The 144,179-nt window shown below is 39.4% G+C and overlaps 1 protein-coding gene across 2 annotated transcripts; it reads left to right on the forward strand.

The window, feature by feature from the left end:
* Positions 1 to 18,654: 18,654 nt before the first annotated feature.
* Positions 18,655 to 94,698, forward strand: Rasef (RAS and EF-hand domain containing). 2 transcript variants are annotated; one of them, XM_090329573.1, is made up of 17 exons: positions 18,655 to 19,398; positions 49,979 to 50,125; positions 55,032 to 55,122; positions 61,598 to 61,693; positions 64,904 to 64,981; positions 66,263 to 66,378; positions 68,535 to 68,603; positions 72,337 to 72,421; positions 73,705 to 73,793; positions 75,118 to 75,352; positions 75,608 to 75,745; positions 75,842 to 75,989; positions 77,893 to 77,974; positions 79,257 to 79,371; positions 81,501 to 81,620; positions 86,839 to 86,915; positions 93,588 to 94,698. In XM_090329573.1, the coding sequence occupies exons 1-17, from the start codon at positions 18,935 to 18,937 to the stop codon at positions 93,691 to 93,693; spliced, it is 2,256 nt and encodes a 751-aa protein (XP_090185699.1). In that variant the 5' UTR covers positions 18,655 to 18,934; the 3' UTR covers positions 93,694 to 94,698. The 2 variants fall into 2 exon arrangements, with proteins under 2 accessions (XP_090185699.1, XP_090185700.1); XM_090329574.1 differs by lacking the exons at positions 18,655 to 19,398; positions 49,979 to 50,125 and adding an exon at positions 51,169 to 51,249.
* Positions 94,699 to 144,179: the final 49,481 nt, after the last annotated feature.

A 144,179-nucleotide genomic window follows, 5' to 3' on the forward strand; every position in this document is an offset into this window, starting at 1 on the left:
TCTTATGCATGTTCCTTCAATTTGCAGCAATTTAAGATCCGAGCATTAATCAGTTTCTGTAGAAAGCCACACACTGTTAAGACCTCAGTATGAAAAATTGGAGAGTGAGTCTTAGGCCAGTCATCATGTTGACTGGTGCATCTTTATTCTGTGTGAAGTTGTTTGTTTGTTTGTTTGTTTTGTTTTGTTTTTTTTTTGCCAGTTGTGGAACTTGAACTCTGGGCCTGGGCCCTGTCCCCCAAACTCTTCAGCTCAAGGCTAGCACTCTACTACTTGAGCCACAGCACCACTTCCGGTTTTCTGGTGCTTAGTTAAGAGTCTCACGGACGTTAGTACCCTGGCTGGCTTGAGCCACATGCCCCAGATCTCAACCTCTTGAGTAGCTAGGATTATAGGTAAGAGCCATTGGTGCCTGCTCAAGTTTTTTTTTTTTAATGAATGAATTGGCCAAAACTCATCACGTCCTTACCAAATAACTTCTGCAGATTTTTTTTCCAATAAAGTGGTGCTTCTCATTTGACATCTACCCTCCCCATACCAAGTAGACCCTTGATATGTATTATCATTAAAATAAAATCAGTTAGCATACAAAAGGAGTATTTGTTATATACAATTGTATTTTTCTGTAGAAGAACATAAAATATCATATTCCTTCCTGGAAGCCTATTTTGTCTAACTTTTATAAAATAATGACTTGTTTAATAAAAGTGCTTAATTCGTACATTTCTTTATTGCTCACTGGTTTCATACAATGTGCAGGACATTACAGGAGCTACACTGGGACATAGCAACAAGACTGCTTATATAACTGAGCCCACAGTGTCCTATACACATTCCCTGTTATTTCCTCTGGATTCTTGGCTGTGGAATCCAATAGATATGTGAATAATTTTCAGAAATGTTCACTCCTTTAAAGCTATTATCTTATGCTTTTTCACATAATAATGCTAGGGACTGATGGCTCATCATTTCTGAAATTCTGGGTCTATACTGGTGCCAAAATATATTCTCTATTTTGACTGCATGCACTGATAACCTCTCTGGACTTACGTGAATATTTTTGTTGTTGTTGTTCAAGAAGCTGCAGCTTTATAGCCAATTGACTTTGAGTGATTTGCTTCCACATTACAATATAGCAGCTATATGTAATGGACAGATATTGTTATTGTACGGTATAATAAAAATCTCTGGCTATAATTATTTGCAGGGATATGTTGGTCAGGATCTATCACAACAAAATTACACTTTTTCATAGTGTTTATAGGCTTACAGATGGTTCACACAATATTTTGAATAACAGGATCACTATTACATTATGCCTTTTTAAGAATAATTATAAAAAGTTTTCTCTCAGGATTTATTTGCAATTGTGTAAACATGCAGACTGAGAAGAGAATTTTATTTGTGATTATTTCTGTTAGATTAATTGGCCTGTCAGATGGATACAATGAAGAGCATATTGATAAGGAAATTAGATTTCAGCCATAAACTTGGGGAGTGAAAAGTCAGGTATAACAATTCCCAGTGTTCTAGTATAGCTGTTATAGTTTCAAATAATAGTCCCCCTGGAAAGTGGGACTCCATGATTCTTTTTAGCCTTCGTAATGATTTCCCTCCATTCCTTATTTGATAACTTTTAATGAAGTGGAAAAGATTTTAAAAGAGGGTTATTTTATATTATTAAAATAGAGTCAAACATCTCTTTGACCTTAAACTCTATCCAAGGTGAAAGAGTGGCAGATATTAAAACCATGTGCCTGGGTCATATAAAGTTGGGTTTGGCCTCAGAGCAGTAAGAGGAAGAGGAAAGAGTGGAATTTACAGGGAGGGTAGGGGGGGAGAGTAATGGGTACCAAGACATGTGAAAGGGTATCAATGTATGTGAATTAATGCACCTTCTATCTGGCAAATATCATGTAACCCTTTTATTAATTACAATAAAAAATAAATTTAAAAAAAGAGTGTAATGTACAATTGGCCTCTTACTGATACTTGAGTTTGAGTGAACTGCAGAGCACCTGCTGAACCCCACTGTCCTTTGTATTGACAATGTGGAAATTTAATAAGTTTAAGGTTTTTTCTTCCTCTAAGCTGAACTATTTGTATACTTACACATACACACCCACACCCATTATACATATTCATGTATAAAGGCAGTAGTAGTGTGTAAAGAGGTCTTTTTTGTAAAGCAAGCTGGTCTTGATGATTGGAAAGTTTTAAATGATATTACTTGTATTATTTTACCGGAGTATCCTATTAGCAGTTTGAGAAGGTAAATTTTTTAACTTTTAATAAACTTATAAAATAGTCAATATGTTTGTAGGCTTGCTGAACTTAGTAAAGTTAGTTAAGCTGTCCTACAGTTGTGGTGTACCAAAAATTTAATCAGGGTTGCTTGGTTACAAGTAGCAATAACATTCTATGATGTGTCAGTCAGATTTTCTTCTTTCTTAAAAATGTGCCAGTCCAAGGGCTTGAACTCAGGACTTGGGCACTGTCCCTAAGCTTTTGTAGCACTCCAGCACAGAAGCCATAGTTCTCTAATGGCTTTTTGGTGGTTAATTGGTGATAAGAGACACAGACTTTGCTGCCTGGGCTGAGTACTCAGAACCATGAACCTCATCCAGCCTCTTGAGTAGCTATGATTACACATGTGAGTGAGCGATGCCTAGCTCGTTTGTGATTTATTGTTTTCCTTTTCTTTAATAGACACACTGAGAACCAATTGTTTTGTAGTTATAGTATTTTGATTAAAGACTCTTAAGTTGTTTTTCTCTTTCTCATACAGACAAATTCAATGTTTCTTGAAGTTTCCTTCACTAGCTTTGTAGCACCATGAGGACGTGACTCTCACAGAATGGTTTCTTTTACTAATTTCTTTTATTGCTTGATACATATAGACAAAGAAATAATTTGGTGATTTTTAAAAATAGATTCTTACTTCTTTAAGCAGGAATAAATTTCTTAAATTAAAAAATAGTGGTTATTTTTATAGAAAATCTAAAGTATTTAAAATTTGCTCAAATCAAGAGAAGTAGACTCCCTTTCCCTTTACTTTCCTGCTTCTTTCCTTGCTCTTGCCCTTCCTTCTGATTATTTTGACTAGAAAGTTCCCATCACGTTTTCTAGTACTATATTGGAGGATTTTTTCCTTGACACAGAAATGTCATGGTGACCTTGTTTCTGAAGGGTGTTTTAACCTCATTAATTAAGCCAACTCCAGTCTTATTCAATAAAGCTCTCTTGAGAATAAAGGGTTTTTAATTAGTGCAATTCCCTAATTGGATGGGATCTCTCATCAGAAAGCATCACAACATGATTGCCTCTCCATCAGGGATTCCATTGCTTAGCACAAAACTCCTTCAACAAGAATTTGATTAACTAAGTCACAATATTAACCTGGAGGTATTTGGAACTAGAGAAAATATCAAGTCAACTCAACAATCCTAGAATCTAAGGAAAAAGAATGGAGTTTTGATTCAGAATGTTATAAATAAGTAACATATGAATTTCATTTTCTGTATAACTACTGTCCTACACTAATTGCCAATTTTAATACTTCTTTTTCCTGTGCCTTTCACCTTGCTTTCAAAAGATTTATTAAGGGGCTGGGAGCATAGTGGTAGAGTGCTTGCCTTGCATGTATGAATGAAGCCTGGGTTCTATTCCTCATTACCACATACACAGAAAAAGTCAGAAGTGATGTTGTGACTCAAGTGGTAGCCTTGAGGAAAAGACCAAAGACAGTGACCAGGCCCCTAATTCAAGCCCCAGGACTGGCAATTCAAAAAAAAAAAGGTTTATTGTGTGAATGCTGTATTAATGGATAAGACAAAAAACATTTTAAAGTAATTCTTCCCCCTAGTCCTGGGGCTTGAACTTTGGGCCTGTGTGCTGTCCCTGAGTGCTGCTGTTTGCTCAAGGCAAGCCCTCTACCACTTGAGCCGTAGCACCAGTTCTGACCTTTTTTTTTTTGAGCAGTTTATTGGAGTCTCATGGAGTTTCCTGCCCAGGCTGGCTTCAAACCACAATTTTCAGATCTCAACCTCCTGAGTAACTAGGATTATGGACTTGAGACAGAGGCATCTGGCTGCAAAGTAATTTTTATGGATTCATCACCCAGCCTCCATTATTACCAATATTTTATCTGTGACATCAATGCATTTAGCTTTTTTTTGTTTTCTAGGAGTTTTTGAAGCAAACCTCACATATGTTACTTTTCCCATGAACACTTCAGTCAATCCTTATGCTATGAAAAGAACTAGGAAGTACTAATACTTTGAAGTACTAAAGTACCGTATTTTATTAGGACATCATAAAAGTTTGATAATTATCACAACTGAGCAGATTTTTAAAAACGAAAACATTTTTGTCTGGTTAAATGACATTTTCAGTGACTACTTATTAGGAACAACAGATTTCAAAGCTGGGTTTTCTATAGATATCTAGTGTAACTTTATATTATGTTAGGAGTATGTAGGAAAAGCTCTTTTCTTTAGTTTTTGTCCTCTATATGAACCAATTAAAAGGAAGGGAAGTGATCACAATACATGCATATGAAAGATGACACTTTATTCTGATCTTTTTTTTTTTTGCTAGTCCTGGGGCTTGAACTCAGGGCCTGAGCACTGCCTTTGGGCTTTCTCAAGGCTAGAGATCTACCACTTGAGCCACAGTACCACTTCCAGCTTTTTCTATGTGTGATACCAAGGAATCCAACCTGGGTCTTCGTGCATGCTAGACAATAACTCTACCACTAGGCCAAACTCCTGGTCCCTATTCTGATCTTTTGGCACTTGAGCACCTGGTTGATGTGGAGAGAATGTCCTTCCCAGGAATTAGCAGACTTTAAGCCACTATCCATCTGTTTGGGAAGTGGCCTGAAATGTGAGGACCAGATAAAAAACTTACCACAGGCCCTATGAGTGCCCTATGTCGTAGAGGCTGTTGGAATTACTCAAATTAGCCAATTCTAATTTGATTTTTTTGCCTTGATGGTTCCTTCCCTTAAATTTACTCTCTAGGCTTTTGCCCATGTTTTCCCTTTGCTCGTATTGCCTCCTGATCACACTTGGTGCTCCCTGTATGTGCTCCCAATGTGGTAAACACACGTTTGCTTTTGGTTAAATAGCCCTTCAACTACTACATAAACAAAATGGAGTATATCCATACAATATTAGTTAGCCATAGAAAGGAATGAAGTACTGATCTATGCTACATGGTGAATGAACCTTGAAAACATTATGCTAAGTTAAAGAAAGATCACACTTGTTCATAGGACATGCACAGAATAACAAAGACAGAGAAAGAAAGCAATTCATTTTATTCGGGAGCTGAGGAGGAGCACAGAATGGAGCGTGATAGTGTGTACAGGGCAGAGTTTAAAAATATCCTGAAATTAGTGATGATGGTTGCACAACTTTGTGACTATAGATTTCTTGTATATTTTATTTTTAGCTCTTGGTGTTTTTTTTCATCTTAGCATATACTAATGTACACAGTGAGTTACTTAATGACATTTCATGCATGTATATAATGTACTTTGACCAGATTCACCCTCATCATCCCTTCTTGGTCTCCCCCCACTGCTCCCCTTTTTCTAATACCCTTTTTACTTCCATGCTTTTATCTTAAAATCTATTTTTTTCTTTTTCATTTTTGCCAGTCCTGGGCTGAGCACTGACCCTGGAATTTCTCAAAGCTAGAGCTCTACCACTTGAGCCTCGGTACCATTTCTGGCTTTTTTCTTATTTATGTGGTACCGAGGAATTGAACCCGGGTCTTCGTGCAGGCGAGGCAAGCACTCTACCACTAGGTCAAACTCCCGGCCCCTAGTTTTTTCCTATGAGAGTAAAAACATACTTTTTCCCCGTTTCATTTATTTTTCTCACCATTAATTATCTTCCGTTCCACCCATTTTCCTGTGGATAACATTCTTTTGTTCTTTATCATTGTGATTGTCTTTGTGTTTAACACACACACACACACACACACACACACACACACACACACACTTCTTTTATATCCCCACCAACAGTGTATAAGAGTTTCTTTTTCTTTGCATCTAGAATCTGCCACTATCCGTGGCTTTTTTTTCTTCTGATAATAGTTATTCTGACTATGATGAGATGGAATCATAAAGTGAATTACATGGCTAAAGATGCTGGACCTTTAAAATGTATTTGTTGCCCATTTGTACTTTTGAGAATGGTCTGTTTCATTCATTTGAGCATTTATTGATGGGACTTTTTTGCTGTTTAATTTTATGAGCTTGATTTATATTATGGATATGAATCCCCTACCAGATCAATAGCGAGAGAATATTTTTCTCTTATTCTGTGGCTTAGTTCTTTACTGCTATAGTCATTTCTTTTGCTATGGAGAAGTTTGTTAATTTCATGATATCTCATTTGTCAATTATTGTTATTATTTCCTGAGCTATTTGAGTTCTATTCAGGGATTCATTGCCTATGCCAATATTTTGCTGTATTACAAAGTCTCAGGTCTTATTTTAAGGTTGTTGATCCATTTTGAGCTGACATTTGTACACTATCATAGGTGGATATCCATTTCTCTAGCATCATTTTTGTTGTTGATGATGTTGTTATCTGTCTTCCATGGGACTTGAACTTAGGGACCGGGCTCTGTCTCTGAGCGTTTGTACTCAAGGCTAGTACTCTAGCACTTTGAGCCACAGCTCTCGCAGTTTTCTGGTAGTTACTTGGAGGTAAAACTCTCACAGCTTTTCCTACCTGGGCTACTTTTGAACCTGATCCTCAGATCGAGCCTCCTGAGTAGCTAGGATTAGAGACATGAACCACCAGCTTGGACACCAGCATCATTTTTAAAGATGCTGCCCTTGCCCGATGGCTTTGGGGAAATCAGATGGTAGTAACTGAACATTTGTTTCTGGATACTCTATTCTATCTCATTCATCTACATGTCTGTTCTCATGCCAATGCCATGATAGTGTTGTGTTATATGGCTCTAAAGTATTGTATCTTCATATGAATTCTTGTGTTTTTTTCTGCTTCAGTGAAGAATGTCACTGGAATTTTGATGAAAAATTTTGAATCTATAGAAAGCATTTTTCAGAATATTAATTCTGCTGAATCATATACATAGGAGTTTTTTTTTCCATTTTCCAGTGTCCTCCATTTCTTCAGTGCTTTGTAGTACTTATTAGAGAGATTTTTTGCCTTCTTATCTTATTTAGGTTTATTCTTAGTTAATTTTACTTATTTCTGAGGCTTTTGTGAATGGGATTGTTTCCCCAATTTCTTTCTTAGCATGGTATATAGAAGAGGTACTCAGTTTTGCATGTTTATTTTGTAGCCTGCAACTCTGCTGAATTCTCTGGCCAATAACCAGTGAGAGACTGAGACCAAAAACCATGAAAGTGAGTTTGGAAACAATGGGCTTCTCAGTCTCAGGGCAATTACTGGTATGCTGACACTTACTGACCGGACATTGATGGCTTTCTGCAGTTACTCTTCCAGCCTATCCATGAAATTTGATCCCTTTTATAAAAAATGTACATTTTAAATAAATATGATCTTTTCATTCCTTATTGTAGTTGTTACTTCCTTTTTATGTGAGTACTTGGGCTTGAACTCAGGGCCTGAGTACTGTCCTTGTTTTTATGTTGTTGTTTTTGGTTTGTCTGTTTTATTTTTCTACTCAAGGCTTGAGCCATACTTTCATTTCTGGCTTTTTTGGTGATTAAGAGTCTCACAGACTTTCCTATTCAGGCTGCCTTCAAGCCATGATCCTCAGATTTCAGCCTGCTTGGTAACTAGAATTGAGAGCATGAGTCACTGGTGCCCAAGTTACAATTTAGTATTTTTGTTCTTCCTCTTTTTGACTTTCTCCAAATAGCTGAAATTGAGCTATCATTTCTGCTTATAAGAGGTTAACTCTCCTGGGTGCTGTAAAAATTCATGCCTATAATCCTAGCTAGACAAGGAAGGTTAAGATGTAAGTTTCAAGGGTTCAAGTCAGCCCAGGCAAAAAGGCCTGCAAGACACTTAACTCCAAATTAAGACACAAAAAAGCTGGATGGGGGATGTGGCTTAAATAGTAAAGCAATAGCTATGCAGAAGTGCAAGATCTAGCTGGAGTTCATTAGATCATTAATAGGTAAGAACTAAATAATTGGTTACTTAAAACATCTTCTTTCCCACAGCTACATGTTAGTTTCTTTAAAAATAAAAATAATGGACCAGGAGTTTAGCTTAGTGGTAGAGTGCTTGCCTAGCATGCACAAAGACCCAGGTTCAATTCCGCAGTACCACATACATAGAAAAAAGCTGGAAGTAGTGCTGTGGCACAAGTGCTAGAGCTCTAGCCTTGAGGAAAGTCCAACGACAGTGGTCAGGCCCTGAGTTCAAGCCCCAGGACTGGCAAAAAGTAAAAATAAAAATAACGAGAAAATGAACTTAGAGACATATGCATCACTAGATACTTCATCTGTCTATATCTATATCTCCTCCTGGGTCCTGGGCTTGACCTCAGGCCTGGGCATTGTCTCTGAGATTCTTTTCCTCAAGTCTAGCACTCTATCACTTAGCCATAACACCACTTATGGCTTTTTCTAAGTAGTGAGTTAAACTACCTGAACATTTTTCACTCATTTACTATAGTTACATTTAGTACAGAAAAAAAATGCCTTGATCACCTGTAGATCACTGGTCCTCAAATTTTGACTTTCTTCCATCTTCATTTTCTATACTACAATGGTGTCCTTCCTTTTTTCTTTTTTTCAAGTATCAGGATTTGAACTCAGAGCATAGCACTCAGATATGCTTTCCTACTTGGCTTGGCTTCAAACTATGATGTTCTGAATCTCAGCCTTCTAAATAGCGAGGATTATAGGAATAAGCCACCCAGTCCTCCCTCATCCTTCTTTCTAATTATGCTGCTATTTATTACTCCCTTTATAATTTATGCAGCAATTGATAGAGGACAAGTTTGCAGCTGATAGAAGGTAAATTTGTCAGAATCCAGCAGATTTTTTTTTAAAATTTTTGTCGGTCGTGGGACTTGAACTCTGGGCCTGGGCGATGTTCCTGAGCTCTTCAGCTCAAAGCTACCGCCCTACTCTTTGAGCAACTTGTACTTTTTGGTGGTTAATTGGAGATAAGAGCCGCACGGACTTTAGTGCTGGGCTGGCTTTGAACTGAGATCCTCAGATCTTAGCCTCCCGAGTAGCTTGGATTATAGGTGTGAGCCACAGTGCCTGGCCAAAGTCCAATAGATTTTTAACCAATATTTTATTGTTGTTATTAAGGTACTGTACAGAGAGAGCCTACTATTTCATAAGTCAAATAATGAGTACATTTCCTGCTTTTGGAGAATGTCATCCTTCCCTTCACTTTCCCTCATATAGGCCCTTTTGTGCCCGGGCTGGCTTTGAACCTTGATCCTCAGATTTCAACCTCCTGAGTAGCTAGGATTACAGGCGTGAGCCACTGAGCCTGGCTCCAGTGGATTTTTATATTAGAAAGATAGTCAAAACAAAGAGCAAGGAAGACAGAGTAAGTTTACTTCATTGCTATCTTGGAGTTCAAGTTTATTTTGGATCTACTTTGTGTCTAAATCCTATTATAGATGGCACTCGACTTCCTGGTTTTGTCTTAGTTATTGATTGCCTTTTTGCTTGTTGCTAATGGTTTGGTTGTTTCCTTTTTAAGGAAAAATTTAGACGCGGTCTATCTTTGTAGTGCAGCTTGACCTCAAACTTGAGAGCATCTTGTCTCTGACTCCTGAAGGCTAGAGTTGCGGGGGTGCACCACTGACGTTCATTTGTAAACATCTGTATCAAGATTAGCTTTATAATCCTTTGATCTACTTCCTATATATATTTGAACTTCTCTTTGAAGCCTCACTGAACTGTAATAAAGAATGAATACAGACTGTGCTGTGACAGTTGATAAGCCGTTGTTAGACAGGAACTTGAATCTGTGTCCGTTGAGACAAGAGCAGCTCCCTATCCTGATATGGAATGACAGAAACTTATTATTCATTTGGAACCAAAATTTTCTCTCTGGGTAGCAATGGCAGTGGGCTTCCATGAATGGATAAATTTATTCCATTTTCCAATTAGGAAATTACCTTCATTTTCAAAATTGGCTGTGCCATTTAACTGGCAAAGCTTCCTAAGAATAGAATACTGCCAATTGGCAGAATGAAGTTAACTTTTCTTCATTCAGGATTCCTTCCTAAAGCCAAGATCACACTAATTAAAGTACAGAGGATAGAATGCCTCCAGTCTTATGAGTTCATTGGGCCACATTTTCAATATCTTCCTGACAATGAGAGTCCCAGCTGTTTCCTGGTAACCATGGCAACATCCCTATTTCATGGGTCCTCCTGGAACTCTCCCATAGGATTATCTAGTTCATGCTTTCTTAGAGTCATCCATTTATATTTTAGTTTACTGTCTTGAATAAAACACTTAGGTGACTCAAATGTAAATTAATTCAGTTACACTGCAGTTTTTAAAGCACCCAAGCCAGTACTTCAGTAGTTTAATTTATGGAGAGGTGATTTAGTAGGTAAATACATGTTAGGCACCCTTGTGTCTCATTGTTCTACTACAAATCTTGGAATCACAACTGCCTCCTGAGTAGAGTTGGCCTAGTTTAGGGAGACTTACTCTGTTATGAGAAGAAAGAAGGTATTATTCCAACAGCTATGGTTAAGTTTCTGGTGGTTAACTTAATCTGAGAGAAATCTATATTACATAAACATGAAACCTGCCCTTATGTGGTCTTCCTCACATGAATGGATTTGTTTCCTTAGCATAATCCTTGTACTCCTGAAACCACCCAATAGAAATGAGTGTCTGCATTTTGTGGTGCAACCACAAGCATTTTTGTGTGATTTGGAGTGAGACAGAATCGAAGTCCTATTTACTCAGTTGCTAACGGACGAGTAGCACATGACTCGTAAACTGGGAAAATCACATTTTAAGTTTACATATGTAATGGGAATCACTGTTTCACCTGATTTGAGAGGCAAAACTGATCTGAACTTTGGAGTATAATTCTTGAGTCCAAACCACAACTCTTTTATTACCGATGTGACCTTGGGTAAGTAATCTAAACCTCTCTGTGTCTCCCGTTACCTCATCAATAACATGAGGATGACACTAATACCTTTGCCACAGGGGATGTACTAGGTTACTGTAGGGAGAGATTTAGGAGCTAATCAGATAGAAATACACTGCTCAGGCTTATTAATTGCTTATATTTCTATTGAATTTTTCTTTATTCCAAAGAGTATGGGTTAGTCAATATAAACAAACTTTTGTGCCTGATTTAAAGAAATTGCTTCTCCAAACTTTAATAATACTTTGAAAGCAGAAATATCAGGATTACTGAATTTAAATCTATTTTGGAGATTTCAAAAATCTTCATAATTATGAAATGGATAGGAAAGAAGACATTTCCAAAATTGATTCAGTGGAATAATGACTGCAACCCAGTGTTATACTACGCCAAGCACCAGTGGCTCATGCCTACAATTCTAGTTACTCAGGAGGCTGAGACGTGAGGTACCAGTTTGAAATTAGTCCTGTGACCAGAATTTCAGTATTTATAGAGCATTTGGAGATTACTGTGAAATGTATAGCACCTCTAGGATGCCATATTATTAATATGAAATTAGAGGAAAGGACACAAATGAGTGTTAGGTATATAGAAGGTTTCCGGACACGGAGAGGCTTAGTACTCTAGGTCTCTGTGCCTTCAGCAGAGATCTAGAGATCCTAAGATAAAGCGAGACCAGACATACACATTTAAGAGACTCTTATCTCAAACTAACCTGCAAAAGAAGTGTAGCTGTGGCTTAAGTGATAGGGTGCCAGTTTTGAGTGAAAAAGCAAAGAGTATGTTCAAGCTCTAGTACTTCACTATTTTACAGAAGTTTTCTAACTTTCTGACTGTAGATTAATTTTTCTTTTTTGGAATAAGACTAGTAATTGAACTTGATACAGGACATTTTCACTTATTGGCTAGTGGTCTACCAACTGAGCACTGCCTCCAACCACCGAAGGGCTGGGCCTTTCTGTTTATTTTGTCCAGTATAGATTAGATTCATAACTATTCGTGTAATCTTTAAAAATCTTAGTGTGTCTGCCATCAGGTTTCTTTTCTTCTTTTTTATACTGATACTAGGGCTTGAACTTAGGGCCTGGGCACTATCCCTTAGCTTCTTCACTGTCATTTAAGCCATGGCTCTATTTTAGCTTTTTGATTGAAGACTGAAGATAAAGGAGTCTTACAGATTTTCAGGCTCAGACCACCTTTGAACCACAATCTTCATATCTCAGCTTCAGGCCAGAGTAGCTAGAATAACAAGCCTAACCTAGGATTATTGACTTTGCAGTAGATTTTAAAATCATTCTGTCACAGATGAATTTAGGATGTGACTAAGGTTGTGTTACAATATATACTGGAGCCCAAATAGTCAAGAAATAGTTTGAACAGCCATTTATAAATCAAGAAAAATCAAAGCTAATGTAGTCCAAAGGAGCCATGGAGGAAATAGAAGGAAAGACTTCTCGCAGTCCCTTTTAATCGGAAGACATGGTGAAATATAAACACATACAGATTCTGCCATTGTAAATTTATATTATCAGTTCAAACAAAGTGGATTTGTAACAGGACTTTGTCTTTTACAGGATGTAAATAATTACAGGACTTGTCTCGGCTGTTATAAAAAATCCCAGGTTATCCCCGTAGATCGTCACTCATCCTCCATTCACCTGTACACTGAGAGATCCAGAATGAAATAATTGCAACTCTCTTGGTTATGACCTACATTTTGTTTGCCACCCATAACCATAAAGGACTAATAAAGATGTTAAGACAGTGAGCCTAATGTGCTCTGCCAGACCCTGTGAATCGTCTTTATTTATTTATTTTGTCGGTAGTGGGGCTTGAACTCTGGGCTTGGGCACTGTCTCTGAGCTCTTCAGCTCAAGTCTAGTGTTCTACCACTTGAGCCACAGTGCCACTTTCAGTTTTCTGGTTAATTGGAGATAAGTCTCCAAGACTTTCATGCCTGGGCTGGCTTTGAACCCTGATCCTCAGATCTTAGTTCCTGAGAAGCTAGGATTACAGGCATGAGCCACTAACCACCCATCTTTCATTCTTTTGTAAAATCTTTATTTTTATTTTACTTTCTTTTGTCATATCATTCGTGCATATTAACTGTACAATAATTTTCTTCTTCCTTTTCTCTTTTTCTTTTTGTGATGCTGAGGGTTTAGCCCAGGGCCTCACTCATGCTAAGCAGGTACTCTACTGGGCCCTTCCTATACAGAAGGATTTGAGATGAATCTTCATTAAATATTCTCACCGTCTTATAACAATTTCCTTACTTTTCTGTTCTAATATTTGCTTTAAAGGTTTAATTTTTATCAGTTTTTGTATAATGTTAGCGGACAGTTGATTGTATCTGGGCAATGTGAAGTGGCTTCTGTTTGCAAGGCACCCAAATCCAAAAGTCTTCAAAGGCTACTTTAAACATTATATGACAAATTCTTTCCAGAGGTACTACATGTCATATTTTGCTAACAGCCTCTGTCAGCATTTTGAAACTTTATCCCTTGTCAACTTTCTCTTTCTTCTTATTCAATTACATTTGCACATCAGTTTAGTGATTCTGAAAACAGATCACCACAAGCATCATAAGTCCCATTTATTGTCTTGCAGCCTATTAAGTCAAGGACCAGTATAAGTGGAGTCCTTGGTTCAGGGTCTCAGAAGGCTGAAATCAAGGCCTTATGTCAAGCCTGGTCTGTGCGCTCACCTCTTACCCAGAGTCCTCTTCCAAGCTTATTCTGGTTGTTTGTCATATTCAATTATTTTCAGTTATAGGAGAAAGGCATCCTTCCTTGCTGACTTTCAGCCTGGTCATTCTCAGTTCTTAGAGGCCTTCCTTGGGTCTTTTGTAGACTTCTGGTGGCTCATGGCCTGGCTGTCCAGCCTTCTCATGTCATGGTAGCACCCCTCTTCACAGGCAGCAGAGGAGAGAGTTGTATACCATTGAATGTTATCACGGCCCCAATTTCTCATCATGTTCTTGCGTCCTCTTCACTGTAGATTTGAAGACAAAAAGGAGGGAATTTGGGAGTTCTTGTCAAATCATACTTAACTATAGTTTGCTTTGTTGAATAACCAAAATTAAACTGAGAACCATTTGTGTTTTTGCTACACATAATATAAATGATAAAGTTTTGTTTCAACTGAGAGGAGCAAGATGTACAAGACCCATATTGTGTCCCTGTGGGAAAATGCCTTGTTCTGTCACCACAGAACAGAATCAGAAGCTTTGAACTTAGTATTGTTTCCTCAGTTCCAGTGATGAATTCCAATGACAGTCTGGTTTGACTTGGAAAATAGTGTTTGATACACATTGGAGCACAATGACTATCTTCAAGGTTTTATAATAAAAGAAAGTCATGAATCTGCCAATACAACACATTCATTACGTTGTAGATGTGTTCCAGAAACATACAATGAAGTGAAAAGTCCAACTTAGTCTTCATTGCTTTATTTGAAAAATAAAACAAATCAGCAGCAAATTTGCTATTATTCCCATTGGATAATTCTCCATAGGAGTATATGAATATTACATTATTTTCTTTTTTGTGCATTATATAAAAGGGTAAGTAGATCCCTATAAATTTTCTGATTCATCTCTCTTAAGAAACTTGTGAACATTTTTCTTTTAGCTTCCTTTTGAATAGTAAGCCATGTGTACTGAGTTGCTCATAGAGAACAGAAGACTCTAGCATGCAAGCTCTTTCAGGGCTGTATAAGTTTCAGAGAATTCCTGAACCTACCCATTGCTTCCCTCAGTGGTATTCCACTACTTGGCTACCTAGGTCTATCTTCATTGGAACATCAGATCTTTCTGGGGCAAAGTAACTGTAGGGTTAAAACATTTTTTGAGGGAACATTCTGTGAAGGAAATTGTACATGGTAGATTACAATAGGCTTCTATTAAAAACTGCACCTAGTTAGCAGGTGAAAATCAGGTTGCAGAGCTGATGCTCACAACTGCTATGGGATGTTGGGTTGGTGTAAACAAAGGATCATTTGTTAGAACAACCCACCCTAGTCACTGCTTAACCCTGTTTCCCAAAGAATGTTCTCAACAGCAATTACTCTGGAAAGTTCACAGCAATTACAATCAAATCTCTAAACTAAAAGCTTTCATAGTAAAATACAACTAGGAAAGAAATATCTTTCTTTCACCCAAGAAGGAAAGTAATATGATTCTTTCACAAATGTATTTGTATACAAAAGTATTTGATCCCAAACCTTTCTTTCCAAGGATATCTTTTCACTACTTTGAAAAACATGCTCTAACAAGATTATTATCTGATTTTTAAACTCATTGAGCAGCCAGAGAACAAGGTGATCTTTCTAGAAGTCATGATGGAAACTGCACAAACTCACTATTCCTTCTCATTCTCTGGCTCTCAAAGGCTCCTCTGTTAGCCCTGATTCCTAGCTAGCTGTTTCTGGATGCCAGAACAGAAAAAAAAAGGCCTCCTGTTTCATCCTTTCCACTGTTACTTGAAAACAACATTAAGAGACATCATACGACCTTGGCTTTTCCCTAAAAGCACTCCTGAAGATCTTTAAAAACTTTATTGCAGCTGGTTACTTGAGCTGGCATAAGAACACATTAGGCTTTGCATTTGTTGTATCAGATCACAATGAAATTGTGGAACCATAGAAAAGCAGAATCGATCCTACTGAAGCCTAGAAATGGCTTAGATGGAAGAGAGAAAAATTCATTTTCAGGCTTTCTTAGCTTTAACACTACTCAGAAAATTTGTGGTAATGGGAGTGGAGTTTAATGGGATGGGAGTTTAATGGGATGGGGGAGGAATTGGCTCATACCTTGTAGAAACCAGTATTGCTGGCATCTAACTAATAAATACTGGAAGGAAACATCTTCTCAAATGAAGCAACCAAAAAACCTTATCTGATATATTTTATATGTGCTTAATTGGTTATTTAAAATTGGATAAGGAAGGGGGGAAATCAAGATAAGCGGGGGGAAGGAAATGGGGACTGTGTCATGAGAAAGGGTATCAATATATGTGAAGTTATGCACCTTCTATCTGGTGAATATAATGTAACCCTTCTATTAATCACAATAAAAATTATTTTAAAAAAACCTCTTCAAATGTTGCCAGGTGTGCTCTATGGCACAAAACTGTCATCTGACTGGGATTCATTCATTGAACTGGTAAATAATGGAATAATTGGTGTTCAAAAAGGACTGTCCTGCTAGGTGCCTGTGTCTCATGCCTCTAACCCTAACTGAGATCTGAGGATCATGAATTAAAACCGGTTTAGACAGATAAAACCTACAGACCCTTCCCTTAGATTAGCCAGAAAAAAATGTTGGAACTAGAGGTGTGGCTCAGGTGGAAGAGTGCCATTTGTAAGCAAAAGCTGAGTTTAAGGCATGGTGGTATGGGTAAATAGGAGAATGGCCAGTTAAGACCCCAAGAAGATATATTAGAGTGGTCTATTGCTATAGCAAGGACCTTCAATGAAGCATGTCTTTCTGTATGGCTTTGTGTAGTTCCCTCCTACCTATATTCAGCTTGCTCATGTGACTTGCTGTGGTCAATGAAGGATTAGCAAGAGCAGGCTGAGATTTGCAAAGCACTTATACGGACCTTCTAGGAATACTGTTACCATATGACCAAGTCACTGCTAGCCTCTGAGCTGTGGCCCAGCCAACATCCAACACCAACTTCCAGCCTCTCAGACAATCCAATCCTAATCAAGTCACCTGAGTAACTCCAGGAACCACAACACCAAAACCTCTTACTTGAGCCATGCCCAAATAACGGTGGGGGAATGACGAAGAAATCGTCACTTTTTAGTCACTGTATATTATACAGTGATGGATTGATCATGTAAATGAAATCAACTGATACGAGTGAAAAAAACATAAAGATGACATACAACATTTGCAAAATCAGTGTTTCTTGATGAGCAACCAATGAAGGGTTTGTAGGGAGAGGAAGTGCAAGTGAATGGATTTAAAAATTCAGAAGCGGGCACAAAGGTTAGAGTGGAAATTCAGACAGGAGGTTGTATGAGATGTCTTTCAGAAACCATGTCTGCCAAAGCAGTATAAAAATTCAAAATGGGTTTGAAAGACACCATCATTAATATCTAACAGTGTAACAGTAATTAAAAGAATAAAGTAATTTAAAATATCTCAGGTTAATAAGTATACTTGAAAATCCTTAGAGCTAGCTATAGTTTATACTATATGGAAAAATCAATATAATAAACAGGAAGACATATAAACAAAAAATCAATAACAGTTTACACTGCATTAGTGAATTAATGATAAAACTCATTTCAAGTACTAGCTGGGCCCTCTGTGTCAGTATATTCACTTAAGCAAGAGGAAACCAGCCCTTCTACTGGAATGTCTCTGGTAATGTATAAACTACTCAGCTAGAGAAATGCTGTACATACCATATTTACTGTACAGTTCAAGAAGAAACACTTCCTCAGATGTTTAGCACAAGACTTTATACTGAAAACCAAAATCCTGGAAGAATTTCCAGGTAAATCCCACCTTTAACTATCATGTTTAAAAAAATTCAAGTAGGGGCTGGGAGTTTGGCCTAGTGGTAGAGTGCTTGCCTAGCATGCAGGAAGACCCGGGTTCGATTCCTTGGTACCACATACATAGCAAAAAGCCAGAAGTGGTGCTGTTGCTCAAGTGGTAGAGCCCTAGTCTTGAGAAAAAAAATCCAGGGATAGTGCTCAGGCCCTGAGCCCAAGCCAAGGAGTGGCAAAAAAAAAAAAAAAAAAAAAAAAAAAGAAAAGAAAGAAAGAAAAAAATTCAAGTAATAAAGATAATCCAAAGTGAGATAAAAAGGGAAATACAGAATCACAACAGAAGGATAAATGGATACCTTGACTAAAATAAAAACAGCCCAGGTGTATTTCCTCCGAACAAGAGAATCACTTGTAGAAACATAAACTGGACATAAGATACCTCAAGGAGTTCCTGGGAATGCAAAGACAAGCTTTTTGCTTGTTGATTTTTTTTTCAAGGTTCAAAATGAATTATAAAGACCAGTTATTTTTTTTAAAAACCCTGTATTGTCAACATAAATGTTTAAAACTAAAGGAATGTGTTATGTCCATAATATTTATTTAAAGAAAAGAACAAAACAGAAGGCCTGAGATCAAGCCACAGTAGTAGCACCAAACAACATGTTGAATGAAATCTCCAGATTTTGTCTTTTTTTAATGATTTTTTCAGAAAACTGTATACCAAGTGTTTCTGGGACTACAATACTCATCACTTTTAACTGGTTTGGCGTTTTGCTCGCCCTTGTCCCTTCATGGGGTGAGTGAAACTTTCCAAGCTCGTCCCAGCTCTCCCGGGCAGGCGGGGGCTGCTCAATCAGTGTGTGCCTCTTCTAAGCAGCCCTAGTTGCAGCTCCTCCCTTCCAACTCCTTCAAGGAAAGCAGAAGCTGGCTCCTGGAAGCTGAGGCGTGGGAATGGCAGCTGACAGTCTCCCCACCTTGGGGACAGGGGTGGGGTGGGGGGCGGAGCCAAATCTCCCGGGGGGTTGGGGGGGGAGAAGCAGCCAGTACTGCGCGCGAGGCTGCGCACTCTCCTGGTCCAGGTCCGCGGGGCAGCACCCTCTCTCTGGGGTCTCTCGGGGTCCGGGGACCCAGGCGGAAGCTCTCCTTGCGCCAGGCCACCGGTGACGGCCCAGACGCCTCGCCCCTCCGGGACGTTCCCGCAAGTGGACAAACCAGCCGGGCGAGCCGCTCCCGCCCAGGCTCCCCGCCCGGAGCAGGTGGCTCTGGACTGGCCCGGGCGCCGAGCGCTCCTCCGCTGCCCGCGCGCAGGTGGCATGGAGGCGGACGGGGACGCGGAGGAGCTGGCCCGGCTGCGCTCCGTCTTCACTGCCTGCGATGTGAACCTCTCGGGCCGCCTGGAGCGGGATGAGTTCGGGGCTCTGTGCACCGAGCTGCGCGTGCGGCCCGCGGACGCCGAGGCCGTGTTCCAGCGCCTGGACGCCGACCGCGACGGCGCCATCACCTTCCAGGAGTTTGCGCGCGGCTTCCGTGGGGCGCTCCGTGGGGGGAGGCGCCGGGCCCGGGGGCCGCGGGCCTCGGCGCCCGCAGCGTCCGAAGAGCTGGGGCTCGAACCCGGGGACAGCGAGGAGGAGGAGGAGGAGGAGGAGAAGGAGGGAGCCGCGGGGGACCAGGGCTTGGTGGGTGATTCGGACGCCCCGTGGAGCCCGGCGAGACCCGGCGGCCGCGCTTGGCAGGACTTCCAGGGACGACTGGGAGACGAAGCCAAGTTAATTCCCAGGTGCGTGAGTGGGGGTGGGGGGGATGAGGAAGGCGGGCGATCACCACCGGTCACTTGAACTTTTCAGGGTGCCTAGTCGCCCTCCTTTTCCGGACTCCTTTGCGTCAAGTGGCTTTGACCTTTCCCAAGAGAGCAATAGCCTGGAGCTCAGCTGAGGAGCAGGCGCACAGCATCGGGGTCACTGGCTGGTTTCTGAGCCCCGAAGAGGGCGGGACGGTGGTGAGATCCGCAGCCTCAGGCGCCCACACCGGTTTTGTTCCCCAGGTCGCCAAGTCTCACCTCCAGCTGATTTCGTCATCTTTCCACCCAAGGCCTCCCCACTGCAGCCGGAGGCAGCCAGTGCCTGGGCAGTTCGCCCATTTGGCATCCTCTAGAATAGTTTTTCAGACTAGGTAGGAAAGGAAACTTTGTCATAGTTAAGCGCAGATATTCATGAATGCCTATTAAGTATACACAGAGCCCAGTGGTTTAATTTTAAGTAACTCTGCGTATCTCTGATTGAGGAAGAATTTAGTTCCCACCATGATACTTGGGTTTTCCCAATTAATTAAAAAGTAGAGACTAGCCTAGATCTTAGGAAAGAACTGGATTATTACACCAAAATCATATTTTCTCTCTCTATGTCTATGAGAGAAATAATTGAATCCCAAGTTTCTCACTTAGTTCCCAGGAGGAAAAGGATGCCCGCAGGCCAGTTAATAGAGCACCCATGGGAGGAAAGAGGAAGAAAAGTTTCCGTTTTCTCTCTAGCTTCATTTGCATCAACCCCCTTCTTGGAGATCTGGTTTCCAGCTGTTATTTCTACATCCCCCCACCCCCTACCATTCAGTTAGGGCTTTCTGCTTTCTGTTTGGATTTTTAGTTAAACTTGTCCAGAGCTCTTTTTGTTACTACTAAGATCTGAAAGATAGTACTTTAGCTGAGTTTCCCTGACTTTCAGAAAAGAACATCTTGTTCCTTGGATGTCACTACTGGCTTTGCCCTGACACACTTGTAAGGCTGGGAGTTCTCACTGTCTCATCCTTCTACTTCCCACCTCAAGTGTGGAAAGGGGCTGTGGAAGTGGGTCTAGAGAAGGAGCAAGTGACTCATGGTGCCATAAGAGGGATTGTGTAGAGAAAGTAGGTGTGGCAGTTGAACTTTTCTGTTTACAAGTGAGGTGAAACTAGTGTCTCCACCAGAGTGCTAGGAAAGGGTAAACATTGCTGTACATTCTGCTCTTTCTTTGAGTCATCTTTCATCTGTAACTTAGTTTGGGCTCAGCTAACTAAGAAAGAATACTAATACTTTTAGTTAAAAAAAAAAGCCATTCTTGTAAGCCCAACTACTCAGAAGCCTGAAATCTGAGGAACTTAGTTCAAGCTAGCGTTGGCAGGAAAGTCCATGAAATTCTCATCTCTAATTAAATCAGCCAAAACCTAGAAGTAGAGCTGTGGCCTTGAGCAAAATAAGCAAAAGGACAGGTCCTGAGTTCAAATCCCAGTTGTGGCACTCAAAAACCAAAAAAATAATAAAATAAAATAAAGCAATTTTAGGAAAGAGGCAGGATGAGTCCACTTTATATTCAATACTGTACATAATTGTGTACACAGGATCTTTTCATAGTTATCCAGTATAGTAGTAGATGGTTAACCTTTAAATGATTATTGACCATGTTTTAAAGATCAGTCTACCAATCAGGTCTTAATATCACTGGTGGAATTATTATTCTCACTATGCCTTTCCACACTTTCAGAGGTTATTACATTGAATGGGCACGGGTGTCACCTGGTAGACTTGTGTCCTAAGCCACACCTTTTGATATGAGATTAGCAAGTACAATATTTGCTTTCTTGAACGTGTCCAAGTAGAAAAGAACTCCACTCGAGTTGATTTTCATCTGATCTTACCATGGCAACCATTTGCTGTTTTGGTTTACCCTGTTTCCTGATGTAGCTGATGGCTAACCTTCAACCAAAAGTGATAAGAAGTGTTCTGTTACTGGTAATGTTGTCATTATTTCAGCTGCATTATAGTTTTGCAAACTTTACTGAGTGGCCCATCTATGACAGATACTGTCTTAGGTACTGCTGTAGGTTTACTGAGTGTCCCATCTATGACAGATACTGTCTTAGATACTGCTGTAGGTTTACTGAGTGTCCCATCTATGACAGATAGTGTCTTAGGTACTGCTGTAGGTTTACTGAGTGCCCCATCTATGACAGATACTGTCTTAGGTACTGCTGTAGGTTTACTGAGTGTCCCATCTATGACAGATACTGTCTTAGATACTGCTGTAGGTTGCGGGGGAGGGGGGGAGAAAGAGGAACATAGAGAGTATGGATGAGACATTTCTCAAAAGTTTCACTCTAGGCAAGAGGGTTATCTTTAGGAAGCTGTGCTATTGTGGACTGCTTTAAGTAGTTTTATCTGTATGCAATATTGGGGCTTGATTTTAGGATCTTGTGCTCACTTGGCAGGTGCTCTGCCATGCCTTGCCTTCTGCCCTGCTTCAGTGTTTGTTGCTGCTCCTCCTCCCCCCTCCCCTCCCCCTAACTCTCTACCCCCCCCTCCCTTCCCCTCCTCCTTCTCCTCCTCCTTCTTCTTCTTGTCTTGACATTTATATCCGGTGGGTATGGGCTATGACATTCTTTAAGCTATCCATTTATAGCTGGGGTGGTAGGCGCATGCCACTGAACCTGGCTTTTTATTGGTTGAGACAAAGTTTCAGGATTTTTGTTGTTGTTGTTAGGATGGGATCTTGGGAACTCTTTGACTGGATTGATCTGGAAATCTTGATTGTTTCCATCTTTACCTATGAGTAGCTGGGATTACAGGGCCACTTCTCTGGTCCTTGAGGTTTTATCTGTAACTACTTGGTCACTTTATCTTTGACTACTTGGTCATGGTAGTGATTTGCGTGTGTGCGTACCACTTGAGCCACAGCTCCACTTCTGGCTTGTTGCTCTTTAATTGGAGATAAAAGCCTATGGACTTTAGCCTGCCCTGGCTGGCTTCCAAATAAATCCTCTAGAACTCATCCTCCGGAGTACGTAGGATGATAACATAATCTTAATGACTGGCATGACTTTAATATAAAATATCAGGTCTTCTTCTGAGGGGAAAATTGTCTGCCAAGGAAAGTATGCTATTCTGTCTTGTGGCTTTGTTCCCCACCTGACACTGTCTTAGCAGCTAGCTCTCTGCCACACACATACACAAATTGAGAACAGGGGTTGGTATATTTAAGATTGTTTCTTTCTTGTAAGAGATGAAGCATGATCATTTTTTTTTGCCAGTCCTGGGCTTGAGCTCAGGGCCTGAGCACTGTCCTTGGACTTTCTCAAGGCTAGAGCTCTACCACTTGAGCCTCAGCACCACTTCCGGCTTTTTTTCTATATGTGGTACCAAGGAATCGAACCTGGGTCTTCATGCATGCTAGGCAAGCACTTTAACCACTAGGCCAAACTCCTGGCCCCATGATCATTTTTTTATAGGATTTTCATTTCAAAGATCATTAAAATATTAAATGCTTGTGGATTAACTTCTCCAATCCCCAATAACTGTGAGATTACAGAAGAAATAGAATCATGTGGTAAGAGGTTGAAAATGACATATTGAGGTGTCAATACATTCTTCATCTTGGATTTCTTAGAAAGTCAGGCATTGCATTCCTCAGGATGGTGAGAGAAATAGCTGCAGAAGGCCTGGGACTTGTCACCTTCAGCTTGGCTGGAGTTAAGGGTCTCCATGCTCAGTGTGAGCCTACCACTTCCTGTTGAGATAGAGGAACATTATCCTTAGTCTAGCTGCTAGGTGAGGCAGAGAATTCAGGATGGAAGGGGATACCAGGCCAAGAGTAGTTCTGGAAATAAGAGATTGTGTTCTGGAGAGTGATGTGTGTAGGGAGACAAGAGAGCAAACTGACAGTTCAGCCTAGCCCATGTCTGGTTCCTGGGTCTTTATGTGGTGAAATGGAGTTTTGTACATAGTAAGTACTCAACAGATGTTTGCTGAGTGAATCAAATAATCTACATTCAGTTCTGTTATCGGATAATGGATGAGGACTTTCTTTGGCTTCCCAGTTTAGATGACAATCCAAACTTCCTTGAGATTTATGCATCAAAAGCATTTTATGAAGTCTCACAAACAGAATAATTTCACAAAATAGAGAGTTTTATTAAGAATTTATTTTAATATGACAGAATAAAGTAAGGAGAAATAGACAAGGAGAGAATTTGAAGATAGTGACCATTTATTGTGATCTTTATACTTCGTGGGCTGGAGGAATACCTCTAGCAACTCCTAATCTTTAGAAAATGCTAGGTGAGCAAAATAAGTAAGGTCTACTCAGAATGCAGGTAATCTTCAGGACTTCTTTTTTCTAGACACGCTTTTTATTCTTTCTGTCTCTTTATCTATTATAAAACCTTCATAATCTTTTGATGATCTCAAAGAAGTCAGATCAATATAGACTCTTTATGTTTCCTACCTTGCCTAATATATACCAGCCCTGAATTATACTCTCAGCACTGCAGAAAATAAACCTAATCAACCAATCAGCCAGCCAGCCAGCCAAACAACAGGTCTACCAGCCAATCAGCCAACAAAACAAGCAATTTAATTGAGAAGAACCAATACTATGCATGTGCAAACTGTATGTATTAGCAATGGGTGTATCTCAGCCTGCCTCCGCCAATAGAATGGATGGCTAAACTCTAGGGGAATGGCTTTACAATTGTATATCAGTCCCACTCAATTGTGATACTTCGAAAAAACAAACAAAAAACCAAAGTGGCTGGAGCAAAGTTTCCTTAAGGGTAAGGGTTTCTTTTGTATTTCTTCTTGGCTTCCTTGTTAGTCCTTTTCCTACTGGAAAGGATTTTCCCAGTAGGAAAAGGGCTAGAGAGTTGCTTCCTTGGTAATCACTTTCTGTGTACTTACTTCTCTTCCCTTCTTTGGCTTCCTTAATGGCCTGACAAAATGGAAATGGAGAACAGAGATGGAAGCAAAAGAGGACACAAACCTAACAATGGGTGACAGAAGGGTGGTGAGAGGGAGGTGAGGTGGTGAGATGGAGTCAAAGGGTAATCAGCAGAGAGCAGGCTCATTGATTCGACCTTGTCTCAGTTTTCCCCATCTTCCACCTAGAGAGATTTTGGCTTTGATCCACCATGAGATGAGAGAAGCAAGTCTACTTTTCTAGTCTTTGGTCTCAGGTCTTGAGTGTCTTCCAGAGGTGAGTTATCTCAGTGCTTCAGAATGTGGTTGCACAGTTTAAAGAAATGTATGGACAGGTGCTGGTGGCTCACACCTGTAATCCTAGCTACTCAAGAGGCTGAGATCTGAGGATCACAGTTCAAAGCCAGCCTGAGAAGGAAAATCCATGAGACCCTTATCTTCAGTTAACCACCAGAAAATGGGAAATGGAGCTGTGGCTCAATTGGTAGAATCTTGAGTTGAAGAGCTCAGGGTTCAAGCCCCATAACTGACAAAAAAGATAAATGTATGTTTTTTATGCACATGTATTGTAATATCCAATTCTCTACCAAGGAGATATTTATTCTAGCCTGGAATCCTGAGAGTGTGCTGCACTCCAGTCTGGATGAGGTTTAAGAGTAGTTTTGATGATGGGTTTTTACCACCAGCTTTCTAGATTGTCTGTGTCTTTTCTGGATCTGAAACATGAACCCTCTCCTCTTACATTTATGTATATGTCTGTACTTATCTGTCTATATCTATCTATCTATCTATCTATCTATCTATCTATCTATCTATAGATATAAAAGGCTATCTGCAGACAAATAGATATAGATAGGTAGATATATAGACATTGACATGCAGAAACATGTATTTCTTTGATCTTTTAAATTGCTGCTGTTCTGTTTTTCTTACTCTGTTTAATCTATCTTCTACCACACTCATATATATCATTGCCCTGCTGAATGAGAGAGGCTGTCTGATACCAATCACAGCTCTACTTTTAGCCTTTTGACCTCTTGTGGCCTTGTATCACTGTGTGCATCACTTTGGTTTTATAGGCTTCACTTACTGGTAGCAGTCATTTTGGGGTTCTGATTTTGAATGTAGTCTGTTCTGTCTGTATGGGTGGTTGCCTAATGTGACCCTCAGATCTCATTTACTGTCAAGAGCTTTACTCTCAGAATTTGAAGAGAGATGATTTATTTTGTTACAGTTTAGCAAAAAAAAAAAAAAACCAACAGCTTTAAACTGTCTTTGAGACTTCTTTAGTCTATAAGAACCACGGACTCTTCTTTAGCTTTTATTTGAGCTTAAACCTTTCTCCCAAATTACACCTTAAATTCATGATTCTGGTTGTCTCATTTAAAAATATTTACTTTTGGGCTGGGAGTTTGGCCTAGTGGTAGAGTGCTTGCCTAGAATGCATGAAGACCCGGGTTCGATTCCTTGGTACCACATACATAGAAAAAAAAGCCGGAAATGGTGCCTTGAGAAAGTCCAAGGACAGTGCTCAGACCCTGAGGTCAAGCCCAGGACTGGCAAAAAAAAATAATAAAAAAATTTACTTTTATCTTCCTTTAAGCATGGGTTGCTTCATCTTTTTCATCAGCTACATTCTGCTGTTCTGCTCTGAATAGAAATTTGGAAGGTGGATTGATGGAAGATGCATGTTTTTCTGTTAGTCATGGGGCTTGAACTCAGGACTTGGGCACTGTCCCTGAGCTCTTTTTGCTTAAGACCATGTTGAGCCACAGCTCCATATCTGGTTTTCTGGTGGTTAACTGGAGATGAGTCTCATGGACCTTCCGTCTCAGGCTGGCGTTGAACTGTGATCTTCATATCTCAGCTTCCTGAATAGCTAGGATTACATGTGTGAGCCACCAGTTTCTGACTTGAACGTTTGGAGATGTGTTTCCATTTTGTAGCATTAGAGGATAGATACATCACTGAAATGTACATAATTGTGTGCAGTAAAGGTAGCACTTGAATACAGGTTGCAGTTGGGATGAAGAAATGGTATAAGATATCTTATCCCGGATTCAAACTACTCCTTCCACTAGCTTTGCATCAGGTTATACAATGGGAAGTAAACAGTAACTCCAGAGGGAAATAGTGATAGTGAAATCCCTCTATGATGTCTAGCATTTCCTTGGAATCATTTTCTTGAACACTTTCATTGCTTCATTTTGTAAGCTTTCAAGATCTTTAAAATGAGATTTTCTTATAATCTCTAGATTATAAAAGGAGAAAAGTGAATTTTAACCCTTTCTCTATTTTCTGTATAAAACAAGATAGCTGATTCAGTACTATCAACAAAGTTCCTCTAACTCTCTGATTTACCATTGACATAGTCTTTGACATAGAACTCTATGTAGACCTGACCTCAACCTTTTTAAATATACAAGAGTCCCTGGTACCTGAAAGACTTAGGATACAGAGTAACAAATAGAACAGTTATGCTCTCCTGGCATACCAGAACTTGGACACTCTTGGATACATCAATGTCTGTTCACAAATCAAGGGCCACAGACACCTCAGAGTGCTTACCTGAATATTGGAGAGTTTTTGTTTTGATAATAATCTAAGACGAATTAGTAGGAGCACATTCTCATTTCACTTTATGACTCTTGCATTTCAGGTTCGCCTACACAGTTTCCAGACTTGTTTTTGTGTTTGTGTGGCATTAATGTGCTGTTATAGGCTAAGAAAGATGACAGGAAGGAGAGCTTTTTGCAGGCATGATGTATTCTCATAAACTACGAAAAGCAAAAGGGGTTGGATTTTCTATGGTCTCAGTAGAAAAGTGATGGGAAGAATGGGTCTTCTCGATGGCAGTGTGCTTGAGAAAGCCTCTTGCAAGCTGCCTGTACCATTCTAACATTGCCATGGTAATTTCATTTCAGTAAACTTGCATCTTCTGTCAGATTAGCTGCACACTGCTAATTGTGATTGCACTGATTTTTATAAATGTATGTTGGCTGTACAGTGCAAAGAATTTGTATCTGTTTTGTAGTTGTTCGTTGAGATGAAATGTGATAGAAAAATAAGCCAACTCTGAAACTTTAGGTGATACTTCCTTTCATGTGGTCTACTTGTTAATCAGGCATAAGAGATAATCTTCTAAAGGGATTTGACATTAGTCTATTTTTTTGTCCATCTGAAACATCTCCATCAATTATATTGTGGAAGAAGTTTCACCAAATCATAAAGAAAGAAAGTATCTCTTCTCCCCCTCAAAAGAAACTGTTTTTTCATTTGCAGGTTGTTATTAATTAATCAATTCATTCATTTCCTCACATAACTTGTAGTGTGTGTTTGTATCTACAATGGACCTGATATTTTACCAGACAGAGTCCTGTGAAATGTCAAAATTTGAGCCTGGTGCTGGTGGCTCGTGCCTTTAATCCCACTTTAGTCAGGAGGCTGAGATTTGAGGATTGCAGTTGGTAGCCAGGCCAGGCAGGAAGGTCCATGAGACACGTATGTCCCGTTAATCTCAGATAAAGCCAGAGTGGTGCTGTAGCTCAACTGGTAGACTGCTAGCCTTGAGCAAAAGGGACTTCAAGACAGCTCCCAGGCCCAGAATTAAGGCCTAGGACTGGCAAAAATAAAATAAATGAAAAAAAGAAAAATAAATAAAAATTGCCTAGACATTTTTTCTCTACACAAAGGTCAGAAGGTGACGTTCCAGAGAGGATGTCAAGTGGGATGAATCACAGGCGCACGCGGCGGGGGTCTAGCACTTACTGGTGATGAGGAAGCAGGCAAGATCAGCTGCTTTTAGTGTTTTACTTCCTGTGTTAGAGAAGCAACACCTTCTCTTTTCTGACACAGTCACAATTCCCTATTTCTTGTGGACCCTAAAGAGCTCCCTTGAGAGAATTCCAAGTTCCTCTTCCACTGTCACCACCCATGGGCTACACTTGGTGAAATGCAGCTGGAAGGGGCTCAATTGCCCTGTACCTGACTCAACACACAGTTCTGCTACTTCTCAGTTCAGGACAGCTTGCTGCTGCGCAGGAGATAAAAACACTGTTGTCAATGCTGTCTGGTTTTAATGTTGTATTTCTAAGTTTACATATGCTGTGGTTGTCCAGTGAAGTAGCTAGGAAAGAGGGCATTTCCAGTTTGCCACCTGTGAGTGTAATATATGGCAGGGTTGGTCCCTTTCTGAAGACCCATACTGACCTGAGCTTCTAGTTCCAACCTGACTAAGAACTCGAGTGGAGCTGCTTTCCCCTTGCAGGTGTCTGTATCTTCACTGTTGGCTTTTTTTCTCTTGAATATTGGCTGCTTTTGCAGAATTACTTTGACCATGCTCAATAAGTGTTGTTGAATATTTTCTGCTCTGGGTTATGCTGCCTTACTTAAAAAGTTCATCTTTGTGAAACCAGCTTGAGGAAAAGTGCCAGACTTATCTGAAAACTAAACTAAAATAAAAAATAAAAGGATTATGGGTTAGCAGGTGATAGATTACTGGCCATGAAGCAGAGGACCTCAGGTTCCATTCTTATCACCACTGAATCAATCAACCAATCCACGAATCAGAAAAAAAAACACACACACACACCTTTGAGTTTTTGATGATAGTGTCCAATTTTGATAACCCTTTTTGATCATTTATAACTATAAAATCATGGGATACGCGCCAGTGGCTATTTGATTATAACAGAATCTTTGACGATAATGTATTTCAAATATTTGGATAGAAATCACAAAAAGCACAAAAGGGGTTCTCCATGCTGTAATCTGGAATGCAGTGGTGACAGTACAGGTGAGAAGTTGGTGGCCTGGAGCTCTGGTCCCAGGGCAGAAGACTCCTGGGAGGTTGGCACTATTTCATATATCATGACTCAGTTACATCATAACTCTTGCTTCTGTGGCTCTGGATTGAGGTGAAATAATTCTAGACCCACCAGCTCATATTTGTTTAGGAAAACCATATTTTAGGATCTTCCTGTATCATTCTCTGACAGAGACATCATTCACTAGTATGAGTGCTTGGGATGCAGAATATTTTTCTTATATTCCTCAGAAATCTATTGAGCTAGCATCTGCTTCCCACTGGCATCTTGGCTAGCTGGGGATTTGAACAAGTGAATGAATGAATGAATGAATTACAGTGCAGGAAGCTTTCTTCTAATATAGTAGATGCATTCTGAGGAAATCAGTATTCTTCAAACATGCAGAGTAGAGGAAAAAGCACAAAGAGATAGCACAGACCACTCTGTGTATATATAATTTTCTAACCATAAGGCTCAGATAAACAGAGCTAATCCAAATGAAATACCAGCACTATAAGGCAGTCATTAGATTCTTCACATAGAAAACAATCTGTATGGTATATCTGTAGATAATTGACTAAATGAAAATAAATAGGGATATTTATTTTCCTTAGGTAAATGGAGCTTGAGAGAAAATGGTGTGTGGGTTGTGGCTGCTTAGTTATGGTGACAAGGACACAGTATACAAAGATAAGAGAGAACACAGAGAAAACAAGTGGATAGTCTATGCCCACAGGGAAAGCGTGGGAAACTCTGCTTCTTACTGCCCACTGCAATCACTGTTTTCACGTCCCTGCATTGTGATGCTGTGACATGGAAATGCACAATGACATGCCTGGTAAAACATAGGAGTGGTCATTTCTACTTTAGTGTCTCTCACCTGCTGACATAAGACTGGACCTAACTGATGTCCTCAGAGCCTGCATTAGGGCAGAGAAATCCTGATATTGGAGGGAGGACATAGGAAGGCACAGACATACATCATTTGGTTTTATGTATAGAGATTCGTATATGAGGGGTGTGTGTGTGTGTGTGTGTATTAGTCAAACGGACAAAGTATTAGCTTCTCCCAAGAAAATAGAGTGAGTACAATCTCTTTTGAGTAATAAGAATCTGTGAATCCATGAAAGTTCACTGATCTGTTAGGCATGTTTCAGATGTATCTGGAAAAATTCCCATAAGTGCATACCCTAATAACTACCAGTAGTTGAACAAAGCTTTAGAAAGTGGTCTGGTCTACTGAATATTACTTTAATGTTTTGAACTCAACAACAACTAAAGTTCTCTTGTATCTTAGTCAGTGCTGGCAATACCATATTTACCATCAAGCTCTGGTATATTAGTTACATGCGATTAACAAGTGAAATGACTTAAGCCTCTTATATTAGAGTCTTTCAGAGAAATATGACCAATAATTGGTGTGTGTATACATCTATGTGTGTGTATATACATACTCGTGTCTAGACTGGGCTGTGGAAAAAGCAAAGATAGATGGATCTGTTTGTCTGTCTATCTATCTACATCTATCAGTCTATCTACCTACTTACCTATATTTTAAAAAGCCAAAAACTGGAGGCATGTCTCAAGTAGTAGTAGAATGTCTTCCTAGTAAGCACAAATCTCAGTACTGCTAAAAACAACAACAAAAATCCCAAACAACACCAAAAAGTCACCAAAACAGCCCATCTGCAGACTTTTGCAGGGAGGTCAGAGGCCAGTCTGTTCTGTTAGGTCCTTCACTGTTGGATGAAGCCATACACCTATATGGAGGGGGCAGACAGCTTTACTCAGTATCTGGATTTAAATGTGTTTCATTAACATCCATAGGAGTGGAAGCAAATAACTAAGTACCGTGGCTTAGCCCAATTGACCATATATAAAAGTAACAAGCTACTAAGAAACTTTATCAGATATCCTGGAGTTTGAGAACTCTATGGTGGGGATTAGTTTTTAAAAAATCAGAATGTGAAAAATTCATTGTACATACCACCCCCCCCCCGCCAGAAATGCCTATGTCTAAACACTCCAAAACACTGTAACTAATTTCTGTGGGTGCTTTAAAAGTTGGAACATTTTTCTCTCTGTCAAGAAAAGACCAGCTTACCTCTGTTTATGGCTCTGAGATGCCCTCCTAGGAGAAGAGAGGATTTATTCCTGCTTTCTACCCAGGCATTGTCATCCATCAAGCTCAATCTTCAAAATATCCATAACTCCAGACTGAGCATCCCTCAGAGAGGGTCTTTTGGCCTTGGCCGTGGGCAGCTCTGACTGTTTGGCAAGTCCTACCAGCCTTTCTTATGACTGTATGATCCCAAGCGAGCTAACTGCTTGCTGGTTTGCTTCCTTTCTTCCTGTCCTGCTTTTTCTTTCCTTCCTTTCCTCCTTCCTTATTTCTGTGAAACAAAGACCCTGTGCCAATAAACCAAAGGCTGTCATTTTAACAAGGAAACATAAGAAACTCTGTAGAACAAAAAATGAAATCCTTATTCTGCTATCCTGTCCCCACCTACTATTTTTTTCTCTTTTTCTTTGTTTTCCCTCTGGCTTGGTTATTGCTCTTAGGGATGTAATTTGAGAGGCATAGAGAGTCTCAAAAGCGTTCTCTCAGATATGGGTCCTAAACAGGGCCATAAGAGACCTGCCAGATTGCTTATTCAGTTCCCAGGAGCTCAGCAGGCACTCGTTTTAAGTCATGTCTTTTGTCAGACTTTGCTAATCAAGGACTTCAGACCTGAAGCCTTGGTTCCCCGAAAAGCTCCCCTGGAGATGCAAACCCCTGTCCCTCCGTGTACTTGCTGAAGAGTCAGCATCTGAATAAGACCTCTGCATGTCTCCTGTGTGCTAAACTCACCTAAGAAGAGTTTGAGATAGAGATATATCACCTGGAATTGCTGAGGAAGGTAGAGAAGACTCAGGAACAGAAGACAGGTGAATAGAAGGATAAAAGGTGAACTTCATGGAAGGAGAGCTGTGATTCAGGTGGTGGTACCAATCTTGAATGGAAAAACCTAGTCAGTATGCAAGACTCTGCATTCAAGCCCCAGGACAGACAGACAGACAGACAGACAGACACACACACACACACACACACACACACACACACACACACACGCACGCACACATTCACAATGAACTTCACTGACTTCCAACTTTGGGGTTGCCTCTGGTGTGTTGATATTTGGATTTTAAAATATCAGATAATATAGATGAGACTTGGTTAAAGCCATATTATGCTTTATTTGCCCATACTATTGCTTATAATGATTAGAGTAATGTCTTATGATTATTTAATTGGCTATTAAAAGCATTAGAAATGGATATTTCTGTGTAAATAATAATGATTTTAACAAAGAACAACACAGTGCTGAATGAGCATAAAACAATTCTGAAAAATGAGGGATACTCTCCATTCTTGTTTTTGATTTTACAGTGTGTAAGTGTTGGCATATATAATGTTTCTATTTGTTTGTTTTGTTTTGTTTGTATGTACCATTCCTAGGGCCTGAACTAAGAGCTTAGATGGTGTCCCTGAATTATTTTGTTCAAGGCCAGCATTTTACCACTTGGGCCACAGGCTTACTTCCAGCTTCTTTTTTTGTGATTAATTGTAGATAAGAATCTTGGGCTTTCTTTCCCAGGCTGGCTTTGAACCATGATACTCAGATCTCAGTCTCTTCAGTAGCTAGGATTATAGACATGAACCACTGGCACCTGGCTGATATTTTAACCCACAATGATACTGGTTCTGTGTTATTCTTTCAAAGTCATTTTCTTTGTCAAATACTTTGACACATTTCTCAATTTTATAGATGAGACTAGGCAAATAAAATGGATCTATGACAATTCTTAGGAATGTTCCCCACATTTAGATGTTTCAATATTATAGAACATTTCACTCCTTTATAAAGTACATATTCCATTAGCACAAGATAGGGCATTCATTAAGAAAGGCTGGTCTTGTTAATTAAGATGTTCTTGGTCATGATTTCAGAGTTTCATGGTTTATGTTGTACACTGAGTTCTCATCATTAGATCTTGCAGTTCCTCTGTATCTTTTTGTTTTTCAGTGTTATGTTTTGTTTTTCAGTGTTATTAATTCCAATCCACTTCAGCTTCAAAAGCTGAAGGTAGCATTTGTAACTCCCTTTGTTGAGTGATCTAAGCTTTTCCAAGTAACTCTGAACAAAATGTAATAAGAACTTAGAGGACTAGTTTACAAACAACACAAGACATTTTGGATCCTTTGCTGAATAGTTCTTTAAAGATGCAAACAAAAACTCCCAAAATCACAGTAAGGAAAGAACACGTTTAATTTACATACAGCTCCCATTTATGGAGCAGTATTTAACATGACAGTTACAGCTTTTGGTCAGCTGGCAGAATAACAGAAATGTTTGAATTAAATTTTATATATCATTAATTCCATGTGCATTTCTATGCTTCGAGTTGTACTATGTTTTAAATTGGACGAATTTATGGGACATGGAAGGACACTTCACTACATATACCTAGTGTGTAATGATCAAATCAAGATAGGTCACACTTCTTATAATTAATTTTTAAGTTTGATTAGCATGTATTGAACCTGTTTATGGCAGATAGTGTTATATTTCAATGCTTGTAGATGATATGTATTGATTATCTTATTGGTTTATATTGGGAATCTTCTAATTCCTCTTTTCTAGTTATTCATGAGATGTGTAACAGGTTATCATGAAGTCTCCCTGCTGTACTACAGAGCATGTGAACTAGTTACTAGTTGGCTGAGATATGGGGATCACAGTTTGAAAGACAGCCTCAGCAGGAACAGTTTGTGAAATTCTTGCCTCCAATAAACCCTTGCCTAGCATGCATGAAGATCTGGGTTTGATTCCCCGGTACCACGTACATAGAAAAAGCCAGAGATGGTGCTGTGGCTCAAGTGGTAGAGCTCTAGCCTTGATGAAAACCCAAGAACAGTGTTCTGGCCCTGAGTTCAACCTTTAGAACTGGCAAAAAAATACCAAAAACAAAAGCTGGAACTAGAGATGTGGTTCAAATTGTAGAGCACTGGCTTTGAGTGAAAAAGCTGGCGGACATTGCCCTGGCCCTGAGTTCAATCTCCAGTACCAGTGCACACGCGCGCACACACACACACACACACACACACACACACACACACACACACACCTAGATTAACTGACCTTTGTGGAGTTTCTTCTGTGAATAGCGACAACACTTGGAATAAAAATGTACCAAACTGATGTTCAGTGAGTCCTTGGTGTAGTGGGAAAGCCATGGCTCAAACGTGAGCCCACACTCAGGCTCTTGCAGCTCCTGAGTAGGTTGTACTCTGAACCAAGTTTAGATGCTGCTGCCCCTTTAAATTCTCACGTTTCTAGCTTATTACTATTATTTTTTTAAACTGTTTTCTTAAAGTAAATGTTTTAGATGAAAGTTGGAAAAATCACTCCAAGTTCCTATACACCCCATACCCATTTTCCTTTAGTGTTTTGCTTAGGTGCAGTTGATATCTTTGGTAGAAGTAATGATGTGATATTCACACGTCTGTATTTTTTTCTCAGAGCTCCTCAGTGTTTTTAAATGACCCAGCACCTAATCAGGACCCTGTACTGCGTTTGGCTCCATCAACCCCTATGCGCCTCTTGCTCATGATACTTATTGAGTATTTTGTATTTATTACCTTTTGCGAGGAAAGGAGATTTGGTGCTTTACTGGTCCTCTTTTGGTAACAAGTTAGTTTTTTTTTTTTTTTACAAATTATTTTCTATTTAGTTTGTGCATATTTGTGTGTGTGTGTGTGTGTGTGTGTGTGAGAGAGAGAGAGAGAGAGAGAGAGAGAGAGAGAGAGAGCTCACATTACTGCCCAAAAGGATTCAATGAAAGCATTAGAATCTGATAAAATAGTTATATACTTAAAGCATATGAAAATGGTAGCGTCACAGTTTCTCTTTTCAGTACCCACGGATGCACACAATGTTTGTGCTTCCCTAAGTTTGGTTTGTTGTGCAGGAAGCTGCACAGCTGGCCGCTGCTTCAGATGGCAGGCCCTCGCCACCGCCTTCAGCCTTTCTCCATCCCCTTCTGAGCCTTGAAGAAATTAGGTGTCTTCCGCTTCTCTCATTTGATCTTAGCTTATTTCATCACTGTGCGTTCTATTTTCTGCTCCTAAAAGGAAGTCTTAGTTATGTAGTTTCTTGACTCTGGAAAGGATCAAGAAAGGAACAGTGGGCTTATCACTGATTGTCTTCCAATCATGAGAGATCTTCCAGATGTGAGCCACTCTGCCAGGTGGAAGTGGAAGTCCTCATACTCATCTGCCTCATTTGGATGCACCTGTGATAACTTTAAGTGCAGTGAGTACATGGTGTAAAATCCCAATGTAATGCTTCAATGAAAAAATAGAAAAAATTCTTGATGAGTACCAAAGTTACCAGGATATACTAGAAACATAAACAGAAAACATACCACAGAAACCTAGAAAGGGGACAGATGTCAACTGAGAGTAAATTTTATACAGAAATGAACATTTTATTTATTTATTTTTTTGCCAGTCCTGGGCTTGGGCTCAGGGCCTCAGCACTGTCCCTGGATTTTCTCAAGGCTAGGGCTCTACCACTTGAGCCCCAGCACCACTTCTGGGTTTTTTCTATGTATGTGGTACCGAGGAATCGAACCGGGTCTTCGTGCATGCTAGGCAAGCACTCTACCACTAGGCCAAACTCCTGGCCCCCCAGAAATGAACATTTTAATTTCTGTTTTATCACAAGCTTCCATCTTCATCACCAAAATAGAAAATTTTTTATTAAAAATGATTCTGTAGATCTACTTATACTAACATAAGATTGATTATGCTTACCTTCAATTCGATTCAGTGTCAGTTGACAGAAAAAACTCTGGAGAAAAACAAATATATATTACAAATAAATAATTAAAAAGATCCTTATTCTTCCAAGCATATGTACTTATCAATGGGGTGCTACAGAATGGAGAAAGAATGTTCTGTCCCTAGAGGCAGATTGTGAACAAATCTCACCTTCTTGTCTGTAGATGAGTGAGTTTAGCAATGCCATCCCCAGTTATAAGCTGGAGAATTGTGTTAAAAGACTGGCACAGGAGTCAGCAAAGCAAGGCCCATTTGGCTCCCTGCCTGTTTCTATGAGTAAAGTTTCACAGGAGCACAGCCAAGCCCATTCGTTTATGTGTTTTCTAGGGTTACCTTCTCTCTCACGTGGGAAGGAGAAGCCGACAGTATTTTCTATTTAATGATTTACAGAAAAGACTTCCTTCTGGACTTGGAACATGACCCAGTTCTCATATTTTAGTACCCTGAAGACTAGTATCTAGAAGGCATTTTGGTTCCAGGAGTTTCCCTATTTCAGAAGATTTTTTTCCCCCAGACTCAACACAGAGACAAGAGACAACCATGTACTTCTTCCTAATTCATGGGAGCAGTGTGGAATCAAGAGCATAACAGTTCCCACAGTGGCTAGCTAGCGTTTACTGATTATCTTGAGCATACTATGTGCCTATCCAGTATGCAGTACTGTTTATCCTCTCAGCAACCTAAGTTCTAGAATACATTGTTAAACCCACTATATGTCTGAGAAATGGAAACATGCGAAATTAAATGTTCTGCCCTTGCACATGAAAGTAGCATGTGGTAGAAGTGTTGGAATCCGGCCAGGTGCCTATTCTGAGTATCATTCATTCTTTTTTTTTTTAAGTACCATTCATTCTTAACTTCAGAAGCACTCAACTCTCCAGAGACTGTGCCTTCTCTAAACCTGCAGTACAATGTCCCTTGTTCTCTTTGTTTCCTTATTCTATTGGCAAATTCCCTATAACTAAATGTCAGTGGTTTTGAATAGGCAGTGGTTGGCAATCTGAAACTTTCTTCGTCACTGAATGAATCTCTTTAACTCTCTCATCTTCCAGGAAGTTTGCAGGATAAAGCTGTGGAGGGAAGGTTATGTAGATAGAATATTTTCCAGGAAGACAGGAATCTGGAAGAGCTTTTCATATAGGAGATGTATGTGGACAGGGTGTCTGGGTAAACCTTGGTGGTTTAACACCTGGGCCGGATCGTCCTTTGACTGTTATAGTCTCAGAACAGCCAGTGAAGTAAAAACCATTGGAGTTGTCTTCCCAAGACAGCTGACTGTCAGAAGCAACTGGAGATCTTTGTGATTTCTGTGGAGTGGAGAGCCTGATAACTGTTCTGCAACTGGGTTAATAAAGGGCAAGACCTGCTGTGAAGACACAAATGGGGACCACTTCTAACCCAGGCAGCTGGCCCTGGAGGCCATTAGGGGGCAGAGGCACTTCCTCCTTTCTAGAAAGCTTGACTGGACCTTCAAAGAGAAAACTAAAACTGTACTGGTCTGACAATGGTCTGGATTTCACTGTTGACAATTCTTTGCTAGTTAATTAGGGTATATTTTTTATGTATGTATACTGTGGAATAAAAATGCATTTTACACCAGAGGAGTTTTTAAAGAATTAATTAATTAATTTTGTGAGTAATGGGGCTTGAACTCAGCCTGGACTCTGTCCCTGAGCTCTTCAGCTCAAGGCTACCACCTTACCCTAGATACAAGCCCCACTTCCCATTTTTTTAGAGTTTAATTGAAATAAGAGTCACAGGTCCTTTTGTGTTCTGGCTGGCTTTAAACCTTGATCCTCAGATTTTAGCCTCAGCTAGGATTACAGATATGAGCCACTGTGCTCGGCCAAAAAAATTTTATTTATTTATTTATATACATTTTTAATTATCGAGGTAATGTATAGAGGGGTTACAGTTACATTCGACAGATAGTAGGTGCACTACTTCTTATACATTGGTACCCCTTCTTATGTTTTTGTCCCCATTTCCGTCTCCCCACTCCCTCCCAATCATCTATATATTTTATTTTTTATTTGAACTTTCGTGATAGTTAAAGGATTAGCTTTTGCAGTTCCTGACAGAATGATGGTGTGATTTGTTCAGGGTATTTAAATAGATCATTATTCTTACTGGGGAAGGAAAGTAATTGTAAGATGAGATTCTAATTGTCTATAGTATTATCAATTTTATTATAAAGTAGAAGCTGGTAGCAAGCCCTGAAATTCCACATTTCTGGATCAAATGATAATGGACTTAGAGTTATCTTTGTCTTGGCATATTTGTTTCAGAGTCTTTTCCTTCATTCCCTGCTTCAGCCAAAACATGTGAAGATGGGAGTAGGGATTATTTATTTATTTATTTATTTTGTGTGCTAGTACTCAGTTTGTCACAACTTTTTCACTCAAGGTTAGTGCTCTACTACTTAAGCCATAGCTCCACTTCCAGAATGGGAGTAGTTAAGATATAGAATTGGTTATATCATCCCCTCAGAATATGCCCAACATACTCAGAAGCCATGAAGTTAAAATGTTTTTAAGACTTGTATACTCATGGGATTTCTGATCTCCTCCCAGCCCTACCTGATACAGAATTGCTGGCCCTTCCTCACCCCATCCTCCTTGCTAGGGTCTCATTGTCCTGCTTATCACTGCCATCTAGGCTTCACCCCTCCTGATGCCCCTTCTTGCTTTTCTTGCTTTCTACTTGGTTATTATCTGCTCATAGTCCAGGTATTCCCTAGGGCCTATTCTTACCTGCTCTGGGCTGTCAGAGAACTTTGTACTTCCTCTTCATAGAACTTTTCAATAATGTCCAAATAATGTCGGCTATGGTAATAGCATTTTAATATTAGGATCTCATAAATACCCTGTGAATGGTATGAATACTTTAATTTTCTGTGAATTTCTCTTAGAATTATAACAGCAACCGTGCCCTTTCTTAATGTCCCATGATAAAGACACACAAATTCCATACTGCTTGCTCTTGTTTCCCCAAACAAGTTTAAGATCTATATAATATGCAGATTGAATAGTATGGCTTTCTAACAATGCTTAAAGCATGAATTTGAGAGCCAATTTTTCCTAGCCTCCTTTTGGGTCACTGTACCTTAGGGCAGAGTGATGTTGTTTAGATGTGTTGCTCAGGGATGTCCTGAGACCCCACAGTAACAGGCTTTCTAAAGACAGTTCTACTAAAGGGCAGATACATAGATATAACTGTGTTGTAAGTGAAATATTTATCTTAGGCAAAATACAGTGACCATTGAAACTTTTCACGTGTCTTAAGTTTACCTCTTTTTTTCTTCACATAGTCTAATTTTCCTCTCAGCTTTAGTTTTGAATTTTTTTATTGTATTTTATTGTTGGGATAATGTTACAGTTTTACATTCATCAGGATATGGGTACATTACTTCTCATGATTTTGTCCTCCTTTCTCTCCCCCCACCCCTTCCAATCATCTTGTTTTCCCCCTCCCCTTCCCTATTTCAAATAAACATACATATAGTATACCAGGTAACAAAGTCAGATATAGTAACAACATGAGATTAACCATAAGGACAAAAAAAGAAGAGAAATAACTTCACAATGTACATTAAGAACAACAATCACAAAGATAAACCTCTTATTTCCATAACCTAGGATTCATTTCGTTTAGTCTCATCCTGTATGATCATATGTACATAGCTTTTGAATTTTTGCAGATCAAAATGTTTATTTCCCAGGGGTCATTTAAAATTTTTAACTGGTAAAGTTTTAATCAGTAGTATCCTTCATGTAGTTTATCCTGTATTATATTGACTAAGAAGACAGGTAAGTGTAGATTTTAAGCATGTCAACTGGTTAGGCAAGTCAGTGTTCATCTTCCTATGGTTCCACACTTTTAGGAATCCTTTAGATTGTTTTCTGTATTCGTGGCTCTCTCAGGATAGTAGAATCTGTTTTTGTCTTGACTGACAGGCATATGATTGACCTCCATTTTCGTCATTGTTTGTCAAGTTTATGTTAAAAACAGGTCTCTCTGGTTGTGATGCTCAGGGTCTCTGAAGTTCTCTGGGAACTTGGGAAGTTCTCTGATGGCTTGGCATCACTTTTCAGCACTATTTGACATCAGGAACAAGGATTCCAGGAGAGGCCAGTGATTACTGCATGGTCAGAACAAAAAATACCTTGATGTGAAGTAATGCCTGATTGTTGAAGAGCCCACAGATGCTCAGCCTGTGTGAGTCGCCACATGCTAGTCTTAGCTGGAAGGACCAGGTATTGTCTCTGGAAGTGATGAAGTGTTTGGGGTGAGAATCCCGATGTGTATATACTACCTCCTCTTAGCATCATCCAACTGGTCCTCTAGTTTCTCAAGAAAAGAACAAATAGAGCAGAAAGGAAGATGAGGCAAGGATGGGTGAGAAGGTGTAATGAGCCTCACTGAATGCCTTAGTGCTGTCTCTCAGCACCTTTAAAGTTAGATTGAATTTTGTATTATGTTATCTTAATCTTGTTTCATTTTTTCAGGAAATCCTTTTGTAACATGGACAGTCCTTACTGCAGTAATACCTATCCCTTTCAAATTGATTTAAAAATAACATAATAGATGAAATTTTCTTAAATAGAGGTATTTACCTGGGATCCTTGAAGAGGTAATTTCTTCCTAAAGAACCAGATGGATTAAGCTGGAATCCTCGGTCTGGTAGTTGAAATTCTAGATATTCTACCAAGATACCTTCTCTCTCTCCCCCTCCCCCCTCTCTCCTCTCTCTCTCTCTCTCTCTCTCTCTCTCTCTCTCTCTCTCTCTCTCTCTCTCTCTCTCTCTTTCTCTCTCTCTCTCTCTCTCCCCATCCCTCTCTCCATCCCTCCCCCCCAAGTAGGATTAGGATATAGTGATAAAGTCCCCAAGAGCTTGAAAAAAATAAAAAGAGTTTGTCATAAGAATTAAATGATTAATATATAATATGTGTTTGAAATATTGCCTCAACAGTAATATATAAGGTACTCTGTACATGTCTGTTGCAATGAAATATTTCAAAATAGATTTTTGTATGCTCTTAAACAGATCAGAAGCTTGTGGTGTAGACCTAGGTTTATAATAAAAGTTTTATGACTTAATATAAAGCTATCAAGTAAGGATATGAGGAAGTATGTCCACTTGCAAGTGGAAGATGGCATGATATTCAAATAGGAAACTAAGTTAAGCTGACTGTAACAAAGAACTTCCTTGTCTTGGCTTCACACAGCACAAACTTCTTCTCCATTATATGTCAGATAGATTGAAGTGGTCAAGCAGGACCTTATGGTTTCTGTCCAGGGAGTGATTCAGGAATCCAAGCTTATTCTACTAAATGGTTTTTCCATATACTGAGGATAAGGACAAGGAAGAGAAGAGGAAGAGGAAGAGAGAGGGAGGAGGGAGAGAAAATACCATTTCTTCTCCTAGGCTATTCCCCAGAACTTGTCACATGGCTGTAACCTGCTTATCTACCAGGTAGTTTGGGAAGTCAAATCTCCTTATATTCTTTTCAAATAGGAGACAGAAAAGATGACTATCCAGGCAATTTTGGTACAATAGTTAAACATTAAACTTATATTCTACTAGTAGTAGACATTTTCAGTAATAATTTATACACTTCACTGTGAACTATTCCTGAAATCTTATGTAATGCTAGAAGCAGCACATGACTCAAGAGAATTCATGTTATTGTGTTTTATTCTCATTTCAGAAATTGGTAGGAAGTCAGGATCTCCACTGAGACATTGACTTCTGAATATTTCATTGTTCTGGTTAGCTATTAAACCAGATCTCAAAGGGGCGTTTCTAAATGGCTCTCCCAGGCAGTTAAGTCTCTACTACAAAGCTGGCTTTTAGGCTTTACATCATGCTGGTCATCACTTAGTAAATAACAAAGGCAAAGAAGTTAATGATCCTGTTGTGCATTAAAATTACATAGGATAATTTTTGGGCAAAGAAATTTTTCTACTGCTCTCTAATTAATATGCAGCCAGTATTTATCTTTAACTCTGATATAAGGGATGATGGTATATTTTTTTTGCCAGTCTTGGGCTTGAGCTCAGGGCCTGAGCACTGTCCTTGGACTTTCTCAAGGCTAGAGCTCTACCACTTGAGCCTCAGCACCACTTCTGGCTTTTTCCTATGTATGTGGTACCAAGGAATCGAATCCGGCTCTTCGTGCATGCTAGGCAAAGCACTTTACCACTAGGCCAAACTCTAGGCCCCGATGATGGTATTTTTGTGTGTCTTAAATCACTAACATGAATTACCCTGTGGGTTTCTTATAATATTACCTTGGGCAATTCTTTTGAATCATACTTAGTCTCTGGACCAATTGAGAAGTTCTTTTAGAAGAGAAAACCCAGGAAGTTTATAAGCACATTTACATTTAATATGTACCTCAAGCTTGTTAGTGTTTTAGAGTTCTGTTGACCAAAAAACCAAAAAAAACCATTGTACTTGTACTGAAACTCAAATTCAGGGCCTCAAACTCTCATTTGGCTCTTTCAGTGCACTCTACCACTTTAGGTACACCTTAAGTTTTGGATTTTTACTGGTTAATTGGAGAGTTAATCTGGAGGTACTGGTTAACAAGAGAGGGTCTTGGATTTGTTTGCTTGGGCCAGGTTCAGAGTGAGGTTGTCACTTCTTAGTTTCCTGTGTAGCTCAGATTATAGGCATAACAATCAGCTACCAGCTCTGGTGGCTGATTTTTGCATTTTTTTGAAGTGGCAAAGTGCAGTTCTTAATAATCAGAGAGTATTGCAATGTGATGGTGGACTCTATTCTCTGGCATAGGCCTGAGTTTGAATGCCAGTTCTTTCGTAACCACTTTGTCACCTTGACATTTGTGGTAACCATCACGACAGACACATCAGAGAGGCATTTTCTCATAGTTGTAGAAGCTAATGTCTCAGAGTTGGAACCGGCTGGGTTGGTTTCTTCTGAGGCCTTATTCTTTGGCTTGTAGATGACCATTTTCTCCTGTGTCCTCACATGGTCTTTGTATGTATACATCTGTGTCCAGATATCTTTTTATAAGGTCACTAGTAAGATTGGATGAGAACTCAAAATAGTGGTCTCATTTTATTTTCATTCCTCCTTCGAACACCCTATCTTTAAATACAGTGAGATATTGGATACTATAACTTATTTATGTATTATATATTAAAAAATTTAATAAATAATTTATTAACATTGATTTTTATATGATATTTCAAATGATGTGTTTAACAAGCAAATATTCAAGAAGGGAATCTCTATACAATCACTGGCACTTAGATTTTAGAACATAATTAAACTTGGGCTGAGGGTTTGTATTTCATATACACATATTAATCTATGTAAAAAATTGTCTATAGAGTCATAAATTTTTATGTCTATGTAGTTGTGTTTATATTTTCAATACCATGTCCATAGCATTGGGAATGCAAATATTCAGTCATCATTCTTTTTTTTTTTTTTTTTTTTGCCAGTCCTGGGCTTGAGCTCAGGGCCTGAGCCCTGTCCTTGGACTTTCTCAAGGCTAGAGCTCTACCACTTGAGCCTCAGCACCACTTCCGGCTTTTTTCTATGTATGTGGTACCAAGGAATCGAATCCGGGTCTTCATGCATGCTAAGGCAAGCACTTTAACCACTAGGCCAAACTCCCGGCCCCTCAGTCATCATTCTTGTACTGTTTGGATCTAATATCCACATATAAAGGATACCATGCGCCTTTTGTTCCTTTGGTCTTGATTTGTCTCACTCAACATGATTCACTTTAGATTCATCCACTTCCCTGTAAATGCAATTATTTTATCTGTTGGCTATGTAGAATTCCATTGTATATATATATATATATATACCACATTTTTGTATTCATTCATCTGCATTAGGGCATCTGGATTGTTTCCATCACCTGGCTATTGTGAATAGTGCAGAGATGAACATAGCTGAGCAGATGTCCTTATCATATCCTGGGTCATGCTGTTCAGGATAGATGCCCAGAAGTGGTATGGTGGCATCATAGGGAAGGTCAATTTTCAGTTCTTTAAGAAACCTCCACACTGCTTTCCATAGTGGCTGAACTAGTATACAATCCTACCAGCAGTGTAGTAGGGTTCCTTTTTCTCCACAACCCCACCAGCATCTGTCTTTGACTGAGTTCAAAATCTTGGCCATTCTAATTGGGGTAAGGTGGTATCTTAGGGTTGTTTTTATTTGCATTTCCTTTATGACCATGGATGTTGAGCATTTTCTTATATGTTTTTCTGCCATTTTAACCTCCTCTTTTGATAAGTCTCTATTTAGTTCCCTTGCCCATTTAGTGATTGGTCTGTTGGGTTTGGCGGGGGTGGGAGGATTAGTTTCTTGAGTTCCCTGTAGATACTGAATATTAAGCATTTGTCTGATGTATTATTGGTAAATATCTTTTCCCAGTTGGTTGGCTGTCTCTCTACTTTAGTAGCTATCCTTTTGTCTGTGCAGAAACGTTTTATTTTTAGGTAGTCCCATTTATCGAGTCTCTCTCCAATCTGTTATGACTCTGGGATTCTGTTAAGGAAGTTTTTGCCTGTGCCTATGAGTTCCAGTGTCTCTCCAACTCTATCGTGTAGCATTTTCAAGGTTTCCAGTTTGATATTGAGGTCTTTGATCCATTTTGAGTTAATGCTTGTACATGGCAAAAGCTAGGGTCAATTTTTAGTTTTCTGCATGTGGCTGCCCAGTTTTTCCAGCACCAATAATTGAATAGGCTGTGTTTGTTCCACTGTGTGTCTTTAGCTCCTTTATCAAATACAAGTTGACTGTAGGTATGTGGTTTTATTTCTGGATCTTCTATTCTGTCCCATTGTTTTTCTGGTCTATTTTTGTGCCAATACCATGCTGTTTTTCTTGTTTGGCCCTATAGTAGAGTTTGAAGTCTGGTTTGTAGTACCACCTGCATTGCTCTTTTTGCCTAGAATTGTTTTGGCTATTCTAGGTCTTTTCTTGTTCCATATGAACCTTTTGATTGCATCTTCTATTTCCGTAAAGAATGTCTTTGGGATTTTGATGGGGATTGCATTGAATTTGTATATCAGTTTTGGCAGTATGGCCATTTTCACTATATTGATTCACCCTACCCATGAGCATGGGATGTCTTTCCATTTCCTGGTATCCTCTTTAATTTCTTTCTCTAGGCTTTTATAGTTTTTATTAAATGATTTTTTCACATCTTTAGCTTAAGTTAATTCCTAAGTATTTTATCCTTTTGGGGGCTATTGCAAATGAGATCATTTTCTTGATTTTGCCTTCTGTTTGCGTATTGTTGGCGTACAAGAAGGCTAATGACTTTTGCAGGTTAATTTCTTTTTGCCAGTCCTGGGGCTTGAAGTTAGGGCCTGGGCACTGTTTTTGAGCTTTCTTAAGGCTAGTATTCTACCATTTGAGCCACATGCACCACTTCTGGCTTTTTATGTGTATGCAGTACTGAGGAATTGAATCCAGGGCTTACTGCATGCTAGGCAAGCACTTTGCCACTAGGCCACACTCTGGCCCATGAAATAGCATCTTGCAAAATAGCTCTGGTTGGTTTTAATCTCCTGATCTTCCTGTCTGAGCTCTCCAAATGCAAGGATTACAAGCATGCTCCCCAAATAAAAATCAACACAAGTTAAGCATCCTCAAGTTCTTTTTGTTCATAGCTTGCAAGAGCTAAAGAGAAGCTTTTCTCTTTCATTTCTCAGATCAAAATTAATGTTTATATGCCTTTTCATATGAAGAACTGGAATTTTATTTTGGCAAACATTGAATTTCAAATTAATTTACATTCATAACCAGGTTCTTTCCTTGAGAAGAAACTTCAGTATAAAAGTCTCTGACTTTTATATTAATTCTAAACTGCTGTTGGGATTCAAAATTACAGATTTCCTGTAGAATAACCTGGTTATTCATGAATATGATTACTGATTGTGTGTATATCCCTTAAAAATCATCAGCAGACACAGTGGTTCTTTTTATTTATTTATTTTTGCTAGTCCTGAGGCTTGAGGTCAGGGTCTGGGCACTGTCCTTGAGCACTTTTGCTCAAGGTTAATACTCTGCCACTTGAGTCACAGCACCACTTCTATCTTTTTTTGTGTATGTGGTACCCAATAATCAAATTTCAGGAGTTTGTGAATGCTAGGCAAGCACTCTACCACTAAGCCACACTCTTGGCCCACACAACTGAGCATGTTTCCTATTATGGTTAGTTGATGTACTCAGATACAGTTACTTCCATTTCTAACTACTTCCCAGGTAGTGCTGCCATTGCCTATTGATGACAGTTTAAGAAAATGTGACACAGACTCTGTGTTTTCACTCTCCTTCAATGTGGTTGTTTATTAATTTTAATAAAGAATTTAATAAAAGTGCTTGAAGAATCTGATGTTTGAGAAGACAGTCCTGGATCCTATCATGTCTTCACTCATCTGCCCCTAGGTTATAGAGGATCCAGGCACAATGAGTTGCCTATTTTTATTGTAAAGATGACATACAGAGGGATTACATTTACATGTCAGGTAAATAGTATATTTCTTTTTAAACGGTGTCACCCCTCCTTCATTTTTTCCCCCAATTTCCCCTCCTCATTTTACTCCCCCCAAGTTGTGTACTTCATCTCTAACATAGAGTCTACTGAGTATCACTGATGAATTGTTTAATCCTTTGTCCTGCCCTTTTGTACTCCTTTTCCCTCCACAAATCACATAAACCTATATACAGGACAAAAGGTACAGAAATAAAATAAACAGGACAAAAGGGACTATACCAAAGGGGAAAATACAAAATAGTACAATACAATAAAAAATCTCATTTCCATTTCTTGGAGTTTATTTTGATGAGCATCATTTTATGTGATCATGTGCTCATAGCTATTGAGCCTTTGTGATCCTGTCCTAAGAGTCTCCTTCTTCATTCTCACTGTGTAACTGTTGTTTAATTAATCATGTCCAGGTGTGATTCTTTGTCTCTTACTATCTATTGGGCTTACTTGTGGATTTGTAAGCACATTCCAATTATTACAAATTAAGAAAACCTGGATGCTTAACTTAAACATATGAGTTTGTGGGAAGGATGAGATTAAAGACCTGATTCAGCTTATAAAATACCTTTAGCCCCGTATGATCTGAAAAATGAGTTAAGGAGTTATTTCTAGGGTTGTTGTGATTACCCAGAGAGATAATGCTCACAAATTGCTTAGCTCAGTATACATGGTGAACACTCTTTGAATAAAATCACAATTGTGTGAACACTCTTTGAATAGAATCACAATTGTGTGTCACAATACCTGACAAGCACAAATCGTACTATGTCATTTGTTTCAAGATGGCATCTATGTAGCCAGACTTTCAATTACCCAGGCTTGTATTATCATAATGTTCCTTATGCCTCCATAGTATCTTTGCCTTGAAAGAAATAAAAGGGCAAAAGCCTAGGCAGTGGGCATAGATTGACCTGGTATAAATTTTGTGCTTAGCAATTCTGAGTGTTCTTCAGTGGCTGTCATTTTGGAGACATTAGATGGCATAGATGGCTGTGGAAAACTCTCAGATGAGCCTTTTTTTTTTGATCGTGGCCTGCCCAACAGCTTTCAGAGCAAGAAATGCACATACCTGGAGAACAGAAACCTCTCCATGTCAGGGGCAGGGGACAGATGGCACTTTGCATCATCCTGGGCATAGCTATAAAATCATATTGTTGGATAATAGAACTTATGAATTATGCAAACATTAGAGATAAGTTTTAAGTAAAGCAGTGTGTGAAAGCATCTGACTTTTCTTTGATAGTTACCACTGACATTACTAGACCTGAAAATTGACCTAGCTCTTTCTTACTGATGTTATGGTTATCATTTCAAGCCTAAGGAATGGCCTTTTTTTCAATAACCTGGCATATCTTTTTTTCATCTGGAGTAAAGCTTCTTTGCTTTAACCAGGGGCCAGTGGCTCACACCTGGGATCCTAGCTACTCAGAAGGCAGAGAGATCTGAGGACCTCGATTCAAAGCCAGCCCAGGCATGACAGTCTGTGAGACTCATCTCCAATTAACTACCAGAAAATCAGAAGTGGCGCTTTGGCTCTGCTACACTTGAGCTGAAGACAGTGCCCAGGCCCAGAGTTCAAGCCCCATGACCGACTAACATTAAAAATAAAAAAGACTCTTTGCTTTAAGAAACAAAGTGCTGTTGCTGTCACAGCACAACTACTGTTTGGGTGAATAATAGCATGCTGGCTCTCTCCTAGGATCAGGAAAAGGAAAGTTGAAGGCACAGACTCAGATATATAATGCCAAAGAAAGCAAATTGGCATGTCATCAGTTGGAGAAGTTTTGGATATGGTGAGGAATAGTTAACTCTACAAAAAAGACATAACTCTCATGGAGGTTCATTCACTACACTGTAAGGGTTCCTTCCTCACAGCTTATGCTCCATTCCACATAGTACCCCAGATCCTATGCTGTGAGGTCAGAGTGCCTCCATCCTTTCTAGCTCCTTTATTTCATGCCTTAGGATCATTTCATAGTAATGGAATGACTCTAGGACTCTAGGGTCTCAGATAGCTTTCATATGTGGGCTCATAGCTAGAAAGATGCATGGTGTGATTGAAAGACTGGCATCTTCAGCACTCTGAGGACTGAGGGCCTGAAGATTGAGTTAATCTCTATTTGTCAGTAAGTTAGCCTATCATAATAATGTAGCACAACCTCCATTTGAACCTCTAAACAATGTGTTTGTAGAGCATCTGAGCTGGAGAATGCATGGCGATACTGGTAAGTGCTAAGGGGTATGGACACAGAGGGCATAGCCCTCTGAATGACCTTTCTCTAGGAACTTCTCTGTGCATTTATTCCATTTGGCTAAGCTATGTCCCTCATGGTAAGTCATTAAATGTAAGCCAAGTATTCTCCTGGGTTCTGTGATCCATTCTAATGAATCATCCAAGCTTAAGGAGAAGTTCATGGAACACCTGATTTATAGCTCATTGGTTTGAAATGCAATGACAACCTGGAACTCGTGACTAGCAGCTGAACTGTGGGCCATCTTGGGAGTCTGAGCCCTTAACCTGTGGAGGTCTGTACCAAATCTCAATGGTTAGTATCAGATTTGACTCAAATTGTTGGACACCTATTGGTGTCTGGAAATATCAGAGGATTGGTGTGAAGAAGGCCCACATAGTATTTCAGAAGCAATGTGAGTACATACAGTGCAGATATATACAAAATATGGATATACATGAAGTGATATTTAACTGACCGCAAAATAATGGATATATCCACTCTTAGAATTTCAAAGATTAATTGGGGAAGCCTGGAATTATGTGACTGCTTTAATGTTACCTAACTTTTCTTTAAATTTATTTAACTAAACACATTCAGAAGGCCAAAAGCCAAATCAAACCAAGGGCATGATCCTGATCCCTTAAAAACAAAAGTGTCCTTTGATATAAGTTCCTTCCTCAGCTAGACATTAGTGGCTCATGCTGGTAATCTTAGCTACTCAGAAGGCTGAGATCTGAGGATCTTGATTTAAAACCAGCCTAGGAAGAAAAGTCCTCTACACTCTTTTTTTCCAGGTAGCCACACAGAAGATCTGGCAGTAGAATTGTGGCTCAATGGTCAAGCACCAGCCTTGAACAACAAAGTTAAGGGACAGCACCCAGACCCTGAGTTCAAAGCCCAGTACTAGCACACACACATATACTATACACATACACATATCAAAAGTTCTTTCTTTTCCACTGCCCTTTCAGTTTTCTTATCTTCTAATGTGGCTAAAAAAAGCACAGGCTCCAGGCTCTTTATTTGTTATCTTCCTTTCTTCTCAGTCAACCTATCACTATGTTTATGCTTCCTGATTTTTCAGTTATGTATCTCTTCCTCAGAAGTGTTGTGCAAATTTACTATTGTATTATTTTCATTGATTATTTTTTATTTTTTTTCTTGTAGAAAAGAACAAGTTAGTACCCTGTATCTAAACATTAATCTTGTGGAGCCAAGACTACTTCAGTCCTATGAACATGTGATAAAGAACTTTATCCGTGAGATCAAGCTTCAAAGCACAGAGATGGAACACCTGGCAATTGCAGTGAAGAGGTACTGAGATCTTTTCTTTCTTTTTCAAAATTAATTTATTTTATTCTATTGTCATTATGATGTATAGAAGGGTTGCAGTTTGATTGTTAGGTGGTGAGTACATTACTTCTTGAATATTGTTACCTCTTCCCATGTTTTTTTTTTCTCTGCTTTCCCTTCCCCCACCCCCTCCATAGTTGTAAAATTCATTTCCAACATATTGTCTTGTGAATATCACTGTTACACGGGTTTATCTTTGGCCTTTGTTTCATCATCTTGTTTTTTTTCCTTCCCTTCCCTGATTCAAATAAACAAATAAATGTATATTCACCAGGTACCAAAGTTGGATAAAGAAATAGCAGGGGACAAACTATGAGAGAAAAAAGAAAATAAAAGTAAAGAATTAAGTTCATTAAGTACATTAAAAACAACAACCACAAGGATATATCTCCTGTTTCCCAATCCTGGAGTTGATTTTGCTAAGAATCATTCTACATGGTCATACCCATATAGCTTTTGAACTATTGTGCTCCTCTGCTAGGAAAATCCTAGAAGCATATTAATTATTACAAAGGAGGGAAACCATGGAGCCTGTATTCCTTTGGGTCTGGCTTACTTCATTTAATATGTTTTTTTCAAGTCTTTGCAGTTCCTTAGGAATGGGGCAATGTCATCTTTTCTGATAGCAGCATAGAATTCCGTTGTGTATATATACCATACCTTCTTGATCCATTCATCTACTGAGGGGCATCTGGGTTTGTTCCATACCTCAGTTATGGTAAATAATGCTGCAGTGAACATGGTTGTTCTGGTAGGTTTAGCATGGCCTTGTTTCTGGAAATTTGGGTAAATGTCCAGGAGTAGGATTGCTGAATCACAGGGGAGCAACTCAAAACTTTGAATCTCTGAAAAACCAATCTCTAAAGAAACAACCATCCTATTAAAAGGTAAGCTTATTAAAAGGTGGCATTATTCTCCTCTATCCCTCTCAACCCAGCCAGCATTCCTTTCTGAATGGTGCCTGGGGGCTTTTTCACTTACTCTGTGACCTGGGTGGCCAGTGGACTGAACTATATCCCATTATGCTCTAAGAGGACTTCCCCAGCCTCAGGGATCTAGAACTTTCCAAGCTGAGCCAGCAAAGGGTAAATTGCCTCAGGAAGTAATTTATAGGATTAACCAGTAATCTGTTATTGTGGCCTTATTAAATCAGCTCTTCTGGTCTAATAGTTTCATACAAAGCTATTTGGAGACTTATTTTATATCTAGCCAGTTAGTTAGTGCATGTAAGAACTATTTGAAGCCTAGCCTTATCGTGTATGGGCATGAGACCCTGCAGGCAGATTGCTTACTTTCTATGAGCCCATTTCTGCATCAGCAAAATGAGAATGAAGTATATAATGTTAAGTGGAAGTAAGTCAGACTCAGAGAAATAAAGGACGCTTTTTTGCTCATGTGGAAGTTAGATCCAAGTTATAAAAATATAGGTAAATAACAGGGACTTATGCATATATTCACAAACACGTGAAAGTGTTGTTTATGCAGGGGAAGATTCCAATGGTAAAACTCCCTTCAACAACTCCCCACAGTTTAACAAAATGAATGCCAGAAAGCTGGATTTGTGGGGTGTGTGTGTTGTGGGGCTGAGGTCAATAGGAAGCACGTAGACAAATGGAGAGAGGGAGTATGAGGGAATGCATCCATAATATACAAGGTATATATGTGAAAATGAAACCAGGTAATTTGAGGAGATGAGTAGGGTTTGGGGATATGGGAAAGAATAGAGGAAAGGGTGACATTGATCAGATCAGGATGCATAATAGTCACAAAGGGACATATTGAATTGAAATCTCTCTGCAACTACTTAAAGACAATAATAATAGTAACGCAAATAGCAATAGTAATAATAAAGAAAGCATGCTGTGGCTCCTGCCTGTACTCCTAGCTACTCAAGAGGCTGAGATCTGAGAACTGTGGTTCAAAGCTAGCCCAGGAAGGAAAGTCCTTAAGGCTTTTATTGCTAATGAACCACTGAAAAGCCAAAGGTGGAGTTGTGGTTCAAGTGTTAGAGTGCTTTCACTTAAGTAAAAGAGTTCAGGCCATGAGTTCAAGCCCCAGGATTAGCACCAAAGAGACAGAAGGAAGGAAGGAGAACAAAAAAAAGAACAAAGACTTTAACACATCTTTAGGATGTTGAGACTGAGACCCAGTGCCTAACATATACCAGCTACATGGTGGGTGCCCAGCAATTCTTCCTTTCCCCTCTGCATATCTTCTCACCTGGCCCTCACCCTAATCTGAAAGCCCAAATACTGCTTTAACTTACACTATAATACAGACAATTCATCTAGGCCATAAGTGGATAACTTAAGAGAGCATCTTGTTATTAGTAGCCTCCTAATGCAAAGACAGAATTTTTGTGTTACAGTCTAAATATCAGCATCTTTGTTCCATAGAAAGATTTCATTTCTTTTAGCATACATTGGGGAAATAGGTCATATGTAATTTACTACAGTTCTGGGATGCTTTGCCCCACAGGTACCTCTGGGCTGCCAGGTGATCTGCCAGCAGCCCCTGGTGTCTGCCTAGGACATGTAAACCCAGCCCCTTGGACAGGTTGCTGCCACCTTCATGTGGGCAGGTGATGGCTACAGCCTTGTTTAGCTTCAGCTTCTGTGTCATCTTATTGTTTTCCTCCACTTACTGCTGAAACTATCTGCTTGAGCTTCTGGAATAATAGCTGAAAGGAATTACAGTGCAAAAGAAAAAATATTTTAAAATTGTGATGCTAAATGAGGATGACTTTTCTTATAATAATAGAATCAAGTGTAGGTTGAACTAGACACAGGAAGTTTTTAAAGAACAGTTTTAGGGTTTCAGACTCTGTTCTTCTACCTCAAGGTTGCCTTCTAGTGGTTGTTGTCAAAACTCCAAATTCTGTAGGGCATTTTGGGATGTGGACCAGAGGCCCAAAGTTGGCCTCCTTTGAGATATGACAGGCACACACTCATACTGATTCTTCAGGATGTCTGCTGGGTGTCTGTTAAACAGAAAAACTCACAATCACATACACAGGCAGACCCATCCAGAGATGTGTGCCACTTGTCCCTTCTAGAGACGGAATAAATGAACGGCCTTGTTTATATTCTCATTGTTAGGTTGCTTTCTCACAGATCGTAAGCCTATCAGAAAGGGTTGAACATCATGAGTGATCTCTGTGCCTTGCTCTGTGCTATCATGTTGCGGAGGGATCCAGGTACAGATTTGATCTTCAGTTTGGAGTCTTCTAAAGGCACTTTTTTTTTCTGCCATCAGATTTCTCATGGAAGTGTTTAATGACTATTTGTAAACTGCCCCAGGCATTCTTTGTCTTTTTTTGCCAGTCCTGGGCTTGAGATCAGGGCCTGAGCACTGTCCTTGGACTTTCTCAAGGCCAGAGCTCTACCACTTGAGCCTCAGCTCCACTTCTGGCTTTTTTGTATGTATGTGGCACCAAGGAATCGAACCCTGGTCTTCGTGCATGCTAGGCAAGCACTCTACCACTAGGCCAAACTCCCAGTCCTTGCCCCATGCATTCTCAGCTAAGGGCCATCTATCCTCAGCTCTGTTATTGAGAGAGGCCTCAGTTTTTCTGTCATATAAGTACCCATTTAGAATGGTTCCCAGTAACCTGGGATGTAGATGGTACATGAGACATTCTCTAAGAGTTTGATATTATGGACAATGGGAGGGCATATACTAAGAGAAAAGGTATGTTGCTAGGCAAAAGCTGGATTATTATGGCTGCTATGATCACACACATACACACACACACACACGCACGCACACACTCACACACATTGCTTGGAAATGAGTAAGATAGAAAACTCAGGAGCCATCTCAGATGTTTGAGACTGGATATCTAGAGGGAATAGTTAGAAAAACAATCATCATGAAAGGAGGAAGGATGTGTGGATTTGCTGTTTACACTCTCAATTCTGACCAACAAGTTGTAATGTAGATTCTAGCTGTCAAGTACTGGTTGTTTCTAAGCACAAACCAACTTTCTGCACTTGTTTTGAATGGGTTAGGTGGAGAGGAAGAAGGAAATAGAAACAGAAAATGGTAATTTGACTCAAAAATGTACTTTAAGGTCTTGTTTACCTGATAGAATTTGTTCAGTGTTCCATATAGAAGTTAAATTAATACACAAACAATTTGTGTTGTGAAAGAGTAAACTAAAAAAAAGTCATATAGGAGCAAAAAAGTAATATAGCAGAAAACCATTCAACTGGACGAGAGCGTTCTCACCTTAAGATCTGTCCTTGATCTTCTATTATTGACAGCATGTTGTCATGGTTTAAGGGAATTGACTCTACTCCTTAGAATGTCTGCTTTCTAGTTGCTTGTAATGTAGTCAGTAGACAGGCATATACAAATGAAAAAAAGCTAGGTAATTGGACATGTATCTCAGAGAACAAAAAAGTATATATAAACCCTATACATATTTGTATAAATAAAATAAATATACCATATAATGTATTATATAGTATTAGTATTAAATAGCATACTATATAGTATTATATAGTATACAGATTTATATGCATATATACACATGGAATGCCATGGAATGCCTCGCCCCCTATTCCCAAATTTGTAACTCAGTCACGGCAGCTAAAGGACTTTAAGGATTAATTACTGAGAATCTACCAGAGACTTGGTATTTTTAGTTATTCTGGTTTAATATCATTTAATATTTTATTTCTTACTATCTAGTTCTATTATCATCTTACATTCACATGGTCAAATTTCCAGTCTTCGCTCTTTAGATGGAATAGGGTATATTATTCACAGTAGTGCACTGTTCCTCATCTTAACTAGATGGCCTTGAGTTTCTTTTCAAGTGTCCAAGTATCCAGTAACAAGGTGGTCTTTTTTTGAATTGCAGAGCCCAAGACAAGGCAGCCATGCAGCTGAGTGAGTTGGAAGAGGAAATGGATCAGAGAATTCAGGCAGCAGAACACAAGACCCGAAAAGATGTGAGTCTCTGGATTGGCCATTCACACAAGTCACTGTGAATCAACTTTTAAGATAGGACCCTGGGTATTCTTTTCAGTGCCAGGCTGGGGGGACACAGCAGTCAACAAAGGTGTTCTTAGCTGTGTTGTTTCTGGAGGGAAATGAGTGCCAGATGTTGTAATCAATGAGTAAAGTTGATAAGTTTTAGATAATGACACATGAAGTCAAGGAATATACATGTGATGAACAGTGACAGGGAAAAAAGCCACAGGCCTCAAAGAGAGGATGTGAGATGGGATGATCAGAGGAGAAAGGACAGCCAGCCTGACATAGAGAAGATGACTGGGGGTAAACTACAAGAATTCAAGAAGCCAGCTGGGGTGGTACATCCTTGTAATTCCAGTTCTCAGGAGGCTGAGGTATTGAGATCTCAAATTCAAGGCCAGCCTACTACAAACAAACAAACATATCCTCAAAAATAAAATAAAGAAAAGGAGAAAGTTATGCTTTTACATACTTGTACAGCCAGTTGCCACATGTATGAATTCCCTGGAAGGTCAAGGTCACCAGTCTGAGTCCTCACTGCCAGCTAACCAGCTTTGGCACTGGGAGGAAATATATTTGCCAACCATCTAGCACCTAGAACCCATCCCACCCCCTTCTAATCAGAGTGCTCTGGGATAACATGTCCCAGCCCACTGAAGGTTCTCTTTGACTTCTTGAATTCATGGCATCTCCCTTTCAAACTCCCCAGGGTATTTCCCCCACCTCCACCACTGGTCCAATGTCATCACTGCTCATTTCAGCAAGCACTTTACCACTAAACCATATTCCCAGCCCAGTTTTTTTTTTAAGTATCAGTTTTCTGGAGGTATAACTGGCATGCGATAGACTGCACAATATAGGATTTGGATACATGGATAGTGGTATTTGCCATAGATGTTTTCTCCTGTCTCATGTTGCTCCATCTTCTTCCCTTCTTTGTCCCTCTTTATCAGACCACTGCTGCACCATTGTTTTTTTTTTTGTCACTGTTGATTGGTTTGGGGTTTCTATAATTATATATTAATGGAATTTTGCAATATGTTTATTTTTGTCTGTTTTTTTACTCAGCATAACTATTTTGTGACTTACCTGTGCATTGATATTCATTCATGTTTTAGTGAATTAATATTTCTTTGGTGGACATAACACTGTGTGTACATTCATCTTTTGAAGGACAATTGAGTTCTATCCATTTTGTGGAGTTTTTGCAAATAATCCCAAAGGTGCTATGAATCTTCATGTAGTACTAGAATTTTTTTTTTGCCAGTCCTGGGCTTGAGCTCAGGGCCTGAGCACTGTCCTTGGACTTTCTCAAGGCTAGAGCTCTACCACTTGAGCCTCAGCACCACTTCTGGCTTTTTTCTATGTATGTGGTACCGAGGAATCGAACCCAGGTCTTCATGCATGCTAGGCAAGCACTTTAACCACTAGGCCAAACTCCCAGCCTCCTACAATTTTTTTTCTCCAGTCCTGGGGCTTGAACTCAGGGCCTTGGCACTGTCCTTGAGCTTTCTCAAGTATAGTGCTTTACCACATGAGACACAATACCACTTCTGGCCTTTTCTGTGTATGTGGTACCAAGGAATTAATCCCAAGGCTTTGTGTGTGTTAGGCAAACACTCTACCTCTAGGCCACACTCACAGCCCCCACGTACCAATAGGCATACATGCATTTTATTTCTCTTAATTGAAGTCCTAGCATGGAATGGCTCCATCATGTGTGTAAATATGTCATTGCATTTGAGAGATTTTGTGAATTTTATGTTGAGAGTCTTTGTGTGTCATGAGAGTGCTTGAGCTCATGAGTCAATGAGCGTGCTTTTATGTCATGTGTATATCTTCTTTTCTGAAATAAAATCCATATGCATTTTTTAGGACTCGCTATCTGTTTGGAATTTGTTTTTAAAATTGTCCTTAAGTATCTGGGCAAAGGGGTCTCAATTCAGCACGCCTGTGTGTGAGTACAGTACATCCTGATCAATGCCACCTCTTCCATCATTCTTCCCCATCTCTCCCACCCCCACCGGTCCCCTCAAGTTACTTGGTTTCATTTTCACATATGGCTATTGACTATTATAACTGCATTCACCCACCTTTCCCCCTCTCTGTTCACCAGTCCTTCTTCCCTTTGTCCTCACCCCGAGAATGCATAGTTCAGCTTCCTGGTATTCATTTTGTTACACTGTTAAGTTTAAAGAAGTCACACCTTTAAAATTCTCCCCTACATATACCATACATTAGTTAACATGTTGTGTATATGACCCTATGTATATTTTCATGCAATTTAAAATCTAACTCCCACATATGAAATAAAGCATGTATCCTTAGTCTCTTGGAGGCTGAATTACTTCACTAAACATATTTTTCCCCAGGTCCATCCATTTGCCTGCTAATGACATAATAATGACATAATCCATCTTCTTGATGGATGTATAAAATTACATTGTATATGTGTGCATATCTTCTTTGGTTGTATGTCTGCTGAAGGCATTTTGTTCATTAAAAGAAACATGAGATAGGGTATCAATGTACGTGAATTAATGTACCTTCTATCTGGCAAATATAATGTAACCCTTCTATTAATTACAATAAAAATATATGAAAAAAAAGAAATTAGGTGGTGCTGTGGCTCATGTGGCAGTGCGCGCTAGCCTTGAGCTGAAGAGCCCAGGGATAGTGCCCAGGCCCAGAGTTCAAGCCCCATGACCAAAAAAGAAAAAAAAATAGTTTGTTTTCTCATTACTGAGCTTTGAGGGATCCTCATATATTCCAAAAATAAATCTTTTTTAGTCACTTGATTTAAATATATTTAGCCCAAATAAATCTTTTTTTTTCTCCTAACAATCTTTTGAAGAGTAGCAAATTTTAACGTTGATAAAGTCTAAACGATATATCTTTCCCTTTATGGTTCACACTTATGGTATTTTTTTAAAAATCTTTCATTAAGACAAGGCCCCAGAAGTTTTCTCTAATTTTTTTCCTTCGATAAGCTTTACACTCAAGTTCCATTTTCTGTATGGTTCAAGGTATTTATTGTGTTCTTTTTTTAATCTTTTTTTTTCTCTTCTGTTTATGGTACGTTTTATTTTGTTTGGTTTTTTTTTTTTGCTGGGAAAATTATTCATTTTCCACTGAACTACCTTTATTTTTTGACCTAAATCAGTTGTATGGATTTTGGAAGGTTTTTATCTGTATTCTACATTCTGCTGTATATATTGCTTTGTCACTATTTCATTGTGTTTGCTCCTGTTGCTTTATAATAGCCTCTGAGACCATGTATTTATTTTCAATTTTGCTTTTTTTTTCAAAGTTGGTTTGAGTATTTTACTTTCTTTAACATCATACCATCAGCCTATAATTCAGAAAACAAATGCCTACTGAAGCATTTATACTTCTCATCTGAAGGTCAGTATGGGAGAATATTAAATATTCTGAAAACATGAGTCATCTCTCCATTCATGATGTATCTTTACTTTCTCCCATCAATGTTTTATAGTATTCAGTGCATAGATCTTTTATTTTTTTCCAGATTAGTCTCAAGTATGTCACATTTTTCTGCTACTGAAATGTTTTTTTTTTAAGTCTCTGATTGTTATTAGTGACTACATACATATTGGATGTATGTTGGTTAATCTTAAATTCTTTTTTTTTTTTTGGTTTGTTATGGGGCCTAGGTGATGTCTCTGAGCTCTTCAGCTCAAGGCTTGTGCTCTGCCACTTGAGCCATAGTGCCCCTTCCAGTTTTCTGGTGGTTAATTGGAGATAAGAGCCTCATGGTCTTTTGTGCCCTGGCTGGCTTTAAACTGAGATCCTCAGATCTTAGCCTCCTGAGTAGCGAGGATTACAGGTATGAGCCACTGGTGCTCAGCTTTAAATTCTTAATGTTGCCACTCAGGATCTAGGCACTGTCCTTGGAAACTTTCGTTCAAGGCTACTGCTCTGCAACTTGAGCTACAGTGCCACTTCTGGCTTTTTCTGTATGTGTGGTACAGAGGAAACAAACCCAGGGCTTCGTGCATGTTAGGCAAGCACTCTATCACTAGGCCACACTCCTAGCCTGGTGATATAATTTTTGAATGAAGACAGTTTTACTTTTCTTTCTAATCTAGATGGTAACTTGGTTTACTTTCCTTTTTGCACTGGCTAGAAGTGATACATACCCATCCTGTTTTCATTCAAGCTTTCAACCTTTAGTATTTGGTGGGTGTTTTCATCAGGAGTGAATGTTGGATTTTTGTCATGTATTTTTTTCTGTGTCTATTGAAGTGATCATACTTTTCTTTTTAGGAGACGAATGTGGAGAATTCCACTGATCAACTTGAATATTAAACAAATTCGAAGTTGTGAGATAAACCTCAATTGTTTTTGATACATTCCTATTATATTTTTTAATTCCCATTTGCTAATTGTTATTGATCATATTCTCTACCTTCATAGGAAATATTAGGCTGTAGTTTGTTTTTTTTTAATTTAAATTTTATTGTACAGCGGATGTACAGAGGGTTTATAGTTACATAAGTGAGGTAATAAAACATTTCTTCTCCAACTTTTCCACTCCTAGGTTGTAGTTTTCTTCTAATGTTTTTGTGTGATTTTGGTATCAGCTTATGTTGATTTCATAGGCTGAGCTGTGAAGTGTACCATCCATGTCAATTTGCTGCAAGTTTGTGAAGGGCAGTTCCTACTGCTGTCATTTCTCACCTGTATTCCTGTAATAATCTGTATGACCTGCCAGCATCTATCCATTGCAGATTATGAATGAAATAAACTTTCCTTAGTAAGCTCTGAGTAAAATGTTTTGAAACCCTATGTTTCTGTATTAGAGCTTGTGGCTGTGAACCCAGTGAAGAGACTTACAGTACATCTAAATTGATTTGAGCCAGGGATCTGCCTAGATTCACAACTAATTGGGAAGTCTCTGTATCTTTGTCCACCTGTGAAATATGCAAGATTACTGCCTCATTTAGAAAGCTGGAGGAATTTATGATCGCTGATTTTTAAAAAAGTTATCATTTGGAAAAAATATTGCTCTTCTGTGAAGCATGTCACATGGATTGTTTAATTTATATGGATCGTTTAATTTTTATGGAATATTTAGTTTCCCTGAATTACTTAATTTGTATGGGTTATTTAATTAGTATGGGTTATTTAATTTATATAGATTTGAGCTATTTAATTTACTTGGATCACTTAATTCTCACAATAATCCAATAAAATGGAGATATAAATTTAGTAAGCTGCCCTAATTTGACAGAAAATAAGTGGATAGTTAAGCCACTTGAATGCCTCTGGGTATTCAGATGTGGGATGGTGATCTCTGTAGGGCCCTTGCCTCTAACTCAAACTCATTTCCCCCCCTACTTCTTCATCATTTTCTAAAAATATCTATTTGTCCATCTGTCTGTCTGTCTGTCTGTCTGTCTCTCTGTCTGTCTCTCTCTCTGTCTTTCTCTGTCTCTCTGTCTGTCTGTCTCTCTCTCTCTCTGTTGATTCCACCTTCCTTTAGAATGCACAAGTTCACCTTTTTGCATTATTCCTCTGTCTTCATGTCATGTTACCTGGAACTATTCTTAGGTTGCAGTAGATTATTAGTGAATATTAGCACACCGACTCTTACTAGTTACATATATAAAACTATGTGAATAATGGACAAAAGCCATTAAACAACACAATATGGCTTGTTAAGAGGAAAAGGAAGTTTAGAAATGGTTTAGTCCATGGGAACTTCTGAATGGCAGTGTCTGCCTCCTGGGATGTCATTTTGCCACTGCGTGCTCCAGATCATCTTAAAGGGACACAGTCACGTACTTCACAATGATCTCTTGGTCCACCACAGATCATGTATCCTATAGTACTCTCAAGGTTGCCTGGTCATGGTGTAGTATCTTAGCAGAAGAACACTGTAGTGTTGTTGGCCCAAGGACTGCATCACCCAGTGACACATTTCTCAAGCCTGGTTTTAGGTGACTTCTAACTCTGCCCGCCTCTGTATGGCAGAATTTCTATGACTCTCCATAGAAACTCACAGCCAAACAACTTGAATCCAGATGATCTGTAAGCTATTGGAAAGCAGCTATAGGTAGATCCCCTACTCCTAATTGGAGCTTATAGCTGCACTATATCTTTTCATTAATTATGGCATAATTAATTAATTCATAATTAATTGGCATGTGGTAGCTCTCTTTCAGAGTGTAACAATCTTTGTTTCATTCCAAGGAGTCATGGGATTTTGTAGTTCCTCTGTGTTTATAGGCTTCAGTTCCAGACCTACTGTTCACTTACAGCTGTCTTCTTCCCCCCTCTGTCATTCCTGCCCCCTCTCCCTGGGTAGGAGAATCATGGACCACTCAGTTTGATGCCAATAAAGCAAAGTTTCTCCTTACAGGGTTTTGAAGGCTAAATGAAATAGGTTAAGGCTATTTTAACCAGCATTTCCCTCTTTTCTATTAGGAAAAGCGCAAAGCTGAGGAAGCCCTCAGTGACCTCAGACGTCAGTATGAAACAGAAGTAGGAGACTTGCAAGTGACCATTAAAAAACTGAAAAAGGTATGAGTATGGCACCCAGGCCTGTAAGAAAAGCCTCAGCATCTCAACGTGCCAAAGCTATGGATAATCAAAAACATTTGGAATCATATTGAAGTGGAAGTGGACATATCAGAGTCAAATGGATTCTTTTGGAAACTGTGTGTGTGTGTGTGTGTGTGTGTGTGTGTGTGTGTGTGTGTGTGTGTGTGTGTTCGTGCGCATGAGTGTGTGCACATGCACTCCAGTATTGGGACTTGAACACAAGGCCCCTTACTCTCACTTGTCTTTTTCACTAAAGCCTGAGATTTTTACCTCTTGAGCCACACCTCCACTTCTATTTATTTGCTATTTGCTGGCTGTTTAATGAGAAAGAAGAATCTCACAGACTTTTCTGCTTAGGCTGACTTTGAACTGCAATCCTTAGATCTCAGCCAGGAGTCTGAGTAGCTAGAATTACAGGCACAGAACACTGGTGTCTGACTAAAACTTTTTCAAGAGCCTCTGAGTTTTTTAATCGTCTTTTCTCACAGTTCTTATTATTACTATGTTTTGAACAATCACTTATCACATCCCAGTTTGCTTTCCTAGTCTTCACTAACTAAATGCCTTCAGTCCCCTTTGTTTTATGGACCACTTGTTCCACGAAAGTGAAGTCTTATCTTTCTTGGCCAGCTAACCCTCTAGATTATTGTGAGGTGTGGAAATGGTCTTCAGTGAATACCTATTAAATGAGTTAAATGTTGCTCTTCTATGTAGAAAGTTTCAGGATAATCAGGTGATACCCAATCATCAAGCAGTGAAAAAAACTTCATTGGAATGTGATCAAAAGTATGATTGGGTTTTGCAAGCAGGGCCCATTGCACAATGTAGTCTGCTGGCAGATGTTGACCAAAAGCTCTGAAGTGGATCAGAGAGATGTGATTTTCACGGTGTAACTACTCCCACTGTTACTGAGTTCAGGCTAGCAAGTTGCCACCACTGAATGCAGATGCGGGAATGAATGTGCAGAGTAGATTCTCTCCTGCAGTTTTGGGGCTCCAGCCCAGGACTGACTGGACACACTTCTTGAGTGTGACTGTTTTCATAGCTACCGGAAATAGCGTATATGAAACAGACAACAAAATAATAGTGATCGTTAACTAAACCTAAACCTCTGAGATGATCAGTTCTCTCCTACTACCTTATATCTAATTTCCAAATGCTGTTAGACCCTCATATTATGGTTGCATTACAAAATTAGTGGGCTAATGTTCTAATTATGCCAGATTCATAAATTCTTTGTCTATTTCTACGCCTTCTCAGGTCTATAAAAGAATGTGTGCAAGAAAGTATGCTTGTTCGTAGCATATGAACAAACTCAAACCATGAGAGAGAGCATGTTTGAGTCAGATGACAAGGCCTGCGTTCTTCCTGGCACTCCACTAATTTTTCCCTGTCATATCTGGGACAGTTTCCTTCATCGTGTTATCTTTGCTTTCTCACACCTGTGAATGGGATTGATGATAACCTGTCTAGCTTAATCTTTTTTCTTTGCTCAAGGCTAGTGCTCTACCTCTTTGAGACACAAGTCTGTTTTTGTTTTATTTTGTTGTTGTGTTGGGGGTGATGATTAATTGGAGATAAGAGTCTCAGGGACTTGAACTGTGATCCTCAGATCTCAGCCTCCTGAGTAACTAGGATTACAGGTGTGAGCACAAGTGGCTGCCTTCTCTTAACAACTGATATTTTATTGTCTCTCAAGATAATTAAGCACCTTTATGAATTTTTAGGGGTGAAATTGAACTCAGGGTCTTATACTTGCCAGGCAAGAGATCTACCAGTTGAGCCACTGGTTTCCTCAAACCAGGATCCTCTCACCCACACCTCCTCTGAAGCTAGTATCACAGACATTCATCATCATACATAGCATTTTATTGAGATGAGTTCACACAACCCCTGCCCCCACACAAGACTAGCCTTGAACTTTGATCCATCTCTCAAGTATATCTAGAATTATAAGAATAAGCCACAGTGCTGTGCCTTCCTTTCATCATTAAATAACAACCTAATATTAAACTTGTCTCTGAGGAGAGAAATCAGAGTGAGTGGATTACTAGTTCAAAGTCACCTATCATCTGATAAGTGATAAGACATGTCTTAATTCGCTGTTAGCACTTTTCCATTTATACCAGATTTTTTGCTCGATTGATGTGCTATGGGAAGATGATTATGGGACAGGATATTAAAGATTGAATAAAAGTATATTGCTACTAACAGCTAATTCTGAGAAAGTTGCATTTTCCTTATAATTTTTCTTCTCTGAAGTCAGAATGCATCTTAAAAATGTTTTTTTCAGTCACAGTACCATCTAGAAAAATGAAGAAACTCCATAGCTATAAGACTTGATGAAATGTGGGAATCATTTTAAGCAATGCATTAACACTGCACAAATCGACATCCACAAATCTCCACCATTCTGGGATGTAACCTTTTTGTAGGGTCATCATTTTTGCTGTCTGTACTGTAGATGCTACTGAACTAGTTTTGTCCATTAATGCTACTGAGTCAGCTTGCTAGCAGATATCACATAGGCGCTTATATAATTGTGTATATGTGTGTGTGTGCGTGTGTGTGTGTGTGTGCATTCTAGCTTTGTGGAATGCTTTCATGTTATTGATTACAGTCATTTAATAAGTATTGAAAGCTCCATGAAGAAATATAGTTGAGTCTGACACTACTTTGCTATAAAAAAAAATCTTACATTCTAGCAGGGAAGTAAGACTTTCCCAAAGAATAAAAAAGGTGTTAAATGCAGAGAATGTAGGAATGTGAATGTTCATTGTCATATGTAGTAAAACTGAACAAAGCAACACTTGGGTGCTTTATTTATTTTGTATTATCTTTAAGCAGTTCTACAAAAGATTTTCAGTTCAGCATGTCAATTTATGACTACAATGTGTCTTGACCAATGTTACCTCTTTTCATCATTCTCCCTCGTCTCTCCCAGATAGGTTGGAGAGTTTCCCACAAGTCTTTTTCAGTCCCCCGCCCCCAAATTCATGTACCATAAAATTTCTTTTGCAACTGCTTGAAACAAATGTTCACATTCTTGTGGATTTTATGTTAGTTAATGACTTTAAAAGCTGAAAATTATTACCTTCTAGAATTTCCATATCTGTTCAACAGTATTCTAGAACTTGTCCAAAGCATTTCAAAATTGGTTAGTAAATTAACTTTTATTCACTTTTTCAGCTTGAAGAGCAATCCAAACATATAAGTCAAAAGGAAGATGTGGCAGCATTAAAAAAACAAATTTATGATTTATCCATGGTAAGAATCACATTCTGACTTAAATAAATTTCCATCTAGACAACCTACACATAATTATGCTTTATTTCAGTGTGCCAGGAATAGAGTTTAAAGAGAAAATGATACTGTATTAGAGGAATTCTTCAGAACATTTGTAAGCAAAGACATTATATGTGAAATGTTTCCCCTCAATGAGATGAATGGCTTGATTTTCTTTTTATTTAAGGCAATAAAGACATGGTGTTTAAACTCTACCTAGCATTGCTAAGTTATTTGCATAACACCAATACTGGTCTGTCCCCTGGCTTTAGAACATGAGATATCATTGCTCTGCCCTACTTCCTTTTTTTTGCCCCCTTTCTAACACTTCTTTATTTATTTACTTTTTTGCTGTAGATATTGGAGATGCATTTTCTGCTTTTTTCATTACTAAAATTTCGTTAGCTTGGTTTTAGGTTGACTCTAAAATTGGTTATCATTTTCTGCATTATGCTGCTTAAATATTTTCAGTGCCCCAAGCACCCTAAGAGCTCCCTCCTTAAATTCCTCCTCTCAAAAGTTCTGTATCACCTCTTCAGCACCGCACTGTGGTCAAGGCTTCTAGTGTATGAACCATTGTGAGACACATTTGAATCATATGTAAACCACAACTGCTTTTTCCCTGACTCTCCTCCCTTTGACAGCATATTTTCTTTGGGTTTCCATTTTTTTAGGAATGTGTTTAAGGACTTGACAGTTTATGGACCTCTCTCCATTTCTTTCATTGTTTTTGGTTTGTTTCATACTAATGATATTTCAGAAGGGAAGGTGACAACTTCATGGACTCAGCCTACCATCTTGAACTAGAAGCTTCCAGCTGTTTTAGAAGAAAATTATAGACATTTCCTAATGGCACCTGTTTAAAGTTATGAGATAGGATTTATTATAGCCAGTTACTGATACAATTAATTTTATAGATTATTTATCAGTACCTTTATGGTCCTCACTAAGTAAAGCAGGTGTTCGACTGTTTGGTTTCAGTTAATTTGCCGGTAACATCTTACCGTACATCACAGTAAACTCTTTTTCTATTGTAGTTGGATTACAGATATCTAGTATTTAAAACAAAGAACAGCTTTGAGGATTTTGATTTTTGATATGTTAATGATTTATCATTTAATAGACAATTAGTGCTTTAAATATCAAGACTGTAGAACTGGAGAAGCATGGGATTGCCCTGTGCGAGGCCTCCATACAACTTACTACATTTTCCCATGAGCAAGAAACTCTGAATCTAATGCCTGCCACCTTCCTATCCTCTAGGAAAATCAGAAAGTTAAGAAAGAACTTTTAGAAGCACAGACAAACATAGCCTTTCTTCAGAGCGAACTAGATGCTTTGAAAAGTGATTATGCTGACCAGAGTCTAAATTCTGAAAGGTATGAAACTTTGTATTCTATTGTCATAGTTCAGTGCAGTATTTATTTAGGAATTAGTTTCAGTGCAGTATTTATTTAGGAATTATCTATGAATGACACTTGGTGATATAATAAGAAAAGATGTTAATGTGTTCCTTACTGGCTAATGATTGTATCATCAATGACAGATTTCCTAGTTTTTAGGTCTCTGTGGGTAAAAGGCAAATTAAATGGTCTAATCATTATCCTACTTAGGACAATGGAAGTCTTAGAAGGTTGGATTAAGTGGGAATTAGCTGGACTTGAAATGTCAAGAGCCAATGCCTTTTAGAGTTCTAGGTAGCAATCCTTGTCTAAAATATGATGGAAATCTCTTAAGTAAGTTTTGCTATATATTAATAGCAACATGTAGTTTAGTACACACAAGCATGTATTTCTATGTTAACAGATATATGCATGAATATTTACATGTCATCAACAAATATAACCCTTGTACTAGTGCAGTTTGGGGAAAATGTTTTTTGTAAATTTTAATCAGAAGTACATTCTTATAATAAACAGTGAAACATGTATTAGATGTACTGCATATAAATCTCTGAGGTAGATGAGGGGTTAGGAGTTTGGAGTATGTAAAACAAATGGAAAGGATGAGAGCTCCTGATTTTGTCGGGAAGGTGAAACTGAACAGATAACAGAGTTAAACAGTATAAGAGCTGCGCATGTCAGAAACAATAGCACTAGCAGTGTCATGGTACAGACCATGGCCCTATGATCACAGAAGTTTCTCTTTTATCTTCATTAAGAGATGTGAGAGAAGCATCGGGGGAGGGGGAAAGAGACAGCATCTGAAAATGGAAGTACTGTCATCTGACAGGCAGTGTCCTTGGTACTTTAGTAACGCCTTCTGCCCCCAGAACACTATCAGAGACCTCCATTTCTCCATCTACAACTGCAAAAGTCCCAGCGATGTCTTGGATGAATGAATAGCCAAAAGACAGGCAAGAACATAGGGGAGAATAAGACAAGTATGAGGAAAGATGGTCAGGCCATTGGACAAAAAGAGATGTGTTGAAGGGGCAAAAACTTAAACAAAATAGACTGAAAGAAGATCATCAAAGTTTTAAAAGCTAATTTAAGCTAGTTTAAGGAACTAGAAATTTTGACTAAGGTATATAAATTCTCATAGATAAAAATGAGGAAACTTTTTTGTTGTTGTTCCGGTTCTGGGCACTGTCCCTGAACTACTTTTTCTCAGGCTAGCACTCTACCACTTGAGCTTCACAGCTCTACTTTCTGACTTTTTCTCTGGGTAGTTTATTGGAGGTAAGAGTCTCACAGACTTTTCTTCTCAGGTTAGCTTCGAACTGTGCTCCTCAGATTTCAGCCTCCTAAGTAGCCAGGATTACTGGTGTGAACCACTGGCACTGGCAGTTAAGAAACTTTTAGCCATATCCCCCACTGGTCAGGTTGCTGTGGACAAAGTTGATAGAGTAAGATTTCTTGAATATCAGCCAATAGGTCTGTTTACCTATACAGCAAGGGCGCTCTTTCTGTTCCCTGCCTCACCTACAGGAAAAGGACATGAGTGCTCAGTTTGAGGGAGAAGTTAGGGTCTCTGTAATAAAGAACAAGTGATCAGATGTGTGGATTTCTTAGGAGGCCAGAAAGCCTGGCTCTATAGATTCGGTGGCTTAACCTAAGGAACATAAAGGTGTCAGAAGTAGAGATGAAGCAGGGAATGGAAGGAATTTCAGAAGAGGAGGAAAATAGGGAGAGCTGAGATTTCTAAAGGTTGGAGGGAGCAGGAAAAGTTCAAGGAAGTGAAGGACCTGTTGACTGTGATTGCCCAGAAAAGGGACTCAGGAGTGGTTGGGATTCAGAGGATTACAGCCAGGCCTATGGGTGGGGTAGGAAGAGCTGGTGTGTGCTGAGCTGTGGTCCAGAGGTATAAAGTTCATGTGAACAGTGTCAGATGTGGGGCAGAGTTTTGCCCAAGGAAGCAGAAAGTATGAATATGTGAGTGAGTCTGAGGAGAGGAGCCTCCAGACTGAGAGCACTGGTGAGGGAGAAAACCATAGTCAAAGACTCATCTCTCATAAGGGTTTTCAAAAGGCAAAGATAGGTAAGGCAGAACTTGACACTTCATCCTCATTTAAATATAAAATATAATTTTACAGGGATCTGGAAATAATCCGAGAATACACAGAAGATCGAAATAGTCTTGAGAGACAGATTGAAATACTCCAGTAAGTTCTTATATGAAATGTTCCTTTGTTTTTACCATTTTTATTTTTGTAATAAAACCCATGCTACCTGTGACGTGAGTGGAGTGGATACATTCCAGAGTCCAGGTTTGCAGGTCACTATAGTAGCTCTTGCACTATAGTGCATTCTGCACACACACTTAGCTTTCTGAGCTGGCTGATCCTAAGTTAATTATTCCAGTACTCACAACACAGAAAGGGTCTTAAAAGCATTTGCAAATCAGATAGGATGTCCAGGGTGTCTTTATTACACTTCTTTAAATGATACATGCCCTGACTGTTCAGAAATCTCTGTAGCTCTGTACACGGAGAACATACGAGGTATTCCATCCACATGGGTAAGTGTCACTGGATGGCATCTAACGTGCCGGAGTCAGCCGGCCAAGGGTCCTCAAAGAGTAGGGCTGAGAGTCTAAAAGGAAAATAAGACAGAGACAGAGGGGTTCGGGAGGGCCAGAGCAATTGCTGCATCTGACAAGGTTTAAATGAACAGCTTTTGTGCCCGCTCGTCGTCGTCTTTTACCATGCGTGGACCCTCCCTTAGGGCCTTTTCCACCATGGGAACCCAGAGCTACACTTTTGCCAGTTTTCCCCTCACCTCTAAAGATGGCCACACAGGACTATCCTGTTTTCCCGTTCTTTCTTTTGGCATTTGATTACCTAAACAACTTTAGAAGACAGGCAAAGTTTCTCACATTAATAAACAATTTTACATTTAAATTTCTGATACTTATCTCCAAATTTTAACTTGAAATGAATTTCAAATTTTCTAATGTCTCTGGGCTAAACAGGATACAATATAATATAAACAGCTCTATGCATTATAATACCAGATTTTTTTTGCAGATTTCAGAATCTTTAGAAAAATTCTATTAACCGGTTCCTTTTAAAATAATGCAATAATTCTTTGAGACATTGTAAAACATTTAAACCTAATAATTTTCTTAAAGTTTAGACTTAAATTTACCCAATTGCCTTTGTGTTTCAAGTATGAGCTCATCCATTGTTTTACACAGCATGCTGACAATTTAACCTTGAACATGTTCACTCACTCCCATTCATATACACATTCATACTCAAAGATCTTAAAGTGCGCAAAATTAATATCGGCCGTTCATTTTCTGTAAGCTTTAGTGTCAAGAGAGTTTTGCCAATTTTACTCTTGCAGGTGAAAAGCAGATTCAAAACAAAACTTTTACAAGACAACTTAGCTGAAATTATTAATTGGTGGGGAGTCTTTCAGTGCCAAATTTAACCTAGCTAGGGCATAACTCTAGTCATTATCTCAATTTTGACTAGGCCATCTCACATACCAGTTTACAAGACCAAATTCAAACCTGGGGGAACCAAGACTGATGCCTGTGTCCTGCCACCAGTTGTCTCCAGATTGTCACTTCAGACAGGTTGTTAGGAAAAAAGAAACTAGACTAAGCTTGCAGCTGCCTCACCTGCCTCCATTGTAGTTGAATGGGAGAAGTTATACCAGGCTCAAGACCTACTGCAGTGGGGCTGAAGCTTTTATTTACCTGGAATGTTTAAATGCTTAGTGACAAAAACACAAAAAACAAGAATCCATATTTTGGACTGGTACCAGTTTTGAGAACAAAATCAGACAAGACAAAAAACATCTAACGAAACAAGACAGAAGCAGAGACCATTAAGTAACCCTAAATTTTGATGGCGTGCCTGGCAGCAGTCAGAGTGAGGAAGAGACCCCAGGGCCCTGAAAACTCTCAGGGGGTGCCTCCCCTGTGGAGACTTCCATTCTCTGGCAGCCGGCTTGGCCAAGGCCATCCGACCCCAAATGTGAGTCATTTTACAGAGCAAAAAGTAACAAGTTTATCCCGTAAAGATTTATATGCAAGACAGAACAAAGCAGATAAATGCCAGGGCTACTGGAAAAAAGTCAATTAGGCACACAATACACAAAGAATCAAGAAGTGCGGATGGTCAAGACAAAAATGGGGGGCAGAAAGTGTTTTAACCAAGGAGGAGATCAAAAGTTCCCTCAGCTGGCCATCCATCTTTAAAGGAGGGCCATTCCTCACTGCAAAGTGTAAGCTAATTTACTTTTCCTATTCAAATTAAGTGCCCTTCCCTTCCCTGCTCTCCCAGATCACTCAGGAGAGCACCAGCCAGTTGCTGCCATTGCCAGGATTTGAGCTGTTGATTTTTCTCTCCAATTAAAAACAGTTAACGTAACACAAGACAATCACTTAACAAGACAGGACACTGAAACAGACAAATTGCATGTGCGCCCAGGCTGTAAACCCGAGGGATTTGGCGTCCCTCCAAAGTATGGACTCCACGTCCCACTCTTTTCCATATTTCTAGATTCACAGTCCCGTCCTCTGGGAACCAAGGACAAACTTGCTGCACAAAAGTCAAAAACTTAAGTAACTGCTTTTTATCTACCGTTACTCCTTTTCCATTTAACAAACTAAGTAAAACTTGTAAAAACAATTCTTTTTCAGTACTTACATTTTGCCCCATATTTATTACTCCCGAATTAACTATTCCCTGCTACTTACTACTTTTCTTTTCCGCGCAGCTCGTGTAGCAGGATCCTTCTCAGATTATATCCCAGTATCTTCAAGGTCTACATCCAGGAGAAGAGGGTCCCGGGTTTCGGCACCATTTGCCGAAGCCAGCTGGCCAAGGGTCCTCGAAGAGTAGTGCTGAGAGGCTAAAAGGAAAATAAGACAGACACAGAGGGGTTCGGGAGGGTCAGATGCAGCAATTTGTATTCAAGGTTAGTGCTTTACCACTTGAGCTACAGATCTACTTCTGGCATTTTTTTCTTTTTGTTATTTGGAGATAAGATTCTCACAGACCTCCCCCTCCCCCTTTGGTTAAGGCTGGCTTTGAACCATGATTCTCAGATCTCAGTCTCCTGAGTAGCTAGGTTTAGGGTGAAAGCTACCAGTGCTCAGCTCAATTGATAATTTTTATGGGTTCAATACACTAGCAGTTTTAGATAGAATGATGAGAGGGATAAAAACAGCCCTCTCTTCTTCTGGAGTTATTCTAGAAGAGAAAGATGGAAGCTAATTAGTAATTACAGAAATAAGTACAAAATGCCAAGCTGGCATGGCCAATGGCTTATGCCTGTAATCCTAGCTACTCGGGAGGGTGAGATTTGAGGATGATGGTTTGAAGCCAGCTGGAGGAGAAAACCAGAAGTGGAGCTATCGCTCAAGTGATACAACACTAGCCTTGAGTGCAAAGAGGCTCAGGGACAGCACCCAGGCCCTGAGTTCAAGCCCCACAACTGACAAAAAAATTAAAAAAAAATACCAAATGAGACAAGTCTGTCAGAGGAAAGACATTGTATCCCCTAAGGGGAGTGGTAGCTTATCCTGAAAGACCCAGGAAATGTTCCTGGAGGAAGGGACACTAGAGCTCAAATCTGAAGGATGAAGTGACTGGATGGAAGCATGCAAAGGGTCACCACGCTGTGAGGCAGGAGCTCTGTTCTTGTTCCTGTTTTGCAGATTCACCCCTAAACCACTCAAAAACTTTAAAGAGAGATAACGATAACGAACCAATTCAGTTGTATTTCAAATAATATGTTATGATCTCAGGTTTTGAGATTGGAAGGGAAATCCTAGAACATTGCAAAGATAAGTAATTCTACTTTCTACATGTCACCACTAGAAAGGATGACATTGATTCCCGGTGACACTTTCTTTGTTTCTGTTTCTTCATTGTGCAGAACAGCTAACCGGAAGCTGCATGACAGCAACGATGGCCTCAGGAGTGCCCTGGAAAACACTTACAGCAAGTTCAACAGATCCTTGGTATGTAATGTGTTTGCTTCTGTCTAGTGAGTTGCTGTCTTGGAAGAGATAAGAGGAGAACTTTATGTGGGTCTTTATAATAATGACAACTCTTTCTAAGCCAGACATCTGTGGCTCGCACCTGTAATCCTAGCTACTCTGGAATCTCAGATCTGAGGATTATTATGTGAGGAGAGCCTAGGCAAAAAAGTCCATGAGACTCTTAATTCTTTCCAACTAAGCAACAAAAGTCAGATATGAAAGTGTAGCTCAAGTGGTAGAATACCAGCTTTGAATGAAAAGGCTGAGTGAGAACATGAGACTCACATGTCAAGCCTCAATACTGGCACCAAAAACAAAAAAAAGAAGTAAAAGAAAAGACTTTCCAAATTAAAAATAAGCTACCCATTTGAAATGCCTTAATATTAACCAACTCTTATATTAGATATAATAGGTAACTGGAGAAAATTAGGTAAAATTCTGTTACCTAATATAGGTAAATTAGGTAAATTTTGTTACCTAATATAATAGGGTTTTATGGATCTGTGTAGAGGCAGAGAAATAAGAACCAACAGAAGAAAATCTCATGGGGTGAAATCTTGTCAGGGAGGGAGAGCTGCTTCTAGCTGGGAAGTGACTATAATGAAATATTCATTATGACATTGAGCTTATTAGAATGAATGCCTTAGATTTCAAAACCTCATCCATAAGCCAATAAAGCCCCTGTTGGAATAGTTCCCCCTTGGACTGAGATTTGAACTTTGCACCTTGTGCTTGCCTGCCTTTCTTGCCTACTACTTGAACTATATCTCCAGACTTGCTATTTTTTTCTTTTTGCTTAATTTGGAAATGGAGTTTCATGGGCCACGGGATCCTAGGAACCATTTGAAATTTTAGCACCTTCTGAAGCCAAGTTTGCTATGAAGCCTCTTTTCCTGATTGGGGTCAGATTTCAATGTCATGTTAGAATATGTAAGAGTCAGTCACGCTACTAAATTATGGTTCTAGAAGAGAAGTTCCAGGAAATTAGTGTTATATGGGCCTGACACATCTCGGGAGCCAGGATGCTCCTTGATGAACTATAAGTAGAGTTTGGACTCAAGCTATGATTGGAAAGAGAGGGAACTGTGGTCAGTTACCTTTGATGGAATTTTCCATTTGATTTCCAGACTCATTCCTAGTTCATCTAGAATCTTAAACTTTTATTTACACTAGAAGTTAAATTGTGTGTCTGCATATTTTTACCTATGCATTTATGTATAAATGTTTATTTAAACTACTCAATATTTGCTTATGTATTACAGCGCATAAGTAATATATCTCCAGGGAATACAATTTCTAGAAGCAGTCCCAAATTCAATGGTCATTCTCCTCAGCCTGTGCGTTATGACAGGTATGATCTGCTTTTTTTGTTATTTATTTAGAACAAAGTTGAAGGGATAAGAAATTTCCTTGGAGGTGGATTTAAATAATTCTATAATCTCGCATTAAAGTTTTATGCTGTGTCCAGGTGGTAACAGTAAATAAAAAATGTTTTAGGGAAGTCAAAGTTATTTATTTAAGATGCTCCAGTTGGTCTTATGCAAGTGTGTCATTACCTCATCCCTGTATAAGATATGCTTTGAAATTATAATGTGTGATAATACAGTGTGTGTTTTGTATGATACTGTCAGTGTTGTCATGATCTGTTACTGTTTAGTATGTAAGCATAATGTTATGTGAACCTGGGCAAGAAAAAGAAACCAGAAAAGCAAACAGAAATATGGTTAGTAACTTGGATGATTTCAACTCAAAGAATAATGGTGATAGCAAATGATTATGTTGTCTTTCAGGATAGTCTGTTACCAAAGCTTATTAGTGAGCATTTCTGGGAAAATACTATCCACATTATTGTTCTTTGACTTGTTAAAGAAAATAATTGGGAAGTTTCTTGGTTTTATAGGTAAATGCTCATCCTGTTATGAGAAATAATAACTTTTAAAAAGGTGTAAGTGTGATTATCAGTTTCTAGACTAATATTTAAGCTCAGTTTTAAGCAAAATTATTTCAGAAACTTCATGACTTATTTTTGAAAGTGTGGATACCACAAGTAAGGCTCACACACACTGTGCTGTAAGGAAAGTGTCCCCAAATCACTGCCTCAGAGTGCCTCAGAGAGATGGAGCACAGCCCTCAGGCATTCATAATTTTAGAATGGAACCAAGGCATCCCAGCCTGGGCTAATGATGCATCCTGGGGAATAACTAAGTTGATGTGCAAATTTAATGGTGTATTTTGTTTGGGTTGCTAATATAAAAAACTTAATAGGGCATGTTATATATTTCATTTCATTATTTGTGTAGCTTTTTGACTCAAAGAGCTTTACTTCTGACATTTTGGTTGTTAATTGGAGGTAACATTCTTATGGACTTTTCCTAACCCATCTGGATTCAAACATACTCTGAGATTACAGCCTTCTGTGAAGCTAGGATTACAGGTATAATCCTAGAAGCCACTGGTATCCTAGTTATTTGAGTTTTTGTCGTAACTGCTTATTGCATAGAATGAAATTTTGCTGCTTTGAACTTTGGTTGGATTCCCTTGATGCTTAAGCATGGCAGGCACTGATTCTTGACAGGTGAGGAGGTGGGATCTTCTGACCACACCCCCCTCATGTATTCTGCTGCCTGTGTGTTCTTGAGCATTCAAGTAAAGCCAGTCTCCCATGTCATCACCAGGTCATCCCGCTCTTCCTATGTGGATGAGGATTGTGACTCCCTGGCCCTCTGCGATCCGATGCAGAAGATGAATTACGAAGTGGACAGCCTTCCCGAGAGCTGCTTCGACAGTGGCTTGTCCACCCTACGAGATTCCAATGAGTATGACTCAGAAGTGGAATACAAGCACCAGACGGGGTTTCAGAGTTCTCATGGGGTGCAGGAGAGCTTTGGTGGTGATGCTTCAGACACAGATGTAAGCCCAGAATCTATGGTCATTTAAAGGCCTTGCTTTGGCTGAAATGTTTTGCCATATTTGTCATGTATCTGAAATGAGAATGCTAAATCCATAAACAATAGAATAAGCTTTTTCCCCAACCAAATTAGGGAGACAATTTTCAAGTATTTACCATTCAGGGCTCTGTCATTCCAGAACCATGTTAGCTGTAGAGTCACCTGAAGGTTTCTGTTCTTTGAGATGCACATTAACCAGAGACGTTGTTTTTAACAGGTACCTGATATAAGAGATGAGGAGACGTATGATTCGGAAGGCTTGGCCTCGGTCTTAGACTTAAAGCCTCAAGGGTCTGTGTGTGAAAGGAGCACTGGCAACTCCTCCAGAAAGCCCATCCTGGCTCTTTCACCTCAAGTAGGTAGCTTTTGAAAACTTCATCTTCTGTTACTTGTTAGGGGGAAAACTGGAAACACTGGATCACCCATTATATGGTTCTTTTTGTCCCCCTAGACAGACATGAGGGATGACAACTCCAAACCACTTGGCTTTCAGAAAGCTTACAAAATTGTGCTGGCTGGGGATGCTGCGGTTGGGAAATCTAGCTTCCTCATGAGACTTTGCAAGAATGAATTTCGTGGAAACACAAGTGCCACCCTGGGTATGGCTTCTACTTCAATTGATAATGAAATGAGAAGATTATTTTCTTTAACAAAACTTCTTTTCTTTAGAGATTAGATACCCAGATAGATATATCTCTCTTTCTCTTTCTTTCTGTCTTCCTCCATTCATGTATGTGTATGTGTGTGTGTATTTGTGTGTTTATGTTTGTGTGTGGTGTGTTTTAGGTCAGCAGAAAGAACGGTCCTTTGTTTTGGCTAAATTCTAACTTTAGCAAAGGAAAACTGGCAAGAATCTACTTAACTGACCTATCAACCAAATCTTAGAGCCTTATATGCTAGATTATTTTATTCAACATATAATTGTTGAATTCCAATAAAAACTAGATGCTAAGGACATACAAGTAGGTGCGAAGGGTATACAATGAAGAAGGCCAACCAAATCCCACATTTCGGAAACTCACATTCAATGGAAAGAAATGGAAAGAATGCAGAAATTTTAAAAATCTTTATAAGACTTCTAATTAATTTTATACTGCCAATCATTTTGCTATGTCTTGATATTTCCCAATATTAACCTACTCATCCTAACTTTTACCAGTGCTGCCTGCAGACTATCATCCATCCTCAGAAATATGATATGGTTCTTTCACTTTTCAGATGTTATTTGTTTCACTTCAGCTTTTGTTCAATAAATCATTTTAAAACTTAAAAAAATGAGATTTGCAACAGAGTGCAGATTTGCACAGGAAGACCAGGGAAAACCTTTCTGATAGATATCATTTGATGTGGTGAATTGATGGAAAGTTTGTGAAAATTATAGGCAGGTGGAGGTTCCCCTCCACAGCTCATAACAAAGGAATACATAGTATCTTGAGCTTCCCAAGCTACTCGAATAATATTCAGTAAAAGAGTTGATAGTGTACAAATCCTCATTTATTTTTTTCTTTACCTAAAGTGTTGTTTGATAGCTGGAATTGTTAGAACAAACTGATTGCCCTCTTCACGATGGATTTCCTGCTAAATCTATGATTCTCTGATAGTCCTTTCAAAATCACAAAGTAGAAAATTTACTCTGTGTGTGTATGTGTGTGTGCGTGTGTGTGTGTGTGTGTGTGTGTGTGTGTGTGTGTGCACATGTGTGTATGACAGTCTTAGAGGCTTGAACTAAGGGTATAGGGGCTGTCCCCGAGGTTTTGGGCTCATAGCACTCTACCACTAGAGCCACAGCTTCACTTCTGGCTTTTACTTTTGGTGGTTAACTGGAAGGAAGAAGTCTTTCCTGCAGGGCAGGAATCTTAATCTTCAGATCTCAGCCTCCTGTGTAGCGAGGATTATAGGCATGAGCCACTAATGCCCAACATGAAAGTTCACTTTTTGATTTATAAAAAGGCTTCAGTATTTAGGTTGGTTTCTAGAAGCCATAATATTTATAAGACAAAATGTACATACACATACAAATATATAGGTATATATGTGTATCATATACATATGCATATACTTATTAATTTATATAAATACAGTCCTGTACCATGCTTATAACACACCTATGTGCATACACTTATGTATAAAACTCAGGCTTATATGGTTACATCTGCACACACATGCATATATAACACTTCTAACCCCACATGAGCACATATAGATTCACATGCATTTCTTGCACTCACAGTTATAGATGATTGAATCCAGCTGATCATTTGGTAAACAGAAGATAAGTTTTCTCCTTCCTGAAACTAGGCAGCCTGCAGGCAGTGTATCTGCATGCATATGTGTGGTCTGACTTTCGGTTATTCTTCAAAGGTTGTTCTCCTTGAAGGTCATATTCCCTTCTACCTCACTGAGTGCTGGCTTACCGCTTTTCCTCTGATCTAAAGAGTACTTGACAGTCACAAACTAATGGGATTATTTACATCATGTTTTCCATCTCCTGTTCTCTTTCAGGAGTGGATTTCCAGATGAAAACTCTCATTGTCGATGGAGAACACACAGTCTTGCAGCTCTGGGATACAGCTGGACAGGAGAGGCAAGTGCTTTTGGCTTCGGTTGCAAACACACCTTTGTAGGGCATTTGATGAAATTTCTACTCAGAATTATATATGATTAAAACGTCTATAATTTTACATATGCTCTATCGTATCAGATTTTTTTTTTAGAATTCAGAGGTATAAGTTCAGTAATGCTCAGCTTTTTTCACAACCACTCATTTGTGGGTGTCTCCAGGCTTCCTTTCAGCTGATGTTTGGTTGTTTGGTTGGCTCAGAAAGACTGCCTTTTCCTCATAGGAGAATCTGAGTGAGGTGACACATCTGAGTGCAGCAACAATGGAAGGAGCCACTTAGCTGCACAACAGTAAAGGAGGAAGCAGAGAATCTGTCAGATCCTCTGATCAAAAGACAGAGATGCAAACTAAATAGCAGATGTGCATCTGGTGATGATATTCAATCTTGCATGCATTTCCAGTGGCCAGAAACATAAGGCACAGGTTTTAATTTTGTCTGTCTCTTTAAGGACAAAATTTTGTCTACTCAGTTGTTAAATAAATAAGCCTGCCTTTGTAGTAGATACTATCAATAGGCTGAGACAAGGAGACAAGAATTCCTCATGGAACTCGGATTCTCCAGTAGATGAAGTTACACAGGTCCCACCATCTTAGTGGGACCTGTGGTTGGCATGGCCCTGGTACCACCTACTGTGGTTGGTTCAGAGCTCAGACAGGTTCATTACTTGATGTATGCTGTCTTGTCATAGATCGTCTACATCCATGATGCAGAGTGTCGGGCACATACACTATGGTATTCCATATTCTCAGTCTTTCCATGTATCCCACCCTCTCTGCCAACCAAAGTCAACATAGCATTTTGCTTTCTCTTTTTCTCACCCCTCCCTGCCTGCCTGCCTCCCTCCTTCCCTCCCTCCCCTTTCTCTAACTCTTTCTCTCCCCCCCCCCCCACCAGCTTCCTCTTCTTTGTCCCTCGTGGAGGTTCTAGTAACTTGTAACTGGTAACTGACATTGAAATTGAGTCATGCTTTCACTGCACTCTGGTTAAATCCTTAGGATTGTTTGGTAAGAAAAAATCATTGGATTTGCTAAGTCCCCCAGAGTCGCATCTTCTTACCTTTCTCTTCATCATGCATCATTCAAGGCCTTGGTGATGGCTGACTCACAGCAATGGGTCATCACAGCACTTTCCCTTCACTTGGGACTGACTTTAGAAGATGAGAGAGAAAAGTGAGCGTAACGACGAAGGGTGATGCAGCACCAAGCTGGCTGACTGAGTAGTGAGGTACCTTTTTTCCCCCCCCAGATTCAGAAGTATTGCCAAGTCCTACTTCCGAAAAGCAGATGGTGTTTTGTTGCTGTATGACGTTACGTGTGAGAAAAGCTTTCTTAATGTACGAGAATGGGTAGACATGGTTGAGGTAAGGAATCAAGATGAAGAAACTGAAATTTATATGGTGGAGTACAGACAGTGTCAGAAAATGCAAAAATGACTAGAAGCCATTGATCTTAGCTCTCAGCACAGAGGCATGCTAGAGTCAGTGTCCAGTGACAACTGGCTTCATTGTTCATCCCTTGGGAGTTACACAAGTGTCCCCCAAACCACAGACACTATTGAAGGTAGTTTCTGGGAATGGAAATTCTGAGTTGTTTTTTTTTTTTTGCCAGTCCTGGGCTTGAGCTCAGGGCCTGAGCACTGTCCTTGGACTTTCTCATGGCTAGAGCTCTACCACTTGAGCCTTAGCACCACTTCTGGCTTTTTTCTATGTATGTGGTACCGAGGAATCGAACCCGGGTCCTCATGCATGCTAGGCAAGCACTTTAACCACTAGGCCAAACTCCCGGCCCCTGAGTTGTTTTTATAGGTTAAATAGAACCCTATATAATCAAACTGAGAGTGGTTGTCTAGGGGTAGAAGTATGGTTGGAAGTAGGTAGGAGAGTCTGTATGGGTTAGAAACACAGGTGACATTTCACAGTGTCTCTCCAAATAAAAAGCTGGAAGTAGAAGAAATATGCTAATTTTATGAGGCCAGAATAACCCTAGTACCAAATGTAGGTTTAAGAATTATATAAGAGGGGAAAAGCCACTTGTACAGTACTCACCTGCATGAAATCTAGTTTTGAATGTCAACAAAAAAAAGCTGGAAGTGGAGCTGTAGCTCAATTGGAAGAGTGCTAGATTTGAGCAAATAAGCTCAAGGATAGCACCCAGGCTTCGAGTTCAAGTCCTAGTACTGGCACACATAGATAAAATTGGGCTACAAAATTTTGTAATAGAATTATGGCTATAAAAGTTATGGTCATTTATTTATCTGTCATGGATAATTTGTTGAATGACCAGATAAAAGTTTGGAAGAAAATGCCTGAAACCTGATGAATTCTTTTTTTTATTGTAATTTTTTTATTGTAATTAGTAAAAGGGTTACATGATATTTGCCAGATAGAAGGTGCATTAATTCACATACATTGATACCCTTTCATATGTCTTGGTACCCATTACCCTCCCCCCCACACCCCCCACCCGTCTTGGTTTTTCCCCCTTCCCTATCAAATTTCAAATATCCAAATACAAATAAATTCAATATATCAGATAATAAAGTGAGATACTATACCAATATGAGATAACCAAGGGACAGCAAAGGAGATGAGAGACAACATAGTACATTAAGGACAACAATCATTCATTATATGGCTTTTGTTTCACTATCCTGGAGGTCCTTTCAATTCTGATGAATTCTTTTTATGAATTTTTACACATTCAGAATATTTTTTATTATCTTCTTCTTTGGGTATTCCAAGTAGGTAGAAGTCTGTGGTCATGCCTCTTAGTTGATAGTGGTTTTTGTGCTAGAGATAAGAAATAAGCAGATACATATTTCCTTTGCCGAAAAACTGGTAACTTTCAGTACCTATGTCCCTTTTTATTAGCAAGGATGGAGTATAGAGTAGTTGGGGGTTGTGTAATGAGTTTGGCTCCAAGCCTTGGTTCTTAGATATTCTTCTTCAATTCTTTGAATTTCAGTTTTCTTACCTGAAAATGGGGATAAAAGCACGGTTGTACTGAGTGAGATTGTTAAAGTTTAAAGATTGTCTTAAATATAAATAATTCTTAGATTGCAATTAGCAATAAGACTTAAAAATAATAACAAATATGCACTTGATTGTCCCAAATATGACATAAAATGACTATGAACAAAGCCAGGTGGTGGTGGCTCATGCCTACAATCCCACCTACTAGAGACTGAGATCTCAGCTTCTCTGTGAGTCCAAGGAACTCTTATCTCCAATTAGCCAGCAGCAACAGAAGCAGAGGTGTTGTTCAAGTAGTAGAATGCCAACCATGAGTGAAAATGCTAAGGTACATCACTCAGGCTCAGATTCAAGCCCCAGGACTGGCAAACACAGAACAAAAAGAGTATGACTGTAATGATAGTTTATTTACATTTTTGTAGCAATTGGACAGATAGCTGTTTCTATTCTATCCATAATCGCTGTTGTCACAGTACTTTATCTGATGTTGGATGGCTGCTTATGTTTTTTCTTGGTAGGATGCAACCCATGAGACCATTCCTATCATGCTGGTAGGAAACAAGGCCGATCTTCGTGACATTGCTACCGCAGAAGGACAAAAGTGTGTCCCAGGATATTTTGGAGAAAAACTGGCCATGGTAAGAGGGTGGGCTGGAACTGGAAGAGAATATAGGTGTGTGTAAATGGCTTCAGACTCAGAAGCCTTTCACTTTTACTTTCCTTTGTATAAGAGGTTCTTTGACAAGTCTCTACCCTGTCTGGCCAGGCGCCTCTCCTTTTTTTACCAGAAAAGTTCCCAGTGTTCTGCCCTGAAGGAAAGGAAGTACTTATTTCTAGGTGTATATTCTTCAGGAAGGGAAGACAGTCTCATCAGCATTTTTCCCACTGATTTTTATTGACAGAGATGAGCCAGAATGAACTCCCATCCTCCTTCCCTCTTGCTCTGTTCCTGGAATATTTCTGTACTCCAGGAATCCAGAGGAAGGGAAAAGAAAGAATATTCTATTTTATTAAGATCGGATCAATTTCAGAGAAACACCATGCTAAAGGGGAAGTACAGGGCACTGTCTTGACTGGCTTCAAGGGAATTGGAAGGCTTCTTTTCTCTTGAGATTGTGCTTTAAATCAGGTATGGGATCAGCTCAGATGCCCCTGAATAGATAGATGAGTGCATCAAGACAATGTGTTACATATGCATATGGAAGTCCTCTCACCCACTAGAAAGAACGACATCATAATATCGGTAAAGAAATCTAGAAAAACCTGGAAAAATTATGTCAGGTGAAGTCAGGCCTAGAGAGACAAAGTATGCACATTTTCCTTTATATATTGAAGCTAGATTTAATTTATATACTTATAAATAAATACTTTGGGTGATATGCAAGTGTATACGATTGTATTAACTGATGTACAGTAGATTCAAGGAAAAACTGAAATCGTATAATTCCTTAATAAGGCACAGTCAAAGCTCAGCAAAGTTAAACACAAGGAAGCAGCTATTCAAGTAGCATGGGTGGAGTTAAGAAGAAAGGGAAGAGAAGAAAGAGAGAATGCTATCAAGAATTCAGTGTTAGGTGTGGGGGCTCATGCCTGAAATCCTAAATACTCAGGAGGCTGAGACCTGAAGATTTCAGTTCAAACTCAGCCTGGGCACAAAAGACCATGAGGCTCTTACCTCCAATTGAACCACCTGAAAACCAGAAGTGGTGCTGTGGCTCAAAGTGGCAGACCACTAAGCCTTGAGCCAAAGAGCTCAGGGACAATATCCAGGCCCAGAGTGCAAGCCCCATGACCAAAAGATGAAAAAAACAGAATGCATTGTATCAGCAGGGAATGTGGCTTAGTGGTAGAGTGCTTGCCTACCATGCATGAGGTCCTGGGGTAAGGACTCAGGCACTAGGCACTGTCCTGGGGCTTTCTCAAGGCTAGTGCTCTGCCACTTGAGCCACAGCACCACTTCTGGCTTTTCTATGTATGTGGCACTGAGGAATTAAACCCGGGTCTTAGTGCATGCTAGACAAGCACTCTACCACTAGGCCAAACTCCCAGACCTGCTTAAAAATAATTTTTTAACAAGAAAAAAAATGAAAAAGAAAGAAAGAAAGGCTTGTCCTTTGGCTGGGCACTGGTGGCTAATCCTATAATCCTAGTCACTCCAGAGTCTGTGATCTAAGGATCACAATTTAAAGCCGGGATGGACAAATCTGTAAGACTCTTATCTCTAACTAACCTGAAAAAAAGTCAAACTGTAGTTCCAGTGATACAGCGCTAGCCTTGTGTGAAAAATCGAGGGAGAATATGAAGCCCAGCACACACACGCATACACACATGCACACACACAGATTAGTGCTTAGTCTAAAATGATCTTGGTTTACACATTTGCAGAAAGGATGAATTTAAGGTCTGTGTGGATTACCACTGTGGGAATGTTTTCTTTCATCAGTGTCACAGGAAGGCTTCATGGCCTTTAGAAAGAAAGGCTCTCCGCACCCTTACACAAGGAAGCCGAGGCAGTGGGCCAAGCAAGTTCATGTACTATCAGACTCATTTGATGCTAGTTTTGATGTCTGTCACCAGCACCAAGGAAGCACACTTTGTTTCTTTTTCTTTTTTTCCTGTTTGTGTGTGTGTGTGTGTTCATCCTGGTGCTCGAACTCAAGGTCTTGGCATGGTCCCTGAGCTATTTTGTTCAAGACCAGTACATCATCACTTGAGTTATATCTCTACTTCCAGCTTTTTGGTGACTAATTGTAAGTAAGAGTCTTGCAGACTTTCCTGCCTGGCCTGGCTTTGAACCATGATCCTCAGATATTAGCTTCCTAAGGAGCTAAGATTACTGGCTGTGCATGAATTTAAAACGAAGTTCCACTTTTTCACACTTTTGAGTATTATTACTGCAAATCAAATATGATAAATGTTTAAACTTGATGATGCAAAGGGAGATGTGTTCATCACTTGCAGTCAGAGCTACTTTATTGTGTGATGAGCAAAGATCCTTGTGTGGAACTTAGAATGTTTGGTCCCCTGCCAGTTTCATTTCCCTCCAGTCTTCAGGTTTAGTTTCCTCAAGCATGTCTTGCCTTCCAGTTTTCTGTGTCCTCACATGTCATCCTGTCACATCCTGGATGTAGAAGTCAGCTGCAGCACAACCTGGGGTGTGTGTGTTTATGTGTGTGTACATGTGTTCATGCTGGTATTGAGGGCTGGTCTTCTACTGCTTGAGCCACACCTCCACTTTGGGCTTTCTGCTGCTTAATTTGTGGTAACACTTCCTCATAGATTTGTCTACCCAGGCTGGCTTCCTCTGGTGATCCTCAAATCTCAGCTTCCTGAGTAGCTAGGACTATAGATGGGAGACACTTGCACCCTGCTAACACTACCTGTTTCCACCAGCTCCTCCTTTCTTTTGTGGTATGTGTAATGTTTTCCTATCTTTGCGGGATGGCTTGATACAGGTCCCATTGTGGAGTCTTCCCCAATTTCAGTCTCTTCTCTGTCTCCTTGCTCCACAAGCCATCAGATCTTCCCTTCAGCACATATAGGAATATTAGATCCATTTCCAGGCCCTCAACACAGTTCTTTCTTTTCTTCCTTCCCTCCTTCCCTCCCTCCCTCCTTCTTTCCTTCCTCCCCCTCTCTCTCCTTCCCCTCCTCTCTCTCTTCCTCCCTCCTCTCTCTCTCTCTCCCTCCTCTCCCCTCTTTCTTTTCTGTGACTATCCTGGGGCTTGAACTCAGGGCCTGAGTGCTGTTTTTGAGCTTTTTAGCTCAAGGCTCAAGGCTAATGTTCTTCTACTTCCCACTTTTTGGTGGTTGAAAATTGGAGATAAGAGTATCATGGACTTTCCTGCTTCAGCTGGCTTCCAGTCCTGATCCTCAAATCTCAGCCTCCAGAGTAATAGGATTATAGGTGTGAGCCACCAGAACCAAGCTTCAGTCCTCCCTTCTTAAAATGTTTGTTGCTTAGACAAAAACAGAAATAACACTAGCAATTACAGTTATTTCAAATGCGATTCAGAAAATACCTGTGAGGTATTATCTCTACCAGGAGGACTAGGTAGATCTAGAAACTCAAGGTAAGAAACTAAACTGAACTTCAGGGAGGGGTTACCTAAGAATCCCCAAAGTGAAGAAGAGACATATTAGAAAAAAAAGGGTAGTGGGGGGTAAAGTCAACCTAGGTAATTGGAAGACCAAGCAGGTACAAAGGTCCTGAGATTGGTAGAAAATTGGAGAAAGAGAAAGCAGAGCCAGGTTGGGGAAAGCATTTGAACATAACCTGAAGAAGAATGAGAAGCACTGAAAGATTCGAAAGAAAATGATAGCACACTGGTCATACCCATTAATATCACCAAGGTGAATTACAGGTCTGCAACATGCTCACTGCTTATTGAGAACATCAAGGCTGCCTGGTACCAGTGACAAATGTCTGTTATAATAGCAATTCAGGAGGCTAAGGTCTGAGGATCCTGGTTCAAGCAGGAAAGTCTATGATGTGGAGTGCCAGCTGTGAGCAAAAAAAGCCACTGGTTCCAGTGCAAGACAAAAACAAAATAAAACCACCACACATAGATTGCTAGTTGCTGGTTGCAGGGGAAATGAAGCTTAAAGGCAAGTAGGCCTTGTTTAGCTGCTGGCTCAAAGCAACCAGACTCAACCCTGCCCATCAGTCATTGGGCTCTGTGCCTGGGTGCTGTTCCTGAGCTCTTCAGCTCAAGTCTACTACCCTTCCCCTGGGCCTGGGACTACAGTAGCATAAAACCTAGATATATAAGGCCAAATAGGATGAGGCTAAATGAAAGGACCTCCAGGATATGGAAATAAGAGCTTTATCTTGAGTGATTGTTGTTCTTAATGTACTATGTTATCTCTCTTCTCTTTTTTTTGCCCTTTGGTTAATCTCATATTGTTATTGTATCTGACTTTGTTACCTGGCATATTGTATATACGTTTATTTGTTTATTTGAAATAGCAAAGGGAAGGGGGGAAACTAGGTGATTGGGAGGGAGTGGGGAGAGGGAAATGGGGACAAAAACATGAGAAGGGGTATCAATGTGTGAGAAGTAATGCACTTACTATCTGGTGAATATAACTGTAACCCTTCTATACATTACAATAAAACTAGGTAAATTAAAAGAAAAAGTCTCTCGGTCTTTAGTACCTGGACTAACTTTGACCCAGATCCTCAGATCTCAGCCTCCTGACTGGTTTCTTTAAGGTTTCATTTTTGTCTCTTAAATTATTTGATATGTAGCATTTGGTAGTCAAGTATATGATTATTGCAAGTAAGCTATGAAATGTTATGTGTTTTATATGCAAAATAATCCTCTGACTAGAAACTATTCCTGGAATAATTATTCTTGGATTTGCTACTCTGAGTACAAAAATTCCAATCCAGTTCCTTTCTTATGAGTGGGTGTGTGTTCCTGTGTGTGTGTGTGTGTGTGTGTATGTGTGTGTGTGTGTGTGTTTGTGTGTGTATGCATGCACACCTGTATGTGCTGGTACAGGGGCTTGAACTCAAGACCTCACTCTTTTGTTTGGTTTTTATTTTCTGGAAGTTAGAACTCTACCACTTGAGCCACATTTCCACCTCTGGATTTTTGTTGGTTAGGTGGAGGTAAGAGTCTCTTGGATTTATTTGTCTGGGCTGGTTTTGAACTGTGATCCCCAAATCTCAGCCTCCTCAGTAGCTAGGATTACAGGCCTGCTCCACCAGCTCTCAGCCTGACCTCAATTTCTCAATTAGCATGCTCAGTGAGATAGTATACTTTGCTTGATTTCTATTGTTTCTAATAACTAAAATTTCAAGAGACCCAATTGAAAGCTCTGTTCTACATATGGACTTCTCTTCTGCAGACCTATGGGGCATTATTCTGTGAGACGAGTGCCAAAGATGGCTCCAACGTAGTAGAAGCTGTTCTCCATCTTGCTCGGTAAGGTCATATCTTGGGTTCAAATCTTCACCTCATTAATGTACATATCAAGTTCCTTCACCCTGACATGAAGATCCAGTATATATTTTGCAAAATACTGTCCCATGATTCAGTTCAATCCACATGGACATTATAACCCTCGGCAATGCTACTAGTTTGGCCTCTGAATATTGGCAAAATATCAAACATCTTTACTGCCACACAAAACAGGTGCATCTGAAGTGTCATTGACATTTCTGTGAAATGTCAGCACAAAACTAATAGTTGACTTGTACATATCTCCAGGAACCAGATTATAAACACCAGAGTCTGTTATGAATATAACTGCCTAGTATGATATGTTTTTCTAGATGAAAAGTAGAAAAAACTTCTAATAAAGCAAATTACACATCAGGCTAGTTGGAATCACAATGTCAAAATTATTACCTAGGTAATGATTAAGCTAAGGCAATGGTCTTCGTCATAAATAAGATTTTGGAATGTAGATTAGAATGAAAATTGCATCTTTAAAGAACTTGTATGTAAATGTGCATATTTTAATTCTTAAAAGAATTCATAGTAATTCACAAAATTACCTGCTTAGTTTTTTTTTTTGCCACAAATGGAAAGATGATTAGATGGTTCTTTCTATCCTAAAGGGCTTCTATAAACACTTCTACCACTCCCTGCCCAATATTTACATGAAAAAGGAAGGAAGATGCATAAGCAAAATTTAGCATGGTAATTTCTAATTGCATAGAAAACAAACATATAGTTTTAGGCACAACTTCTTGTTCCCATTGTTTGTAAGAGCCTTTAGTACTAGAATTTATGTCTCCTGGTAAACACAAACAGTTAAATGACTTTGCAGTGTTTTCAGTGATCCCTTTCAATTATTGACATGGTATTTAAATGTCTGATAGATTAGACTTACATGAACTGAGTGATTGGGTTGGACCTTGAAATAAATGGCTGCCTTTACTTCAATAGACTCGCTAAACAGGCTTCAGAACTTTAGGTGGTCTAGGTTACATCAGTTTATGGCAGGGTTTGGCAGTGCTGGGCTTACATTTTGCACATTTTACTCTTTGACTTCAATCCAAGGGAGATAGCCATCTCCCCTAACTACATACACAAATCATCTTTGTTTAAGACAGAAACAGTTCTTGTAACACTTTGAGTGTTACTTAGAACTTGAAGGGATTCATCTAAGTTACATAGGGATTTTTTTGCTTGTGTTTCATGGGAAAGTCATAGGCTTATATTGCATTTGTAACAACTTTATATATTAGGTCAAATAATGCATTGATGTGCCTTGAATAGGTATCTACATGTGGCCAAACAAGCCACATGTAGCAAAGGAGGATAATTCAATAAAATGCTTTTTCCTTTAGTGAGGATATACAGAATAGTTGATTGACTAGGCAGGATTTTCACCGTTTCAAATGGTTGCGTTAGTATTTGCATCTTTCCAGGATTCCTGGGTGGAGATGATATAGTGTATGGGCCAATATGAGTGGAGAAGGAACAAGAGATCTTTAAAGCATCATTGGGCCAAGGTTCTATGTGAGCCCAGGGCTGCCTAAATCTTGAGGGGTAGACACTGCATTGCTAATTCCACACGCAAGGAAGGATGCTGCAGTCAGGCCTTAGAGCAACTATAATTGGAAACTAAACGATGCTAAATGCTCCAATATCTGAAACTTTAGAAGTATAGACAGTAATGGCCACAAACTTTGCATTTTAGAATATTTCAAATATTAGATTTTTGGGATTAGGAATACTGGACATGTAAAGTCTGTACATGTATTCCAAAATCTACCAAACTGTGAAATTGGAAAAACTCATGTATTTCAAATAAGAGATAACTCAAGGTCTGTATGGCTACTGGCTACTGCCCTAGGTACTGGAAGAGACTCCAAATTCATTCTTAAATCTACCTGTAAATAGCTATGGAGTCTTCAACCAGTCTCCGTCTTACTTGAGGTGTCTCCAATGATCTGTACAATGAGGAGAGGGAACTGAATAGAATGATCTCAAAGGTCCTTTATAATACAATCTATTACTCTCTATACTAGCCTTCATTCCGATGAATGATGTAATTACTGTGTAGTGCCCAGTTGTCATATGGAATCCTATGAAAGTTAATACTCAATGCCTTGATCTCATCCCAAGTATGGACTCTTTATTGCATCATAAAAGTGTGAGAGTGCATTGGCTGCCTGCTTCCTCTGCATCAGCTTCCCCTGGGACCCACTGGAGCAGCCAGAAACTGGCTGTGGTTACAGTGTAGTTTAGACCCCAGCTTGTTCCTGAAACAATTGGTATGGAAAAGCATTTTGTTAACCAGGTCACTGGGTAAATGTCAGGCTATAGTTATTCTTTAAGCCTTAAACAATGAAAGAAATGCCATAAGCTTCTTATAAAGCACTTATCATGGAGGACTTCAATTTTAATAGTATATTTTGGCCTAATATGTTAAATATCAAAATTATGAGTAAATCCCAGTAGTGGTGGCTCATACCTGGAATCCTAGCTACTTAGGAAAATCAGATCTGAGGGCTGAGGTTCAAAGCTAGCCTCTCCAGCAAAGTGTATGAGATTCTTATCTCCAGTTAAGCACCAGAAACCAGGAAGTATGGTGCTATGGCTCAAGTAGTAGAGCATTAGCCATTAGTGCAGCAGTTCGAGGACAGCACCCAGGTCTTGAATTCAGGCTCCTGAACTGGTATGCACATGCATGCACACACGGTCATACACATACACACACACTCTCAAGAATAAAGCGAGTACTTGAAGGCTTTAATTGATGTATACTCTGTCTTTCAGATTTGCTTGTCAAAGTACTTAAGACTAAAATGGAAATGTAGTCTCCACAGGTAGAATTATCATTTTAAAAAGCTTTATAACCTATAAAAATAACATATTATATAAAACACAGAAGTGTTTGATGTAGCTTTCAGAGAGTGATCCCAGCATGGTCTTTTCCACAACTTGTAATGTCATAAATTATGAACTAGAAAACCATATGGAACAGAATTTGCTTTTGAAGGGAGACTCTTCGTGTTTAAATAATGGTCAAACCCTTCTGTTCTTCCTGGAAAATCTCTCTGTCCCCAGAAAAGCTTCTCCCAGAAACACAATTTCCCTTGGGTACTGTTAGGCCATCTTTCACAATCATTATCTCTTTGGTAAATAAACTTTTCATCTCTAGGTCACAGGCTTTCAATAGTTTTCAGCAGCAGGTTCCCATTCAATAGGCATTTTTTGGACAGTAGCCTAAAGTTCAAGAAAAACCAGTGGAAAAAAAGAATAGCAGTTCAGAGCAAGAGATGAGTCCATTTGACCTAGTAAGTGACTATACTCAAATATGCAGTTATTAAATGTGGTTCTTTTTGGTGGACTTGCTTTCTGGTTTACTTACAGTGGGTTTTGTCTGCATTTTTGCCAGGTAGACTAGTGAAACTGAAGGCCTGATTTTAAAAATGTGATGGTACATTTAGTATCTGCTTCTGGGTTAAATACATGTATTCATTATGATGAGAATTAAACATGTATAAAGCCCAATACTAGATTGATCACGATACCAAAGTACTCACAGAAGCCATTGGGCTTCCCCACAAGCAGCAATGAAAGCTTACTTGTGAGGATGCTATGATTATCATACCTGTTTACAGATAAGGAAATTTGGGAATGAAAATGTTTCAGCAATTTGGTCAAAGTGACTTAGCTAGGAAGTGACAGAGTCAGGTCTTTCCATTACTGGCCTGAATCATGGTCTGGTTACTTCATTGTGGTTAGTCACTTTAAGATTCCTTTCTGCAAGCTGAGAGCCACTGGCTCATGCCCATAACCCACTTATACAGGAGGCTGAGATCTAAGGTTCCTAATTTGAAACCAGCCCAGGAGAAATGTCCAGGAGACTCTTATCTCCAGTTCACCACAAAAAAACCCGAGAAATAGTGGTGTGTCTCAAATGATAGAGCACCAGCCTTGAGTGAAGAAGCCAAGCCCCTCACCGCTCTCTGCACATACACACATATATCATTCCTTTCTGTGTTCCTATGGCTTTTCATTTTCAGATGCTCACTTAAAGTTTCTTTATATTTTTTACCCCCACCTCTTTTTTTTGCCAGTCCTGGGGCTTGAACTCAGGACCATGAGCTTTCTCGCTCTACCACTTGAGCCACAGCACCACTTCTGGCTTCTTCTGTGTATGTGGTACTGAGGAATTGAATCCAGGGCTTTGTGCATGCTAGGCAAGCACTCTACAACTAGGCCCCACTCCCAGCCCCACTCCTACTTCTTTCTTAAATACCATTAGTGCATACTGACATGTGTTAGTCACTCAGGATCATGAAATCATTTACTTCAGCCCTTGTTCTCATCATAGTTCTCTACATGAGGATCCATTACATTGGGCTAAATTGGGAATTTGTTCAATGACAAAATGACCAAGACTACATTGGAAGTTCGTGAGTTTTCTATTGTTTCTCTAATAAATTCCCACAGAAGTGGTGGTTTATGCACAGTCATCTGACAGTGCTCTTGACTGCCATTTGAGGTGCCATGGGTGATCAGTGTTTGTCTGGGGCTTCATTTTCTCATCTACAAAGTGAAGGTGGTATTGCCCTATCAGGGTTTGGGTGCATGGTGCTCTGAATAAGGAAAAAAATGTGATTTTTTTTCATAGTGCTTATTAGCTGGCCTGCAGCAAAAAGTTATTATTTCCATTGCTTTTTCTTGCTGAGTTTTTAAAAAATTAAGAGTTTTTCAAAAGTAGAGCAAATTAGAGATTCTTGAAACTGCATGAGCTAGTTTGGTTGCCACTGGCTACTTGAAATGTAGCTAAAATTCAAGAATAACCGTGCTGTCTGTGTTAAGTATACATGATTTTAAAAATAGGCTGCTAATTATAAATTACCTCAATAATGTTACTGACTTTATGATGAAATGGTACCTTTGCTGTTCTACATTAACTATAAGATACTAATATATTGCTTAAATTAAGTGCACCTGTTTCTTTTTACCTTTTTAAAATTCCTACTTCTGTTCGGCAGTACTAGGATCTGGCCTCAGGGCCTCACACATTCTAGGCTAGTATATCTACCACTGAGCCCTACCTCCAGCCCTGGTCTTTTCTGGTCATTTTTGAGCTAGGGTCTTCTTTCTACTTGGAACTGTACCTGCGCTGCCATCTCTGCCTACTATAGGCCCCCAGATGTTGCTGAGATGCACACCACTGAGTCCAGATTCTCTCCAAGGACATGGAGCTCTACAGACATTTTTGGCTGAATGTGCCTGGAGCCACAGTCCTAAATTCTTTTTGTTAATTGTAATGTATAGAGGGGTTACAGTTATATTCACCAGATTGTGGGTGCTTTACTTCTCACATATTGATACCCCTTCTCATGTTTTTGTCCCCATGTCCCTTCCCCATCCCCTCCCAATCACCTTGTTTTCCCCTCTTCCCTTTCATAGTTCAAATAAACAAAATAATGTATATACAATATGACAGTCCTAAATTTGTAGCCTCCCACATAGTTAGAGATGACAGCCACACTCCACTGTGCCAAGCAATGGGATGAGAAGGGCATCTCACGATTTTTTCCTAGTCTGGTCTTGAATGTAGGTCCTTCTGTTCTCTACTGCCCAAGTTGCTAGGATTCATATATATATATATATGGATTATTTAATGTATATACATGTTATATATGTATATATACATACATATACATATATATGTCCATTACACAGATCATCTAAAATGACAGCTCAAGGCCTCAAGCAGGAGAAAGCTGAATTAGCCAGGCATTATGAAGCACCAGATCTGAAAGTCCAAGAGCATCCGTCCCTACAAGAGTCCCTCTGAGAGTTAGCCCTGACCCAGAGCAGAGGACACAGCCCTCCTCTTGATAGGGTGCTCCAGCTGCTGACAAGGAAAAGTGGAATTACCTTAGAGATAAGCTGTCCCACAGTGATCTTAACCACAGAGAGTCATTCTTGTTGTCTGTCCAAGGTGGAACTTCAGGCCTTCATATTTATCCCTTGCTACTTTATGTGGAAGGACACTTCCCCAAATAAGATACTGTATTACTATTATTATTATTATTATTATTATTATTATTATTATTAGTGCTGCCTCTCAAAGTAAATATTAGAAGAAGCAAAAGAAGCCTTTGTTTTCTTGGATTTTAACGATTGTTATTTCCATTGCCATATGTAATTAAAGAATGGAAGTCTGTTGCTTTCAGGATGGGCAGCAAACAAGATCTGGGGAGGGAAGCCAGGTCCCAGAGTGCTAGAGTGGCCTATGCAGGTGGCAGTTCATACAGCATTCTGGCACTTCAGAATGTGTGTGGACGGGCAGGGAAAGAGGGAGGGAGGGAAAGAGAAAGGGAGGAGTCCTGGTAGTCAGAAAACAGGCCCTAGAACACACTGTGTGGTTTGAATCTCATTTAGCCAAAGGGCAATTTCTTAACCTCTCTTTGCCTTCTTTTCCTCACATTTACTAAGAGACACAATAAATTCATAGGGTTATTGTGAAGTCTTGGTAAGTTGATACAAAGAATTTAGGATGAAGTCTGCATGCCTTATGCAGCTCCTCAGCATTGCTGTTTATTTCTGTTGAGCCATTTGTGGCTTAAATGTGTACCTGAGTAATCCTCTTCCTTGATCCCCACCAACCTCCAGGGAAGTGAAGAAAAGGACGGAGGAGGATGACAGCAAATCCATCACCAATCTGGCTGGGACTGGTTCCAAAAAGTCAACACAGATGAAGAACTGTTGCAATGGTTAACTCCCAACCATCCCTGAAACATCTTTGTTTCCACAACACTGACTTTTGTGACTCATTTGGTTCTTAATAGGGTGTTGCATCCAATCCTATAGAGAGATGTGAACTGTGCTCTCTCCATCCACTGCAACCTCAGCTCTTCTTTGCTTTATCTCATTGAGCAGTTTGGGCCTTCTGGTACCTTTTGTCATGACTCTTAAAAGATAATGTGTTCATGTCTGTTAAGTCGTTGTTGCGTTTTTTTTTTTAAGGTCACATGCTCCGGATAATGATGCATTATAAACCACTGACAATTAAATTCATAAGCTAGCTGACTGTATAGTTAGCTATGCTGGCATATATTTACAAAACTTGACCCTAGAGCAGTTCTCATCCAAGGCTTTATTTTTTTTTAATCCAGCTTTGCTGCTCACCAGCTTGGTGATCTTGGATAAGTCACCAGCCCATCTCAGTTTTTTGTTTCTTGATGTGAAGCAGTTTAGCTTCTAGGCTCCATGGGCCTGGGTACCCCTCAGAATTTGTAGCATTTTTTTAGCGGTAGGGAGGGGTGCTCTAGTGACACCCCTGGAGTAGATGGCCTTGCTCTAGGAGTATTGATTTTTCTCACTTCTGAAAGGATAACAAAATTTAATTGCGAGGGGGGAGGGGGTAAAGGCTGCACTTTTATAACTTGGCAATACTTAATTTTAAGGGAAGCATGTGAAGTCACATACCATTAAAATGACAATGCCAGGAATGTATTTCATCAGAAAAATTTACAGCAGCCAGAAGGCACCAGAGAAACAGGGCAGCTGACAGCAGCTGCTCCATAAACAATGTGGTCTGTTGAGAGAATAACAAGATTGTTCCAGAACTAGAATAGTGGTAATGGTTGTGGACCTTTATATCATTTACAAAGAAACTGGTGCATTATATACTTTGAAAGGCTAATTTTTATGGTATGTAATTTGTATCTCATTCAAAAGTATCTTGGCATTTGCCATTTTTGTCATATGAAAATCTCCATATTATTTTATATTTTCTCATAGTTCAAAGCTTAATCTATAATTCAGTGCCCTAACTAGCACCCCCATTTATTTATTTATTTATTTATTTTGCCAGTCCTGGGGCTTAAACACAGGGCCTGGGCACTGCCTTTGGACACTTTTTGGCTTAAAGCTAGCACTCTGCCACTTAAGCCACGTCAACACTTCCATCTTTTTCTGTGTACGTGGTACCAAGGAATTGAACCCTGGGCTTCATGTATGCTAGGCAATCACCCTATCACTAGACTACACTCCTGCTCCCCTCCCATTTTTTAAAAAAGATGACTCCTTGGTTTAATTGGACTCATAATCACCAGAAATCTAGAGCTTTCAATATCTTACAGATTTCCACACTGAATGACTCTTAAAAGCCAGCAGAGGGACATTGTTAAAAAAGAAATTTATCTTTATCTGACATGTAATGGTAACCCCTCTATACGTCAGCTTTATAATAACAATACAAGCCAAATAGCCAGTGGGGTCTCCACATGACCCAAGGTGGACACTTTGGTGACACCTGGTCTCCCTGGAATTTGAGCCATTTAATGTGTCCCCTTTAAAAGATCTGAGGCCATCTAGATTCATGTTGGTCTAGAGTCTAAGCAGCTTACTCAAAACAATCATATAAATGGTCACCGATCTATTGTATTTTGTAAGTTCAAAACATTTCTATTTTGTTTAGTTAAAACAATGCCATGTGTATGACAACCTTTCTCTTGGTGATGATTTTTCTTTTTTCTTTATGGGCTTCAACCAGTACCAGCCTCCTGCTCTAACTTAGCTTTTATGCTCCTAGCTGGCAGTGTACCCTTTGAGCTTCATCTCTTTTGTAAGTTTTTGCTGGCTAATTTTTTAATGGACTTGGCTAGCTTCGAACCCTGATCCTCAGATTTCGACCTCCTGAGTAGCTAGGATTATAGGTGGGAGCCACTGGCCACTTAGAGTTTTTTTTTATGATCAACTTTAAATTCCTTAAACTTCATTGTTTTAAAATACAGTTGACAGATACATTACACTAAAAAATGATAAATAACTACAATATCATTTAGCCTTTAAATATGTACTTTCTCCCTACTAAAGACATGCAATTTTTAAAATTGGGAAATCATGTCCTCAGTAACTTTACTGAGTTTCTATTTAACGGGTTTTGGTTTCTTCAAAAAAAAATAGAGAGCATTTCTGACCAATGTTCATGGGACAATGTGAGAATGAATTGAGTGGGAGGGGGTGGGTACGGTGGTGCGAGTAGGTACTATTTTGTGTGGCATGATAAGACATAACTTTACCTTCATCTTGGAACTCAGTGAGGTGTTTCACACCCAGTGAGGTTAGACCTGGACGGACAGACCTGTGTTAACAAATGGTACACATATTTGGATTTTATTGCCCTAGTTGTGTTGATGCACATATTATTATGTTACCTTTATTTATCTCCTCAAAACTGTCTTTGTATTTATCTTGCTATCTGTAAATATGAGCATACCTTTGATACAGAAGTATTATCTTGGCCTTTGCCTCTGGATTATGCCGTCAGCACACTCAAACTGATTAGAACATTTTCTGAGTATCTTGAATAGACAAACTAGTCATCCTCGAGAATCTGAGTGTTGCAGCATTATCCAGGTTAGGCACATTTGGCAAATTTGGTTAAAGAAAAGTCACTAAGGCTGGGCCTGGTGGCTCATACCTGTCATCCTGTCTACTCAAGAGGCTTAGGATTGCGGTTCAAAACAAGCTTGTGCACGAAAGCCCATGGGACTCTTAACCTCCAATAAACCATCAGAAAAGCAGAAGTGGCTCTGTGGCTCAAGTGGTTGAGCACTAGCTTTGAGCTGAAGAGCTCCCAGGCCCTAGAGTTTGAGCCCCACTACCAACCAAAAAAAAAAAAAAAAAAGAAAAAGAATGAAAAAAAAAAGTCACTTGGTTGCCTTTCTAGGAACCATGATTATTTTACCACATATTTTGATACAGTGAAGGTATTCTCAAATTTGAAGTTTGCCTTCAGTAAGAATAAAAATATTTAAAATATTTAATTTTAGTAATTTAGGCTCAATTTTGATATTTTTTGCATGTGCCTGTGGGAGTTAACTCCCATTGTATCTATTTTCTTAATATCACAATTAATCTATACTCCTTTTTTATGTATCCTGACACATTGGATAATATATTAATTTCATTACTGAAAATAATATTGGATAACAGGCATTTTTTACCATTAATATTAAGTCTTGTTCATTTTCCTAATTTATTTTTTCTACTTGCTGCTTTATATTCTTTATGTGGCATTTGATTATTTAATACAGAGCATGATTTGCATAAATTCAAGCCACATACCTTCCTGCTGAAGATAAAATTGAGGTTAAAGAGAAAGACTTATTTTTATATTTATACAGTGATTGCCTTCAGAGCGATGATTTTGTAGCCTTTTATTGTATATGAGTATAAGAAATTTCACATGTATATGTTAAGCAGGCCTCTGAGGATTGAATAATTATTTTCTGGATTTTGATTTACATGGTTTGCATTTTCGTAGTTTGGGCCTTATTTTGTTTATACTTTTTATTTCTCTTCGAACCATTAATAATTATACCATAAAGAGTAATTTTATTGCAATGCAAATATCTAAGGAGCTACAAATATTTTGTGCCTTATAAACCCAATAAAGTTTGCTTCTTTTGGCCTTTGGATTGTTTCTTTCTGCTTTACTGCCTTTCTTCTTTCCTTCCTTCCATTCTTTCTGTTAGGTACAATGGTTAAGATGTAAAATCATGAGGACTGTTTCAGTTGAAGACAGAAATTAAGACTATAGAAAGCCTATGATTTACTTACCAGCATAAAAGTAAACCAACAAGCTAACAAGGCCCTGACCTAAGTATAGATATTTTTACTACAAAGCACTGACCATCAATAATTATTTTAATTAGCAAGCTAATAGGTATAAAGTTTGAAATTAACCACCAGCCTTAGGGGCCTGAATTCTTGCCATATAACAAAATACCAAGTCAGAGACCTAGAAGGACTCAACTACTTCATTTCAGATGTTTGAGGGGGGAAAAAATAAGGAAAATAAGACCCTTAAGGTCATGTAGCTAGTGGGTAGCAGACTTCAAGTCTCATCCAAGTGTTCTGTTCGTAAATCTACTGTTTGCATTCCCAGTTAGCAGTGAAGTGTTAAGTTTGGGGCCACGTATTGGTGGCTCGTGGCTGTAAGTAACCCTAGCTACTCAAGAGGCTGAGATCTGAGGATTTGCGTTTCAAGTCTGCAGAAAAATCTTATGTCCACTTAACTAGCAAAAACTTGGCCATAGAAAATTCTATTAAGAGTGTTAAGAGTGTGAAGTCTTGAGTTCAACCTTAGTATCAGTACCAAAAAGAAGGAGGAGAAGAAGATTTGGTAAAAAAAGTGTAGAATGTAGATAACAGCTGACTTAGACTTGAATCCTAGTTTTCCCCCTTAGCTGGCCTGTAGCTTTAGAAAAATTATTCAGTTAGGTTTATCCAGATAGCATTTTGTAAGGAATCCCCTATTTTGAAGCGCAAACATATCTGTATACAGTAAGGAGGTGCTTTCTCAATCAGACACTATCTAAAATTCCCCACCTAGGTCTAATACCTAGGCTTCTTGGGTTTCATGCTTGTGAATGCGTTCTAATCTATTGTAACAATATTATGCCAAGAAGTAGTCATTGCTATCCTAGGTAGCTTTTATTACATAAAAGGTACTCAATACTATGTATTATAAGAAAAACAAATATTAACATAATGATATGTCACCTTTCCTACTCATTATTCTGGCAAGTTAAAAAAACTTTCATAACTGGGTGCTGGTGGCTCACACCTATAATCCTTGATACTCAGGAGGCTGAGATTGGAGAACCATGGCTGTTCCAACAGGAAAATCTGTGACTCTTATCTCCAATTAACCACTAGAAAACAAAGTGGTGCTGTGGCTTAAAGTGATAGATTGCTGAAGGGCTCAGGAACAGCACCCAGGCCCAGGAGATCAAGCCTCACCAAATATGGGAAAAATTTATAATAAGTTACAGCAGAAAATACTTGGGTAAAATAGACACACACATAATTTGGAATATGAACTGCTATCACCTATTTGGAGATTGGTTTGACAATATCAGTCACAGTTTAAAGTGCCCAGATTCTATAATACAGCAGTTTCAGTTTTACAGATATGTCTTACACATCTAAAACTCATTATGTCAACATTATCTCCCATGGAAAAGTTTGAATATGATCTAAATATACATTTGTAAAAATGGGATAACTAATGATCCTCTGTAATGGAAAATTATGCAGCCATTAAAAGGAATGAAACAGTGGTACAGATATTGCTCTGAAACTGTTGCAAAGCCAAGAAAGATCCAAAGTGATATGTATACTGATTGTGATATAATAGATGCAGATGCATACATGTCTATGTAGACAAGTTGAAAATTAGGATGAGAGAGTGGAAGAGAGAGTACAACTCAATGTATCCTTTGGAAACTTCGGGATATGCTACATGTACAGTCTTACCTATTCAAAACAACATGAACACAAAGATAAAGCCAGGAAATCAAAATGTTTGTGCCCACCATACTGGCACAGACTTCACTCCTGTCAGTTACTCTAGCTCGTTTGGCTCATCTTTTGTGGCTCTCCAACCTCTTGGCTTTCTCTCTTGCTTTATTTCCAATACCCACTGCCAACCTCCTTCATTTTGATAATCCATTTCTAACATGCTCTTCTGGCTACCATGACTGAACATGACGCTCTGACCCCTCTCTGGATCTGTAGAGCTTAGCTGGCTGGAATCTCCCAACAGCTTTGCAGGCCAGCTTAAACCTCTGGCTCCAGACACCACCTAGATCCAAACAGAAAATGGTCTTCATGGTTGTTCAGTGTCCAGATGTACAAGGGAGAGCTTGCACAAGTGGCAAGCTTTTGCCTTTATGAGCCCAAGAGATCTTTATTTTTTCATTGGTTGGTGTATTGATGATTTTACCCATCTATTAATTCAAGACTTCTGAACAAGAGAAGCAGAAGCTATGACCTAGTGGGTTTAGAATTAGGAAAGACTTTTGAGATTTTACCTGCCTCGTCAGGCCCGAAACTCTATAGCTATCTTAGAATTTCTTATCTCTTTTTTAAATGTGATTAATTTTCTTTAAGTAGTTTTACAAGGGGTTTTCAACATGTCAGCATATGAGGACAATGTATCTTCATCAATGTCGCCTCTTCCATCATTTTCTGCATCTCTTCCAACCCTGCCTAACCCCTCGATTTTCCTATTTCTATTTTTGCATCTGTACACTGAATATTATGACTGCGTTCTCTCATGTGCTAGCAGCATAAGAAATTTAAACCTATTGCTACTCACATATGGTGCATGAATGCTAGCACCCTGTGGAAGTTATGATGACATCTTGTTCACTTTCACCTTCCAAAAAGGTTTAACAAAGAGATATTTAGCTTAATCACCTTTGCAGATAAGCCTTACTGCCCTTGGCTGAGTTCTTTGTGAATCAGTAAGATTCTTATTATGGAGAAATCTTATACTCCCAGAGGGGCTTCTTGGGTAATAAATAGTGAATGCCTGCAGGCAATTGACCACTTTCTGTCTTCAACCTCCAGGGAACTTGAGAGAGGCTGGAAGAGCTTTCCAGAACACCATCAATATTGAAAATGCCTCTGGCTTGATTAAGCCTTGGAAATGTCTCCATTGATCCTATTCAAATATTTATCGAACACCTACCTCAGATATAGGATTCTAATTGACCTCCAAAACGTCTCCCTTATCCAAAACCTAGGAGAGGAAGTGAGCATGACCACTGGGTGGAAAAAAGCAATTCGTCTTAGATCGACTGATGGATTCCCTGGCTTAGCTCCAATCAGGGAAGTATCCAGGAGGAAAAGCTACTCAATCTCAGAACCCTGGAAAGGATGATATAATGGGCCTTGTTAACGGCTAGTTCAGCTGACCTGAACAGACATCCCAGAAGTCAAGAGATGTTCTGCGTTGATCATGGAAGGACCACCTTGAACAACAGCACAGGGAGAAACGGAGAGACAGCTTTTTGAGCTGTCCAATAGAAAGTGTACTTTTCTAAGAGTCTGTGAACCTTAGCATTTAAGAGAACAAAGATGGAAGACTAACTACTTGCATTTGGATCCAGACTCTCAAAATCTGCCTGACTGATCTGCTTTATGGTCCTCACGTGTAGACAGGGTGTCTCCTTGGTACCCACCCCTTCTCACTCGGCTATTTGAGGAGTATAGCTCTAAAATCGTGCGGGAAACATAGTAAAATAGAAAAGGACAATGTTCTCTCTCTGTCTCTCTTTGTGTCTTTGTCTCTGTGTCTGTCTGTCTGTGTCTGTCTGTCTCTCTCTCTGTCTCTCTCTCTGTCTCTCTGTCTCTCTCTCTGTCTCTCTCTGTCTCTGTCTCTGTCTCTCTCTCTCTCTCTCTCTCTCTCTCTCTCTCTCTCTCTCTCTCTCTCTCTCTCTCTCTCTCTGTCTCTCTGTCTGTCTCTCTCTCTCTCTCTCACTCGTCGTACTAGGGCTTAATGTCAGGGCTGGGGCTGTATTCCTTAAGCTTTTCACTCAAGGCTATCATTGTACTATTTGAATCATAGCTCCATTTCTGGCTTTTTGCCAGTTCATTGGAGATAAGAATTTCATGAGCTTTTCTGCCTAGGCTTGATTCACACACATCCTCAGATCTCAGCCTCCTCATAGCTAGGATTACAGGAGTGAACCATCAGCACCTGGCTTACATTGCGTGAGCTGAGTTTTGCCCTTTCAAAGAAGGCCAGATTTCTAAAAACTGGGATTGTTAAATTGCCTCCTTTTATAGTAACATTTCTTTCTTCCCTTTTTGTGTTTTAAACAGTTCAGTGGTTGTTTTTAAAACGGCTCTTATTTAACACGTCAGTTTACGAATACAGTGCATCTTGATCAATGTCACCCTTTCTATGATTCTCCACTATTTCTTTCAACCCCAGCCAGCCACTTATGTCATCTGGTTCCATTAAGAGTTATGTGAGCTGCACAATTTGTGGCACCTGGGATACACACCTGAGATTGTACAAGCTTGGATATTTGCTGCTGAGTCTGTGCAGGCTCTGAAATTCACACAGGAGCGCCTACCTCGCCCTCCCATGGACCCGAATTGTCTCAAAAGGACAGTGCTGCAAACCCAGGTCTTGGATTCATCTCAGAAATTTGCCCATCTTTTATCAGAAGTATCATTAATAACATTGACTAAGTCATCTTTCTCAAAGCCTGCCTAAATTATCTTCTCCCTGACCTTGTGTGATTATTTTATTAACCGTTTTGAAATACCTTCTGCTTGAAATACAGGTTACTCATGTTTATTAAAATACTTTTGCACTTCCTGTGCACATTGACATTGCCTAGGGATGAAACCAAAGGTCATGTAAACCACAATAAATTTTTTAAATTTCTCCCCCTCCACCTGATAATCATAATCACCAGGAATCTATCCTACAAGGCTTTCATTTACAGAACACAAGTGTGTCCAAGTTTCCAAAGACATTCTTAATTTAATCTTTATAGTACTTTCCTGAGGGGAATGCTTCAGAATCAATTTTATTTTTGCAGCCAAATCATAACTCCAGCCATATAGATATACATAGAGTTTTGTCACATTTGATTTCCATTTCTGTCAATTCATTTCAGAAGGCAAATCAAATCTAATCCTGATAATAAAATGAATTACAGAATAAAGTATTTTCTATTTGTCCTTTGGAATAATTCATTAAAAGCCCTCTCATTTAAGGCCAACAATAATTTTTATTGAAAATGCCAATGGAAATGCTGTTTTTTCATCATATATTTTGTCTGAATGAAGCTAGAGGAATATTTTCAGTTCTAAGCAGTAGAAGAGAGGTCCTGTTTTATCTGGGTGAGTCAATCAGCTGAAGGACAAGTAAGTTCTGCGGAAAAGTCACTAGGTGGCAGTCCAACCCAAGACAACATCCTGTCTCCCGCTTCCTCCCCTCCCCCATCTTGTGGTTTGGCAGCCCAGGTTGGTTTGGCTTGCGGGGAAAATAATCATTAAAAATAAATGCAATCAAAAGAAGTAGGTTATTATAGCGGCACATTGGAATTGCTTTTGTTAGAAGCCTGTCAGCCTCCCATTAGAAATGGTGATTGGGTGGAGTTTGCCACTCAGCTGTGAAAATTTGCTAGAGGTTAAAAGTGACACTCTCTGGGACTCGACCTTGTAGCCTATTTATTCCTAAGAAGTTTGATTTCAGATGGTTGGGTGGCTCTGAAGTAGCGTGCAAAGACACACAGATGGATTTGTTTTGCTCTGGGCCATTCATAACTGGTTGTGTAAAACTGAAATGCACTGTGGCCCAGTAACATAGGATGGTTTCCCAAGCCACAACAAAGAACATGTCCTTATTAGGATTTCAAAATTAAATTCTGAAAAATGCTGTTGTGGAAGCAGAGGAAATGGGATTAGAAACTGCTGCTTAGTAAAGAAAAAAAAATATAATTCAATAGGCTTTACTAACAACCCCTGCTTCCCTGCACACTACCTGAGGCCTTTCCCTCTCTTACCGCTTCTGAGATCCTATTTGCTCTCCTGCAACTGGGCAAAGAGCAATCTGTTCTTCTCCATGAACTTTAGTATTCAGATGGTAGGTCAGCACTGTCCAGAGTGATAACAAAGTGTCAGTGACACTTCCCACTGGCGATATGTCTGCCAGGGATGCAGGAGGTACTTCAGTAGTCTATAAATCAACTGCAACTGGGTTGTTTTGTTGTTGTTCTGGTCCTGGGGTTTGAACTCAGGGCCTAGTTGCTGTCTTTTCTTCCTCCTCCTCCTCCTCCTCCTCCTCCTCCTCCTCCTCCTCCTCCTCCTCCTCCTCCTCCTTCTCCTCCTTCTCCTCCTCCTTCTCCTTCTCCTCTTCCCCCTCCTCCTTCTTCTTCCTAATCTTGGTTCTTGAACTCAGGGCCTCAGCATTGTCCTCGGCTTTCTCAAGGCTAGCGCTCTCCTACTTGAGCCACAGCACCACTTCTGACCTTCTGTGTATGTGGTACTGAGGAATCAAAATCCAGGAATCTATGCATACTAGGCAAGTATTCTACCACTAGGCCATGCGTAGGCCCTAAGCACTGTCTTTGAGGGTTGTTTTGTTTACTTGTTTATTTGTTATTCTTTTTAATTCAAGACTAGTGTCTACCACTTGAGCCACAGTGCTACTTTTCTGGCTTTTTGGTAGTTAATTGGAGATAAGAATCTCACAGACTTTCTTCCTCCAGTTGTCTTGAATCTGTATTCTCTGATCTCAGTGTCCTGAATAGCTGAGATTACAGACGTGAGGCCCCTGGGGCACCTAGGCTGGAACTGGGTTTTGGGACTTCCTCTAACATGTTCTTTTCTGGGATTGAGACTCATAACTTCTGACTCTTGTTCATTGCTATTTACACAGCTCCATTTCTCTGCTCAGAGGTGGGGAAAGATCACAGTATGTTAAGGTGCTAAGTGTAGCATCACGGCAGAGTGGGATTCTGGGAGTCTGTTGGGTGGTGACCTTAGCCTTCTTAAAAACAAAATTATTGTTTTTATGTAGTCATACAAAGTGGTTTTTGCTTCAACATATGGATTGATGCCTCTTGGTTTGTGTCACCCCTTCCATCTTTACCCTCCATCTCTTCAACTTCACCTATACTTTCAATTATCTAATTCCATTTTCACGCATGGGCATTAATGTTTTGCCTATATTCACTCTTCTTATCTTCATCAGTCAGCCCTCCCTTACTCCCCCCACCCCCAACAAAACATATTTTAGCTTCCCACTATTCATTCCATTAACGGTTTGCTCATTGTTTAGAGGAGTTACACTGCCGGAACCTTTTAGCTACTAATTCATGCCTTCCTCCATCAACACCAGGAATTTTTCAAAAGCTAAATGTAATGAGTATTTTCACAAACATCCAGTGTCCCATCAAAGCTCCTGGTAGAGCAAGACACCAAAATTAGCTTCTCAGGAGGCTGAGCTTTGAGGATCACAGTTCAAAGATAGCCCAGGCAGGAAAATCAGTGAGAGTCTTTCTCTCCAGTTTTAATCCTAATCCTATAATTTGGGGCATAGAGGGGTGGAAAACAAGTCCTGGAGAAATCTTGTGTGTCTTACTTGTCAAAGTAACTGGACAATCTCAATCATCATCTCTCAGATCAGTGATTATTCTCTTGTGTGTTTGTGCATGTGTGTATTAACCCATTTAGCATTGATCAACCACATAGGTGAATCTCTCTAAGCCCTACCATCTGGGCTGAGCATTGTAGAATAGAGGTGACTCACAGGTCAGAATTAAGGTGAAGTCAACTTGAAATCCAAAGGCAAACACAACAGGAGCCTAGATGCACCCTAGAGACTTAAGACTACAGACAGAGGGCATGAAGAATCCCTGATTTAAAGGAGTCTCTTTCACAGAGCAGCTCTGCAGTGATTAAAAATAGCCAAGAGCCAGTGGTCCAGGCCTATTACATAGCAAGCTAATCAGGAAGCTGAGATCTAAGGGTCATGACTTGAAGCCAGCCTGGACAGAAAAGTCTGTGAGATTTCCAATTAGTTATCAAAAAGCCATAAGTAGATCTATGGCTCAAATGGTAGAGTGCCAGTCTTCAGTGACAAAAGCTGAAAGACATACTTCACAACATGCCCATGTATGCACGCACACATGCATGTGCACACATAGAAAGAGAGAGACAGAGAGAAAAAGAAAGAAAGAAAGAAAGAAAGAAAGAAAGAAAGAAAGAAAGAAAGAAAGAAAGAAAAAGAAAGAAAGGAAGGAAGGAAGAAAGAAATCATGAAGTGTGTTAGCCAGAAGAATCCAGAAGGAGGCTAAGCTTCCTGCTCAAGGCTTCATAAGGCCAATGAAGTGGACTCTGTTTTGCTTCACAATTTTCTGCTTGCCATACTCTTCCCCCATCCAGTGTGTGTGTGTGTGTGTATGTGTGTGTGTGTGTGTGTGTGTGTGTGTGTGTGATTATTTATTTTCCTGACAGAAGCAGTAATCTCAGGTCACCTCTTGAGACTGGCTAGCTATTATTCATGTCACAGATGCACTCCTCTTAGGACAGCCGACTTCGCTTTGACCTGAGGCAAAGCTATTTAAATTTTATTAGGGAAGCAAGCCAACCACCCTATCAGACCTTTAGGTGATTAAAAGAAAATCATCCTATAAAAGGTTCCATTATATACGTCTGTGAAATGACCATGGCTTCCTGAAGGATTTACTGTATCTGAAAAGCAGATAGCAGAACAGTAACCATTTATCCAATCAAACTAAACATGGGAACTTGATTTTTATGGAATATCATGGGATCTCTCTTTTCCCTAGTTACCAGCAAGCCTCTACTTTCTCCCAGCCCCCAAACATGGCTGCTTCAGCACATTTTGAAATCTGTGTTCCTGTGATTGTTTTTGTCTTGCTTCAGCGACTCTGGGGCATTTATCCATGTAATAGCATGGCCTTCCGCTCTGCTGCATATTATAGCCCTCACACCTCAGTGAATTTGCTTGATGGGCTCAGACAAAATGCTGCTTAGTATATCGTGTGTATTTAAATGAATATTTATAGCAAACAAAGGAACAGACATTTTTAAAGAAAGAAGTACTTTGAGGCAAATGACTAATTAAAATTTTATCATATCTAATAACTTACATTCTGCAACACCCCATATTCTTTATGGAAAAGTGTGCTGTGCCATATTTGAACAAGCCATGTATAGTGACAGATATTTTGGTGCATTATCAAACCAAAACATATCTTAAAGTGGGATTTCCAGCTCTGATTTTGGGATAATACTTGGCAAGAGACATGCATATATATATATATATATAAGTATATAGGTAGTAAGAATATTTTGAATAAGAAAATTGTGTGTGTGTGTGTGTGTGTGTGTGTGTGTGTGTGTTTTCCATTGCCAAGGTTTGAAGACAGAGCCTCAGGCTCTCAATTGTTTATTTGGCTCAAGGCTGGTGCTTTACTAATTGAGCTATACCATGGCTTCCAGTATTTTGCTGGCTAATTGGAGATACAGATATCTTGGATTAGTCTGTCTGTATTGACCTTGAACTGTGATTTTTCAGGTCTCATCCTCCTGTGTAGCTAAAATTAGAGGCATAGGCCACTGGCACCTGGCTCTTTGGTTGGAAAAATTCAACAAAAATGAATAAAAAGGATAATCACAGGATAATCACATTTTTATATGGATTCATAGGTGAATGTAATAGTTAATTAAAAATGAGATATACTGATGCTGGCTTACCTGAAACTATTCCTTCCGAAAGCAAAGATAATCTTTTCATAGAGGTGTACTTGATTCAAAGCCAACTTTAGTAAAGTATTAATAGAAAAAACTGTTTTGATAAAATCCAGGAGGAAACTATCAACTTACTATTATAAGTGCAGTAGGATAACAGGTGACTTTCTCGTTCTAATCATGTTCAATAATATATGCACTCACTATCTTATGTATGTCACTGTAACCTTTCTACACATCACCCTGACAAGAACATAAAATGAAAACATTAAAAATTCTAAATATTTTAACTTGGAATTTGTTTTATACAAAACAAACAAAATAAACACCTTCTTTCACCTACACTAGAGTGTACTGGAACAATTCCAGTCTATCCTGGCTACCAAAAGGCAAGTACTAAGGTAAAAATGAATCAGTTTCTATTCATGTTTTATGGAAGAAAGGAATAGACCCATTCAGCAGCATCAAAATCCTTGAACTTATGACTTGGCAAGGAAATTAGCAACAGCGACTCCAGCTCACTGTTTTGAACAGTGGGGAAATGAGAGATTGGCTGAGTCAGTGTACTTCCACGGCTATGCGGAGGTCTCATGATGTGAAGCTGATAGAAACAACGTGAAGGCTCTTTGGATGCCCCCCACATTTTCTGTGCTAGAGTTAGCCTTCCAGCTTAAGGCTTAACTGTACCAAGGTTTGAAATGTGGCTGCCCTTGCATCTGAGAAGCAACTCATACTTTAACTCATTAGCCTGAGAATATGAAAACAAGCTGGGCGTGGGTGGATCACACCTCTCATCTTCGCTATTCAGGAAGCTGGAATCTAAAAAGCACTGTTTGAAGCCATCCCAGGCAGAAAAGTATGAGACAGTAGTGAAGCTGTGGTTCAAGTGGTAAAGTAGTAGCCTTGCACAAAAGGAAAACAGTATGACTGGGATGGAGAGGGGGAAGGGAAAGGGAACAAAAATGAGAAGGGGTATCAAGGTTAGAGAAGTAATGTATCCACTATCTGATGAATGTAACTGTAACCCCTATATGCATTATCTCCGCAATAAAATACAATTAAAGGAAAGAAAAGAAAAAATCTCAAGGATTGGATTCAAGCCCAAATACCAGCACAAACAAAACAAAACAACAGAATTGTAAAGCAGCTGTATCTTCTTCATTTGTGCATTTTTATTTTATGACTACACAGTACAATTCTGGTTTTGAGGGGTGAAATGAATTACTCATGACCCTGCCTCGCAGCCAATGAGGCAGGGAGCCCTTATTACACGCCTTCATTTTCCACATGAGGGAACATGCCACCATAAGGGCAAGGAATGTGCCCAAGGTCATATGTCAGGTCAGTGCCAACGTTGTTAACAATCAATCCTCCATTGAAGAGTTTTTATTATGAATGCCTAATATTCTGCATTGAAAGTCAGTCCTGAAAGCCCATGCTGGTGAACTCACAAATCCTGGTATTTTAAGCTGGGCATTAGTGGCTCAATGCCTGTAAGCCTAGATACTCAATAGGCTAAAATGTGAGGATTTTGGTTCAAAGTCATAAAAGTCTGTGAGTCTCATATGTCCAATTCACCAGTAAAAAACAACCCCCCAAAACAACACCTCCTTCACATAACAACAACAGAAAGAAGTGGAGATGTGACTCAAGTCGCAGAATTACGTAGCCTTGAGTGGAAAAAAGCTAAGACCACAAAGCCTTGAGTTTAGGGCCCAGTAGTGGCACAAAGAAGCAAGAACAAAATTCTGACACTTTGTCACTCTGGTGATTTGACTTTGGTAATAGAAATGAGAAAACTAGAGCAGTACTGGTGGTTCACAGCAGCAAATGGATCATAGTGCTTTTATTCCTAGGCATAAACGAACTACTTCTAGTGGAATGGTCTGTACAAAGGCTTTAGATTTGCCTATTTCAGACATATCTGATATATCAGTGGACTTGTTTGTATTGGAACCCTGCACAAGCAAGCTTAAATTACATATTTAAAATCTACATGGCACCTTCCATTAATTCAGTAGGAAGCATTGACTAAAGTGAATATTATAAGGTGAATAATATTACTCAGACTCTCCTGAAACACTCACACCTTCCACAAACCTACTGGAAGTCTTGATTCTTCAAGAGTGCTTGTGAGAATCCACCCAGTGGGCTGTGTGTGTGTGTGTGTGTGTGTGTGTGTGTGTGTGTGTGTTCTCTTCTGGAGGTCTTTTGGGAGGTGTATCTACTGGCACAGTGAATGCTTGCCATGGCCTTCTTCACCACACACACACACACACACACACACACACACACACACACACACACACTCACACACACTCAGAAACAGTCTTCCTTGATGGGATAACCTGAGATCCAGACTCTGTCTTCTAGGGCAGAGCTTTGGTGATCAGAGATGATATGTGCCTTGCACAACCTCTTTTTAGATGTCTTTGGGAATATACACAGGTTTCTGTAAGATAAAAAAGTGACCAGGAAGACAGAAAATGCACCTTCAGGGAAACATGGCTAGGAGCAGGGAGGGTTATTACAGGGGTTGAGGTGAACTTGGCTCCTACAACTGGTGTAGATAGAGAAGGCAGGCTTTGAATTCACCAAACACACCCACACCCACACCCACCCCCCACAGGGATAGAGGATAATTTAGTAATGGTTTAAATGACTTTTCACTGTAAATACTACTGTTATCTTAATTATATACTCATAATAGTCATCAACTGCCTCCTTATAACTTTATGCAATGGGCATGATGTTGTAATTTAAATAGTAAAATGACATCCATGTTACCATGTTCATTGAACACTGCTGTGTACCAAGCACTGGACAATACTCACATTTAAAATTCACAACAAGAGGAACATCAGTAGCTCACACTTGTAATCTTAGCTACTCCGAAGACTGAGATAGGAGGATCATGGTTCAAAGTCAGCCCTGACAGGAAAGTCTTTGATACTCTTATCTCCAATTATCCAGAAGAAAAGCTGGAAATGGTTCACAAGGTAGAGCGCCAGCTTTGAATCAGTCCTCAGTACACACACACACACACACACACACACACACACACACACACACACACACACACACGTCTTATAAAAGAGACTAGCTGTGCTTGCCTCTTAGTTTCTTAGGTATTCTGGTGGTGACTAGAGGTAAACACAGTTAAATGCCCCCCCCCAAAAAAAAATCTATTCTTTCTGACTCTGTAGACTGCGTATACTAGCTGGAGCCAGAGACAGTCACATGCAGAGAACTGGAAGAAGCTGACCCTGGGTCCTGCTAAGGGTTGGTGCCAAGCTGAAGTCCATTTGGTGTGTCTCAAAGGAGGGCTCATGATTTGGCCAGAGGAAGCTGCAGAGGAAGCCAGGAAAAGATTCAGTGAGGGCCAACTTAGATGGAAGGATGGGAGTTGGTGGGGATGGGGGTCAGGGCATTTTCTCACAGAGGCTGTAATGGGGAAGAGGTCCAAGCTTGGAAACTGGCATGAACCAACACAACAAGTGGGCATGACAATGATTTTGTGTGACTAGAAACGATGGCAATCATTGTGGAAAAAGTATTCTAGAAACGTCAGTTGAGATGTTGTAGAACTCCTTTGGTCTCTGTTTCTGAAAAAGAAACAGTTCTAATCCGTGCTAGCTAGAACCATTTGGAGTGACCCATCTTCCAGGTGATCAACAACTGGAGGGTGGGCACATTTTTCTTTGGGTGAGCATTAAGTAGGTGGTGGCTGTTCGCACTAACACGGCGTGCAAATCCCTCTCACAGTTTTATTGATGCTCATTGGCAGTGGGTCACTGAGGTCTCAGTTTCACAAGTGGCTTGATGGAGATCCAGAAGGATTTGGGTATTTCCAAAACATGTCAGGGGGCAAGCAAGAACCAAAGTACCTCAGCTGTAGAGGGCGCCATCTCCTACTGAGCTGTACTTCCTTAGATGGTTTAGTCAGACCTTTCTTTGGTGAGTATGTTTTTCTCCTTCCTCACTCCTTTCACAGGTACAAAGGAAAAATACAGGTCAGTATTTATGCACACAGGGCCACTCAAGGAAGAGTTTTAGATCATCTCTCTATCCTCCATCATTCTGAATAGGATGGATTTTTCTTTTCTGCTTCCTCCTCCCATTCAGCCTCATGGACTGGCCCTCTCCAAGTTACACAGCAGCATGGATCCTAGCTTAATACTGTATATTGTTAAAAGCCTAGATTAGATTTGCTTTCTCCTTTGGAGAAAAAATATAATTACAGAAGAGTATATCGTTTCATTTAGGGCACTGCTTGACACATCAACCTCAAGAAGCACTAGCTAAAATTATTTATTATATCTTATCTAGTCTCTGGAAAACAGACATTGTTTTGAAACATCATTGAGATCCTCCCCCCTTGGTGGAGAATTGTCATTAATTTATGCAGTTGTGAGGACTAGCAATCAAAGCTGCTCTCTGTTTGAGTGTACACATTGAGTGAATTCTTCTTGGGTTTCAGAGGAGTGCAGGATTTAGAAATAATGTCATGACAGAGATGATTTGCTTTTCTATTTATTTTCTCTCTTTCAAGAGAATTTGTTATTCTGAAAAGGAAGACTGCAGTGCCATGTATTTCATTCTATGTGTATGGCAGCCTTCCCTTGTTCAAAACATCCATTTTGAATGATTCAGCTTCCTCCTCTCCTATAAATGCATATACCTTCCAAGCTCAAAGGTTCTAGCAGATGGCTGACAAAACCTTAACTGAGCATGATGCTGTAATTAAGGACATGTGGACATTGCAGGTAATCATTAGTTCTCCCTTCTGTACACCTAACCGGGACTTTGCTGTCTACTTTATTTCCTTCTTCATGACAATGCTGGGAGATTTCTGTGTCACTGAAATAGCTCCCTTTGAAGAACTGATGTGTTAAATGATTGTATAATCTCATGAAGAAGTAATAATGCAGGGATGAAAAGAATTTATAGACTGGCACAGAATGGAAGTAAACCGACAGTCCTCTACTAAATTTTTGTACCACTCTGCAACTTTGTGCTATAGAATTACTGAAGCCAGGTGTTGCCCATAGCAACATACATTGGAAATATGCTTCCTGACTTGTAGACCACTAATAGATTCCAAACACATTCCATGAACTCAAGACACCTGGAAAAAAGAACCAAATGTATCTGCAAACATCAATGCTCAGGTAGAAGAATGATACTCAGCACATCTCTACAGCAGTTTTGCATTTTCAGCAGTCCTACATGGGCTCCCAAATCTCCAGGTCTAGAATCTCAATTGGGTGAGGATGCGCCTTGGGTTCCTGGCTCCCAGTTGTGGCACAAAATTGGATTTGGGTTTGGCTTCATCAGGCTGGCCCAGCAGCTCTCCATAGCCTGTCCTTCCTATTGAGACAACAGAAATGCAATAGACAAATGGAAATGACACTGCCTGAGGTGTTAGCCCTGATCTCTCCTATGTCTCACACAGGTTTTCATTAGCAAGCAGCACAGCAAAGTTCAACTTAGGAACAGCAGAGCAGAAATTCTAAGTTACAGGGCAAATGACACAAATGCATAGAGTTGTATTATGTGTAGTATTGGGAAATGGGATTGGATTTGCCACAATGCCACTCATCTATTCCTGCAAACTCTTCAAGTAAATCTCATGGTTCTCATGTTTTCAGAACTATTAAATTCTATCTTGTTTTTCCTCTAGTGTTCTTTTTTAAATTTTTGTCTTCCTAAATTCTCAGCTCAACCTTAAGTGTGAAATTGTGCTGGGTGTAGTAGTATATATCTATTATCCCAGCTACTTGGTATGTGGAGACAGGAGGAATAGGGATCCAGGCCAGCCTGAGCAAAGTTAGTTCTAGACCCTGTCTGAAAACCCCACGATGAGCAGGAAAATATAGAACTGTAAAAACTGAATTGACTTCCAAGAAAGGTCACGAAAGGTTCTCTGGGGGTCCAGAAGTCCTGCTTATTTGGCTTATGGGTACATTTGACTGAGACAGAACTAATGGTTAGGATTCCTCCCCCTCCCTTAGTCACGAAATACCTTTAAGATAACATGATAAGCTTCCATGCAGTTAAAGGGCCCACATCTTAGGGAGCCTCATGGAGCATCATGGGAAGAGAGAGATCTATCACACTTCCTCCTAGCATGCTCCACTGCCTTTTCCCTCCTGGATCCTGGATTTCTGGGCAGTGAGTACATTATTAATCCAGAGGAAGCCTGGTTTCCGGCACTACCTGGAGATAATAGTGTGTGTGTGTGTGTGTGTGTGTGTGTGTATGTGTGTTTGTTACTGGGGTGTGAACAGGCCTTGATCACTTGATCTAGGCCCTTATCTCTTTCTGCTTTAGTTATTTTCAAATAGCATCTCACTTTTTGTCCAGCTGCCTGGGACCCTGCTCCTTCTATTTATGCTTCCTTCATTGCTGGAATGACTGATATAATGCCACTGTGCCCATTTTTATTGGTAGAAATGGGATCACATGGACTGTTTTCTTGGGCTGGCAAGGATCAAATCATGATCCTACCAATCTCATCTTCCAAAGAAGCTGAGAAGCACAGCTGTGAGCCACTGCACCTGAATCTGGAGCTATTAGCTGTTTGAAAGCTACTTTCAACTTCTATTTTGCATGGGTATGGATCTATGTTTAACTTTCTAGGAAAGACTTGAAGTACGAGAAGCATCTAGCATGGAATTCAAATGTGAGAAAGTGCAGTTCTTTTGCTTCCAGGAATGTTTAGAAGATCATATATCATATCAAATTTTTTGTAGTCTCTTTTTTATTGTTAGGGTAATGTATAGAGGGATTACAATTACATTTACAGGTACTGGGTTGCATCACTTCTCACACGTTGATACCCCTCCTCTTGGTTTTGTTTTTTGTTTTTTTTCTATTTTTTTAATTGTAATTAGTAAAAGGGTTGCATGATATTTGCCAGATAGAAGGTGCATTAATTCACATATATTGATACCCTTTCACATGTCTTGGTACCCATTTCCCTCCCCCCCACACCCCCTACCGGTCTTGGTTTTCCCCCCTTCCCTATCAAATTTCAAATATCCAAATACAAATAAATTCAATATATCAGATAACAAAGTGAGATATTATACCAATATGAGATAACCAAGGGACAGCAAAGGAGATGAGAGACAACATAGTACATTAAGGACAACAATCATTCATTATATGGCTTTTGTTTCAATATCCTGGAGGTCCTTTCAATTAGCTTCACATTACCATATCAAATTTTTATATCTATTTTGTACGATTTGGGGGTCATTCACTTATTAGGAGATTCTTAGCAAGTACATGGATTGATCTACTGAAATGCTACCGAAAGAGAATCCCAAACCAGTAAATGTTTGCATGCTGATAGTTTTAGAACTTAATGCACAAAGGAGGTAAACCCCAAGGTAATTCTGATCACTAATAGATGGATATGTTAAATGCTCACTGCTGAGTTTCTCAGCCTCATCCAAATAGTTTTCTGATGAGTGTTTGGCTGAAGGACATTCAAGGACATTCTCCTACCCCATGAGTGATTTCTTGCTAGTTGTCTATTCTGGCAAATCTCCAATTTACTGCCACCCCATACTCCTGCTCTTCTCTGTGTTGGCACAGTAGTTTTTGTAAGAAAGAGCCCTATAAAAACACAATAGATACAATTCTAGCAAAGGTCCAGGAATTTTGGAATTAAAAATTTTTAGAAGCCATGTTTCAAATGTATTTCAGTTACGGACTCATCTAGAAGTTTTAGATTCTTTACCTCTTTGGACTCTCTTGTTGCCTACAGATTTTTTTGGAAGCATCCTCAGAAATGGACCTTTGAGGCAACATCAGTGCTAAAGGAGTTCTCCTGGAAGCATTGAGCATTTATAAGGTTTTCTCAAGAGCTCCTTGTATCAGTGATTGAAATTTGTGCCCCTGTCATCTGCTTAAATACAATATTGACAAGATTATGCTATGGGCTTTGATCACCCAATCACAAACAGCATTTCATCAACCCAGACTTCAACAGTATTTCTGAGAGGACAATAGTGTCTGCCATTTACAAGTTTGGCAAAATAAAATAGCCTGGTCCAGCAGATAGAGGAATCTTAATTTTGAGTTTGTCCTTCCAGGGATGTGAAATGTTAAATCTTTATAGCACAAGTATTTGAAATAGCCTTTCTGTTTTGAATTAGTGAATGGATGGATGCTTTCTTTACAGCTCACCGAACAGGACTGATGTGGTGAATTTGCCTGGTTTGTAGGGGGGCCTAGAAAAGCCATTATTAATCAATCACAGTATGTTCAAAATGAAAGATTGAAGAAAAGAGATGATTAAAGCCCCAGTGGCTGCTTCTACCAATGAACTTCAGGAGAAAAAGCAGTTTTAGTGTAAATGTGGCAAGTCTTCATATTGGAGCTTGATGAAATTAAAGACAATGCTAGGTAATATAAACCATTGTTGAATCTTTCTTTTATTAAAACTGGGCTAAAACAAGGAGTAGGAATTTGTCAGGTGCAGTAATTACTTTGGTACTTCACTGATGAAAGCTCTCTTGGGCAAAGCCCTCTTCTCATCTATTTTCCATTTCCTCTGAGTTCTACTTTCAGCTGCTAGAAAAGAACAAACACAAGCCCAGAGGAGGGCAAATTCACCGCCTAGGTGTTGATAGATTAGCTATTTCCAAAGGTAATGGTTGTCATAGTCTTCCTGCTTTTTCAGGTGTTCCAAATTACTACCTTGAGAATATTTCTAGATTATCTGGTGCTCCTTAAGCAAACTTAGAAACATATAAGTTAGTGACTATGGAAACAGGAAAAATACAAAACTCAGTAAGACAACACTGGCTGTATGTAAAAGTTTTAGAAGCTAGGTAGCAACTAGAGGAGGGAAGATACTGTGGAATTCAGACTGTGACCAACTGATAAGAAGGAATAACTAACCAGCTGGGCACTGATGGCTCACATTTGTAATGCCAGCTATTCAGGAGACTGAGATCTGAGGACTGAAACTTGAAGCCAGCCTGGGCAGGAAAGTCCCTGAGATTATTATCTTCAGTTAACCAGCAAAAAGCCAGAAATGGAGACATAGCACAAATGGAGGAGTGCCGATCTTGATTAAAAAAAAAAAAGACAAGCCAAGTGACAGAAGCAGGCCCTGGATAAAAAATAGAACTAACACATCTTGTAGGTCATTGCTATACAAAGTGTGGTCTTTGAAGCCATGCAAACACATCCTGGGACTTATTTAAAATGCAGAATCTCAGGTCCCAGAGGTATTGAATGAAACTATACAATTTAATGAGATCTAAGGCGAATCACTTAGATTTTAAGAAGCGGTAGTTTATGAAAAGCTCTTAAACTGGGTAACACCAAAAGCCAGGAAGGCCCTTAACACCCAGAGACCCTTTGCAAGTTCTCAGCAAGTATGACAGAGGTCATGTAAGTTGAAGGAATTACATATTCAGAGCATGGGCAAGAGACGCTCACACTAATATTTTAGAGCTAAGGCAAAAATTGCTCTTTTTCCAAGACTGAAATGTGTGCAGTAGTAGAATGAACTTAGTAATTTTGAATTTGAAATGCCAATTATGAAGCAAGTTTAAATAATGGGACATAAATGATCAACAGATGTTGAGTTACTGGGAGAAGATGAAAAAGGCCAGTATCAGGAATGGAGAGAGGACACACCCTAGAATCATGATCTTCTTACTAATAACTCTTCTACAAGCCTGTTGTTGGAATTAACAGTAACATGAGGTCATTATTAGCCCTGTTAATTCTTCTATACTGACCACATATTCGAATCTATTTACATCTCGACTTAAAGTAACTGCCCTAAACTACATAATGCATCAGCAATGAGTTTCATTTCTTCATAAACAAGGGTTCAGATATGTTGTGTACTTATAGTACTACTTATAGTAGATAGTAATGATAAAAAAGGAACATGGGTTCATTTCCTCTACTTTTATAAACTGTGAGATGTCTACTATTTGGATCTAAATCTCTTACCTTAGGTTCCTTAGCTATAAAAAAAAAACCTCATCTTCACACACAGTCAGGTAACAATAAAATGAACTGGTATTTGTTATTTTCGTAGACAAGTAACTGACATATGACTAGGGCTTAATAATTACTAGGTATGATTACTATCTATAAAGTGCAAAACTAAAACTGGGTGCCAGTGGCTCACGCCTGTAATCTCAGCTACTCACGAGGCTGAGATCTGAGGATCACGGTTCAAAGACAGCCCAGGCAGGAAAGTCCACAAGACTCTTCAGTTAACCACCAGAAAACTGGAATTGGTACTGTCGCTCAAGTGGGAGAGTGCTAGCCTTGAGCTGAAGAGGTCAGGGACAGCGCCCAGGCCCAGAGTTCAAACCAAGTGGTAGAGTGCCAGCCTTAAGGGAAAAGGTCAAGAAACTAAAAAACAGTACCAAGACCTTGTGTTCAAGCCCCAGCATCAATCAGTGCGCGCGCGCGCGTGCGCACGTGTGCACACACACACACACACACACACACACACACACACACACTCCAGAGGAGGGAGGGAGGGAGAGAGAGAGAGAGAGAGAGAGAGAGAGAGAGAGAGAGAGAGAGAGAGAGAGAGAGACAGAGAGAGAGAGACAGAGAGAGAGACAGAGAGACAGAGAGACAAAATGAGAGAGACAGAGAGATGGAATGAAAAAGGAGAGAGAGAGAGAGAGAGAGAGAGAGAGACAGACAGACAGACAGAGACAGAGAGACAGAGAGAGACAGAGACAGAGAGAGAGACAGAGAGAGACAGAGAGAGAGAGAGAGAGAAAGAGAGAGAGAGAGAGAGAGAGAGAGAGAGAGAGAGAGAGAGAGAGAGAGAGAGAGAGAGAGAGAGAGAGAGGCAGGCAGAGGGGGGACTGAAGGAGGAATAGCTACCTAACTCATCACTCAGCTGGCATGCAAGGAGGAGAGATCATACTACTGGGATGTATTATTTCTAGGTTTTCTATAGCTTAAATAGGGCTAATAATGTGAACACTGGATAGGACTTTAAATAGTCATAAATTAGCTTACATGTATTTTTTTTTCTTTTCTTTTTTCTTTTTTTTGCCAGTCCTGGGCTTGAGCTCAGGGCCTGAGCACTGTCCTTGGACTTTCTCAAGGCTAGAGTTCTACCACATGAACCTCAGCACCACGTCTGGCTTTTTTCTATGTATGCGGTACTGAGGAATCAAACCCAGGTCTTCACGCATGCTAGGGAAGCACTCTACCTCTAGGCCAAACTCCCAGTCCCACAGGTATTTTCAAATAGCCAAGAAATCACTTATTTGGAGAAAGAAAGCCCATTACTATTTTTGCTTCCAGAAATTTCATCTACTTTCTTGGATATTTTTTATCCTTCTTCACTACCAAGCCAAGTCCACATTAGTGGCTTGTGCATGAATCCTTGTATTCACATTCCTGTGGCTAAATTTCACTCTTTAAAAATTGATTGAAGAAGTGAAATTAATTTGCCATATTATTGAAATGTGTCTCATTCTATATGACAGAAAGATCAAAAGATATGACTAAGATATGGTAAAACTGTAAGGTATTTATTATCAACTGCAACTAGTAAACTGACTTTTATTCTTAAAAATAGATTTAATTAAAAAGTGTTTTTTTCCCATTCACCATCATAGTTTTTAATGTGCATATTGAAGATGTTTTCCTTTTCCTCCTTTCACTTTTCCTTCTCTTCTTGTTTTTTTTCTTCTTCTATATTTTCTGGAATGGCATTTCTGCAGGGAAATGATACTAAAAATGACTTCCCATAATTTGTCATAGATGATGGTAGTGATCTCTGAAAGCAATATGTTTTAATAGCTCTCCTTGAGGAGGCATAGAAAACACATGAAGAAATAAATTAAACTCTCTTCATGGGTTGGAACTCTGAAAATTTTCTGATGATTCTGCTCTGATACTGCTTTGTTTTAAAGCAAAGTCATTTCTTTTCTCTTGCACTATGTGTCCCACCTGTGAAATCTGGTGTAAAATAGAAAATTATTTATTCATCCACATTTTACCCTCTGAGCTGCATCATTAGAATCCTGCACAAGAGAATTAGGAAAATTCAGATACATTAGTAAAGAATAATTAAACTTCTGATCAATTAATTTAAGCTCAGTTGGTTTAGAAGGGTTGGGGCCTCAAATCTGCAATACAACACTTATGCACTTCAAATCTTTCCTGAATATATGGGATTCCGAACGATAATTTCTCTTCCTGATTTTCCTTCAGCTTGAGGTCATGCTGGTCAGATAGATTTTCTTTTTTTACTTGTAATTATTGTAATTAATAGAAGGGTTATAGTTATATTTGCCAGATAGAAGGTCCATTACTTCATAAACATTGATAACCCTTCTCATGTTTTTATCCCAATTTCCCTCCCTCCACCTCCTCCCCTCATCTTGTTTTCCCCCTTTCTTTTCCTACTTCAAATAAACAAATGATCCTACATTCAATATACCAAGTAACAAGGTACGATACTGTAACAGTATGAGAATAACCAAGGGAAAACAAAAGGGATGAGAAATAACATAGTACATTAAGAACAACAATCACACATATGGCTCTCGTTTCCATATTTAGCCTCATCCTATATGGCCTTATGTATCTAGGTTTTGAGCTATTGTATTCCTCTGTTAGGAGAGTCCAAGGTTTGTACTAATTATTACCAATGAGGGAAACAATTGAGCCTATGTTCCTTTGGGTCTGGCTTACTTCACTTAATATTATTTTTTTCTAAGTCTCTCCACTTCCTTACAAATGGGGCGATGTCATTCTTTCTGATGGCAGTATAGAATTCCATTGTGTATAAATACCACGTCTTCTTGATCCAATCATCTGGGTTGGTTCCATATCTTTGCTATGGTACATAATGCTGCAATGAACATCGTTGTGCTGGTGGGTTTAGTATGTCCTTGTTTCTGGAAATTTGGATAAATTCCAAGTAGTGGAATTGCTGGGTCATAGGGGAGCTCTATGTTTAATCTTTTGAGGAACTGCCATATTGCTTTTTTTAGTGGTTGAAAGAGTTTGCACTCCCACCAACAGTGTAGTAGTGATCCCTCCTGGCCACATCCCTGCCAGCATCTGTTGTGGAAACTCAGAGTTGTTTTGATTTCCATTTCTTTTATGGCCAGAGATGTTGAGCATTTCTTCATGTGTCTATAGGGCATTCTTATTTCTTCTTCAGAGAAGACTCTCTTTAAGCCTTTGGCCCATCTTTTAATGGGATGATTGTTTCTTTCAAGATTAGTTTTGGAGTGATTCAATTATTTTAGCTGTTGATGTATTTTAGATATGAGTCCTTTTTCTGTTTTCTGGTTAGTGAAGATTGTCTCCCACTCTGCGGGCTTTCTATTTAGCTTGCTAGCTATGTCCTTTGCCATACAGAAGCTCTGCAGTTTAATTAAATCCCATTTGTCCAAACTTTTTTAATTTGTATGTTTCTGGGACTTTATTAAGACATTTTTGGCATGTGCTAAGGAGATCTAGTGTATCTCCAATTCCTTCTTGTGAAGTTTTCAGTGTGTCTGTTTTTACAGTGATTCTCCTGTAGCTTCTGTCTTGATCAATAAAGCAGTCTGTACAAAATGGGGAGAAAGGTTTGGGGGAGGAATCTGCATTGTGCTCTTGGTGTCTTGACTCCTGTGGTTTGGATTTGGCCCGAGAGACTCAATGGCATTACTGAAATTGAATTCCTGAGAAATCCCTCTTCTGTATTCCCACTCAGGCACATGTCTTTGTTTCTGTTTTCCTTTGGCTTCCATAAATAATCTGCAAAGTGGACAATTGGCAGCCAGAGAATCAATAGGCCCTTATATCTTCTCGAATTAATTTCTCATTGTCAAGTACTCAAGAAGCATTTATTGGAAATAAAACAACTCTTCCACCTATTATGGGCTTTTGATAGATGGCAAAAAAAGCAAACCAAAAACCAAACCAACCAACCAAACAAACAAAAGAAAGATTCAGGATGGAACTGACTCGCAAAAGTCTATAAGCATTCCTCATTCCTTGATTTAGATACTTGCACTGGAAGATTATTTTCCCACAAATAACAAATTATTAATGTAAACAGTAATTGTATATCATTTAGTAAAATCTGTTTTCTTTGAGATAGGTCTCACTATGTTGTGCAGACTGACCTGAAATTCACTGCTCGGGTTTGCCTCCAGGCTGATCTGCACCTCTTCACTAAATGAGATTATAGCTGTGTGCTGCCATGCCTGTCCTGTGCCAGTTATAAAATGCTGTGATTAAATGAGATAAACTCTGAAATTCTCTATGACCTGAATTTCCAAAAGAGGAATTGCCCACAGACAACAAAATGATTTACCAAAAAGCCACCCAGTAAGAAAGATATGAAACCAAGTCTTGAATTCATGGTTTCAGATGTCCTATCACAGCATACTCAGTAGATCTGAACAATCTTACTTGGGGAATCTGGAGATTTCATGATGGGGAAGGGAACAGATCTCTACTGAGCACCATTTTCTACCATAGCAAACACATACATGTTTGTGGAGATGTGTCCTTTCAGGAAAAACTTATCCTGTGTCTCTGGGACTTTGCATCCTGAACATCTGTCCACAGATCTGTGTTCTAGAGGGCTACCTGCCCCTGTTTTCTCCCAGGAAAGGTGGGGACATGCTGTTGGCTTGGCTGAGCACAGAGAAGAAAAGGCAGTCTGGGCAGATGGCAGTGCGGCTGCTTGCTCAGTGGTGAGTCTCCCAACACTGGAGAGCTGGGCTAGGCTCCTTCTGAAGCCAGGCTGATAACATTCCTCTCCTGGCAGCCATGTCCTCTCTCCTCCAGCCTTGTGCAAGCAAATGGCTTTGCAGCAACCTCCTGCACATCCTGGTGTAGGCTGCGAGGGAAGCAGCGGGCCTGTGCACATACATACACCTTGTTTCTTTAAACCTCTTCACCATCCCTCATCAGATTTCATTTCCTCTTTCCTTTCCATACCTTTCCCTTTGGATTATATGCACATAAATATAATCTTTCTAGTCAGTAGTTAAAAACAAACCAAGAAATCCCATCTTTCAAACATACAAGTAACAAAATAGAAAATCAAACCAATCAACTCATTGAGGGTCGTTCTATGACAGCATCCCAGCCAGCTTCATTGGGACCTGAATTTCTGGATTTGCATTTGCATCTTTTCATGCCCTGGCCTTGTTCCTTCTTATCCAGCTCATCCTAGGGGTCCTGTATCTTCCCCTGTGTCCTGTGCAATTGTACAACATTTCTTTGTGGCTCTAGACTAAGAGTCCTCAATGCTGGCTATACTTGTGATTTTAGGCTCTAGATATTTAGGCATTCAAAGGTGTGTCAATTGTTAAGACACTCCCAGCATTTGAAAACAGAATTGGTTTCCTCTTTTTGTCTGGTTGCTTTCTCTTCTTTTCTTCCAATAATTCTCAGAAAGAAGATAAAAGATCCCTGGTAAGTGGTTATTGACTTAGTCTTGGGTCCAAGCAGTGTTTTGTCATTCCATCTGGGAGTGTGTTGGCTTACTTTATGAGAATATAGGCATTCTCGGGGTTATAAGGTGAACATGAGCTATAATGCTATTTGCTTTCACTTTATTTTGTGCAAATAAACTGGGTGTGGTATGTATATTCTCTACCTATAAAACTCTGCACATATTTAATGCAATAATCTGAGTTTGGTGAAATTTCCTTTCACTATTAAGATAATAGATACATCTGTCATTTCCAAGTGCTTCCTTTGGCTTGTATTTTCTTTAAATTTTTGAGTGGTAAGAATATTTGATGGAAAAATCTACCCTCAACAAATGTTGAAGCACATACTGTAATGTTGCTAACTATACATGCCATTTTCTAAAGGAAAGATCTGTGGCACTTACTCATACCACCGAAACCTCATGCCAGTTGTTATGGTATATATATTAAATGTTCTCCAAAGGGTCTTTTGTTGAAGCCCTGCTCACCATCCTGGGATACAGTAGAGCATTTGTGGGTGATGCATAGTGAGAAGAAGTTATGTCACTGGATGGTTTGCTTTTGAAGTGTTATTGTAAAACCCCAAACTCTTTTCCCATTTCTCTTTCTCCCTCTCCCTCTTCTCCCTGTCTCTTGCCTAGATGGCTTGAGATGAGCGTCTATGCTATTTTCTATTTGATAAGTTGATTATCTCAGTTACTTTGTCACTGCAACAAACAAAGCTGACTAACATGCTCTTTTGTTTGTATTTCTAGAAGCAGATAAATAATGAAGGATTTTAAACCTCTGGATATAATGGGGAGATGAAAAGGAGCCCTAGCTACAGACTTTTGCATAGAGACATTGGCCTCAGTCATTGTACAATTTGATTTTTTTTTGAGGGGGAATCTGGTTCTTTAACACTTTGGTATATCCTGGCTATAAAGACACAAGGCATTTTGCACAGGTTGTAGGTTAGGTTTAAGCTCATGGAAAGAGAGTCATAAAACAAATCTTACATGTCCACCTTCTGCTTTAGATTGAGAAAACTCTCTTCTCTTTGCCTAAGCACCTGTGTTGAATTTGGTTGCTGTTGTGTTTGGACGGGTTTAGTAGTAATTAATCTCCAGGCTAATTATGAGCTCTGTTGTCATTTTGCTAGATGTAATTAAACTGCCTAGCTGGAGAAAGTTTGGAAACTATGGTTTCCAAGAAAACTCTTCCCTGTATCTTGGCAAAGAGCTTAAGAGTGACAACATAATCAGCCAATTAAATATAAGCTGGAAGCCTGATGTCCTTCAGGATGAATTTACAGGAAGAAGACAAATGTATGTTCACAGGAGGTACCTGCTGTTTTACTGCTGCCTTTTTGGAGAGAGTTTGGAGTATTCCACACCTTTTCTTTCATTAATCCTTTTGATAGCTTTATTAAACAGGAAGCAGGACAAGCGTTCTTGGTCCCATTTAAACAGATGACATGATTTACATCATGAAGGTCAACTGTCTTGACAAGAGGCATAGGAACCATGAGTCAGAAGAGAGTTTAATAATACAGTTTCTTATAAAATATGATGCTGATCTACATAGATTCCAGCAACAACCCTCAAATATACAGGAAGGTCATACTCTCATGAAAATATGCCTATATCTTTGATAAATGACTTCAAGTCTTTGGAGATCAAGGTTATACTTTATTTTTTTTAAAGTTCAAGGTAAAGTGGTAGATATCATATGCCAGTGGAAGCTAATGGAGGGATAAGCTTGCTGAATGGCCATCACTTTGACTTTGCTCAGCCAATGACAACTGCAGCTGCAGTCCTGCAGCTTCAGGATTTCCTCAAGTGTATATAGGTGGGTGGATATGCATTTGTGGACCACGCCTGGGGTGTAAGAACATTTACAGCAATTCTTGGACTCATACAGGTAGAAATCTTACATTGTCAAGTACATTTAACAAACATAATTATCTCTTGTTTATCGCATAAATTTCCAACAACAATAATAGAAAAAAGTACCATTTGGAAAGAAACATATTCAACTAAAACCATCTTAAAATTGTGAAATAGACCATGATAATTAAGGCTGGTATGGGAATAGATCTCAAATGGTCTGGGAATGATTAAAATATAAAGAACTCCCTGCTCTCTTTTTCACTTGTTGGGTATGAGTGGTATCTCGCTTCCTGATTTTTTTCCCTCCATGCAGATTCCATTTTTATGAAATGGAAATCAGATAAGAAAACTCAATGCTATACCGTGGATGGGCACTAGTAGACTGGAATCCCAGCTGCCCAAGAGGCTGCAATCTGAGAACTGCTATTCAAAGACAGCTCATGTTGGAAAGGCTGTGAGTTACTAATCTCCAATTAACCACCAAAAATGTCCAGAGTAGAACTGTGACTCAAATGGAAGAGCACTATTCTTGAGCAACAAAGCTCAAGGACAGCACCCAGGCCCTGATTTTAATCCTCAGTATAGGACACACAATTTCACATTCAAATCCTATATGTGTATGTATAGTAGAGAATATTGAATGAAAATCACATCCAAGCTCTCCAAGATTGCCTAATGGATTTTAATATCTAATTTAATAAACAACTGTTTGGATCTTAAAAGATTTAGTGCTAATAATAATCATAGACTCTGGTTATTCTCTGAGAGCATTTTTTCTGGCACATAAACAGTCACATGGTCATACCATATTCTTCTTAACCAGGGATGAAGTTGTAAATGGCCAGAGATCCAGGCTTTCACACATCGATTTTGCTTTGGAAAGTAAGTGAGTCATTAAAAGACAATATCACATTCTACACTTCTAGAATGACTGATAGGCCCAGAACCCAGAAGAATCTCAATCAAGCCCTTTGTGATGGACGAGGAAAACTACCCTTGAAATGTATATGTCCTCTGATTACTTTGTGGGACCTTTAGACAAAACAGAATGATAAATACAGAGCACATATTAGTGAGTGATAGAAAGATATCAGATACAACTATTACTAGTCTTGATTATGGTCATCGCATGATTATATATATTTGTCAAAACTCCCAGAGCAGTGTACCTTTAGTGTGGAAGGTGATTTTGGCTGTCTGTAAATTATACCTCAGTGAACACAACTGGGAAAGCTAGAAGTGCCCTTGATGTTTTATAAGAAGAATCACAAATACACTATGTGAAAATAGTCTCCCTAACACAAAAGGCCAGCAAATACCTGCCAATCACTTCTTGGAGAAGAAAAAGTAAAACCTAACCACTGATTTGTCTTGATAGTCTTTTAATCTGTGTGTCTAGAATGGAAATGTCAGGTGTCTGCTTTTATACAAACTCTTTGCTTCTATTCTAGGCCCTGGTGAGGCTCATAGCAAAGAATGGCTTTGTCAGTTGCATGCTGTTCTACTGTTATTTCATTATTGGTCTGTAATAGACTTTTTTCCCTGTAGAACGCCGTCTTCCTTGGTTTTGTTTAATTAGGGCATTTTTAAGAGTGGAGATGATTGAAAATTAGGAAATTAAGTCTTTTGAAGGTAACTTATGCAGAATTACTTGGGAATGGCAAAATAATTGCATAGTTAATACTTATTTATCACTTACTTTATATTCTGATTAGTTGCAAATAAGGGTTCATGCCTGTGTATAAATAGATATTTACAAGTGTGCAGGGACTGGGCATATGATGCAAAGTCTGAGGTGCTGAAAATGAGGTATATGGGGAGTCAATACTACAACAGGAGCAGCTTTACTTTCAGGCCTTTGGAAACTGAGTCAGGGGGTTTGCTGGGGCAAAAACTACTCAAAACTTTAAAGGACTTGATTATGCATGGTTTCAGTTAGTGTCATAATGTAAGTTAAGTCATCCAAGAGACAAACTTATTGGAACTAGTAAAGTTTCCTGTATTTTGAAAATACGACAATGTATTATACAAATTTATGCATATATTCATAGTTCTAGCTTTTATTTTCTTTGGAAGGACTATATGCACGTCTGCATATATGTCTGTGCACATGTGCCTATATATAAGTCTGTATATATATGTATCTATGTAAAGGTATATCTATCTATTGCTATGCAAATATATATAGATACATACATATATATCTATAGATTTATACATATAACTACATATGTGTATATATAAATATCCAGATCATTTCATAGTTCAACAGAAAGCATCTTTTATTTATGGATTTTTAGGAAACAGTTTCTGGGGTGCAAGAACATCTGATTATTACATACTAGTCTAAATTTTGTCATTATGTTATCATCAAATAGCTGACACTTAAAATTTCTACTTTATTTTTGTTTACCTACATTTCTCCTCCTGCTTTCTGGTATTTATAGTTAACTCTCTGTGTGTGTGTGTGTGTGTGTGTGTGTGTGTGTGTGTGTGTGCATGTGCCAGTTCTAGGACTTGAATTCAGGGCCTGGGCTAGTGTTCTACCCCTTGAATCACAGCTCTGCTTTCAGGTTTTTTTCTACCTAATAGGAGATAAGAGTCTTACAAAGCTACCTGTCTAGGCTGGCTTTAAACTAAGACTCTCAGATCTCAGCCTCTAGCTAGGATCACAGTTATGAGCCACTGGTGCCTGACTCATACAATTAACTTTTGATTCCTATTACACTATTAGATCAAACCATGCAGAGAGTACCCGAAGCAAGCCCTCAGAGTTGTTTACTGACCATAGATTCGGTTAATTCTTTAAGCAACCCAAATAACCCAGAGGTGCTCCTTTCTGTTGGATATTGCCAACCTATGTGCTTTCCCATGTTTTATTCTTGTCTGCATTTACCTTCACACATCATATTTATCACCATCTCACCTGTCACAGGCTTACTAATCAATACACCAGTGAGCAAATATTTATTGAGCACTTCTGTGGTAGCCACGTGCTATTTGTCTAGCTTGGAAAACACGTTTCCTATAGTCTCTGCATTTCCGATAGTGTCCCAGCCATGGCTCTCGGTGATGAACAGTGAATCTCCCCTACTCCACTGGTAGGCACTTGGCTTAGACCAACTAGTCTGTGTAGTCCATTCCCCTGGGCCCAACAACTCATACAACAATAGTTATGCAACCTCAAATACTGAAATAATGAATTCCACAAATGTTTGGTCACAGATCTGAGAGGAGAAGCTCTTTATCTGTTAGTATTACTAGTCAAGTTCAATCTTCTCTCTTTTTTTCTGCCAGTGTTACTAACCAGCTGTTTCTGAGGCCATCTTTAATCCCAATGTAAAAGGATCTTGGGAGAACAAAACTCCAGTATGGACACAGAGTGTGGAGTTGGAGAGAGCAATTCTGATGTCCTCTTTGAAAACCAGATCCAACTTGCCTGAAGCTGAGATCAGGCTATTCCTAGACATGAGTATACTAGTGAGTATTGTTTTATGGCTAAATGGCATTTTTTGTCCTTTGGTTTAGGATCCTACTCAAATTGTTGCCAGAAGGTAAATTGTATTTTGTTTTGTTCTACTGAGAAAAGATATGTTTCTGGGACCCAGAGCTAGACAAAGGCAGCTTTATAGAATGAGAAGACTATGAATCCAGGGAATGTATGTTTCTACAATGTTAGCATTATTTATAAAAATGTTTAATTAACTTGTTCTTTTACCAGACTTTCACAGACATATGATAAGTTTAATAAGGAAAAAAAATTAAAATGCCCATGGTACATCATGAGTATGTGCAACTAACAATCACATCTTGATTGTAATGGGGGTCTTTGACCTTTTCTAGCTTCAAATCATTCTTGGCTAATTTTATATAGTTGTACTATGAAACTACATTGTCCTTAATTAACTGGAATCAAGGGTTCTGAAAAGGTCTGATGATTTCTTTATTCTCAGGACTGTGCATCTTTGTTCTTCCTATGGAACTGAAGTGGACATCTTTCCCTTCCAGGAAACATGAAAAAATGCTAGAGGAGAACCAGCTTAAATTGCTGTCAAATTGTGAGAACAGACGTGATGTTGGTTTTCATGTAGCTGATTTTTTTTGTTAAAGAAATTAAATTCTAACAAAACCAGCTTTGATCAAAGCTGACCCAATTTCTTACAAGAAACGGAGATGTTACCAAGAATGGAACAGTTTAGTGCTAGAATAATAAGGACCATGAGTGGGAGAATTTTTATGTCTTGTTCTATACTGAATCCCACCCTCTCTAACACAATGCCTGGCAGATGAGTCACTCAGCAAATAATTATTGAATGATTATTCCTTGTTTCAAAAAGAAAAAAGTCAGGTAGACTTGATCTGACTTTTAACATGACAAATGGAACTTCACAAAATAAGTGAGATAGAAGCAGTAGGGTTAACTGAGAAATCTGACATTGTTCTTTCTTGAAAAATCTCTAAGAGTTGGGTTCACTCCTGTATCTTTAAGATTGTGTCAGGACATCCTTTGAAAAGAAGAGGAAAGGCCATGTGTAATTTTTGTCAGTCCTGGGGCTTGAACTCAGGGCCTGAGCACTGTTCTTGGATTTTCTCAAGGTTAGAGCTCTACCACTTGAGCCACAGCATCACTTCTGGCCTTTTCTATGTAGGTGGTACCAAGGATTAAACCCGAGTCTTTGTGCATGCTAGGCAAGCACTCTACCATTAGGCCAAACTCCCAGCCCCAAGCATGTGTATTTTGAGGAACACTACTTCGCATCTGTGAGAAAAAGCCTTGCCCATTTTGGCACTTGGTACCCTTTTCTAACCTCCAGAAATATTTATCCAAAGTCAATATTCTACCCATCCATCATATCTTACATGTATCTTCCCACTACAGATTTATGTTGCATTTTACATTATTTCACTGCAAGTCACTTGCCACTTGTGTGTGTAGAGAGAGTGAGCTTGGTGTTAATTACTCATAGGTCACCTTTCCCCCATAGAAATCAGGTCTTGGAAATTTGTACGCTATTGGTCAGACTGAGGCTGACATTGACTTCTTTCTGCAGGCAAAGGAGAGAAAATCAGGAGTCTTCCTGATTTTCTGTGTCCTAGTCCATCTTCAGAACAAAGCTATCTCAATTCAATATGTTGCTATTTTCTACTTTAAAATAGTGTATTTTTCCTTTCCTTCGAGTGATTATTTATTCAAACCATTCTTCTGAGACAAATACATTCTTTTAAGTTCTCTCTTAAGATATCTTAAAATTTGGGAGAGGGGTAGAAAACATTACTGGGTTTGTAATTGGTTTGAGAGAAAATGTTATTTAAAAAAATATTATTATGGGCTGGGAGTTTGGCCTAGTGGTTAAAGTGCTTGCCTAGCATGCATGAGGACCAGGGTTTGATTCCTTGGTACCACATACATAGAAAAAAAAAGCCAGAAGTGGTGCTGAGGCTCAAGTGGTAGAGCTGTAGCCTTGAGAAAGTCCAAGGACAATGCTCAGGCCCTGAGTTCAAGCCCAGGACTGGCAAAAAAATATTATTATATACCATGCTGTGATATTGATGGTTTCTTTAAGGAGAGGTAACTACTTTACTAATTAAGTATACTGTATGTTTGCCATAAAACATTCAAGAATAGGCAAATTTCCATGCTAAAATTTAGAATTTTGTTAAATTGCTACAATATTAGAGATAAAACATAGTGCAAAGAACTGTGTACAGGTCTTAATAACACTTCAGGAAGTTGGGTTGAAAGACAAGTTTTAATCAATAAGATATAAAGATCAACTATCGTGAAACATACCATACAATGGTTTTGATGAAACAAGAGGACTCAGTTCTAGTTATATTGCATGTGTCAATGAAAGTCGAAGTATCTGGTGAAATTAAGATGACTAAAATAATTAAAGACATCCAGTAGTGTTTGATTCAGTTTGCAGATATAATTTATTAAGTTTCATTAGGATCATATGTAATATTAATGACACTACTCCCAGAACTGTATTAGATATATGGAGTTCTGGATGATAATGTGCAAGCTGTGGAAACTGAGACGGTGGCACAAGTTACTGGTGCACATCTGGGCCTCAGGGCAATACAATGTTGGATTTATGTTTCTTTTGGGGGGATATATGACAACTGGATGGATACAAATGGCAAATGCAGGTTAAACTGAGGACTCTTCCTATTCTTCTCCTACTCATCTTTAAAATAGGAGGCCTATGTATCTTTGAGTGAGGAAAAGGACTTTAAGGTGCAAGTTAACTTTAACATGTGGAGTCCCTATCCAAGAAATAGAATTCTTCTTGGGTGGACTGACACTGCATATCCTTAAGCTTAGCTAGATATCAATGACTCACAGCTGGAATTCTAGTTTCAGGACATTGATAGTAGAGGATTGTGGTTCTCAGCCCAGGCGGGAAAGTATAGTACTGTTACCTTCAGTAAACTACTAAAAAGCTGGAAGTGGAGTTGTGGCCCAAGAGCACAAAAAGTCTTGAGCAACAAAAGCTCAAGGACAGCTTCCAGGCCCTGAGTTCAAGCCCCAGGGATCATACACACACACACACACACACACACACACACACACACACACACACACACACTTGCACACACACTCCCTGAGCTAGTATTCCCTTAACAGTGAAATCTTTGCATGCTATTTGACATTTTGGATTTGTGTTGTGTATTTCTCAGCAGATCACAAAATATGGCTTCCATTCTCCATCTAATGGCACGTGAGTACATTTCTTTTGTGCGGGGAGCAGTGGGAAGAGATGGAACACCATTACTATGTCTTAGAGGAAGTTTTCTTATTTGCTGGCTCACAATAATTCCTGAATTACAATTTTCCACGCAAACTGTGAAACAAAAGGACATGAAACTATGCTTGGATATAAGCACCAATACATCTCATTTGCCTATCAGAAACAGAGGAAACTGGAAGGCACTGAAATGATGGGTAATGAGAATAACAGACAGGATAGTGTGGCGTCCAACTGGTACTTGACCTTTAGAATACATTTGAAGGTCATCACCCTTCATAGGTACAGAAGGACCAAATCCTTCAAAAAATAAAAAAGCAAACTTTCTACTAGGCATCACAGTCAGTTTCTGAGAGTTCCTTGGAACAATGTGAGTGAGTAGAAGTGATTTGCTGGCTGTAAAAAAAAAATGTGTGTCATTGTGAAGCGAGGATATTATTATCCTGTCTAATGGAAAGCTCCCTGAGGGTTTATATACCTTTCATAAACCTCTTCCAGCTGCCTACTTTATTTCCCAAACATTCCTCCTTTGGCTTTTCCCCCTTTTTGTTCTAATTACATCCAGGAGGAAGCCTCCATTAGGAATTAATGAGCTTTAGTGCCTTAATTTACCATCTGCTCCACACTCCCTCCCCTTCAACAAATGAAGGTGTGTCTCAGCCTCAAGACCTTATGTCGGTCGTAGACAGACAGATGGGAGCAATTCAGAAGAGAAGGAATCTTTTCTATGGCACCAAGGTCACTTTTGAATTTGGTGCTGCTTTGGAGAGCCAGATGGCGATTAGGAGGCGAACAGGCACTCTGCTTACAGCCCTACTATGGAACATGTTGACACCGATGGCATTCATTCGCTCAAGCATTTATTTATGAATGCCTATCAGGTGATAGCTTAGAAGCAGAACTCTTCCCCTTTAATTGCTTGGTGGAGGAGATAGTGACACAACCCTGTGAGTTTTGAATGTGGGGAAAGTTAGAAGAAGAGATGAACTACTCTTAAAATGGATGCTGTTTGTGGGCCAGTATTTACCTGACTTCCCCAATATACATTTCTCGTTTCTACCCATATCATTACAGGATTCAATTTACCCAAGACATAGTACTGCATAAGAAGTATTCTCTCTCCCTCTCTTTCTGTCTCTCTCTCATAGCCCTCTTAATTTATAATATTTATGTGGTATCTTTTATAGTTTAATTTATAGAGGATTGTGAATTAAGAGCCTAATGTAAAACACCTGGTACACAACACTGTGCAGCGTGTGCTCTCACACCTCTCACGCAAAGGTTTGTGCAGGAATTTAGGAATGCTGTCAGCTGAGCTCCCACAACCTTTAGGTCCAAAGGGGATAAGAGAACAATGAGTAGATTGATGAGTTGCATTCTTAGGATCCAGATGGAGGAAGCAATTGTTATAAGACAGCCCCTTTGAAAAGCATGGTGGCTTTTTTATGGAGAGATGCAGCCAGGTACGTCAACGTAAGCAGGTTGCCAGCCAGGGATCAAATATCTTGACTTTGCTCTCTTTCCACCTTGCAGTCTCTTTTCTGCCATTCTCCATTGTCCAGGAGCCACAGATCTTGTGAATCTCATCTATGTAATTTACCAGAGAAATATTGAAAGGTGTTTGATGAGGCACATAGAATGTCTTAGTCCATATTCTGCTGCTATAACACAAATCTTGGTTACCTCATGAAGAAAAGACTGTGTTTATCACACACTTCTGGAAGGTCCAGGATCAGGTTCCCTGGTGATGGTCCCCAGGAAGAGGTCCTGTGATGAGACAAGAAGCAAGACATTGGGGAGAAGCACAGCTTACTCTCTTCATAATAACCTGTTCTTGTGAGAATGAGCATCAACCCACTCCTGAGGATGCTAACCCCAGGACTTCATTGCTCCATATCTTATAGGTGTTCTGATCTCTGTAGACTAGGTTTGAAGCCTTCAGCAATGACCTTTGTGGGACAAAGCACATCCAAATCATAGTGACAATGACAACTGCCGATAAGAGGAGACACTTCAGCTGCAACATGAAGGAGTTAGAATATAGATTGACCACTAGTAGAGAACAGAGGTGTGAAAAATGTCATAATCCCTATCTATCGATCAATCTATCTATCTATCTATCTATCTATCTATCTATCTATCTATCTATCTATCTAAGCTTATGTGTATATTAATATGAAGTTATATAGTTTTTTTATGCATAGCTATAAAGACACAAATATGTATTTTCTGAAAATAACAGCACACAGTTTGTTTTTGGTAGTGCTGGAGTTTAAACTCTGGGCCATATGTTTGTTGGGCAAAGGATCTATGACCTGATTCATGCCCTAGCACTTTAAGTTTATTGCTTGCATGGAAAGAGAGAGCAAACCCATGGTTTAATATTTGGTAGGAAGATGCTCTCTGACTGCGCTAAAGCCCTAAATTCAGCATACAAGTTTTATTTATATGCTTGTTATTTTCTTCCTTGAGGTACTTGGAACAACACTGAGATAAACATTTTATACTTTGTTAAAAGCTTAGCTGTTTCTTTTGCTTTTTTTTTACTTTCAAACTTTGTTAGCAAAATTTTCAAACAGACACCAAAGTGGGAAAACAGTATAATAAGCCTCTAGATCTTGTATCACTACTTTTAAATCCATGACCAACTTTGTTTCATTGATTTCCTCATCTGATCTCCCCATTCCTAGTATTTTGTAGCATACCTCAAATACTACATATCCTCATACATTTGTCTTCGTGGGCCAATAACATATTGTGATGATTTTAGTGAATCAACTTTTTCAATCACAAATTCTCTCTGTCTCTCTGACTCTCTTTCTCTCTTGTCTGTATCTCTCTCTCTTTCTCTCTCTCTCTCTCTCTTTCTCTCTCTCTCTCTCTTTCTCTCTCTCTCTGTCTCTATTTGGGAGCCAAAACACAGATAATATTTAATTAACTTTAAAATGGCATCCTAGCCCAATTTCACCCCAAATCACATTACATCAATGAGGCAAAAATAAAATAACAGAAAGCTTATCTGTCCTTAAAATTCTAGCCACTTGTTTTCTAAAGTAAAGGGAATTTCTAGGGTGAATTTTGATTATTGTAGAACAATATGCCTTCAGGCCTATTTTGGCCAGCTTACAATCATGATTAGCGTAACACAAATGCAAGCTGCAGAGAAACATCAGAAGGATTTGCACATACTAAGAGTATATGGCTCCTAGCATCGGCCAACAAAATGTCTTCCTGCAGTCAGTAGCTGCCAGGAAAGAGTTAAGCCTTGACTTTTATTCCCAAGCCAGGAGTTTCCGATTAGATGCTTAATTGTGATTAGAAGCTTATGTTTAGGGTACAAGGCTTAGTGACCTGAAACATTCAGAGACCATAGTGAGTACCTACTCTTAAGCCTGCTCCCCAGGACATGAATAAAAGGAATTGTGGGGTGCACTACGAGCACAATTGTCTTCCTGGCTGTGCTACAATGCACGAGCACAGGTGATTCTGTTTGTGGCCTTTGAGCTGTATATGTCCCTTTACCTTTCTGGCCCCAGCCTGGGAAAAAATTTCTGTCACAGCAGGGATGAGTGCCTAATGGCAAGGGCAAAAGCAATTAGCATTTCCTAACAGCTAACCACACACAAAAGCTTCCTCTTGCCTTGGATGGAACACCTTTGACCATTCAAGGCTCCTCTACTGGAAAGCTGAACACCTTACAATTTGTGCTTAATTACACAGGAAAAGAGAAATCTGTTTCTCCAGGAGGCACCTCTGAGAACCTGTTGGGGAAAGCTTTCACTTTTAATTACAGAAGAAATACTGGCTGAGGTGATGTTGAAGGGGAATTACCTTCGCTTTTCTCCTGATTTTGCAAAACAGCTGGCCAAACAGTACACCGCCGCTCTGTTTAGGCAACCTGTGCAGGGTGGCTGCAGAGCCCGTGCTGGCTCATTCTACAAATCAGCTTGAAAGATTTCTTTCAGGCTTAAAGAAGCTAATTTAAACATTGCCTGTGTACAGAAACTTTAATCCCTCTTAATATGTCAGCTGTGCCTTCAGAAAAGCAGACCTCCTGCGCCGGCATGCTGGAGAAAGAAAAGCAATACCATCTTCATTATTCAAACCATCAGCCCAGAGACAAAGGAGAGAAGCAAGAAACAAATCATCCCTATGACACCCAGATCTTTTCTATTTCTTCTTGACAGGGTTTTGTTTCAATGCCTAGCTCCCTCCTCTCTGCAACTATGGCCTCCTGTTACTCTTTATGGTAATTGAAGCTGGGCCCTAAAGCCCTCAGAGGCTTGTATCTTCTTCCCACATGAGTGACGCTTCAGTGATAAACTTGAACTTAAAGTTATTGAGGTGGAACTGAGGGTTCATTTGATAGCTAGTGGTTTTCAGCAGCTCTGTGGGGCTTCCAGGACGCAGCGGGAGGTAGATTGTTAATGTCCTGTGAGGGAAAACAATAACACATTTCATTAATGCGTTCATGTGTGAAGCATCCATTAGTGCACTGGAGGTATTAATGACGTTATGCTTTGAACTGACATGTGGAGCATGACAGGAATTGCAAGGTCGGCTGGGAACAGATGACATGATGAACAAATATTTGAATGGCTTCATTTGCCTGCAGGTCAAATGGTGGAGGCAAGGAATAAAGACAGGAAGCCTTTGGTTTTAACATAAACCGGTGGCAGCAAAAGACCGACAGAAAACAACCACAGGTGTATGGCTGCATGGTCCTTTGAAGAATCAGAAGGGTGGGAGATGGGGAGAGGGGAGGAGTGGCTGGAGAACAGGCATGACCTGTGGAAAGCTACAGGTCATGTGATGGTTTGATTGTGGGAAGGAACTCATGGGACTCTGCTGACTGGAACTCCCTAGACAAAACTTTCCTCCAGAGAATCCCAGCCTCATACCAGGATGGAGGCTAAATAGCGTGTTCTTTGCCCAGCTTCACAATGAAACATGGAATTTGCATATTGAGCAGTTTCACAGATGATGACTATTACTGAAAAGAGGAAGGCCAGTGGAAAGGTGAAAGATAGGATTAACATTTAGGGTGGAAGCATTAAGGTTTGCCCTGCGAGTTCTGGTTTGTGTCTGTTATTCTAGCATGATGCTTAGGATACTTTGAGAAAAGAAAACCCACATATTTTATCAGCATACATTAACTCATACAAAAAAAGGCTAGGCTTCATGTAACATTCCATACATGCACAGTAACTCACATATTCTGATCTTTGTCGTGTATCCTCTTTTCCAATTATCACCCTTTCTTGTCCCCATCCCCCAATCCTTTATACTTTGAGACTTTTGAAGTTTGGTGTAAAGGGATAAATAGTGTTAGAAATCAGGAGAGTGGTTTGGGGTAATGTTTTACCTTTTGTTTCTTTCTTGGATATTGCTTCTGCATGGGTGTCCCTACAGCCCGTCACTTTCTCTGTGTGTATCTCACGCCTTAATGAGAAGGTTGGAATCTGGGATGTTTGTAATCCTAGCTACTCAGATCACCGAGGTATAACCCTAACAACATGTGATTGAGATCAGGAGAATTATGCAAGGCCAGCCCTAACAAAAAGTTTGTGGGAACCCCCCACCCCTGTTGAATTCAATCAGTAAAAATCTGGGCATACTGCCATGTTTCTGTCACCCCAGCTAGGTGGAAAATATAAACAGGAGGGAGGATAATGGTCCAGGCTGGCCCTGGCATAAAGGAGAGACCCTAAGTTAACGAAAGTTGAAAGGGCTGGAGGTATGACTCAAGTGGTTGAGCACCTGCCTCACATGTATGAAGTCCTGAGTTTAAACCCCAGTAGAACAGACCAAGAAAAGGGAGGAAAAGAAAAGGTTGAGTGTTTCATTTTGAGATGTCCTCAATGTCCTTCCTTACTGGAAAGACCTTGATGCCATGCCCAGGAATCACTCAGTAAGATCTTCAGCCAAGAGACATAGCACTTATGCTGCTTTTTTCCCCCTGGGCCTGGGTCTTGAATTCTGGGTGCTATTCCTCAGCTCAAAAGAGCCACTTCTGGCTTTTTCTGTGATAAACTGGACACAAGAGTCTCACTGACATTCTTGCCCAGGTTGGCTTTGAACTCTAATTCTCAGACCTCAGCCTCCCAAGGTGTTGATTTCAGGCAGGAATCACCATCGCCTGCTACTTATGCATCTTAACAGACAACATTTCACTACAGTTTAGTTGAGAAGTAGAATTAACCACTTTTTGATCAAGGTTCCAAAGACTGAAAAAGGGCAGAAGGAATCACCTTTTTTTTTTGCCAGTCCTGGGCTTGAGGTCAGGGCCTGAGCACTGTCCTTGGACTTTCTCAAGGCTAGAGCTCCACTTGAGCCTCCGCACCACTTCCAGCTTTTTTGTATGTATGTGGTACTGAGGAATTGAACTCGGGTCTTCTTGCATGCTAGGCTAGCACTCTACCACTAGGCCAAACTCCCAGCCCCAGGAATCACCTTTTTATGAGAGCAAAGAAACATAGAACAAAGTAAGGAAGGGCTGGATTGTCCTCAGCCCAGTCCCTCAGACCAGGAGCTTGGGCCCTGACTGCACAGAGTTGTGTGATTGTTCCCAGTAAGTACTATGGATGGCTATCATTTCAGCCATGCACACATATGTACACACACACACACACACACACACATATATATACACACACACATATATATATATTTGCAGTTAAGTTAGAAGGAGCCTGGCGTCACAGACTTGTGGGAATCAAATGCCCACTTGGATGATTTGAAAGAACACTGGCTCATGTCTCCCAACATACACACACGAGAAAGTTATTGTGGGGTTGAGTTTTCTTTTACAAATGAATATAAGATTTGTTTTATAACATAGTTTAATGACCAGATATTAGGCAGAAAGGGAATGAATGAAGCTAGAAGGAATTAAACTTCTGGCAGTGTAATCGATCTCCCTGAGTACTTATCTAGTCAATTAATAGGATATTTGTCCCCAGACTAAATAGAAAACACCTACAAAGCTTAAGGGCATTTTTCCTCCCCAATTAGATATTGAGTATGATGAATCTTCTCTGATGGTCTTTTAATACTGCTATTTATCCCTTGCAACCAGTGGCCCTCCTTAATGTTGGGAAGGATAGATTTATAATAAATCAGAATAGCAGGAGCAAACCAGGGATGCTGTGAATGGAAAATTCTTATGCCAGACTTGTTTGGAAGTAAAGCTACATTGAAGTTGACATTCACTTGACTATTCCCTCCCCTCTTTTCACTCTGTGGGTCTTCAGACTTCAGTTTGGGTCTCCAGAGTCCTTGGACTTCCTACGTGTCTTTAAAATCCATAGCAGGATGCTACTCACTCAAGAACCTATGCTAGCTGCATGTATCTTTGTTGTATCTCCAGGAGTCCTGGACTCCTTCTTTGTCTTCATCACAATTCCTTCACTTTCAGCACATTCTGAATGGATCTCATTAGATATCCGAGGTCAAAAATGACATAGCTTTTTAAATAAATGGGTGCGGCAGAAGTACATTTTATTTTACAAGGAACTTTACGGTCTGAAGTGTTTCTGAAGTAAGACCGTTGATTACAGTGGTACATGTTCCATAATTCATCCCCTAGGTAAGCAAATTCCAGTCCTGCTGTTTATCATCATTGATCACCGGTAGGTAGTTTGAACCAGATGGGACTTATGGTAATTGACTATCTTTCAATCTATTACTGTGCTGTCTATATTGACAGATATCATTCTAATGGGAAAAGATATACTTTTCTTCATGTAGATTTCAGCTAAGTTTTTGCCAAATGGGCACCCGCTTTCCTTTTCAAGCCAAGCTGAGAAGCTGTTGAGCTTTTGCCATCTCTAATTGATGACACCCGGCGGCTGCCTGACACTGACAGCAATAGTTGATGCTGGCTGGTGTTGGTGCCCAAAAGGTGAATGACACTGAGGAGGGAAGCCTGGACCCAACCTGTCCCTTGTTGTCTTCGTGATGCTACATCGTGACCTTTCTGCCTGGGAGATGAGTTGTGGCAGATGGCAGTGAGTTAAAGGGTAAGGTTGGCATTAATTAAGTTAAAAAAAGTTCTGAATAATTTGAGGAATGAACACTAGAAAGTTCTTTTCAGCTGTAAAAGACATTTTGATTTTGTACAGCTCTTTGCTTTTGCAGAATTTCTGTCATTCTATAAGTCATGCATAGAGAAGGCATTGCATATTGCAGGAGTAGTCTTTTTTGTATTGGAGAGAGAAAGAAGGAGTTAATTTGACTTTAAAAGGGTAGTAAAGAGCAAGTACCAAGACCATATGTGACGGTTGGAAAGGAGATGAAAGAAGTAAACTCTGGAGGAAAGATACAACAATCAATAACTTGTGCAATGATCTTTTTTGAATGCCTTGGTACCTGAGCAGCAGAGCAAAGCTGGAAAGGTGTTTTCACAGCTACATTGTTCACTGTAGGAGGAGCAAAATGTGGCACAAGAATAACCATGTGTCCTTCTGGTCAGACATCACTAGACAATTGCAGCACCGTTTCCTGCTGAACCTGACCTCATATTGTCCTTCTCAAGTCAGAGCACTGGGCCGCTCTCTGAGGAAATCCACGTACTGTTCCTGCCAACATTCTGAGCACACAAACCCTGAGTGGGGGAAAACATGGCAGTAAACCGAGAGGCTAACCAACTCAATTGACTAATTTTTATGAGTTTCTTTTTCTCATTAAAATGTCTCCTCATTAGTTTTATAATACTGACATGCTATGTACTCTTGCATTTACAATTATTTTTCCTACTTTTAATATAATCTTAAGAATTGTAGTAGTACATTTAAATTAGCCTTTTTTGCCATAATGGGGCTTGAACTCAGGGCCTGAGCCCTGTCCTTGCACTTTCTCAACCACTTGAGCCACAGCACCACTTCCAGCTTTTTTCTATGTATGTGGTACTGAGGAATTGAACTGGGATCTTTGTGCATGTTAGGCAAGCACTCGACCACTAGGCCCAACTCCCGGTCCCTTTATTTTGATTTTCTTCCACAGATATTCTTCAGAACTTCAGTGCTTTGAGGTTCAAACGTACTCCCTGATAGTATTGGAAATACTTCAAAGTATCAATAAAGGGGAGGGATGGGTGAGAATTTTGAAAGGAGTGACATTGATCAAAACATATTGTATTCAGAAACTGCTTTGTTAAAAGGCAACTCCTTTGTACAATTCTTTGAAGATAATAATAAAAATAAAAAAGAATCTGTTTATTAGAAAATAAACAGATTTCATAGATTTTTTCTATATTTTATTGTCTGATTGCCTGCTACATTATGAGAAAGATTTTTTCTGGTAATTTCTATACTTTAAAGATTTGGCTGAAGCAGAACATTTAAAATACAAAGGAACTCCAAAAAATGGAATCTACGCTTGTAACTGTTTGGTGACTATTTCATTTGATGTATTTTTGTGCTCATAATAGGTCTATGTTGAAGAAAAAGGTGATATTTTCTTCTTTAATGTTAAGCTGTTGTGTCAGTCTCTAGTATTCAACAATCAACATTGACTACTGATTATTCTACTGCTTTTTTAATGAAATCAACAGCATATTAAATACTATGAAATGACTCATATTGTAGTGAAACAGCTTTTTCTTTGATTCATCATACAGTTTGCATCAGAAGCCAAAGCTTCTACAGTTTATTTGTTGGCCATGGCTTGAGTTCAGATGGCCGAGTACAAAACATTAACTGTAACCCTAAATTGTGAAACAGCTGGCTTGTTGGCCATAGGACCTTTGTTGGCAAAAACCAAGTTATTCTTATGTTTAGATTATTTGGGATCTAGGAAGTGTTGGCACAGCAGAGAGTGAGCAGATAAGAAGAGGTCTGTCTTATTGCACTCTCTCTATCCTTTCAATGTGTTCCTTTAATACCAAGGGCCTGACATCTCTTTTCCTCATGTCTATGGAGCAGATAGATCTTCTGCTGTGCTGTCTATAAAAGGTTTCATAGTGGCTTGGGATTCTTGTAGCCCATGAATACTTGTTTGAAATGATTTCTAATGTTTGTTCAAGCAAGCTTGGTAATTATTGAAGAAGACAAGGGCTTCATCTGGGGGCCTTCTTATGGTTTTATTTAAGTTCAATGACAGTGTTATCTTCAGGCACAAGTTCATCTTCATTATTTCAGTTGTCATCCTTCCCCAACCGCTCTTCCTCTAAAAAGATCACGTAAGTTGAGATTTCTTTTTGGCCTGTCAGGATCTTTATTTACCTTCTGGTATATGAAGCTCTGGCAGAGGGAACTCTCCACAAGCGAAGATGTATCAAAACAGAAGGAATTGATCATTTCCCAAACCCCGTCTCCAGCTACTTCATTTCATGAGTCTGTGTTTCCAAGTACTTAATATTGTTTTGTGCCAATACTTGGCTTAAAAGTAAAGGCCTTACTTACACTCTTGACACTCCTGCTTTTTTTCTCTTTCCTTCCTTCCTTCTTCCCCCTCTTTCCCCTCCTCTTCTTTCTTTCTGTCTTGCTTGCTTGCTTGCTTTTTCTTTCTTCTCCAGGTTGGTGTTCTACCACTTGAGCCACATCTCTACTTCAAGCTTTTTACTTGCTAATTGAAGATAAGGGCCTCATAGCTTTATCTACCTGGGCTGGCTTCCAGCCACAATCCTTAGATCTCAGCCTCCTGACTAGCTAGGGTTATAAGCATGAACCACCAGCAACCAGAACTAAGTACTTTTTAGAAAATGGAACCTTTAATTGTTTAAGGCAGCTCCTCCTAATAGGACTGTAATGGGAGTCGTTTAGGCAACTAACATTTTTTTATTTGCCATATTAAAAGGAAATTTTAATCATATATTTGGCTCAGAGGGTATATTTAAATCAACATGGAAATGAATACTATGCAAACAAGATGAAAAACCATAGAAAACTTTTCATGAATTGTTGGTCCTTAATGTACTATGTTATCTCTCATCTCTTTTGCTGTCCCTTGGTTATCTCATATTGTTATAGCATTTTACCTTGTTATCTGATATATTGTATATATGTTTATCTAGTTTTTTGAAATAGGATAGGGAAGGGGGAAAATAAGATGAGGGGTGGGGGTGGGGGAAATGGGGACCAAAATATGAGAAAGGGTATCAACGTATGTGATGTAATGCACCTTCTATCTGGTGAATATAATGTAACCCTTCTATCAATTACAATAAAAATATATGAAAAAAACCTTTTCACAAGATAGTTGACATTGTTGATTTTGTAGTCTTTGAACTCTGTTATTTTTTATACATACAGATCATCTCTACATGGTCTGGTTACATTTCTGATGTTCACTGGTCACACAAACTAGTGGCTAAGCTTTGTAACACCCTGGTTTTTTCAATAGCAATAATTCCCCAGGAGATCATGGTCTAATGAAATACAGACTTAATTAAGTCTTTCACCTATAGAGGGTCATTTTCTGAGGGGTAGGAAAGACCAATTTAAGTTTGATTCTCATATTTTAATTCTTAGTTGATTCCAAAATTCTTCCATTCTATGGCACTGCTACAAAGCACTTTAACATGCATTTTCTCATTTGCCACCTTGGATAACCTTAGGAAACCAGGGGATAGGTGACTCTATATTGTCTTCATTCTTTTGAGATGAGGAAGTTGAGTCACAGTGGAATGGCTGTTATTCTGTCATCCACCTGACAATTGCAGTAATTGCAGTGTGACTTCTCGAATGTTCTTGTCTCTGTTAGCAAAACTCTGACAAGCAATGGCAAAAAAATCTCATAAACCAAGAGATATTCCAAGAGACATGTTGACAAATTTAAGTAATATCATTGGCTCCATTCTAAAGATTGAGAGGTACAGAGAAGTTAAGGAATTTGCCCAATGTTACCAAGCCAGAGAGTAGTGGAGCTCCAAACAGTAACCAGACAGATGTAGGCTGGGGCTGAGTTTATACTAAGTACAGGGCTGATTGTGTTGGGTCTAATCCGGAGGGACTCAGAGTCTCCAGGTGTTCCTCAACAATACAAAGGAGTTGGGGGCTTGTGGCTCACACCTGAAATCCAAGCTACTCAGGAGGTTGAGGTCTGAGGAATGTTATTTGAAACCAGCTAGGGCAGCAATGCCCATGAGATTCTTATCTCCAATAAATCACCACAACAGCCAGAAGTAAAGCTGTGGCTCAAGTGGTAGAGGGCTATCCTTGAGCCTAGGGGCAGACTCAAAGTTCAAGCCTTAGTTCTGACATTAAAAAAACATATAGGAAATTTGTTTTCAGAACATAAAGAGTTGAAACATTTCGTTTTGACTGCTAATTTCTTTTTCAGAGGACTGGCTGTCTTGTGAACAAATGATGAGTAATATAATATTAAGGGATTTTTTTTCCTTTGATGGTCTGTTCGTATTAAGTTATTGTTGCTGATTTTTCTTTCTTGTCCCTTTTTTTTGATGCTCCTGGGATTTGAAATCAGGCCTTCATTCTCTTTTAGTCTTTTTGCTTGGGCTGCTTTATTTGACTGGTTCTCTAACACTTGATCCATGCCACCAGCTTTACTTTATGTAAACCTCAATTTTCTGGATCCTAGTCTCTTGAATTACAAGAGTGAGACAATTACAAGAGTGAGACATCTCCACCCAGATAACCTTTCTTTACTGCATTTTATTGAGCAATAAAATGGCAGTCCCTGTGAGAATTTCATGGTTCTGGTGTTTAAGAGGATAAAAAGAGGAAGCCATTGCTCTGGAAGGCATTGGCTGCCGGTTGTGGTCCACAGCCACCATGCCAGTAATCTGTGGAAGAGGGGTCAAAGCTCATAGTTTCAAAGTTAGAACATGTCCTTACATTTATTTTTATTTCAAATACTTCCTTCCAGTTCAAGCACATAACCAAATTACCATTATTTGGCCATATGCCTGAATTAATTGGAGTCATGTGCCTCTCCCAAATTAGACCTAACACAAAGACTTGGGTGCAGGTAGTCTATTATATATGCATATAATGGATTCTTAGATGTTGGGTTGTTTAGTCTTATAACATGGTATTTTGAGTATTGTTGATACATTAGGGCCAACTTGACTTGCGGACTCAACTGTGATTTTTTAAAAATATTTCGTAGCCT

The sequence above is a fragment of the Megascapheus bottae genome, chromosome 3 (genome assembly GCF_031878675.1).
Source record: "Megascapheus bottae isolate mThoBot1 chromosome 3, mThoBot2.hap1, whole genome shotgun sequence".
Taxonomy (NCBI): Eukaryota; Metazoa; Chordata; class Mammalia; order Rodentia; family Geomyidae; genus Megascapheus; species Megascapheus bottae.

What these genes read in the sequence shown, in the direction of transcription:
- Rasef (XM_090329573.1), top strand. Translation starts at nt 18,935, where the DNA reads ATGGAGGCGGACGGGGACGCGGAGGAGCTGGCCCGGCTGCGCTCCGTC. An exon ending in AGACAGATTGAAATACTCCA is followed by an intron (nt 68,604 to 72,336) that starts GTAAGTTCTTAT and finishes TTCATTGTGCAG; the next exon opens with AACAGCTAACCGGAAGCTGC. An exon ending in TCCTGGCTCTTTCACCTCAA is followed by an intron (nt 75,746 to 75,841) that starts GTAGGTAGCTTT and finishes TTGTCCCCCTAG; the next exon opens with ACAGACATGAGGGATGACAA.